The sequence below is a fragment of the Natrix helvetica genome (assembly GCF_964273705.1).
Source record: "Natrix helvetica genome assembly, chromosome: 2".
Taxonomy (NCBI): Eukaryota; Metazoa; Chordata; class Lepidosauria; order Squamata; family Natricidae; genus Natrix; species Natrix helvetica.
Window position 1 is genome coordinate 288,893,044 of NC_138552.1, and position 121,896 is coordinate 289,014,939.

Below are 121,896 nucleotides of genomic sequence, written 5' to 3' on the forward strand. Positions count from 1 at the left end.
CAACTTAGAACTGAGGAGAAATTTCCTGACAGTTAGAACAATTAATCAGTGGAACAGAAGTTGCCTCCAGAAGTTGTGAATGCCCCAACCCTGGAAGTCTTTAAGAAGGTGTTGGATAGCCATCTGTCTGAAACGGTATAGGGTTTCCTGCCTAGGCAGGGGGTTGGACTAGAAGACCTCCAAGGTCCCTTCCCACTATGCTATTGTATTGTATTGCTCTTAAAAATGGTGGGTCTATTTACTGGATCATTCCTCTATCATCTCTAGGTCCCAAATTTAAAGGTAAAGGTTCCCCTCGCACATATGTGCTAGTCGTTCCCGACTCTAGGGGGCAGTGCTCATCTCCGTTTCAAAGCCAAAAAGCCAGCGCTGTCCAAAGACGTCTTCATGGTCATGTGGCCGGCACAACTCAAGGCCAAAGGCATACAGAACCTGTTACCTTCCCACCAAAGGTGGTCTCTATTTTCTACTTGCATTTTTACATGCTTTCGAACTGCTAGGTTGGCAGAAGCTGGGACAAGTCATGGGAGCTCATTCCGTTATCCAGCACTAGGGATTTGAACCGTCGAACTGCTGACCTTTCTGATCGAAAAGCTCAAGCATCTTAGCCACTGAGCCTCCCGGACCCAAATTTACAGGAATCGAAATCCAACAGATCCAGATAATTCATAGGATTAAATAATAGCCATAACCCCTGCACAAGATTATAAAGTACATCGGGCAATCCAGACGTAAGCAAGCAACATCCAAACAAGGTCTTGCACCCTTAGGATCTTGTAATCCCAATGTTGACGGTAGAGATGAAATCCACAAGGAAGATGAAGCCACAAAGAAAGAAGGATTTGAAGATCTACCGATAAACAAAGGAAAGGGGAAACACTGGAAAGCTCTTGGAATGTGTCTTTTCCTCTGCAGAAGCTGATCAAGGTGCATTTCTCACCCCGATTATTCGCTATTCTGCAAGCTTTCACATTCCACCGAACTCTTTGTCGAGGAGATACAATGGGAAGTCCCCATGGCACTTGAATGGGTAACAGATTGATTATCCCTGCTGGTGTGCTTCAAAGTTGGTTGATTGGTGGATATGCAAACACATTCCGTACAGCAATAAAATAATAAAGATTGCTTTTTTTTTTCCTTTATAAAACCTTAGTAAGACCACACCTGGAATATTGGATCCAGTTTTAATCACCACCTAATAAAAAAGATTTTGGAAAGAGTGCAGAGAAAAGGGACAAAGATGATTAGGGGACTGGAGGCTAAAATGTATAAAGAAGATTGCAGGAACCGGGCATGTCTAGTTTAATGAAAAGAAGGACTAGGGGTGACATTATTTGTTGTTGTTGTTAGTTGCGAAGTCATGTCCGACCGATTGCAACTCCATGGACAACGTTCCTCCAGGCCTTCCTGTAACATCCTCTGGAGTCCATTCAAGCTCACGCCTTCTGCTTCAGTGACTCCATCCAGCCACCTCATTCTCTGTCGTCCCCTTCTTCTTTTGCCCTCACTCTTTCCCAGCATTTGGCTCTTCTCCAGGGAGTCCTTTCTTCTCATTAGGTGGCCAAAGTATTTGAGTTTCCTCTTCAGGATCTAACCTTCTAAAGAGCAGTCAGGATGGATCTCCTCTAGGACTGACCAGTATGATGGCCTTGCAGTCCAAGGGACTTGCAGGAGTCTTCTCCAGCACCAAAGACCTCAATTCTTTGGCGCACAGCCTTTTTCATGGTCCAACCTTCACAGCCATACATTGCAACTGGCAAAATAAAACTGCTTACATGATAGCAGTGTCCAATACTTGAGGGGCTGCCATAAAGAAGCAGAAGCTATTCTCCAAAGCACCTGAACGCAGAACAAAAAGCAATTGCTGGAAACTAATCAAGGAGAGAAGCAACCTAGAACCAAGGAGAAATTTCCTGACGGTGAAAACAATTAATCAGTAGAACACTTTGCCACCAGAACTTGTGGGTGTTCCATCACTGGAGGTTTCTAAGAAGAGATTGGACAACTATTTGTCCAGAATGGTTTGGGGTCTCCTGCTTAAGCAGGGGTTTGGACTAGAAGACCTCCAAGGTCCCTTACAACTCTAATTATTCTGTTTTCTGTTTTTTTTTTCTTCAGGAGCAGGAAATATTCCAGCTTGTTCAGCGGATTCCATGTTTTGTTGTTTCAGTTGGATATATCAATTTGAATCTAAAATATGTATCGAAATACGTGGATGTAAAAATGTAGTCTCTTCAATTGATTGATATCAAGTTATTTTCAATTCCTAGCAACCACACATATAGATTTTCTATTGATTTATTTAGATCCCGACTTCACTGTTTTTACATATAACCGGAGATGGTGAACATACGTACCTAATACTCCTTCCTTCTCCTATTTTCCTCATACCAGCAACTCTATGAGGTGAATTGGGTTGAGGCAGAGTGACTGGCCCAAGGTCACCCAGCCGGCTTTCATGCCTAAAGTGGAACTAGAACTCACAGACTCCTGGCGCTTAGCCCAAAGTCACCCAGCCAGCTTTCATGCTAAAGTGGAACTAGAACTCACAGACTCCTAGTATTTAGCCCAAAGTCATCCAGCTGGCTTTCATGCCTAAAGTGGAACTAGAACTCACAGACTCCTGGCGCTTAGCCCAAAGTCACCCAGCCAGCTTTCATGCTAAAGTGGAACTAGAACTCACAGACTCCTAGTATTTAGCCCAAAGTCATCCAGCTGGCTTTCATGCCTAAAGTGGAACTAGAACTCACAGACTCCTGGCGCTTAGCCCAAAGTCACCCAGCCAGCTTTCATGCTAAAGTGGAACTAGAACTCACAGACTCCTAGTATTTAGCCCAAAGTCATCCAGCTGGCTTTCATGCCTAAAGTGGAACTAGAACTCACAGACTCCTGGCGCTTAGCCCAAAGTCACCCAGCTGGCTTTCATGCCTAAAGTGGAACTAGCCGGCTTTCATGCCTAAAGTGGAACTAGAACTCACAGACTCCTGGTGTTTAGCCCAAGGTCACCCAGCTGGCTTTCATGCCTAAAGTGGAACTAGAACTCACAGACTCCTGGTGTTTAGCCCAAGGTCACCCAGCTGGCTTTCATGCCTAAAGTGAGACCAGAATTCCAGTTTCCTGGTTTCTAGCCTTCTTAACCTGTATTGCTCTTAAATTTGATAAACATATGCATGTGACAGGGTGAAGAAATTCAGAGCTGTGGCTGAGTCACCATGGCTTGTTGTGACTTCCCATTGGAATATCTCGCTAGACAAGAGTAAGCATTCAAAGGCTCAAGGAGATTAAAAGTTTTTGGCTAGACTGGGAAGCTGAAAGCCCATCATGGCAGAGTGGGATGGCCAAAGCAGATTTATTCCTTTTGCCCAGAAATCAATGCAAAAATCTCTGTGAAATCACCAGAAATTAAGACTTGGGTAAAAGTGTCTGTTGCCTGTCTGTCTGTCTGTCTCTGTCTGTCTGTCTGTCTGTCTGTCTGTCTATCTCTATCTATCTATCTATCTATCTATCTATCTATCTATCATCTATCTATCTATCTATCTATTATCTATCTATCTATCTATCTATCTATCTATCTATCTATCTATCTATCTATCTATCTATCTATCTATCTATCTATCTATCTATCTATCTATCCATCTATCCATCCATCCATCCATCCATCCATCTATCCATCTATCCATCTATCCATCCAGGGGTGGGCTGCTGGGCGTTCGCAGAGGTTCGGGAGAACCTCTAGCTAAGATTCTGTGCAATTCAGACAACCCCCAAATCCTGCTCCTGGCTGGCCCTGCCCACCCTGCCCTGCCCCTCCCAGGAGTCCCCATGCGGCCCATTTTGGATGCAGGTAAGTGCATAAAATAAAATATCTCGTTTTTCTAGGGAAGGGGTGGGTGCTAACTTCCTACAGTACTTTCCCTCCCCCCCCCCTTGACATTCTTTCAATGGAATGCTTCCCCACGTCACATTGACAGGAAAGTTTATTTAATGATAGAACCTAGAACTGCAGGGTTGAAAGGATGCATGGAGGTTTTCTAATGGAGAATAGGTTGACCCTCTCTTCTTTCTGGCAGCCCCTCAAATATTGGAAGACTGCTATCATGTCACCCCTAGTCCTTCTCTTCGTTAGACACTAGAGACGTACCTGGTTTCTGCAACTATTCTTCGTGTGGTTTATCCTCCAGTCCCTTCATCATCTTTGTTACTCTTCTCTGCACTTTTCCCAGAGCAGTGATGACTAACCTTTTTGGTGCCGAGTGCCCAAAATGCAATGCAAGCACTCCCCGTGCATGCTCCCCGCTCTCCCGTGCTCGTTTTTGGCTTCCAGGTTGGTGCAGGAGGCCTTTCGGGGGGAGGGGGAAATCAAAATGGGGCATGGGGAGCACCAGCACGCGAACCCCCAAAATGCAATGTGTGCATGTGTGGTAGAGACCCGAAGACCAGCTGGCTTGGCAGGAGGCATAGGTTGCATGCGTGGTGGAGCTGGGCTGGGGTGACGGCTGGCATGCGTGCCATAGGTTTGCCATCACGGTCCTGGAGTCTCTGCGCATTTCTAAAAGTGTGCTGACCACAAACCGCAACATCCTTTTCAAACAATCATTTTTGATTTTGCTTTTCGTGTCATTCTGCCTTGAAGCGATGACTGTTCATTCCGTGGAGTTAAAAACTTGCTTTCTGGGAGAAAACAGACTACAGTTTCAAGATTCACGAGCAGTCCCTGCTATGTGAGATGCCTTCATTTCTTCCCACCAGTTCGTACCCTGGTCCCTGCCTTCAGATAAAGCTGAAATTAAGACTGGAAAGCATTTAAACAATCCCATTCAGAATCTTTGCTCTATTGAGTTGGCCTTGAAATAGCTGTGCCTGCATAATGTTTTCCCCTTTTAGGCTAGGTAAGTAAGCATACCTGAAGCCAGCAGAAATTCATTGATGGCTTTGAAATGTTTCAGGGATCTCTTGCTAGAAAGAAAAAGAAAGAAAGAAAGAGGCACGGAAGGAGGGAGAGAGTGAGGGGAGGGAAGGTGGGATGGAAGGAGATGGGAATGAAGAAAGAAGAGAGGAAGGAAAGAAGGAAAAAAGGAAAGTAGGGAAAGGAACAAAGGAAAAAAGGGAAGGAAGGAAAGAAGGAAGGAAAAAAGGAAATTGGGAAAAAAGGAACGAAGAAAAAGAAAGAAAGAAAGGCAGGAAGAAGGAAAGAGAAAGAATGAGAAAGAAAGAAAGAAAGAAAGAAAGAAAGAAAGAAAGAAAGAAAAGAAGGAAGAGGAAGGAAGGAGATGGGAATGAAGAAGGAGGGCAGGATGAATAAGGAAAGAAAAGGAAAAATGGAGGGAGGGAGGGAGGAAAGTGGAAGGAAAGAAAGAAAGAGGAAGGAAGGAAGGAAGGAGGGAAGAAAGAAAGAAAGAGGAAGGGAGGGAGGGAGGAAGAAGGGAAGAAAAAAAGAAAACCAATCAATCCCTTTTCAATTCTAGAATTGGCAAATTGAATCTTCTTCCCCAAATTAAGTCCCTTTTAATCAAAGGCTAAGTATGTGGCTTGGATCTTTCTTTTTCTAAATGTCTCTGGGAACCTTAGAAGTTGGGGAGAGGAGAGAACACACTCTCCTGCATTTGTGGTCCAGTCATGGATGGGGAATCCTGGGAGCTGAAGTCCACACATCTTCCACCTGCCAAGGTTGAAAAACACAAGCCTAAACAATCCCTAACCTATTGGGGGCTTTAAAGGTTAACACTAACCGTTTCAGACTGTGCCCAGATAGAAATAGAATCCTGCATTCTTTGTACCTTATCCTTAATCCAGACTCTTTACCAATTGCAATTTTTGGAACTTTTTCCAGGTTAGCCCCAAACACAGCCTGCTTGGGATGTGACCAGGTAGTGAAAAATAATCTCTAAATAGGACCAGCTTTTCATTGCCATCTCCGTTTCAAAGCCGAAGAGCCAGCGCTGTCCGAAGACGTCTCCGTGGTCATGTGGCCGGCATGACTAAACACCAAAGGTGCATGGAACGCTGTTACCTTCCCACCAAAGGTGGTCCCTATTTTTCTACGTGCATTTTTACCTGTTTTTGAACTGCTAAGTTGGCAGAAGCTGGGACAAGTAACGGTAGTTCACTCCATTATGCGGCGCTAGGGATTCGAACCGTTGAACAGCTGACCTTCTGATCAACAAGCTCAGCGTCTTAGCCACTGAGCCACCGCATCCCTTAGTCTTTCTTACTCAGATTCTAATTCTTTCAAATAAATTGATCCAAGGTATTTCAGAAGCATAAGATCTGGCTGTGAGTTCAACGCAACACGCTTATCGTTAAACCAAAGTTTACAAAACACAGCAGTAAACTGTACGATAGGTCAGCATGAGGACGGGATGCCCATAACAGGTGAAGGCAATGGCTACACTACAAACAATTTGGGCTTACTTTAACCTAGCTTAACAGGTTGTGTGAACCCAACCACAACATTTATTCCCTAAATTAGTACACCTGATTGCAATAAAAATGCGCAAACATTCACCCAGGATTACAATAACCACACAGAAGCGGGTGGGCGGGGGGGATGGGGGGATGACCCTACATGCTTTTTATGTAGTCTGTATTTTAAAATTTTGGTCTTAGACTAAGTTTTTAATTTTTATAAATTTGTACAGGGGTTTAAAGTTTAATTCGATTTTAACTATATTTATGATTATTTGTAAGGTTTTTAATTTGGTACCTGTACACCGCCCTGAGTCCCTTCGGGGAGAGGGGGCGGTCTAGAAATCAAATCAAATAAATAAATAAATAAATTATGTGTAGAAAAAACACAGGGCCTTTAATGCTGAAAGTGATCATCTTTCAGTACATCTTTGCTCACTGTCCTTTTTGTTGAAAAAGTCTTGTATTTAAGCAATAAACATTTTCTTTGGATTTCTCAATTAATATCTGATGCCTTGTTAACGGTAAATGTTTGTAAGCTTCTGATCTGCATTCTCTTCCTCGTGAATTCATGGAGTCACCCATTAGATTTTTTGAGAACAATAAAAATAGATGGTTTGTTTATGTATTTATGTAGGTAGGTAGGTAGTTAATTTCCCACATTTATTATTTTTACAAATAACCTAAAGCGGCAAACGTATCTAACACAACTTCCTACTTTGACTCACAATGACAACAACCCTGTGAAGTGGGCTAGGCTGAGAGAGAGTGATTGGCCCAAAGTCACCCAATTGGCTTTTATAGCTAAGGCAGGACTTGAACACATGACCTCCTGCTTTTTAGCCTGGTACCTTAACTACTAGACCAAACTGTCCAGGATGTTTCTCTCTCTCTCTCTCTCTCTCTCTCTCTCTCTCTCTCTCTCTCTCTCTCTCCCTCCCTCCCTCCCTCCCTCTCTCTCTCCCTCCCTCCCTCCCTCCCTCCCTCCCTCCTTCCCTCTATCTATCTATCTATCTATCTATCTATCTATCTATCTATCTATCTATCTATCTATCTATCTATCCACACAAACACACATACCTATTTACATATCCCGTATATTACATTCATCAGCTAAAAAGATTGCTGCTCAATGTGTAACATTTGATTTTCTAGTTCTGCAGCCCAATTTGCTTTCAAGGAAGTATTTTTCCGAGTGGCTTCCGAGATGAAGTCTGTGAAGTCTGTAACACAACATTTAAAAAGTAGCTTGGCAGCCGTTCACATGTTGCGGTGAACCTGTTAGGCACGCCCAACGCCTCTTCACCCACCCTCCACCCCACCCTCGGCATGACCCTGCCATCTGTGGCCACATGGAAGGCTGGTTTTTGACTTATCCTTGTTTTCTAGATGAGCAGCTGAAAGTGAATAAAAATAATTGTCAATGACCATAACAACTTAATAATAATCAAGTTTTTCATGCCACACAATTCAGAGCGAAGAAAATCCCAAATTAAAACCCACGGTCCAATCAGAGCGGAACTATTTTAAGCGTAATGTGTTAATACACAACTACACATACACACTCCTTGAATTTCAATGGGACCTAGTGAAACCAAGTGGCTTTGGAACAAACACACAAGGCGTTTCATGTTTTGCTGATTTCAATAGGAGAAAAAAATAAGTGTACTGAGCTAATATTCAGTTCCGCCACATACAATGGGATGAATTATCAGGTAAAGCGATACAGGATTTTTTTAAAACCTTGTTTCATCTTGTTCGCATTTACTCCCTCCCAAAACGAGTTCAGAAACTATCCACCTTTGATTTCTAATCCCACCATTTCAATAAACCTTTAACAACGTAAACAGACGGTGAGCTGAAATATTTGTGGGGAAAAAGAAGAAACCGGGAAGATTAATATTAAAATCGGCTAAACTGAGATTTTGGGTTTTTTCCCCCTCAAATGGAGAAATATTTTTTCTACACCCACGAAAAATAAAAAGTGTTAAAGAAAAAAAGGAGAAGACCCAACATGTTACGCTCCCTGACTTCTGAGTAATTCTAATTTTAGAGTGGTACCCCCCCCCCCAATCCATTCTCTAGTTTCGAAAAGAAAAGAAAAGAAAAGAAAAGAAAAGAAAGATCAGCCTGGATAAGGAGAAAGGGCTGACCGACGCAATGATCCAGTAAATAAAATCTGGGATTTTTGCAGTCATGCTTTCTATGATTCACCCGAGTTCAAAGTTTCCGTCTGTAAGAAAAGTGAATCAGACCAGTAGATTCGATTCTTGACCTTATCGAATTAAATCTAACCCTCCCCCAGGAAACTGAAAAGAGAGCACATTAAAAAAATAAACCAACCGAAAAAAAGATCCATCTCCAACTTTATCCAAGCGCGTGGGGGTGGAGGGGTGGGTTTCAAACTGGGAAAAGTGGGAAAGAAATGGGAAAGGGAGGGAGCGAAACGGGCAGGCAGAGAGGAATAAAGACAGACAGGGAAATTCAACCAGTTCGCTCCCCGTTTCACACCGTTTCAAGCACTCTCCGCTCGCGAACCGACCTCGGATGGAATCAATCAAACAATTGATTAAAAGAATCGAAGTTGATTTTTTTTTTCCTGGCAGGGTACTTCGAATTCGTTGTTGTTTTTTAAGGGGGGGGGGCAGAAGGAAAGAACCCCGAAATCTTTGCCTTTGAAGAATGAGGGCAATTTTTTAAAAAACCGGTTTCATTTCTACTTATTAGGGGGTTCTGGGGTCGCCCCCCCTTCCATTCTTCTGGCCAGGGACACCCAAAGTTCGTCAGACAGCCCTGGCGAGAGCCCCCCCCCCCCCACAATTTCCAAACCTACTGCCTTCAACAGGTTCAAAGTGCAGAAGGAAGGAAGGGGGGGGACCCCGGCCGTCTCTAGAGACAACCCCCCTCCCCCACTCACCCACCCACCCTTCCCCTTCTGACCTAAAAGGCTGTGGACCGCCAGATCCTCATCCCGCCGGGGCGAAGGAAGCGAGTCTGGAGGCCCCCTCCCGCGGCCGTCTGCGCCATCCCCTCCCGTCCGCTTTCTCTCTCTCTTTCTCCCCCCCCCCACCCAACGCCCGTCATTTGCATCCTGCGAGGAGGGCTCCCCCCCCCGCCTGCCCACTTTATTTGCATATCTTATATGGCCTAACGTGGAGAGCATCAAGAGGGAGTAGTAGGGAGGCCCGCCGTGGCATTTGTACCGCAGAGCCCGCCGCAGAAACAGGTGTCAGCCGAGAGAGCTCTAGGGGTTCCCCGTTGCAAGGCGATCGCGGGGCTTTGGGGAAGGAGGTTGGGGTGGTTTTTTTGAGGGGGTGTTTCCTTCCCCCTTTCCCTATCCTTCCTCCCCCTTTTCTTCTCTTCTCTTTTCTCTCTCTGTCTCTTTCTTTCTCTCTCTCTCTCTTTCTTTCTTTCTCCCTCCCTCCCCCCTCTCTCTGTTTGTGTGTCTCTGTCTCTGTCTCTCTTTCTTTCTCGCTCTCTCTTTCTCTCTGTGTGTGTCTCTCTCTCTGTATCTTTTTTCTGTCTCTCTCTCTCTCTCTGTTTGTCTCTCCGTCGCTCTCTCTCTCTCTGTGTGTCTGTCTCTCTCTGTCTCTCTTTCTCTCCCTCCCTCCCTCCCTCCCCCCTCTCTCTGTTTGTGTGTCTCTGTCTCTGTCTCTCTTTCTTTCTCGCTCTCTCTTTCTGTGTGTGTGTCTCTCTCTCTGTATCTTCTCTGTTTGTCTCTCCGTCTCTCTCTGTGTGTGTCTGTCTCTCTCTATCTCTCCCTCTCTTTCTCTCCCTCCCTCCCTCCCTCCCTCCCTCTCTCTGTCTCACTCTCCCTCTCTCTCTTCCTTTCCCTCCTTCCATCCCTCCTGGGCTTAAAATGGTGTCCAAACTCAGCGCTTTGCAACACGAGCTCCTCAACGCTCTGCTCACCTCCGGAGTCACCAAAGAGGTCCTGATCCAAGCGCTGGAGGAATTGATGCCTTCGCCCAGCAGCACCGACGCTCCGGCGGTCGCGGGTGGCGGCTACGGGGTGAAACTGGAAAACTTGCAGCTGTCGCCCAACAGCGGCGGCGGAGGGACGGAGGCGGACAGCAAGCCCATCTTCCACACCCTGACCAACGGGCACAGCAAAGGCAGGCTGTCGGGGGACGAGGGGTCGGACGACGGGGACGACTTCGACACCCCGCAGATCCTCCGGGAGTTGCAGGCGCTCAACACCGAGGAGGCGGTGGAGCAGAGGGCCGAAGTGGAGAGGATGATCAGGTAAGTGAGGAGGAGGAGGAGGAGGAGGGGAGGCTGCGGGAGAGGGTACCGTAGAGCCAGTGCCCCCCACCAGCAAGCGCGCGGGGGTTCGGGAGAAAGTGATGGGAGTTTGTCCGAAAGAGGGATGGAACGTTCGGAGTGGAACGTTCGGAATAGAACGTTGGGATAAAAGGAATGGAACGTTCCGGTCACACTGGATAGAATGTCTATAATATCCGGCGACTGAATGAACCATCTCGTTTTGGAAAGGTGCGTTTTCGCCGCCTTCCTCGCCTCGGGCTGGCCACCCCTCGCAATATAATACCGCGGGTGGGTTTTTAAAAAATTATGATCTTTATCGTTATCATTATCATTATTATTATTATTATTCCGAACCGCCGTTCAGGTTTGTTTCTAAAAGTTCCTCCACTCCCCCCTTTGCTTTGCGCCTTTCCCTTAAAAGAATGAATGACTCTCTCTGTGTTTGCCTGCGTGTGTAATACAAATGTACACAACTCGTTTACACAACTTTGTCCGCTGCCCACCCCCCCTTGTCGTTGTGCTGGGGGGGAGGGAAGGATGAGCGAACCACGTGAGAGTTTTCAATCGATTTTTATCTCTCTCACTCGCACACCCAACAATCAAGGACAAGCGCCAGTTAAAAAAAAAGTACATAGCGCGGAGATAAATTTCTTTTTTAACTGATTAAAATAATCCCAGCAAAATGAAATCAGGGTTTTTTTGGTCTCTCTGGAGCAGCGGAATCCTTTAAAGTATTTATTGGGAAGGGACTTTAGGGATTGCAACTGTCCCCTAACAGAGAACGTGGCGCTTTTCGGGTTCCCTAACAATAAACACCAGGAGTTGGTTTAAATAACAAAATTCAGAATGCAGCAGCGCTAGAAATGGATTATACTATCAAGATTTTTTTTTTTTTTTTTGCTTTTATTTTCATTTTACTAAACGGGAGCAAAAGAAGTCGTTGTTAGGAAAAAGTGAGGAGCGTGGGGGCAAAATACAGTTTTGCAGAATTAACGCTGAAATTATTTTAAATTCTTTAAAATTTAGAGTGGTTCCTTTTCTTTAAAAAAAAATTCTGCGGAGTTTTTTCGGCTGTATATTTTTTTCTTTAATTTTTTTTTAACCTAAGCTTATAATTTTTTTCTACTGTTATATTAAGACAAAAATTCCATTAGAAACTGCCTAACAATTATCTAAAGTAAAGATCAAATAAGTGGAGGGGACAGCCTTAGAAACAAGGTTTGAAATATAGGCGGGAAATACCTCTTTCCTGGGCCTATCTATGCAGACATGCATAAAGGTTCCATTAAATTAAACAATCCATGCTACAAAACCACGCAAACATGAGCCGAACTCTTTGGGGGGGGGGAGGTACTAACTTATCCCCCCTGCGAGCCCCGATCAATCTTGAGACTGGCGAAAAGCAACCGCGCCTTATTCTACAGTTCAGATTTAACATGTGCGAACACGGTTGGTTGCGCCGAGGATTTGACACGCGTTAATGTATAATCACCGTACAATTCAGACGTCCCTAAAGCTCTACTCAGATGCTATTAGGCCACATATTGCAGAGTGTGCGAGGTGGTTTAATTTTGTAATATCCTCCGATGAGTGTGTGTGTGAGAGAGAGATGATTGCACGCTCTCTAAGGAACTAATAGCTGGGAATATCAGATGGAAGCTCAAGCAGCATGATCTTTTTCGTTCAAATAATTGTTAAAAGTATAAAACTAAGGGAGGGTTAGTTTGCGGGGACCTTGCCGCACTGTGAGCTGGGCTGTTTTCTGGCAGATGTTTCATTACTCGAACACCATTAGTGCGAAACATAATGAGAGCAAACCCCATTCCTTTCTAGCACTGATGATGTTACCTAGTTAGGTAATGAAACGTCTGCAAGGAAACAACCAAGCCCAGAGACCACCAACGACCCCTTCATTTCAAGCCTGAGCCACAAATATTCTCTTTTATTGAAATTAGTTTGCATTCCCACATGGTTCCGTTTAATGGAACCATGGGCTTCCCTGGTGTAAAATTAATGAATAAATTTATATTGATATAAAGGAGGGGTGGAAGAGGGGTGACTTCTAAGGAACATATTGAGGGCAGGGTCATTCAAACGTCATACCGTATGTGTAGTTCTCTCCCCCCCTCCAAATATCGCCTCCAGTCAAGATGCCAAGAATCGTTGTGTCCAGAGTAGTAGTAATAATAGTAGTAGTAGTACCGTAGTAAGTAATAGTAATACCCGTTACCTATCCATTTCTAGAGATAGGCTTTGTGGAGGGAAAGGTGTTAATTTGATGAAAAGAATCTAGCAATAATTAACTCCGGGTAAACTTTTTCAATTCCTAAGAGTATTTTTCTCCCTCCTTCTAATACCTTTTGTCCAGTTAAAAACTTTCATCAGCTGTTGGTTCACCAATACGAAAACACACACACTCTCTCTCATTCTCTCTCTCTCTCTCTCTCTCTCTCTCTCTCTCTCTCTCTCTCTCTCTCTCTCTCTCTCTCTCTCTCTGCCTGTGTGTATGTGTGTGTGTAAAAATGCCGGAGCACACGTACCGACATACGTGTCTTCCAACTTAGAGTCAAACGGCTTTTGACAAGTTGGTTACTAATTATCCCTCGTCGTTTTTTTTTACGGCGCTTTTCCACCCGTCCCTCCCTCCCTCCCTCCCTCCCTCCCTCCCTCCCTCTCTCAGCAAAATATCAACTAAATAAACGGCTATTTATTAACCTGCCCGCTCAGTTTAAAGGCTGAAGTTTCTGGTCCTGGAAGTCAATTTTATAAGGAAGCCACCGGTTCAAAAATTAAAATAAATATGGAGTTTTGGGGGGCCTTTTTGTGTGGGTGGGTGTTTTTTTGTTTTGTTTTTTTTGAAAACGAAAGGTAACTTGTCGCGCCTCTCTACCCAGGTGGATCCTATTTACTAAGGAAGCGCTGATTAAAATAACTTATTGTGGTACGAAGATAGAGGAAAAAGCCGAACGAATCTCTCTTCCAAAGTCTTCCCATGAAGGAAATGAAATGGAAAGCTAAGAGGGGTTTTTAGGATTCAGCCCACTTATAGGAAAAATTAAATGTTGTTGTTTTTTAAATAAAGAAAGGTTGAGCTTTTCAAGAAGCGTGCCGAATTCGTTCGAAAGTGGTTTTTAAAACTTTCGGAGCCTGTGAGAAATACCTGATTATTTTCCGAAACTAGTTTGCAAAGGGGAGGAGGTATTTTTATTTTCCCCAATAGAGGGGGGGGGGGTTTGTTTAGGATCGAAACTGGCTTTTTAGTTAGCTCTATTTCATATTTCTTTAACCGCCCGTCTCCTTCGTTCCTGGTGCCTTCTTCCTAATGAGTTTGCTTTCGGGATTTGGCGAGGCCGCACATTTTGATTTAGGGAAATGAGGGGGCGCTTGAAGCGCAAACCCAGTCTGGAGAAACGGGGGAAGCGAGCGTGTCTATTCGGGAGTTTTTCCTCGTCGGGACTCTGCTTGCCACCGCGATCCTATCCCAGGCCTTGAACGGGCTAGCTTCGAGGGCTTTCGATTGAGAGATTCCCTCCCTCTCCCAGGCCGGAGTCTGGAAGCGGTGCCAACCGGAGGAGGGCAGCGAATAAGCGTGCCAGTCTCTCCGTTGTTCCTACTCAGCGCGTTGCGACCGGGTCGGAATTGAACACACAGCCTTGGGCATAAGTGTGGCCTTCTGAATGGTTTAGGGTAGGCTTTGCCCAGCCTATCTCCCAGGTCCTTGGGAAGGATTTGAGAGGTTTTTTTTTAACTCCAAATCTAATCCCGATCAGATTAATTAATTAATCAGATGAATTAATATCGATCAGAAAATTCGGCAGCTCGGTGGTTCGAGTCCCAAGTGCAGGTCTCCTGCGTGAGCAGGGCGTTGGACTAGATGACCTCCAAGGTCCCTTCCAACTCTGTGACTGTTTACCGTTTCTACCTAGTCTCATTATTCTTATTCCTTCCCCTTGGTGCTCTCTGAGCTCGGATGTTTTCTTGCAGGCGTTTCGTTACCCCAAACTAGGTAACGTCATCCGTGCTACCCCTAGTTTGGGGAATGAAAGATCTGCCAAACTAGGAAACAAGCGCAGAAAATCCCAAGGATCCCCCAACACCCCATTTCAACTCGGCGGTACAAATATTCCCCTTTATCGGTATTCCTCCTCCGTCTGTTCTTTTTTCTAAAAAAAAAATTTTTTAATTTTTTTCTAATAAAAACATACATATTTTGTGGACAGTGCATTGACTGCCTCAAGTCCTTCTCCGTCTGTTCTGAAGGGCTGTAGAAACATTTTGAATTATGGTAGGGTTTTTTTTTAAACAAAGTTTTATTGGTTTAATTATGGTAGGTTTTTGTTCACAACTGCTTCTCCTTCAACAGGTCTCCCCCCTCCCCTCCCCTCTGATTGTCTCTGTCTCTCTGTTTATCCGTCTCTAGTCGGTTTATTCATTGGAGACGGCCTAATCGTTAAAAAGTTAGATGTAAAAAAATTTCCCGGAGGGGGGGGGAAATTGATCTGATTTTAACGCCCCAAAGTCCTTCGTTCGAGGGGGGAAGAGATTGATGAGTAGAGGAGAGAATTTAAAAAGTGTTGTTATTATTATTATTATAAGAGAAACAAGTAAGCGCCCTTCTCAATCCGGTTTCCTCCGGATTAGCCAAGTACCTTAAACGGAGGGAGGGCACGGACTATATTTTATATAAATATATCGTCCTGGGAGGGCCCCTTGGAATTTTCTAGGACTTCCTAAATGGAAAACTTCTGAAAAGAACGCCCCCCCCACCCCCGACACACACACACACACACACACACACCTCATTTCCTCCGTTTACACCCTTTAAAGTTTCAAAAGAAAAAGAAATCATCCCCAATACGACTTCAAGATGACTCGGATCTGCCACATCCTTTCGGGATTGGAATAATTGGTGAAACGTCTGGGTGGTTTTGGACTACAGCACCCATCCGCCCCTACCCCCGACGCGATCCGCGCCGAGGTAAGAAGCCCGTCCCCCACTCCCCCTAAGTAATGCAAAGAATCTGGAAATCTCGCTTCATTTTCCGCTGTGGTTTAACTTCACGAGGTTTGATTTCTGAATAGAGGTAGCTGCGCTGTCGGGGTGCAAAACATTTTTTTTTGGGGGGGGTCTTTTTTTTGTTGCAGCCACGTTGATGAACTCTTTAACCTTTGTTTACCTGGCTGGCTTTCCTTACCTTTCTTCCCAAGGGTTCTTTGGCAGCCTCTGTACCTTTCAGCACACCCTTAGGTAGGTCAACTCAAAAGCAAACCCCATTGAGATCAAAGCGACTGGAGTATTTTGTTTGTACAGGACAGTCTGCAACCCAGGATAGTAAGAATGGAGAACCTTCAGAGAGGTCAATCTAGTTAAATCTTCGAGTTGGTGGTGGTCAAAAAAAAGTTTCAGCCAGGTGCGGTTTGCCCCAGGTGTGCAGTTTGGCTACCTTTTGCTTTATTTTATTTTTTAAAGCTTGATTTGTCTTCTTGTTGGCTTTAATGAGTTGCATGAACTCAGCTGATTTTCCATAAGTGGAAAATCGTGGGTCACCGGTTTAGAATAGAATAACTAATTGCACTTGCTTTAATTAAATCTACCCGATTGTTTCACTGTAACTAATCTGGATTTCATGCATTGGTCTGAAGAATATTTGTGCTTTATCAAAGAAATTCCGGGACAAAAATCCAATTGGTGCTGCCTTTTAAAACCAAAAATATTTAAAGGGGTGGATCGTAAACCTGTTTTGAAATCTTAATACTGGCCTTTGATATGTGCAAAGGATTAATAATCTATTTCATTTTATCTGTCTTGAAATTCCTCTGTACCTTGAAATCCCCTGTTTGTCTTATTTTGTTTTGATTCTTCCTGTAATGAAGGTTTATGGCTTGCTTCCTCCCCTTTTGCTATTTATAATCCCTAAAAAATACAGACACGCAACAAATCTGCTGTTATAAAGGGAAGGGGATAAATAATATAATGGGTGGGAAGCTGAAGAACAGGGGTGGAAATAAATAAAAATCAAACTAACAATCTGTTCAAGACTTTGCTGTAGTTAAACAAGATGTACTTCTGCAGAAGTATTTACTTCTTCTGGCAGCTTCAGTTATATTTTTTATTAGAGCTTATTTTTGTCAGCAAACTCAATAACCAAAGAAGAGCAAAATAAAACGTAATAAAATATGCATTTATTTTAATCCCATTCCTCAATACCGTGAAAAGCTATCCAGTCTCTTTTTAAAAGCCTCCAGTGATGGGGTACCCACAACTTCTGGAGGTAAATTGTTCCATTGGTGAATTGTTCTCAATGTTAGGAAATTTCTCCTTAGTTCTAGGTTGTTTCTCTCCTTGATTAGTTTCCATCCATTGTTTCTTGTTGTGCCTTCTGGTGCTCTGGAGAATAGATTGAGTGCCTCTTTTTGTGGCAGCCCCTCAAATATTGGAAGACTGCTATCATATCACACCTAGTCCTTCTTTTCACTAGACTAGCCACAAGCCAATTCCTGCAACCGTTCTTCATATGTTTTAGCCTCCAGTCCCCTGTTCATCTTTGTTGCTCTTCTCTGCACTCTTTCTAGAGTCCCAACAACGTTTTATAGTATAGTGACCAAAACTGGATGCAGCATTCTAAAGCATGACCTTACTAAGGCTTTATAAAGCAGTGCAGGTAGTCCTCGACTTACAACCGTTCATTTAGTGACCGTTCAAAGTTACAACGGCACTGAAAAAAGTGACGAGTGACGTATTTTTCATACCTACGACAGTGGCAGCATCCCCCCGGTCACATGATTTATATTCCGATGGTTGACAAGTGACTTGCATTTATCACGCTTGCCATGACCCGGGGTCGTGCGATCCCCTTTTGCAACCTTCTGACAAGCAAAGTCAACGGGGGAAACCTGATTCATTTAACAACCGTGTGACTAATTTAAGAACTGCAGTGATTCACCTAACAAATGTGAGAAAAGTTGTAAAAGGGGGCAAATTGACTTAACACGTCTCACTTAACAGCGTAAATGTTGTGCACAATTTTGGTCATACATTGAAGACTGCCTGTACAATGCTTTCCCCTAGTTAATTCAACTGGGTTTTACTTAATTAACCCATCCTGTATCTTTCAACATCCGAAAATCCAAAGCCCTATAATATCTTTATGTTTGGCTTTGAGTAACTTGGCTAATTGCCTGCTTACAAGTAAGTGTTTAAGAAGTAAATCTCTCTCTTGTATGCTTGAACTGCATCTTATAAACCTTCAGCACGTGGGACTCTGGCTGTTATTAATTTATTTCTATAAATCATCAACAGAAAGATACACAAATACTTGTGCTTTTTTTTTTAAAGGGGAACAATTTATTTGCAAAGTTGTAAATCCAAACCAACTAGAAGTTGTACGGTATAGAGTAGACTACGCGTGTCAGAATCGTGGTCGAAAAGAAAATCTACAAAAATATATATATATTTTCCGTTTCTAGTCTTAGATGAAATAGCAGAAATGCAGTCATTGTTGGTTTTTATCCTGCTGGAAATTTCCTCAAATATTGCCTCTTAATCTAGGTAGTAGAAAAATATCAGCTCTGGACTGGAATTCAAAATCTAACCCACAGGAAGTACATTTTTTTTGTCTGGGTAAGCCTCCGTTTACGATTGAGCCAATTGAGCCCAAAGTTTATGTTGCTAAGCAAGACAATTGTTAAACGAGTTTTGCCCCAGTGTACGACCTTTCTCTCCACAGTTGTTAAGTGAATCACTGCAATTGTGCAGTTAATAGCCGTCGTTGGATATAAGATGGGCAGCAAATAAATGTCACATTAAACAAACGAACAAACAAACCATACGTACATACATACATACAAAGACAATTGTTAAGTGAGTCTGGCTTCCCCATTGACTTTGCTTGTTAAAAAATCATGAAGGGTCAACACCTGACATGATCCCAGGACGTGGCAATTGTCATAAATATGAACCAGTTGCCAAATGTCTGAATCACATGACCATGGGGATATTGCAACGGCTGTAAGCTTGAAAAACAGGTCATATGTCGTTTTTTTCAGTGCGGTCGTAACTTTGGATGGTCACTAAACAGACGGTTGCAAGCCAGGGGCTATCTGTACTGCAGAACCCGCCAACTAGTTAAAAGTGAGGGGGGTTTTTTCACACAAAAACACACCTGTTCTTCCCATTTCCTTTAATATTTAGGGTGGTGTAGAATTCTGCAAAACTTCAAAGATTGGAGATTTCTTGTGAACTAGAAGGTGAAGTTGGCCAAAAGGAAGGAAATCTGCAATTTGGCATCTCAACAGATTGAAGAAGTCTACTTCAAAAACATAATTAGAAACACAAAAGGAAATTTCATATTTGGATTGTTTCTGGTCCCGTAGTTGATTTCTCTGAAGCCAAAGTAAGATCTGTAAACCTGTTGCTCTTGAAATCTGCTCGGTGCGCAAATGTAGATCCATTTCTACATTTGCGGATCTTTTTGCATTCCAACTTTGGATATTTATGCAATAGACTCGGGCTCTAAAAAATCTATGATCCTGCGTAGTATTCTACGAAAATCTAATTTTTATAATAATTTTTATAATAATGAGGCTGCCTTTACATTGCGGAGGTGAGAAATCAAAGGTAAGAAAAGCCTCTAATTTCTTAGCTTTCTGCAAACTTGGCTGTGAAGCTTTGCGGGGGGGGGGGGGGGGACAGAGGCCTACACAACCATAGGGCTGGCTAGTTGGCTCCATAAGAACTCCCCTCACAACTGTAGCAGCAACAAATGAAGGTGAATCTACGTGTCCCAGGATAATTTTGCAGGATCCAATCTGGGTCGGTCATCAGGACTGGCGGTTTTGTCTTCTGAGCTTTCGGACTTGTACTGGAGCCCATCCTGAGAAGAAAATTTCCCTCAGGATGGGCTCCAGCACGAGTCTGAAAGCTCAGAAGACAAAACCGCTGGTCCCGGTGAACGACCCAGATTGGATCCTGTTTCAACAACAACACACACACACGGTAGAAATTCCCTTCACCTTAAGGGAACTTTCTGCCACTGTTACAAAAAGGGACACACTCATTGAACAGCTGAGTGTGAGTGTGCAATGGAGCATAAGGTGTTGTCTTAGGCTGAGACTAAGGCAACACCTAAGACAACACGACACTTGTTCATCCAATAAAGGAGAATATTAGTAGCTCAGGATTGAGGTGCTCTCTGAGTTTGGTTGTTTTCTTGCAGACGTTTCATTACCACACTAGGTAACATCATCAGTGCACTGATGTTATTACCTAGTTTGAGTAATGAAACATCTGCAAGAAAACAACCAAACTCAGCACCAAGGGCCCCTCCCTTGTTCATTGTATTCAAGAACTGTGACTTTTTAGCAATTGGGACTATGGGGAGTCCTTGACTTACGGCCAGTCACTTAGTCACCATTCAAAGTTATAACCTACCTGAAAAAAAGGGAACATGACCTGGATCCAAAGTTCTGACGGTCCCCCGCTCACCCCCAGTGGTCATTGACCTTTGGTTGCTCAACAAAACAGCCACAATATATAGACATTGCCAGTGTCCCAGTGATCCTGGTTTACAACGGTTTTGCGGGAAACGGCCACTTCCATGTTTTCAGCAAAACTGTGCCATGGGTAAACTTAACGACCACAAAAAACAATTACCACCCTCACAGAAAGTTATGAATCTGACTGATCGCATGACCCAACCACGTTATGACTTAATGATCGTAATGGGCAATCGGGCTCCATTGCAGTCGTAACTTAGGGACAGTTTGCTTAGGAGTACCCGAAGGATGAGGTTTTGGCCGCTGTGATGAAACTTGCACTCTGTGCCTAAGAAGCGGTCTTTTCCTGTAGAAGAACAGATCGGTGCAATATGTTCTTTAAAAATCTAGGTAGGAGAGAACGGTTATGTCTTTGGTAGCCATGTTGCAAAATAACAACAACAACAACAACATCAATAATTGAAAAGAAAAAAGTATGGTTCATTGACATTGCAATACCTGGTGATGCACGAATTGTAGATAAACAGCAAGAAAAAAATCACAAAATACCGGGACTTGCAAATTGAGGTTGAGCGACTGTGGAAAAAGAAATCATGTGTTGTCCCAATTGTAATTGGAGCCCTTGGAGCAATACCTAAAGGGCTACCTCGCTATTTGGAAATTCTAAATTTATCAGATTTCAACATTCTGACTCTACAAAAAACCACCCTATTTGGAACAACTTATATCCTCCGACGTTACCTTAACAGTTCCTAGGTCCTTGGTTAGGACTCGAGCTCTTGAGCTACCAACCAGCCCCAAAGGCTGTGAATCTCACCAAAGATTAACCCAATAATAATAATAATAATAATAATAATAATAATAATAATAATAATAATAATAATAATAATAATAATAATAATAATAATAATCATCCTATGGGATTTTTGTATACAAACAGACAAAATACTGGCGCATAACACACTAGACATCACACTGGTTGAGAAAAATAAGGTTACAATCATAGATATCGCAATACCAGGTGATAGCAGGGTAGACGAGAAGGAACATGAAAAAGTCGCGAAATACCAGGACCTAAAAATTGAAATTCAACGATTATGGCACAAACCAGCAGTGGTAATTCCAGTGGTAATCAGCACACTGGGTGCTATTCCAAAAGCACTGGAATTACATTTAAAACAGTTAAAACTTGACAAAATCACCATCAGTCAAATGCAAAAAGCTGCACTGCTTGGATCTGCACGTATATTACGAAAATACTTTACGATGTCCTAGGTCCCTGGGTGTGGCCCGACTAGTAATCAATGCCAAATCCGGCAAAACAACTGGCTGCTGTTATACAATTGTATAATAATAATAATAATAATAATAATAATAATAATAATAATAATAATAATAATAATAATAATAATAATAATAATAATAATAATAATAATGCAAAGGAGCAGAAAAAAGAGATTCAAATCAAAGATGGATTTGCCTTCATCTCAATCCTATTAAAAGCTATTCTTAGACTGTGTGAGTAGGCCTTGGTATGAACCAACTCTATCAAAAGCCGATGTTCTACTCAAGAGTTACAAATATTGATTATCGTATTCTGATAGTTCAGGGGTGTCAAACTCAATTTCATTGAGGGCCACATCAGGGTTGTGTTTGACCTCATGGGGAGGGGGAGGCGGGGGGGCAGGGTAGGAGCGGCCAGCTCGACGTCAATTGTGACAGGAGCCTGTGGTGGCCCGACCGCTCTGCTAGCGAAAAGGGGCTCCCGGCAGGGGTGGGTTCCTGCAGGCATTACTACTGGTTGAGCACACGGAAAAAAGTCTGCGCATGCGCACAACATTAGAAAAGGGGGGAAAATGACATTTTTTCAATGAAGATTGTTCTGCACATGTGCAGAAAGGAAAATCAAGATGGCGGCGCAGAGGATAGAACCGGTTTGGGCGTGAGTCCAGCTGAGTTACTACCTACTTGGCCGAACCGGTAGTAACCCACTTCTGGCTTCCGAGCTCCGTTTTTGGCTGTGATGGCTTCCTGCAACCCTCTGCAGGCAAAAACGGAGCTCAGGAGGGTTGCATGCAGCCCTCGTGACGTCTGTTTTCTGCTGCGATGGCTTCCTTATTTATTTATTTTATTTATTTCTTAGATTTTTAAACCGCCCCCTCTCCCAAAAAGGGACTCGGGGCGGTGTACAGTCAGTGCATAAAATACAGACATAACAATAAAATACATTTAAAATACATTAGAGGGGGAGATAGACTGTACAAGAAATAAATACCTAAAAACATCCCAATTAAAACCCCAAACCCAATTAAAATAAATCCCCGGGAGGTAAAACTAAGAAAGTGCCAAGCCAGCTGATTGAAATAGGTGAGTCTTTAACTTTTGACGGAAGGAACGGAGGTCAGTGGTAGTTCGAATATCAGGGGGGAGGTCGTTCCAGAGGGTTGGGCCCATCACAGAGAAGGACCTACTCCTAGGTGTCGCCCGCTGGCATTGCCTAGCGGACGGCACCAGGAGGAGCCCCTTCAACTCTCTGCCAGAGAAAACAGTTTTTGCTGGCAGAGAGACCGCAGGCCAGTCCTTCACTGTTTCCAGGTTGGCCCTACAGGCCAGATCTAAGCACCCCACGGGCCGGATCAGCCCCTGACTCTTAGGTTTGACACCCCTGTGTTAGTTGCTTTGATGATTAGGGGACAGGAGACTAGGGGACAGGAGATTAGGGGACAGGGGACAGGAGACTAAAACATATGAGGAGCAGTTGCTGGGTATGTCTAGTTTAATGAAAAGAAGGACTAAGGGAGACATGATAGCAGTGTTCCAATATCTCAGGGGTTGCCACAAAGAAGAGGGAGTCAAGCTATTCTCCAAGGCACCTGAGGGTAGAACAAGAAGCAATGGGTGGAAACTAATCAAGGAGAGAAGCAACTTAGAACTGAGGAGAAATTTCCTGACAGTAAGAACAATTAATCAATGGAACAGAAGTTGCCTCCAGAAGTTGTGAATGCTCCAACACTGGAAGTCTTTAAGAAGATGTTGGTTAGCCACTTGTCTGAAACAGTATAGGGTTTCCTGCCTAGGCAGGGGGTTGGACTAGAAGACCTCCAAGGTCCCTTCCAACTCTACTATTGTATCGTATTGAATACGTGTTTGAAGATACTCAGGTCTGTTCTTGCAAATGGATCAGGCGGAGTAAGGGTCTCAGCGAATGTTACAATAGATTTACAGGTAGTCCTCCACCTATGACCACAATTGAGCTCAAAATTCCCATTGCCAAGTGAGACAGTTGTTAAGTGAGTTTTGCCCCATTGTACGACCTTTCTGGCCACAGTTGCTAAGGGAATCACTGTGGTTGTTAAACAAATCTGGTTGCTCCATCGATTTTACTTGTTGGACGGTCACAAAAGTTGGTCACATCACACACACAGACACACACACACACACACCGGGGATATTGCAACCGTCATAAATATGAGCCAGTTGACAAGGGGCCGAATTTTGATCACGTGACTCTTGGGGTGCTGCAAATGTGAGAATTTTCACTGTTCAACTGTTTCCCCCCCCCCCCAATGTCATTGTAACTTGGAATGGTCACTAAATGAATAGCTGTAAGTCGAGGACTACCTATACAGGCAGTCCTTAAGTTACGACCACAATTGAGCCCACAATTGAGTGAGACGTTTATGAAGTGAGTTTTGCCTCACTTTAGAACTTTTCTCAGCACGTTTGTTAAGGGAATCACTGCCGTTCTTTCATTAGCAACACGGTTGTTAAGTGAATCTGGCTTCCCCATGGACTTTGCTTGTCAAAAGATCGCAAAAGGGGATCACATGACTCTGGGACCCTGCGATCGTCATAAACGTGAGCCAGCCGTCAAGCATTTGAATGTCAATCATATGACCAGGGGGATGCTGCAACGGTCGTAAGTGTGAAAAATGGTCATAAGTCACTTTTTCCAGTGTCGTTGCAACTCTGAACGGTCACTAAACAAACTGTTGTAAGTTGAGGACCTATCCACGGTGGTTTGTAAATGATGGTTATATTGAGCAGCATGTGTGAACCAGGTTTTAATTTCAAGCTTTGGGAAACTTTAAAAATCTTATACATGTTTGAAGCTGAATAGAGAGGCAATGCAATTACATGGGATAGACCCATAGGAAACTTTGGGGGTGTGTGGGGGGGTGCTCAATTGTTGTCCTCCATTTGTGGACCGTGATTGCTTATCTAAAACCTGGATAAACATTGCCCTTTTTCAAACTTCCTTCCAGCATCTCTGTTAGTTCATCAGAAATCAGGCTAAAAACCAGGACACACTGTGTTGTAGTCCGGCCTTAGGCATGAATGAGTGACTTTGACCCGATCACCAGGAGACTATGAATTCTAGTCCAATCCTTAGGCATGAAAGCCAGCTAAGTAACTTTGGGCCAATCACTAGGAGACTGTGAGTTCTAGTTCCACCCTTAGATATGAAAGTCAGCTAAGTAACTTTGGCCCAATTATTAGGGGACTGTGAGTTCTAGTCCCATCCTTAGGCATGAAAACCAGCTAAGTAACTTTGGGCCAACCACCAGGAGACTGTGAGTTCTAGTCCCATCCTTAGGCATGAAAACCAGCTAAGTAACTTTGGGCCAACCACCAGGAGACTGTGAGTTCTAGTCCCATCCTTAGGCATGAAAACCAGCTAAGTAACTTTGGGCCAATCACTAGGAGACTGTGATTTCTAGTTCTACCTTTAGACATGAAAACCAGCTAAGTAACTTTGGGCCAATCACTAGGAGACTGTGATTTCTAGTTCTACCTTTGGACATGAAAACCAGCTAAGTAACTTTGGGCCAATCACTAGGAGACTGTGAGTTCTAGTCCCATCTTTAGACATGAAAACCAGCTAAGTAACTTTGGGCCAATCACTAGGAGACTGTGAGTTCTAGTCCCATCTTTAGACATGAAAACCAGCTAAGTAACTTTGAGCCAATAACTAGGGGACTGTGAGTTCTAGTCCCATCCTTAGGCATGAAAACCAGCTAAGTAACTTTGGGCCAATCACTAGGAGACTGTGAGTTCTAGTCCCATCCTTAGGCATGAAAACCAGCTAAGTAACTTTGGGCCAACCACCAGGAGACTGTGAGTTCTAGTCCCATCCTTAGGCATGAAAACCAGCTAAGTAACTTTGGGCCAATCACCAGGAGACTGTGAGTCCTAGTCACATTCTTAGGCATGAAAATCAGCTAAGTAACTTTGGGCCAATCACCAGGAGACTGTGAGTCCTAGTCACATTCTTAGGCATGAAAACCAGCTAAGTAACTTTGGGCCAATCACCAGGAGACTGTGAGTTCTAGTCCCATCCTTAGGCACGAAAAACTAGCTGAGTTTACTTTGAGTCAGTCACTCTCTCGCACCCAACCCACTCATAATGTTGTTGCTTTGGGGAAAATAGGAGGAGGGAAGTGTGTTTGTCATTTTATTTGTGAAAATAATAAAGGTGGGATACAAATAAATTAGCGTCCTCTTCCTTTTAATTTCCAACAAAATTAAAAGCCTGCAGTTCAAGTCCTGCAGAATTCAGAGAACTGCCAAAGGCTATCCCTGCTGATTGGAAAGCAGCTCCTTCTTTACATGTTACCATCAAAGCTCCAAATGGAAATTTACAATCAGATTATAGCCTGAAGCCTATTGATTTAACTCCATGGCTATTAAAATAATGCATTTCAGAGGAACTAGCCTTCACTGTAAGAGCATTCAAGTGAAACCAAAGGTGTCTGGCAACTACTACCTTGTACATTCTACATTGTAGAATGGTCCATTTGAGATTTGAGGGGGACCCCAGAGTTCATCTAGCCCAACCCCTATATGGTAGTGTTCAATGCAGGATGCAATCTGGGTTTAGCACCACTGCTCTGAATGAGGCTGTTTACTACAGGTAGTCCTCAACTTGGGACAACAATTGAGCCGCCCAAAGTGTCTGTGGCTAAGCAAGAGGGTTGTCACGTGAGTTTTGCCTCCATTTTACGACCTTTCTTGTCACCGTTGTTAAGTGAGTCCCCGCAACTGTTGTGTTAGCAACAAGGTTGTTAAACGAATCTGGCTCCCCTATTGACTTGGTTTGTCAAAGGTCGCAAAAGAGGATCGCTTGACCCCCAAGATACTGCAACCGTCATAAATATGAACCAGTTGTCAAGCATCTGAGGTTTGATCATGTGACCATAGGGATGCTGCAACAGTCATTAAGTGTGAAAAACAGTCCTAAAACACTTTTTCCCCACACCATTACAACTTTGAATGGTCACTAATTCAATGGCTGTAAGTTGAGGACAACCTGTAAATTACCTTGTAACATTTGTGCACTTCATCATTCAAAACCATGAATCAACGGAACAAAAATTCACTTAACAACTGTCTCGCTTAACAGCAGAAATCTTAGCCTCAATTGTGGTCTTAAATTGAGGACTACCTGTAAAATAGGCAACTGATTTCCTAGATTTATTTTTTATTTATTTCTTAAATTTATATGCCGCCCACTTTGCTGTCTGAAGCTTAGATCCATCCTCTGCGTTTTAAAAATTTAAAAACACCCCTGTTACTTGTCAGGGGGAACAGGGCTACTAAATATAAAAGAAAGATTTTTTGAAATATTTTTTTAAAAAATATAAATACCCTTGCGTAGGAGGTGTTCTTTTTTCAACTCTGAGCAGGACATAGTAATTCCATCAAAGGATCTAGTCGTTGTTTGGCTATTTCCTCCGTGCTAACCTCTCGTCAAAAATAGCCAAACTTGAAAGACATGTTAGTGCCCCAGTGACGTGCAGTGAGGTTTATGGCTGGTGAGGCTGGTGACGTCATCAGGAAGGCGGGGAATGGGACCACGTGTGCTGGAGGCTGAGGCTGCCTCAGCCTCCAGCACACGTGAACCCATTCCCCGCCTTCCTGAGCGTGCTCCACCAGCTCACGCTCCGCAGTCCTCGAAAGCGACTGGGGAACGACAAGAACCTTCCTGCCTCTGCTGGACTTTGCGCGCTCCTCGCGACTGCAATAGACATCCAGTAGTGGCAGGGGGTGTTGGGCTGGAAGCCCAAACCCCATTAGCCACAAAAGCTGCTTCTGGACGTCTATTGCAGTCGCGAGGAGCGCGCAAAGTCCAGCAGAGGCAGGAAGGTTCTCGTCGTTCCCCAGTCACTTTCGTGGCTTCGTCATCCGAAAGCGCCGACAACATTTCTGCCTCCGCAGCTCGCGGGCACGGACGGACGGAGGTAGCCAGAGTGGCGCCGAGGCAGTCCGGCGGGCGAGCGACCGAGGATCAGGCTGCCTGATCCTCCATCGCTCGCTCTTTCGTCCGCCCGGACCGCCTCGGCGTCGCTCTGGCTATATCCGTCCGGCCGCACCCGGGAGCTGCGGAGGCAGAAATGTTGTCGGCGCTGCTGGATGACGAAGCCACGAAAGCGACTGGGGAACGACGAGAACCTTCCTGCCTCTGCTGGACTTCGCGCGCTCCTCGCGACTGCAATATACGTCCAATATACGTTTTGTGGCTAATGGGGTTTGGGTTTCCAGCCCAACAGCCCCTGCCACTTCTGGACGTCTATTGCAGTCAGGAGCGCGCAAAGTACAGCGGAGGCAGGAAGGTTATTGGCGCTTCCGAGAACCCTCCTGCCTCCGCCGGTTGCCCAGCTGGCACCGCCGCGCGTGCGCACCTCCTCCTCCTCCTCCTCCTCCTCCTCCTCCTCCTCCTCCTCCTCCTCTTCCTCTTCACTCCCCAAAAGCTCTTCTCCTTACCGGAACTTAGCGGGAGCCGTGTAAAAGGGATGGGAGGAAATATATATTATTATTATATATTATTATTTCATGAAGAGATGTGAGGCTCTGCCTCCCCTGCCTCCCCTGACCGCACGTCCCTGTAGTGCCCCATTCAAGGAAAATGCAACCATGATGTTACCAGATGTTAATGTAAAGTGTACATGGGGCCTCTGGTAAGAGTGGAGTACTTAAAATAAAGGGGAGCAGCATATGGTCTTCAAAAGATAGTAACAGAAAAAACAGAATTGGAAGGGACCTTGGAAGTCTTCTAGTCTGACTCCTGCTCAATCAGGAAACCCTATATTAGTGATGGTGAAACTTTTTCCCCCTCGGGTGCCAAAAGTGTGCCATTGCGCACTATCGCGCACGTGCCAACGCCCGTGATTAAACGCCCCCCATTGTGCCCAGATGCGCATGTGCGCATGACCCCTCCTGCTGCCCCCCCGCAGGGGAGGGTTCCTGCCTGTTCTAACCTCTTCTATAGAAGAGGTTCCACAAATCTACTGTGCCGTTTAGAAACGGTTCCAGCTCCCTCCCCCCGCCTGTCCGCACCACGCTGGCCCCGCCCACCGCTCGCTGATTGGCTGGCTCACCAATTGCCCCACCCGCCTCTAAGAGTCCTATCTAAACATTAAAGTCTTAAAGCTGTCAAGTTTGAACACCCCTGGGGTTTTTTCCCTAGAGGGTTAGGGGTGCAAGGGTCTTGTAACTTGACAGTCTTAAGACTTGCGTGCTTCAAATGCCAGAGTTTCTGAGCCAACATTTTGGTTGCTAAGCAAGAGCGTTGTTAAGTGAGTTTCACCACATTTTACAAGTTGGCCACGCCCACCCAGTCACATGACCGACAAGCTACTCCCACTCAGTCACATGGCTGGCAAGCCACTCCCACCCAGTCACACGGTTGGCAAGCCACTCCCACAAAGCAGGCCACACTTTTTCGCTTTTTTAGAGGTTCTAAAAAAATTTGAAACCCACCACTCCCCACTCCCCCCTACATGGCTTTCTTGGAGCCTGGGAAGGGTGAAAACAGCCTCCTCTGCTCCCCCCAGAGGCCGAAAACAGTATGTTTCCCGACTTCAGGTGGGCCTGTTTTTCGCCCTCCCCAGGCTCCAGAGCCTTTCCTGGAGCCTGGGGAAGACGAAAACAGCCTCCTCCTGCTTCCCCCCCCCCTCAAACCTGAAAATCAGCTGGTCAGTGCATGCACGCACGCTGGAGCTGACAGGGCAATGCCTCGCTTGCCCTCAGATATGGCTCCGTGTGCCACCTGTGGCATGGGTGCCATAGGTTTGCCATCACGGCCCTATATCACTCTAGACAAATGGCTATCCATTCTCTTCTTAAAAACCTCCAACAACATCTGGAGGCAAGCAGTTCCACAGGTTAATTGTTCTGTCAGGAAATTCCTCCTTGGTTCTCAGTTGCTTCTCTCCTTGATTAGTTTCCACCCATTGCTTCTTGTCCTGCCCTCAGGTGCCTTGGAGACTAGCTTGACCTCTTCCTCTTCTTTGTGGCAACCCTTGAGATATTGGAAGACTGCTATCATGTCTCCTTTTCTTCACTAGCTTGTCACCCGGAAATTGTGGGTGCTCCCATCACTGAAGGTTTTCAAAAATAGTCCAGACAACCATTCGACCAGGATGGTATAAGTCCTTCTGCCTTGAGCAGGGGGTTGGACTAGAAGACCTCGGAGGATGCTTCCAACCCTCATCCATTCTATGGTCTAAAACTAATGCGATTTTAAAACCATAACTAAGCTCCGGCCTTAAAAGGCCTAAGCAAAGGAACACCAAACTTTCCCTTAGTGATTTATGAGGGAGATTCCCTATGCTGGTTATTCATTAGTCCTACTGATAAAATGTCTTCCCTTGAAGTTTAATATCTGCCTTTATTTATATAGCTGGGTGTTGATCAAATGAATGAAGGATATTTGTGCCAACTTGAAGCATGTATTTGCATACAAATTGTTTAAATTGTTGCTGGCTGGTTCGCATCCGCTTGTTCCATCCATTATTTTTTTTGAGCATCTATTTGTCTGCTATAACTTTGTTGCTTGTATCCTTATGATTTATATTGATTGTTTCCTAATATGATTTGATTGCTTATTTGTACCTTATGACTATCATTAAGTGTTGTACCTTATGATTCGTGAGGAAGGTATCTTTTCTTTTATCTACACTGAGAGCATCTACACCAGACAAATTCCTTATGTGTCCAATCACATTTGGCCAATAAAGAATTCTATTCTATTCTATTCTTTTAAAAAAAGTTACCGTTCATACAGGACCTTCCAGTTAATTTCATTTTCCTCTCGAAGGAAAAATACTTACGCCAAGGGGGAAAAAAGTGTATCTTGCCTTTTTACATACAGTGAGAGCATATGCACCAAAGATAAATTCCTTGTGTGTCCAATCACACTTGGCCAATAAAGAATTCTATTCTATTCTATTCTATTCTATTCTATTCTATTCTATTCTATTCTATTCTATTCTATTCTATTCTCTCGTCCCTTCCCTTCTCTCCTCTCCTCTCTCTCCTCTCTCTTCTCTTCTCCATTCTATTCTATTCTCTTGAAGAGATTGGACTGCCATTTGTCTGAAATGGTATAGGGTTTCCTGCTTGAGCAGGGGGTTGGACTAGAAGACCTCCAAGGTCCCTTCCAACTCTGTTATTCTGTTTGCATGTCCTACGTGACAAGGCCTAGCTACATTCTGCAAAGAATACTCACCACACACGATCAACTTTTCAAATAGGTCCCACCCAGTGGTGGGTTCCTACCAATTTGGACCCGCTTGGCCGAACGGTATGGCAGCCTGGGTCGCTGGTACCAGCAGCGACCCAGGCCTGCCATGCCCCCGAACCAGTTCCCTGGTCTCTTCTGCCTTCGCCAGCATATTTCTGTGTGTGCGCAGAACAGTTTTCAGTCAACTGCGCATGCGCAGCAAGGCGCCTCAGACGCACACATGAAGGAAGCAAGCAAGTGGAGCGCCCACAAAACGCCCTCTCAACAAACTGGTAGAAAAGCGGTTAGGAACCCACTACTGGTCCCTCCAGATCAAAAGCGGCTGCAAGGTCTCTTTTTTTTTATTAGGTTGCGCAAAATGAGCCTAAAATGTGATGTTGTAGACTGTTTTGTGATTTTAATCACAAATGGAGGCCTTACACATTGTCCTTAATCAAAGCTACGTTGATCAAAAGGACGGCATGTGAATCCAGGGTAAATAAACAGACATTAGGAACAACAAGAGAGAATGCTTGCCCACAAAACTTAATCTATTTATCTAGTCGGTTTACAGCAGTTTAGCCAAGATTTCTGCTCCATTTTTTAAAACTATAAAAAAGATGTGGAGACTCTAGAAAAAGTGCAGAGAACAGCAACCAAGATGATTATGGGACTGGAGGCTAAAACATAAGACAAACGTTTGCAGGAACTGGGCATAGCTAGTCTAGTGAAGAGAAAGACCAGGGGAGACAGGAGAGCGGTCTTCCAATATTTGAGCGGCTGCCACAAAGAGGAGGGGGTCAAGCCATTTTCCAAGGCAACCTGGCACCTGGAGGCCAGACAAGGAATAATGGATGGAAACAGATCAAGAAGAGATTCAACCTAGAAATAAGGAGAAAATTTCTGAACAACCCATGGAACAGAAGTTGCCTTCAGAAGTTGTGGGAGCTTCATCACAGGAGGCCTTCAAGAAGAGACTGGACTGCCATCTGTCAGAAGTTGGGCAGGGGGGTTGGTTAAATGACCCACAAGGCCCCTTCCAACTCTGTTAATCTGTATTCTGTAAAAAAAAAATCATAGCAGGGGAAAAAAAGGACTACTGATATTAAATTAAGCCAGGGAAACTGTTGAGTACTGAGGAGCCTGGCCAGCAGAGGGCGTTCGAAGGAAGCCCTCTGATTGGCCAAGGCGCGCGCTCCAGCCGGCGGGAAAATTCAAGGGTTCCTATTGGTTCTACCGGCTGACAGCTGTAAGTATAAATAGCTGTCAGCCGGCTCGCGTTTTGTCCGTTGTCAGTTAGCCTGTTCCTTAATAAAACTACGTTGAACTGACCGCTGCCTCAGTCTCCTCACTACGGATCCAACACTGGCGACGAAGGTGGGATACACGGACCCCTTCATCGTGCCACCAATGGCTACCTCCGCCGCTTTTTCGCCTTTCAGGCCAGAGGCTGAGGCTTGGGAAGCGTTTCTAGAGAGGTTTGACTGCTTCCTCATAGCCCATGACCTCATTAATCTCTCTCAGGAGAGAAAACGCGGCATCTTCCTAAACTACTGCGGCGCGGAGATGTTCGCCACTGCTAGGGCTCTCGCTGCCCCAGAACCAGCAAATTCGCTGCCGTGGGAAGACCTGATGGCTCGCCTCAAACACCACTACGAGCCCGCGCCATCTCGTTTCGCCCGGCGACAGTACTTCCGACGGTGTATACAAAAAGAAGGCCAAACCATTGCACAGTACGTCGCTGCCCTGCGGGCTGAGGCGAGTCTGTGCGAGTTCAGCGATCTAGAAGAGGCACTGCTGGAGCAGTTCATCTATGGCCTCCGCGACGTAAAATTACATCGCCGCATCCTCGCACGGCCAGAACTAACACTAAAAATCGCGGTCGATGATGCCAGAGCCTATGAGATGGCTGACCAATCCACCCCGGATTTCAGCCACCTCAGCCAGCACTCTCATGCTGCCTTTGGACCGCCTTCCTCGTACTCGGGTTCCACCGCCTCATACGCGCAATCCTCAGCATCTACCTTCCAGAATGAGGTCGATCAAGCCGTCGACCGCCTACAGTCACTCGCCACAAAGGACGGACGTCAATGCCTGAGTTGTGGCGGCCGCCACCAACGATCTCAATGTCGCTTCCGTCAGTCGCTTTGCCACAACTGCGGCCGAAAAGGCCACCTGGCCGCCGTCTGCCGCTCCGCGCCTCCTGACAGAAGGTCCCCGCACCAACCTCCTCACAATTCCCGTACTCCAGCCAATTTACCTGGCCGTCGCCAAAATTCCCTCACCGTTGGCGACCCGGCCACTGCTTTTCCTGAATGGCTGGTGGACTCGGCCTCCTCCTCTGCGGAGGGCCGAGGTAAGCTGTACCTCCCGATAACCTTAGAGGGGGTGACAACTTCAATGGAGGTGGACACGGGCTCAGCTAGGTCTATCATGTCCTGGGACACACTTCACTATTTGCTACCTAGAATCCGGCGCTCAAGCCTATTTCCCCCAGACTGTCGACTACGAGACTATCAGGGAAACTCCATTGAATTGCTGGGTTGTGGCAAATTTAATGTTAACTATGGTTCCCGCCACGCCAGGCTTCCACTCCTCATAGTAAAAAACCCTCTATCCTCTTTGCTGGGCCTAGATTGGTTTAGGGCACTAGGGCTCTCTATAGCGGGGGTACATTCCTTACTTCCCTCTCCTCTTCCCTCTTCTAATTCTCTCTCTTCTCTCCTAACTGAATTCGCTGACGTTTTCAGCCCCTCCCTGGGTTGCTATACAGGTTCCCCCATTTTCCTGAACCTCGACCCTTCTATAGCCCCCATACGTTTGAAGGCTCGCCGTCTGCCGCTGGCTCTTAAAGCCAAGGTAGACGCGGAGCTAGATAAGCTTCTCCGCCAAGGCATATTGGAACCCGTGGATTTTTCTCCATGGGAAACACCAATAGTGGTTCCCCTTAAGTCCGACGGATCCGTGAGGATCTGCGCGGACTTTAAATCCACATTAAATAAAGCCCTGCAAGCGCACCCCTATCCTGTGCCCGTGGTGCAGCATGTTCTGCACACACTAGGCAATGGGCGCATTTTCGCTAAATTAGACCTCGCGCAGGCGTATCAGCAGCTGCCCGTTGACGAGGCCACCGCGCTTGCGCAAACCATAGTTACCCACCGCGGGGCTTTCAAATGTCGAAGGCTGCAATTCGGAGTCAGCGTGGCCCCGGGAATTTTCCAAGGATTAATGGAGCGCCTGCTCCATGCCATTCCCGGGGTCACCCCGTACTTCGATGATGTCTTGATTGCAGCCCCCGACACTGCGAGCCTCGTTCAGACGCTGCGCGTTGTCCTACAGCGTTTCCGCGCTGCGGGACTCCACTTAAAGCCCGAAAAATGCCAACTGGGGGTTTCTGCTGTAACCTTCCTAGGTTACCGCATCGATGCCGCGGGCATCCACCCAGATCCACATAAACTTAACGCCATCTTAGCTGCCCCCCCACCCCAATCTAAAGCAGAGCTACAAGCTTTCCTGGGGCTTCTGAATTTTTATGCTTCTTTCATTCCCCACAAAGCCTCCCTAGCCGAACCCCTTCACCGCCTCTTGGACTCCAAAGTCCCTTGGAGCTGGAGCAGCCGCGAAGCGCAGGCGCTCGCGGCTGTCAAACAATCCCTCACTACTCCTCCAGTCCTCGCCCAGTATGACGAGTCCCTTCCGCTAACTTTAGTTTGTGACGCCTCTCCTTTTGGGGTGGGCGCTGTTCTTAGCCATTCCTTTCCTGATGGCTTGGAGCGTCCCATAGCGTTTTACTCCCGCACCTTATCAAGGCCTGAGCGCAATTACAGCCAGCTTGATAAGGAGGCGCTGGCTGCCGTTGCGGGAGTAAAGCGCTTCCACCACTACCTATACGGACGTCACTTCTCCCTCATTACGGATCACAAGCCCCTTCTAGGTATCATTGCCGGGGATCGCCCCACTCCTCCCATCCTCTCCCCGCGCATGTTAAGGTGGCTTGAATTCCTCTCTGCCTACTCCTATACTCTTGCCTATCGCCCTGGCGGCCACATAGCCCACGCAGACGCTTTAAGCCGCTGCCCCTTGCCAGTGCCCATTCTTGACCCGGCTCCTACGGTTCAAGTATCCCTAATTGATGACTTGTCCCTTCCTATGTCCGTCTCGGACATAGCTGCGGCATCTGCAACCGACCCTGTCATTATCCGAGTTATGGCCGCCGTAACTCGAGGATGGGCGGCTTCCTCTACGGACCCCCTCCTCCTGCCGTTTTTCCGCCGCCGTTGCGAGCTTTCAGTGATGCAGGATTGCCTCCTCTGGGGCTCCCGCGTCGTTATTCCCTCGTCCTTGCGCGCCTCTGTGCTGTCTCGCCTCCATGACGGCCACCCAGGCATTGTCCGAATGAAGGCCCTTGGCCGCGGATATGTCTGGTGGCCGTCTATGGATGCGGACATCGCTTCCTACGTTCAAGGTTGTTCTGCCTGCCAGCGAGTGCAGGCTGCCCCCCCCACTGCACCTCCCCGCGAGTGGGAACAACCTTTGGGCCCATGGAGTCGATTGCACGTAGACTTCATGGGTCTCCTTGATGGCCATTCCTTCCTAGTTGTGGTAGATGCATGGTCCAAATGGGTTGAGCTATTCCCCATGACCTCTACCACCTCCGCGGCCACTATCCGCGTTCTCAATTCCCTTTTTACAACCCATGGGCTGCCCGATGTTATCGTTTCCGATAACGGGCCCCAATTCGCCTCCTCCGAATTCTTTTCTTTTCTCACCTCCCTGGGCATCCGCCATGCCCCAATATCACCATATCACCCGGCCAGCAATGGCCTGGCGGAACGTGCGGTCCGTTCTGCAAAAGATGCTTTTGCCCGTATGGCAGCACTACCCTGGCCAGACCGCATTCACACGTATCTCCGTACCCAACACACCACCCCTTGTTCCTCCACGGGCAAAGCCCCCTCTGAGCTACTCATGGGTCGCCGCCTCAGGTCTACTTTAGACCGCCTGCATCCCCTCTGTTCTTCCCCCCCCTTTCACCCTTCCACCTCCCCGAGATCCTTTCTAGTGGGGGAGGAAGTTTTCGCCCGGAATTATGCGGGGGAACCCAAATGGGTGCCTGGAAAGATCTCAGATGTAACAGGGCCCTGCTCTTACAGGGTCCTCCTCAACGATGGGAGATCTTGGAGGCGCCATGTAGACCTGTTGCGGCGACGACCGGCAGAAGTCCCCGGAATTGCAGCCAGCGGACAGAAACAGCCAGGCCCTAACAACGTCGCCTGCCGGCCCAACAGCACAAAAAACTCTAGCTCCGAGTCGGCGCAGGTTGCTCCCGGTGCGTTTGGTTCATTACCTGTTCTGACGCATCCATCTCCTAGGGTTGGGCCTGTCGCGGCCGCTCCTCCGGGGCCTCGTCACACGGGCGGGGCCGACACTCCGTCCACCTCGAATGCCACACCAGCTATGCCAAGGCGTTCCCAGCGCGTGCGCAGACGACCAAGATATTTGGAAGATTACGCATGCGCAATCCGGGGGAAAGGGGTGTTGAGTACTGAGGAGCCTGGCCAGCAGAGGGCGTTCGAAGGAAGCCCTCTGATTGGCCAAGGCGCGCGCTCCAGCCGGCGGGAAAATTCAAGGGTTCCTATTGGTTCTACCGGCTGACAGCTGTAAGTATAAATAGCTGTCAGCCGGCTCGCGTTTTGTCCGTTGTCAGTTAGCCTGTTCCTTAATAAAACTACGTTGAACTGACCGCTGCCTCAGTCTCCTCACTACGGATCCAACAGAAACAAAGAAAGGAACGATGCTTGCTGCACTCTGAGCTCGATGGTTTTCTTGCAGGCGTTCCATTACCCAACTAGGTAACATCATCAGTGCTAGTATTAGAAACAAAGCTTGGAATAAGCAGGAAGAGGGTTTTTTGTATACCAAGAGAGGAAGTTTGATTCGGTTTAGCCATTTGTTACAAATTCCTGAGTTTAGGATTCTTTTATTCTAAGTGATCTTGTTTTCTGGAGGTATTTCTGCTAGTCTTCAGCAAAGTAGGATAAGTTATAGCAAAACTTACTCCAGAGCAAAAGTATTGTAAAAAAATTCCTCTTTTACATGTCCGCATTATGACGCTCAAGTATTTTCAGCCCTTATAAAAACCACATCTTGTTTTGTTCTTGTCAGCAAAAAAGAAAGAAAAGCCAGCCCATCAGGTGCGTTTTTCTCCTGTCATTGTTATTAATATTTGTTGCAACTGGTTATCTTTTTGTATGCCACCCAGATTTATGTCTGTGAGATAAAATAAAATGCAATTTATTAAATAAAAATTTGGGGATATGTATCCCCAAAAGGAGGGGAAAATAGTATTTGAATTTGGGAGAATGGTACCCTAACTGCTGCAGATTAGAGGTTGCCACAAAGAAGAGGGAGACAAGCTATTCTCCAAAGCACCTGAGGGTAGAACAAGAAGCAATGGGTGGAAACTAATCAAGGAGAGAAGCAACTTAGAACTGAGGAGAAATTTCCTGACAGCGGGAACAATTAACCAGTGGAACAGCTTGCCTCCAGAAGTTGTGAATGCCCCAACACTGGAAGTCTTTAAGAAGATGTTGGATAGCCATTTGTCTGAAATGGTATAGGGTTTCCTGCCTAAACAAGAGGTTGGACTAGAAGACCTCCAATGTTCCTTCTGTTATTCTATTCAACTTTGGAGTAAAGGGAAAAATAAGTCTCATTGCCATCTACAAGGATGTACTTTGGATACTAGTGAGATGAGTGGAACATACATTCAATCAATCAATCAATCAATGCTAAGAACCTATTTTTAAATTTTCCCTGCTTATTTTTTAAATCAGCAGTCACCTAGGTGACTGTTGTTCTAGGGTGGTCCCTAGAACAAGAAAAATATGGTGGTCCGCAGAAAAATTATTTGCATTTTTAATATTGCACTAAATCAGGGGTCCTCAAACTACGGCCCCTGGGATGGATACGTGCAATGAACGTTTGTGTTGCTGCAGAGAGTCTCCCATTTTGGGTTTTTTTTGTGTGGGTTGGAGGGGGGGCAGAAATTCTGATTTGGGGTCTGCTTTGGCCTCCTGGTGAGGAGCTTTGGGCGAAGGCTGGAGGGAAGTACCGCTGGTGGCGAAGAGCCGGAGGGCCTCGTTCCAGTGGGACTGCATCATGGCCTGGAACTGACTGACCATCTCAGCCCAGTGAGCCTCCAGGCGCCAGTACCTGGCCTTGCACCTGGCCTTGCACTCCTGCAGGTCTTCCCTCTGCTTGGAAAGCCTATGCTCGTAGTCCTCAGTGAGGTGCTTTTGCTGAGCCTCCTTCTCGATCAGGTCCGATTTGAACTGAGCTGTTTTGCCAACTCTTTCTCATGGTGGCTGCTTAGCTCCAACAACGGCTTCCTTTTGGGGCCCTAAGGAGCCTGAGCGGGCAGGCAAGGAGTGACTGGGAGGGGAGGGGCAAGTAGAGCCTGGCAAGACGCCCCTCGACGTGAGTGACATCGAGTTGGTCCTGCCCACCTAGTCACATGACCACCTAACCACACCCACCCAGCCAGTCATTAGGCAGATGATATTAGTGGTCCATGGGATTTAAAATTATTAATTTAGTTGCCCCTGAGGTCCGAAAGATTGGTGATCCCTGCTTTAAATGCTTTTTCCATGCTGCTGGGTGATTGTGTCTTTTTGTACTGCAAGAGTCCGGCATCTCGTTCCAGGGTACATTTAGCAGTTTGCTTTAATTTGTTTAGAGTGACTTTCCCCTTTCTTTTGTTGAATTCATTGCAGGACAAGTTAGATTGTAAATAAAGAGATGCAACCTTTAACTCGATGGTGAGGAGAGAGGAAGAGAAGACAAAAAGGGGTGAAATTTAACCAGAAAGGGGTAAAATTTCACTTATCCAGGTGGGATCTGGTGGCAATTTTTCAGGCTACAGGTAGTCCTTGACGTACAACCACAATTGAGCCCAAAATTTCTGTGGCTAAATGAGATATGTGTTAAGCAAAGTTTTGCCCCATTCTACGACCTTTCTTGCCGCAATTGCTAAGTCAATCACTGCAGTTGTTAAGTTAGTAACACAGTTGTTGAGTGAATCTGGCTTTCCCATCGACTTTGCTGGTCAGAAGGTCACGCATGACCTTCCGAAGGGCATTGCAACCGTCGTAAATATGAGTCAGTTGCCAAGCATCTAAATTTGGATCACGGGACCATGCAATGGTCATAAGTCTGAAAAATGGTCCTAAGTTCCTTGTTTCAGTGTTGTTACAATTTGAATGGTCAAATTATAATAGTGGTATATAATTTGACCATTAAGATGAAGACTTACCTGTAACACACTTCGTTATAAGGTCGAAACTTTTGTGAATCTTTAGTCCTCTCTTACTTGACAAGTTCAGCCAGTGCTCATTTTTCGGAGAGGCAGGTTGCAGTCCAAAGTTTCTCTCCTGTGCAAATATAAATTATGGCCCCGTAAGAGACTTTGCTCTCAGCTTGCTTTAAGAGAGACTGTTACACTAACAGAAGAAGTTTGTGTGTGTCATTATATACCTCAGGCAGAGGATAAAAGAAATGAATTTCTAGTCTGGTTGTGCCTCTAGATGAGATGGACGGCACATAAATCTAATAAACAAATAATAAATAAATAAATTTCCATATCCGAAAAGATATGTCTGTCATAAAAAGATATAAAAAGATAGAGTCTGTCATCTGCACCTCTATAACTGTCTGGTTTGGCTCTGCAACCAAACAAGAGAGACACAGACTTCAGAGGATAATTAGATCTGCAGAAAAAACAATGGCTACCAACCTGCCTTCCATTGAGGACCTATATGCTGCACGAGTCAAAAAGAGGGCTGTGAAAATATCTACAAACCCCTTACATCCTGGACATAAATTGTTTCAACTCCTACCCTCAAAATGACGCTATAGAGCACTGCACTCCAAGACAACTAGACACAAGGGCAGCTTTTTCCTCGAATGCCATCACTCTGCTAAACAACTAATTCCCACAACACTGTCAAATTATTTATGATAGTTGCAGTGACCGGGGGTCATGTGATCACTTGAAGCCAGATTCACTTAACAACCATGTTCATGTAACAATAAAATGGGACAAAGCTCACTTAATGTTTCACTAACGACGGAGATTTTGGGCTCAATTGTGGTCGTAAGTCGAGGACTACCTGTACTAAACATGGTTGGTTTGTTAACTACATGTGGGATGCGTGAAAGAGTTGGCGGTTTTTAGCACGTTGTATCAGCACAGCCTCTTGGGTTGGTTTGAATTTAACATTTTATCTGACTCTTGAGAATGGGCGAATTGTAAGAGTTCAGCCACGCCCCTTATTTCTCCACCCCTTGCCTATTATTTATTTGTCTGCTATTATTAATAACATACCCAGACTGCTCAGGTGTGGCTCAGAAGAATATCCAAGCCAAAAAAGTTTCTTAAAATAGACTGGCAGGAGGATAAAAGGGTTGGTTGGTTTCCAGTTTTATTCCAGGTATGTAAAACAACACTGCCTAGAACGGGGTGTCAAACTTGATTTCATTGAGGGCCACATCAGAGTTGTGTTTTGACCTTGGGGGGGGCAGGGGGGGCATGGCCAGCTTGACGTCACTCCTGTCGGGGGCGCCTGTGCTTCTGCCAGCGAAAACAGGCTTCCGAGCTCCATTTTCGGCTGCCATGGCTTCCTGCAACCCTCTGCCAGTGAAAACGTTTTCACTGGCAGAGGGTTGCAGGAGGCCGTGGCAGCTGAAAACTGAACTCGGGAACCAGTTTTCGCTGGCAGAAACACCGCAGGCGGGTCCTTTGCCCAGCAGGCCAGATCGAAATACCCCACAGGCCAGATCCAGCCCCTGGGCCTTGAGTTTGACACCCGTGCCTAGAATCTGTTTTCTATTTCTAAACTAACATTCCTGCCACTGCCACTCTAAATCCGGAAACTGTTTCTTGTCCTGTTTCAGGGATTTTGCAAAAGCTGCAATAAACAGCCTTTTGGGTGGAACAGTTTCAACCAGTAGTACAAGGACCTGCTTGTATTTATTTTGAAAAAAACAAACAAACAAACCCCGATTGAATGTGATATCCCAATGTTGTTCCTGTTTCCTAGTACTGTCGCTCGGTGAACATGTTTTCACAGAATTCTATTTACGCGTCGCGGAATCATTGGTGTAAAATGCACACGCTGCGTGCATCAGACTATTATTATAAGTGATGGTTATTCAGGGATACAGGGAGTCCTTGATTTAGGACTACAATTCAGCCCAAAATTTATGTCGTTAAGCGAGACATTTGTTCAGTGAATATTTTACAACCTTTCCCGCCGCAGTTGTTAAGTGAATTGCTGCTTTTATTAAGTTAGCAACATGAAGTGAATCTGTCTTCCCCATTGACTTTGCTCGTCAGAAGGTTGATCACATGACCCCGGGACACTACGACCGTCGTAAATATGAACCAGCTGCCAAGCATCCTAATTTTGATCATGTGACCATGGAATGGCTGTAAATGTGAGAAAAGGTCATTAGTCACTTTTTTTCAGTGCCTTTGTAACTTCAGTCACTAAATGAAGTGTTGTAGGTTGAAGACTACCTATATTGGATCAAACTTTTTGGGACAGTCTTTTGCCTTCAAAGCAATTAGTCAGATATCTTTCAGAGGTTTTAGGTTATCAATTAGTTTAATTTCATTTGCAAAGTGCCCAACTCCCAATGGCTCTGGGAGGTTTACAAATAGTTCTTTAACTCTTACTCAGAGGAAAACTCAGAGGAAACCAGAAGATGTCTATCTTCATGAATTAAATGGATTATACGGCATATTGCTGGCATCAAGATTAACTTTATTTTAGGTACGTTTGCTTAGAAGTCAATCCCACTGACTTCAGAAAGGGACTATATATAGGAATTGCATGTTCTGCCTGCAAAGATCATTTGAAGTTCCACTGAAAGACTATTGCATGGGAGGATCTTTCTTTCTTTCTTTCTTTCTTTCTTTCTTTCTTTCTTTCTTTCTTTCTTTCTTTCTTCCTTCCTTCCTTCCTTCCTTCCTTCCTTCCATCTTTCTTTTTCTTCCTTCCCTCCCTTTCTCCCTCTTTCTTTCTCTCTTTTCTTTCTTTCTCTTCCTTCCTTCCATCCCTCCCTAGCTCCCTCCTTTTTTCCTTCCTTCTTTCCTTTTTTTCTTTTTTCTTCCTTCCTTCCATTCTTAATTCCTTCCTTCCTCTTTCTTTCTTTCTTTCTTTTTTTCTTCGTTCCCTCCATCCTTCCTTTTCTCCTTCCTCTTTCTTTCTTTCTTTTCCTTCCTTCCTTCCCCTTCCATTCTTCCTTCCTTTTTTCTTCCTTCCATCTCTCTCTCTCCCTCTCCCTCTCCCTCCCTCCCTCCCTCCCTCTCTCTCTCTCTCTCTCTCTCTCCCTCTCTCTCTCCCTCCCTTCCCCTCCCCTCCCCTCCCGGGAATTCTGGGAGTTGAAGTCCACAAGTCTTAAAGTTGCCAAGGTTAGAGACCCCTGCTGTACCACCGGTCAGAACCTGATGGCAGAACACAGAAGCGAATTTCTTTTTTCCTAGATGCATGTGAGTTATGGGAAAACGGGATGGTGAGAGCAGGCAGGTGAAGGGGGCGTCCGTGTGGGGCCTTTGTGTGTGTACAGAGAGATACAGATTAGATTGTTTGTTTTCACTGGAGAACGGGGTTTTATAATCCAAGGGAATAAATTCTTGGCATACTTCTTGCAGGATGTTAACTGAGTTTTATTTACCCACTCCGGTGCTGAGGATGGTTAAATGGACAGGGGAAGAGGGGATCAGGTAAACGTCCAAACCAAAGGGACATTTTTGAACAAACGGTTGTCTGTTTTGTGCAAGCAAGTAAGCAAGCAAGCACGTGTTTCAGTGACTCAGCAAACATCAAACTTTGATCCAGGATCCTGAGTACAAGTAGTCCTCGACTTGCGACCACAATTGAGCAAAGGTTTTCTGTTGATAAGTGAGACAGGTGTTAAGTGAGTTTTGCCCTGTTTTACGACCTTTCTTCCTGTAAACAATTTTTATCGAGTTACATAAAGTATTGTAAAATACAAAAGACAAAAGTGAATAGAAGAGCAGTGAGGTGTGAGGGGAAAGGGGAAAGATAGGGGAAAAAAGAAAGAAAAGAAGCGTTGACTTCCGACTCTCTGTGTTACTGTAAAATAAGGCATTAACATCAAATCACAACTTCTTGCTTTTCCATAATTGTATGAACAGGTCATTTCTATAAAGATCTATCAGTCTAATCTGTAAAAGCCAAAACCAGAGTTTCATTCTTTGCCACATCAAGCATGAAGTTCAGAAGCGGTTTCCACGTGGAAACAAAAGTACTTATTTTCTTTTCCTTGATCTGTTTTACGACCTTTCTTGACCCAGGTGTTAAATGAACAGGTCATTTCTATAAAGATCTATCAGTCTAATCCGTAAAAGCCAAAGCCAGAGTTTCATTCTTTGCCACATCAAGCATGAAGTTCAGAAGCGGTTTCCACGTGGAAACAAAAGTACTTATTTTCTTTTCCTTGATCTGTTTTACGACCTTTCTTGATCCAGGTGTTAAATGAACAGGTCATTTCTATAAAGATCTATCAGTCTAATCCGTAAAAGCCAAAGCCAGAGTTTCATTCTTTGCCACATCAAGCATGAAGTTCAGAAGCGGTTTCCACGTGGAAACAAAAGTACTTATTTTCTTTTCCTTGATTTGTTTTACGACCTTTCTTGACCCAGGTGTTAAGTGAACAGGTCATTTCTATAAAGATCTAACAGTCTAATCCGTAAAAGCCAAAGCCAGAGTTTCATTCTTTGCCACATCAAGCATGAAGTTCAGAAGCGGTTTCCATGTGGAAACAAAAGTACTTACAGTATGTACTTTTCCTTGATCTGTTTTACGACCTTTCTTGACCCAGGTGTTAAGTGAATCATTGCAGTTGTTCATTTAGTGACACCACCCCCCCCCCCAGGATGTTACAACCATCATAAATGTGAGACGGCTGCCAAGTGGCTGAATTCTGATCACGTAACCATGGGAATGCTGCAATGGTCTTAAGTGTGAAAAACAGTCCTCAGTCACTTGTTGTCGTAACTTTGAACCGTTGTAAGTTGAGGACTACCTGTATGCAAGAAAGGCAACCGCTGAATTTTTTAAAAAGGCACCACACTGGCCACAACACAAGGTTGTGTCACAAGGTTGACCTTGGTTTTATGCCCAGAGGTGACCTGGCCTGTCATTGCTTCCCATCTCTCCTCCCTGCCCACACATTGCTTAGTGAGGGGCAGACCTACAAATAGGGAACTACAGGAGCAACACAAGAATGTCGTACCTCTATCAGTGACTAATACATTCATTGTGACAGGAGATTTTGTTTGCTTGTTTTCAGGAGACGGAGTGGGAGGTGACAAATGATGCCAAGGGGTTAATTGAGTTAATTCTTATATGACAAGACAGATATTGGGAGCAAATAAGTATGAGTTGCTGCCTCTTATTTAACTAAGAACAATGCTTAGAAAATTTGGGAGATAGATGAAAGAAGATAGATAGACAGACAAATGATAGATAGATAAATAAATAAAACTAATTATCTACCTTAATACAAAATTAACTAAAATTAAATTTAATTAAACATAGATCTAAAATCATATATCCATGTAGCACTATAATTGATACAAAATGTAATATCCAAATGACTTTGAAATAGGACATTGCACGAAGCTCTAATTTGATGAGCCAAGGGAAACCAGTACCATCAAATGAATTCTGGGTTTGCTTTCTCTTTTAGTGCCCCAAATTTGTAGCTTATACATTTAATCTTCCTGGATTCCATCACTGATGGATTATGCACCATCAAAGGGGCTGGACTAGAAGACCTCCAAGGTCCCTTCCAGTTCTATTATGATTCTGATTCAACAAGTTGGTATCAACTCTTAGCAGCTATTAATAGAGCTAGCTCCTAAATCAAGTAGTACTGTACTCGTAGTAAAAGTAAGATCTAGATCTTTGTAGATTTGAGTAGATCTAACAGATGTAAGAAAGGCTAAGCGCCAAAGAATTTGAACTAAGGTGCTGGAGAAGACTCCTGTGAGTCCCTTGGACTGCAAGGCCATCCAACCGGTCAGTCCTAGAGGAGATCAACCCTGACTGCTCTTTGGAAGGCCAGATCCTGAAGAGGAAACTCAAAGACTTTGGCCACCTAATGAGAAGGAAGGACTCCCTGGAGAAGAGCCTCATGCTGGGAAAGATGGAGGGCAAAAGAAGAAGGGGACGACAGAGAATGAGGTGGCTGGATGGAGTCACTGAAGCAGTAGGTGGGAGCTTCAATGGACTCCAGAGGATGGTAGAGGACAGGAAGGCCTGGAGGAACGTTGTCTATGGGGTTGCGATGGGTCAGACACGACTTCGCAATGAACAACATAGTAATAGTAAGATCTAGATCTTTGTAGATTTGAGTAGATCTAATAGATGTAAATTTAGTAGACTAGCAGATTTAGTAGATCTAAGCATACCTAGATTTTGCCCATGAACTTCCACCATGCAGATCATCTTCTACAACTGGGACCATAATTTCTGCTGTAAGTGATTGCAATCGGACCTGATTTTACAGCAATTTATATTGTGATAGTTAGGCAAATAACATGGTTGCCAGCAAATCCAGCTTCTCACATAGATGGGGGGGGGGGGCTTGCTCGAAACCAGGGGGAAAAAAACCAGGTTGCAAAGTGCAATCATGTGACCACAGGATACTACAAGCAGTCATAAAATGGGAAAGGGCTGCCAATTCTCCGAATTGCAATCACATGATTGTGTGTGGTGTGTGTAGGTGGATTTTAAGTGCAAGTACAGGTTGGAAGCCAGTTTTTCCAAGGCCCTCATAACTTTTAAGAGTCGGTTTATTCTCCAAAGCACCTGCAGGCAGGACAAGCTACAATGGACGGAAACTTATTAAAGAGAGATCCAATCTGGAACGAAGGTGGAATTTCCCGACAGTAAGAACAATGAATCAAAGAAACGGCTTGCCTCCTGAAGTTGTGAGTCACTTTGCAGGAAAAAATGGGACCACAGTTGGTCCCCTGCCATGAGCAGAGGTTAGATTAGAGCAGGGGTCTCCAACCTTGGCAATTTTAAGACTTGTGGACTTCAACTCCCAGAATTCCTCAGCCAGCTCAGAGGAACATACAATAATATAACATATAACCAGAGGTAGGTTCCTACCAGTTCAGCCCGGTTCTGATGAACTGATAGTGGTTTGGCGGCCTGGGTCACTAGAACCAGCAGCGATCCAGGACTGCCACACCCCCGAACCAGTTTTCCGGGCAACCATCTTCTGCGCATAGCAATTTTTATTGCACTGTGCATGCACGCACAGGGCGCGCCCATGAGCGAACCGGCAGTAGTGACTGCCAGAACCCACCCCTGCATATAACATACACTATATTGCCAAAAGTATTCGCTCACCTGCCTTTACTTGCATATGAACTTATTGCAAGTGACATCCCATTCCTAATCCATATTCAATATGACGTCGGTCCACTCTTTGCAGCTATAACAGCTTCAACTCTTCGGGGAAGGCTGTCCACAAGGTTTAGGAGCGTGTTGATGGGAATTTTTGACCATTCTTCCAGAAGCACATTTGAGAGGTCACGCACTGATGTTGGACGGGTTTACGTGGCTACCACTTCGTGGCTGAGTTGCTGTCGTTCCCAAACACTTCCACGTTCTTATAATACAGCTGACAGTTGACTGTGGAATATTTGGGAGCGAGGACATTTCACGACTGGATTTGTTGCCCAGGTGGCATCCTACCACAGTTCCACGCTGGAATTCGGCCCCCTTTCACAAATGTTTGTCAAAACAGTCTGCATGCCTAGGTACTTGATTTTATACCCCTGTGGCCACGGAAGTGATTGGAACACCTGGTTCTGATTATTTGGGTGGGTGAGCGAATACTTTTGGCAATATAGTGTATAACAGCAACCAGGATGATTAGGGGACTGGAGGCTAAAACGTATAATGAATGGTTGCAGGAACTGGGCATAGCTAGTCTAGTGAAGAGAAGGACCAGGGGAGACATGATAGCAATCTTCCAATATCTGAGGGCTGGCACAGAAAGGAGAGGGTCAAGCTATTTTCCAAAAGCACCTGAAGGCCAGACAAGGAATAATGGATGGAAACTGACCAAGGAGAGATTCAACCTAGAAATAAGGAGGAACTTTCTGACAGTGAGAACAATCAACCTATGGAACAACTTGTACATAAATGGCGAAGAGGTGGAGAGGGTTGGTAGTTTTAAATTTCTGGGCATTTATATCTCAGAGGACCTCTCATGGACCATGAATGCTAACATGCTTGTGAAGAAGGCACGGAAGAGGCTGTACTTCCTGAGAAGGCTAAGGAAGATAAATCTATCTCAACATCTACTTCTGTCCTACTATCGCAGCACTATTGAGAGTGTCCTGACATACGGCATTCTTGCATGATATGGGATCAGCTCTGCAGCGGATAAAAAAGCTCTACAGAGAATCATTAAAACTGCCCAGAATATCACCGGGCTCCAGCTACCAGCCCTGGATGACATTTTCGCATCTCGCTGTTTGAGGAAGTTGCATAACGTCCTCAGAGACTCTTCCCATCCTGCTTATAATCTTTTTAGACTGTTGCCTTCTGGCAGAAGACACAGAACAATTAAAACTCAGACCACACGTCTTCTGAATACCGTATTTTTCGGGGTATAAGACGCAAAAGAGTATAAGACGCACCAAGGTTTTGAAGAGGCAATTTTTTTTAAAAAAAGGTTTTGCACTCTGCAAACCTCCCCGTTTTTTTAAAAAAGGGCATGAATAGCTCTTAGGAGACTTGTAGAGTGTTGGGGGGGAGCAAAAAACAGCCTATTTTCACGGAAAAAAGGACATTAGGAAGCTTATAGAGTGCTCCTGGGGGCTGGGGGGGGGGACAAAATTGAGCAACAAACGGCATGTTTTCTGCTCATTTCTGCCCTCCCCAGCCCCCAGGAGCTCTCTGAAAGCCTCCTAAAGGCTCTGCATGGCCATTTTGGTGAAGGGTGTGGGGTTTCAGGAGGCAAAAAACACTGTATTCAGTGTATAAGACGCACCCAGATTTTCAGCCTCTTTTTTGAGGGGAAAAGGTGCGTCTTGTACTCCGAAAAATACGGTCGCTTTTATCCCAGAGCTATAATTGCACTCAACAATCAACTAAAGGGCCACCATCAGTGAGCTATTGTACAGCACTGCTTGGTCTGTTGTGTGGATGTTTGGGTGGTTTAGAAGCGGGGAATTTTTTGGGTGGGGTGTTTGGGGATTGTTATGTGTGTTGGGCCAGGTCTCTGGGTGTTATGTGAATTTCGTTGTATGTGTATACTGTGTATATACGTACAATGACAATAAAGTAAAGTAAAATAAACTTGCCCTCGGAAGTTGTGGGAGCTTCATCACTGGAGGCTTTCAAGAAGAGACTGGACTGTCATCTGTCAGAAATGGCGGAGAGGCTCGTGCTTGAGCAGGGGGTTGGACTAGATGACCTGCAAGGTCCCTTCCAACTCTCTTCCTCCCACATCTCCCACGGACTCAACACTAACTGGAGTCTTTCCTTTCCTTTTAGTGAAGACCCTTGGCGAGCCGCAAAGATGATCAAGGGTTACATGCAGCAGCACAACATCCCCCAAAGGGAGGTGGTGGATGTCACAGGACTGAATCAGTCGCACCTTTCTCAACATCTCAACAAGGGGACCCCGATGAAAACGCAGAAGCGGGCAGCGCTCTATACGTGGTATGTCCGGAAACAGAGAGAGATCCTCCGGCGTAAGTAATACTATGGCTTGAGAGGTTGGGATGGATGTTTGAACAGGTAGCCGAAGTACGTGACGGTCACCATCGAGGCCAACATTTCTGCTGTGAAGGGAGACATTTGTTCAGTGAGCTTTGCCCCGTTTTGCAGCTTTCCCGGCCACCGTCGTTAAATGAATCCCTGCAGTTGATAAGTTAGCCACCGGGTTGTTAAGCAAACCTGGCTTCCCCGTTGGCTTTCTTTGTCCCAAAAAGGGGATCCCATGATCCTGGGACACATCATAAGTATTATATACCACTTTATAATGCCTTGGTAAGGCCACCCTTGGAATACGGCACTCAGTTTTGGTCGCCACGATGTACAAAAGATGTGGAGACTCTAGAAAGAGTGCAGAGAAGCGCAACAAAGATGATTAGGGGACTGGAGGCTAAAACATGAAGAACCGTTGCAGGAACTGGGTATGTCTAGTTTAATGAAAAGAAGGACTAGGGGAGACAGGATAGCACTCTTCCAATATCTCAGGGGTTGCCACAAAGAAGAGGGAGTCAAACTATTCTCCAAAGCACCTGAGGGCAGAACAAGAAGCAATGGGCGGAAACTAATCAAGGAGAGAAGCAACCTAGAACTAAGAACAGTGAGAACAATTACGTAATCAGTGGAATGATTTGCCTCCAGAAGTTGTGAATGCTCCAACACTGGAAGTCTTTAAGATAATGTTGGATAGCCGTTTGTCTGAAGTGGCGTAGGGTTTCCTGCCCAGGTAGGGGGTTGGACTAGAAGACCTCCAAGGTCCCTTCCAACTCTGCTATTGTATTGTATTGTATTGCCAAGTCCCTGAATTTTGATCACGTGAGCATGGGGAAGAAGGCTGAAAAATGGATGTTGCCAAGCCAGACAGTTGCTAAAGGAGCTTTGCCCCGCTTTATGACTTTTCTGGCCATGATTGTTCAGTGGATCGCTGCGGTTGTTAAGTTAATAACATGGTTTTTAGGTGAATCTGGCTTCCCCATGGAGTTTGCTTGTCGGAAGGTCGCAAAAGGGGATCACATGTGTCCCCCCCAGGACACTGCGACTGTCATAAATATGAACCAGTTGTCAAGCAGCTGTATCTGGATCACGTGACCATGGGGTTACTGCAAGGGTCGTAAGTGTGAAAAATGGTCATAAGTGAGGTTTTCCAGTGCCATTGTAACTTGCAATGGTCGCTAAACAAACTGTTGGAAGTCTAGGCTTACCTGTACATCAAACTGAGTCAATTCTTGCAACTTAGAATAGAATAGAGTAGCAGAGTTGGAAGGGACCTTGGAGGTCTTCTAGTCCAACCCCCTGCCTAGGCAGGAAACCTTATACTGTTTCCAACAAATGGCTATCCAACATCTTTAAAACTTCCAGTGTTGGGGCATTCACAACTTCTGGAGGCAACTTCTGTTCCACTGATTAATTGTTCTAACTGTCAGGAAATTTCTCCTCAGTTCTAAGTTGCTTCTCTCCTTGCTTAGTTTCCACCCATTGCTTCTTGTCCTGCCCTCAGGTGCCTTGGAGAATAGTTTGACTCCCTCTTCTTTGTGGCAACCCCTGAGATATTGGAAGACTGCTATCATGTCTCCCCTAGTCCTTCTTTTCATTCCACTAGACATATCCAGTTCCTGCAACCGTTCTTCATATGTTTTAGCCTCCAGTCTCCTCATCATCTTTCTAATTCTTCTCTGCTCTCTTTCTAGAGTCTCCACATCTTTTTTACTTCGTGGAGACCAAAACCTAGAAATTGCTTATCTTTGGAAGGTGTCGCTTTCTCTCTATTCTTTTTCCTATTTTCCTAACTTTGAAGAACAGTAGTAGAAAGAAGGAGATTTCCTTCTCCTTAGAAATGTGTCTCCCCATTAAGGAGAAACTTGAATAGGCTATTGTGTCAAATGCAGCCAGCTCTCCCTGGGGAAAACAATGCAGTTAGGACAAAGTGATCCAATGAGCTGGCCACAGTCTTGCACATCCAAAGATAAACTTGTTGACTTTTTTTTTTATGGTGTGGGATTTAAGCGAAGTGTGAGATACCACAAGGTGTTGCCTCCTCTAATTATCACTACTTTGATGGATGAGTTTGAAGGAGGGCTGCACATATCGGCCCTCCGCCTCCCACCCAGTTCTTTTGTGAAGGAGATTCTTGGTTGTTATCAGCAGCAGAAAAGGTGAATTTAGAAATCTCAGCTTTCCCCACAGGGGCAATTTTCTTGTCCCAAAGAAGCTTTTCTGTTCAATTTGTGGGGTGTTCTTAGGTCAGTCGGGGAGGGGAAGGGAAGGCAGGAGTGGCCAGGCAGAGAGAAGGAAGGAAGGAAGGAAGGAAGGAAGGAAGGGAGGGAGGGAGGGAGGGAGGGAGGGAGGGAGGCAGGAAGGAAGGAAGGAAGGAAGGAAGGAAGGAAGGGAGGCAGGAAGGAAGGAAGGAAGGAAGGAAGGAAGGGAGGCAGGAAGGAAGGAAGGAAGGAAGGAAGGAAGGAAGGAAGGCAGGAAGGAAGGAAGGAAGGAAGGAAGGAAGGAAGGGAGGCAGGAAGGAAGGAAGGAAGGAAGGAAGGAAGGAAGGAAGGAAGGAAGGGAGGCAGGAAGGAAGGAAGGAAGGAAGGAAGGGAGGGAGGGAGGGAGGGTGGCAGGAAGAAAGGGAGGCAGGAAGGAAGGAAGGAAGGGAGGGAGGGAGACAGGAAGGAAGGAAGGAAGGAAGGAAGGAAGGAAGGAAGGGAGGCAGGAAGGAAGGAAGGAAGGAAGGAAGGGAGGCAGGAAGGAAGGAAGGGAGGAAGGGAGGAAGGAAGGGAGGCAGGAAGGAAGGAAGGAAGGAAGGAAGGGAGGAAGGAAGGAAGGAAGGAAGGGAGGCAGGAAGGAAGGAAGGAAGGAAGGAAGGGAGGCAGGAAGGAAGGAAGGAAGGGAGGGAGGGAGGGAGGGAGGGTGGCAGGAAGAAAGGGAGGCAGGAAGGAAGGAAGGAAGGGAGGGAGACAGGAAGGAAGGAAGGAAGGAAGGAAGGAAGGAAGGAAGGGAGGGAGGGAGGCAGGAAGGAAGGAAGGAAGGAAGGAAGGAAGGAAGGGAGGAAGGGAGGGAGGCAGGAAGGAAGGAAGGAAGGAAGGGAGGGAGGGAGGGAGGCAGGAAGAAAGGGAGGCAGGAAGGAAGGAAGGAAGGAAGGAAGGGAGGGAGACAGGAAGGAAGGAAGGAAGGAGGAAAGGAAGGAAAGGGAGGGGAGAGAAGGGAGGGTCTAGGAAGGAGAATAAGAGATGGGAATGGAAGGGAAGGCGGGCAGGCAGGCAGGCAGGCAGGCAGGAAGGAAGGAAGGAAGGAAGGAAGGAAGGAGGAAAGGAAGGAAAGGGAGGGGAGAGAAGGGAGGGTCTAGGAAGGAGAATAAGAGATGGGAATGGGAGGGAAGGCAGGCAGGCAGGCAGGCAGGAAGGAAGGAAGGAAGGAAGGAAGGAAGGAAGGAGGAAAGGAAGGAAAGGGAGGGGAGAGAAGGGAGGGTCTAGGAAGGAGAATAAGAGATGGGAATGGGAGGGAAGGCAGGCAGGCAGGCAGGAAGGAAGGAAGGAAGGAAGGAAGGAAGGAGGAAAGGAAGGAAAGGGAGGGGAGAGAAGGGAGGGTCTAGGAAGGAGAATAAGAGATGGGAATGGGAGGGAAGGCAGGCAGGCAGGAAGGAAGGAAGGAAGGAAGGAAAAAGTACAAGGCGGAAAGGAAGGGAAGTGATGGGAGGGAAGGAAACGAAGTGGCTAGGAAGGAAACTAAGGAAGGAGGTGGGGAAGGGAGGGAATGAGAATGGGAAGGAAGGAAGGAAGGAAGGAAGGAAGGAAGGAAGGAAGGAAGGAATACAAGGGAGGGAAGGAAGGGAGAGAAGGAGGGAGGGAGGAAGGAAGGAAGTAAAAAGAATACAAGGAAAGGGAGGGAAGGGAGGGGAGTGAGGGAATGGGAAGGGAAGGAGGAAAGGAAGGAAGGAAGAAAGGAAAGAAGGAAGGAAGGAAGGAAGGAAAAAGAATACGAGGAAAGGGAGGGGAGGGAGGGGAGGGAGGGAATGGGGAGGGAAGGAAGAAAGAAAGGAAGGAAGGAAAAAGAATACAAGGAAAGGGAGGGAGGGAAGGAGGAAAGGAAGGAAGGAAGGAAGGAAGGAAGGAAGGAAGGAAGGAAGGAAGGAAGGAAGGAAGGAGAGAAAAGTAAAAAAAAGTCAAGATGAGGGCTACAGCATACAGTCAAAGCTGCCACACTTTCTTTATGGGCAGTGGGCTTTGAGAGCACCATAACTCAGCAGTGGTGAAAGGCTGCCAATTGAGATGAATGTCCAGTTTGATGCTTCTTTGCAGACTCATCCATCCTTATAGTCTTTCCTAGGTATTCCTACTCTGCCACTCATTTGTGTGCAATGCCTGGGAGTCCATCATAATAAATTCATTAATTCCATGTATTTACTGCCAGCTCTCTGTGACTTTGCAATGGCATTTCCCACTAAACCAAGGGATTTCCTCTGTTCCCTTCAGGAAACATTCACTGCAGCCCCGAGACAGACAATTCACTCTCCCCAAACTGTGATTTTGAAGGATTACTGATGACCAGCAATCCTTTTAAAATAAGGGGGTTGTTTTAAAAGACAGCTAATCCTTGACTTACAACAATTCATTTAGCAACCGTTCGAAGTTGTAATGGCACTGAAAAAGATGAGATGAACGTTTTTCACACTTATGACCGTTGTGGCATCCCCGTGGTCACATGATCAAAATTCAGGTTATGCCCGTTGTTAAGCATGTCGCCACATGACTTTGCTTGATTCTATGATGGGGTTTTTTTGGTGGTTGTTAAGTGAAACACTGTGGTTGTTAAGCAAACAGAAGTTAATCCATTGCCTGTAACGAGTGGGTTTTTTTTTTAACCAGAAACCTAAAATACAGGTAGTCCTCCACTTACAACCACAATGGAGCCTGAAGGTTCTGTTGTTAAGTGAGACTTTTGTTAAGTGAGTTTTGCCCTGTTTTATGACCTTTCTTGGCACAGTGGTTAAGTGAATCACTGCAGTTGACTAGTTAGTAACCCGGTTGTTAAGTGAATTTGCCTTTCCCATTGACGTTGCTTGCTTGCGAGGAGGTCGCAAAAGGGGATCGCATAACCCCAGGACACTGCAACCGTCATAAATGTGAACCAGTTGCCAAGCGTCTGAACTTTGATCCCAACGACTATGTGGGATCATGCAAAAGTCAACTGTGAAAAACGGCCATGGGTCATTTTTTTTCAGTGCCGTTGTAACTTTGAACGGTCACTCAGTGAATTGTTGTAAGTCGAGGACTACCTATAAATGCTGGTTTCTGGAGAAAAGCATCCTAAATCACGGTCAGATGACTGAGACTGCAAACAATGATAAATACAGTTCGGTTGATGAGCTCTCCAAATGTGATCACATGACAGTGTGTCCGTGTGTGTGTGTGTGTGTGTGTGTGTGTGTGTGTGTGTGTGTGTCCATCAGACTGTCAAATCCAGATCATAAGTAGCTCTGGGCAAATGCTACTGTAACTTTAAATAACCATTAAGCAAGGGGTGGGACACCTTGGCTCTTTTATGAGGTGTGGACTTCAACTCCCAGAATTCCTCAGCATGGAATTCTGGGAGTTGAAGTCCACACATAAAGAGCCAATCAAGGACGACCTGCAGTCATTTTCTTAGATCCAGCTGATATTTTTCTCCCCCATTTGTAGTTATGATTTGTGTGTGTGTGAAATCCCTGCAGTTTACTTGCCAAGAATTCAGAACTGGTTTACCTTTGCCTCCTTCCTAGGAGGCTGAGAGAGACCGACTGGCCCAAGGTTGCTGGCCTGACTAGAACTCACCATCTCCCGGTTTCTAGCCTGCTGCTTTAACCACTAGGCCAAAATGGCTCTAAGTTATGATTAGAGACAGTCATAAGTGGTTTTCTCACTCCTTATAAAGCAGGGGCTTCCAATCTTGGCAACTTTCAGACTTGTGGACTTCAACTCCCAGAATTCTGGGAGTAGCTGGCTGAGGAATTCTGGGAGTTGAAGTCCACAGGTCTGAAAGTTGCCAAGGTTGGGGACCCCTGCTATAAAGGACCTTGCTCAAATCTGACATACTCCAATGCCTGATAAAGCCCCTTTATTATTCAGTCAGCGGAAGTTTATTAACCTGTGTTATGTGGTTTTTAATTGGTTTGCTTTAGTATGGATTTTCCTTTCTCTCAAACGTTAAAAAAACATTGCAGATTCTTTAATCGCTGCTTTGTTTTCTAAGATGCCATTCTAAGAGTTTTTAACTGTAAAGCAGGGCAGGGAGTCCTCGACTTAACAACGATTCATGTAGTGACCAAAGTTTTAACAGCACTGAAAAAAAGCAACTTCCAACTGGTCCTTGCATACTTGCCTCTCACTCTGTCCTTGAAGTATCCCCATGGTCATGGGATCAAAATTGGGGCCAGGGGTGAAACGCAGCAGGTTCTGACCGGTTCTGCAGAACCGGTAGCGGAAATTTTGAGGCGTTTGGAGAACCGGGAAATACCATCTCTGGCTGACCCCAGAGTGGGGAGGGAATGGAGATTCCATTGGAATGGAGATAATCCCAGCTGGGTAGGACTAGGCCGCACGAGTGGTAAGCCGCCATGCACATGTAGCTTGACGTGCGCAAGTTGAGCCGCACATAACGTGCACACACGTGCCAGCGCACTGCTCATGCAAGTCGAGCCTCACATGTGCGCACTGGCCTGCTCCTTGTGCAGCCCGGTGTTGTGCCCACCCGCGGCCAGTGGAGCTGGCAGCAGATTCAGACAGTGAGGAGGTTGGGGAGGAAGATGGGCCAGTCCTGGAGTCTGGGGAAGGCTCTGATGAGGGCTCTGTGTCGGAGGCAGAGATGGGGCCAGGGCCGTCTGACAGTTATCAGCTGCCTTTGGAGTCAGACATCAGTGGGGCAGAAGAACAGCTGGAGCCTGTTCCCAGTGTGCGCATGCGCAGAGCTGCCAGACGAAGGGAACAGCTAAGGAACAAGGGTTGACTTGGGAGTAAGGCCAAAGGTGGATGGTGAATGGCCCCTCCCAGAGGAAATAAAAGAGGAGCGAAATGGGAGTGGAGTTTGCAGGAGACAATTAGTTCATTCCTGCATTCGTGCCAAGTATTGCAGCATCTAAAAGCTATCGGCCTGGCCACTCTCCAAGCCTGATAAAGGTCGGGAATTGTGAACTATCTTGAAAGACGGTGGGAGAGGCAAGACTTTGCTGGAGAGGAATTCACTGTCAATTAAATAAAAGGGTTTATTGGGACGAGGACTCGGCTTCGTGCTGCTGGGGAAGTCTACGTCAGAACACCTGGTTCCTAATAGGCCACGGCCCAGCAGTGAGCCACAACCAGGCATTGGGGAATCTCTGGCTTAGCGGAGGGTTGAACCAGCCATGCAGGCAAAAGAAACCCTGTTCTCGTGCCCTGAGACATTCCTTAAAGTCAACTGAATCTCTTCCTACAGGTGTGTGTGCTACACAACCCTACTGGCCCGGCCCAATCAAAAATCTACTCCTTTCTCTTTCAGAATTCAACCAGACAGTCCAGGGTTCTGGAAATATGACAGAAAAAGGCAGTCAAGATCAGCTGCTGTTTCTCTTTCCAGAATTTAACCAGCAAAGCCAGGGTGTGGGCCAGATAGACGACTCTTGTGCCGAAACACCCAGCAAGAAGATGAGGCGCAACCGCTTTAAGTGGGGCCCTGCTTCCCAGCAGATCTTGTACCAGGCCTACGACCGGCAAAAGAACCCCAGCAAGGAAGAGAGGGAAGCCTTGGTAGAGGAATGCAACAGGTAAACGCCCTGGACAAAAACGATGTTTTCTCTTCTGCTGCTGCATCAAATGAACCCACAGCTTGTTGGCAGAGAGTGTGGCTTTTGTTGTTCCAAACCGACATCCCTATTGTGTGAAGGGGCTGCATGTTCTGGGTCAAGGGAAAAAGAACCTGCTATCCTCACCATCTAACTAAGCAAACAAATCTCTCTCTCTCTCTTTCTCTCTCTCTTTCTCTCTCTCTCTCCTTTTTCTCTAATCTCTCTCTTTCGTCTCTCCTCTTTCTCTCTTCTCTCTCTCTCTTTCTTCTGTCTCTCTCCTTTCTCTCTTCTCTCCTCTCTCTCTTTCTCTCTTCTGTCTTCTCTTCTCTCTCTTTCTCTCTTCTGTCTCTCTCCTCTTTTTCTCTTCTCTCTCCTTTCTCCTCTCTCTCCTCTTTCTCTTCTCTCTCCTTTCTTTCTTCTTTCCTCTTTCTCTCTTCTCTCCTTTCTCTCTCCTCTCTCTCCTCTCTCCCCTCTCTCTCCTCTCTCTCTCTTCTCTCCTCTTTCTTCTCTTTTTTCTTCTCTCTTTCTTCTCACCTGTTTCTCTCTTCTGTCTTCTCTTTCTTTCTTCTCTCTCTTTCTCTCTTCTGTCTCTCTCCTCTTTCTCTCTCCTCTCTTTCTTCTCTCATTGTCTTCTCTCTCCTTTCTCTCTTCTCTCTCTCCTCTCTCCCCTCTCTCTCCTCTCTCTCTCTTCTCTCCTCTTTTTTCTTCTCTCTTTCTTCTCACCTGTTTCTCTCTTCTGTCTTCTCTTTCTTTCTTCTCTCTCTCTCTTCTGTCTCTCTCCTCTTTCTCTCTCCTCTCTTTCTTCTCTCATTGTCTTCTCTCTCCTTTCTCTCTTCTCTCTTCTTTCCTCTTTCTCTCTTCTCTCTCCTTTCTCTCTCCTCTCTCTCTTCTCTCCTCTTTCTGTCTCATCTCTGTCTCCTCTCTCTCGTTCTCTTCTCTCTCTCTCTTCTCTCTTCTCTCTCTGCTCTCTCTCTCTCCTTTCTCTCTCTCTCTCTCCTCTCTTCTGTCTTCTCTCCCCCCCCCTTCTCTCTCCTCTCCTCTTTCAATTGGGCCCCTTCCATGGTCAGGGGACTGAATTTTGGGCACTTGGGAAAACATCCACATTTATGATTGTTTGCACGATCTCGCGTTCACAAGAGTGCTTTTTTTTTGTCAGTTTTGCCAAAAACCTAGCACTTACTCATAGTTGTAAGTGCCAGGGCTGATCATAAATTACTTTTTACAAATAACCCTTGTAAATCACCAGGAGATGGCGAGTTCTAGTCCCGCCGTAGGCATGAAAGCAAGCTAGGTGACTTAGGGCCAGTCCCTCTCTCAGCCCAACCAACCTCGCAGGATTGTTGTTGTGTTGAAAATAGACAAAGCAAAGCGTTTTAGACATGTTCGCCATCCTTCGGTTAGTAAAAAATAATAAAGCTTGGATAAAAATAAATAAATAAATAGAATAAATCTTGAGCGCTGTGCTTTAATGAGGTACCACGGCTCCCATATTTAAATAAAATAAATGTTAGCCCATCTGCTTCAGCTATGAACTGAGGATGAGACGAAAACCAGTACCATGAAGACCCAGTATGTAAAAAGGGTTACAGAATTCCGTTATTGCAGCCCTGGTGATGTGAGGACAGGACCTTAGGGGTAAAGCGTATCTTTGCATCCACATAATTCCTAATTCAATGCCTATATTTCTTTTTCAGGCTTTTCTTTTTTGGCCAAAAATCATAAGAGAGTTGCTTCAAATCAGAATAACAATATTGAGCTAGACCAGGAATCAGCCACCTGCAGCTCTGGAGCCGTCTGTGGCTCTTTCATCCCTCGGCTGCGGCTCCCTGTTGCCAGTTGGCACCACAGTTTTGAGAGGAGCTTCCGTTTTTTTGGGGGGGTGGGGGTAAGCAGGGCGTGCCAGCAGGAGACTCTATGGCAAGGGGCGGGTTTTCTGATCAGCTCCACAATTGATAGGGCTTTCGGTTAGGACAGGTAGAGGAAAAAGGATGCTGCACTAGGAGGAGACTCTATGGTGGGGAAACAGGACTTCTGGTTGGCTCCAGAATTGAATGGGGCTTGCGGTTTGGACCTTTGTGGCTCTTTGAGTATTTTAGCTTGCCGATCCCTGAGTTAGCCTGACTAATTTTTTTAGCCTGGTAATCTTCTTAGCTGATTCTCTCTCCTGTGTTAGTCCAACATCGGGGTCCAAACAAACCTTTTTCTATCTAGGAATTTTCTTAATTTTCTCCTCTAGGGCAGAATGCCTCCAGCGGGGTGTGTCGCCCTCTAAAGCACACGGCTTGGGTTCAAATCTGGTCACGGAAGTCCGCGTCTACAACTGGTTTGCAAACCGGAGGAAAGAAGAAGCTTTTCGGCAAAAGCTCGCCATGGATGCCTACAGCACAGGTCAGCCTCACACCATGAACCTCTTGCTGTCCCATGGGTCACCTCACCACACTCAACCCAGCTCATCTCCGCCCAGCAAAATGCCAGGTAAGTCAAAACTAAACACCTCCTGTTTGCAAAGGAGCTCAGACATAGTTAACTGTTTTACAAGTGGCAGGTGCTGGAGCACATTGCAGGTAGTCCTTGAGTTACAACAGTTCATTTAGTGACCGTTCAAAGCTGCAACGGCACTGAAAAAAGCAACTGATGACTGTTTTTCACACTTATGACCAGAGGTGGTATTCAGTCAGTTCGGACTGGTTCGCCCAAACCGGTAGTGAAAATTCCATTCCATTCCATTCCACTCCCTACTCTACTCTACTCTACTCTACTCTACTCTACTCTACTCTACTCTACTCTACTCTACTCTACCCTACCCTACCCTACCCTACCCCACTCCACTCCACCACTCCACTCCACCCCTCCACTCCACTCACTACCCTACCCTACCTACCTACCTTACCCTACCCTACCCCACCCTACCCTATCCTACCCCACTACACTCCACCACTCCACTCTCTACTCTCTTCTCTACTCTACTTCACTCCCTACTCTACTCTACCCTACCCCACTACACTCCACCACTCCACGCCATCCCTTCACTCCACTCCACTCCTTACTCTACTCTACTCTACCCCACCCTACCCTACTCCACCCCACTCTCTACTCTACTCCACTTCAATCTCTACTCTACTCTACCCTACCCCACTCCACCACTCCACTCCACTCTCTACTTTACTCTACTCCACTCCTTACTCTACTTTACTCTACCCTACCCTACCCCACTCCCCCAATCCACTCTCTACTTTACTCTACCCTATCCTACCCTCCTCTACCCTACCCCACTCCACTCCACCACTCCACTCTCTACTCTACACCACTTCACTCCCTACTCTACTCTACCCTACCCCACTCCATTCCACCACTCCACTCCCTACTCTACTTTACTCTACCCTACCCTACCCTATCCCACTCCACTCCACCACACTCTCGACTCGACTCGACTCCACCACTCACTCCACCACTCCAGTCCACTCCACTCTCTACTTTACTCCACTTCACTCCCTACTCTACTCTACATTCTATTCTATTCTATTCTATTCTATTCTATTCTATTCTATTCTATTCTATTCTATTCTATTCTATTCTATTCTACTCTACTCCTATTCTATTTCTTTTCTTTTTCCCCTTTCCATTCCACTCCACTCCACTCCATCCTACCCAACCCTACCCTATTCTACTCTGTTATGATGAACCTGAGGTTCTGGCAGTTGCTGTACTCACCCTCTCCCCCATCCCCCAGTCTCGTGACTGAACTCAGTAGCATGACCACACTTACCGCTGTTTGCAGTGTCCCATGTTCACGTGAGCACGTAAAACCAGCATTCACTTTGAGTTTTCAGCAAAAACTATCCCCTGCTGAACTGTTGGTTTGCTTAAGGACCATAACATTCAGTTAATGGAGACCCTGGTGGTGCACAGGTTAGAATGTAGTATTGCAGGCGAACTCTGCCCACTGCCAGGAGTTCAATCCTGACAGGCTCAAGGTTGATTCAGCCTTCCATCCTTCCAAGGTCGGTAAAATGAGGACCCAGATGGTTAGGGGCAATACATTGTTGGGGGGGGCAATACGTTGACTTTGTGAATCATTTAGCGAGAGCTGTAAAGCACTATGAATTAGTGTCAGTGCTATTGCTATTGATGATTTTTATATCGTGACTTGCAAATGTGATGGGTAGACTCCATTTATGGTCATAAATCAAGTCTGTATTATGTGTGCTAGTATGTCTGTACCTCCAAAAGGAGAGTGTGGAGCTGGAGAAGGTTCAGAGGAGGTCAGTTAAGGTGAAAGTGGCTTTTCTATGGAAAGATTGGACATTTGGGGTTTTCAGTGTAGGATGCAAGAGAATGAGAGGGGCTATTTCCTGCTCTACACTTACCGTATTTTTTGGAGTATAAGATGCTCTGGAGTATAAGATGCACCTTAGTTTTGGGGGAGGAAAATAAGAAGAACAAAAATTCTGCCTCTGCGTACCAGCATCCATGGTATTCAGCTGACACATGGTAACAAGGTCAGCCAATGAGGACTATTTGGACCATGAAACAGTATTTGCTGTGTGAGCAACAAGGAAGGAACCTGGCTTAGCCGAGAACTAAAAGTGAAATTGCTTGTGTTTTGCTTGCATTTACTGCCACCTTGGAAAACCTGCTTTTGGTATTGTATTGTATATTATGATTATTTTGAATCCTGCTGAATCAGTTACTTGTGTGTGCTTTCTGAATGCGACTGCTGGTGCAAACTCTGACCAGCCAGGTCGCCTTCAGCACTTATTGCAGCCGGATTCAGCACAGCTGATTGGTGGGCAGATCTGTCTGCCGGAATACCACCAATCAGCTGTTCCACGCAGCAGGGATTGCCACAGACCATCCCTGCCTCCATGCCTCGCGTTTTTGGCCTCTGGTGGATGTGGGTGGGGCTACATTCGGTGTATAAGACACACCCAAATTTTCACCCTCCTTTTGGAGGGAAAAAGGTGTGTCTCATACTCCGAGAATTACAGAATTTTACAACCCAAACAATGCAGAAATCAGAAGGAACAACTTGGTTTGCAATTGTTATTTCTTTGTAACTGTTATCTCCCACTTTCAAGGAGCTTAGTGACATACATTGTCTTCGAGTCACACTATTTTATACAATAATACAATAGCAGAGTTGGAAGGGACCTTAGAGGTCTATTAGTCCAATCCCCTGCCTAGGCAGGAAACCCTATACCGTTTCAGATAAATGGCTATCCAACATCTTCTTAAAGACTTCCAGTGTTGGGGCATTCACAACTTCTGGAGGCAACTTCTGTTCCACTGATTAATTGTTCTCAGTGTCAGGAAATTTCTCCTCAGTTCTAAGTTGCTTCTCTCCTGGATTAGTTTCCATCTGTTGTTTCTTGTTCTGCCCTCAGGTGCCCTGGAGAATAGTTTGACTCCCTCTTCTTTGTGGCAACCCCTGAGATATTGGAAGACTGCTATCATGTCTCCCCTAGTCCTTCTTTTCATTAAACTAGACATACCCAATTCCTGCAACCTTTCTTCATATGTTTTAGTCTTCATCTTCATTGCTCTTCTCTGCACTCTTTCTCGAGTCTCCACATCTTTTCTACATCATGGCGACCAAAACTGGATGCAGTATTCCAAGTGTGGCCTTACCAAGGCATTATAAAGTGGTATTAACATTTCACGTGATCTTGATTCTATCCCTCTGTTGATGCAGCCTAGAACTGTGTTGGCTTTTTTGGCATCTGCAGCACACGGCTGGCTCATATTTAAATGATTGTCCACTAGGACTCCAAGATCCGTTTCACAGTTACTACTATTGAGCAAGGTACCACCTATAGTGTACCTATGCATTTTATCCCATGACAGCTCAGTGAGGTGTCAGACACTGGCATTCTTCCGACAATACACCATCCCCCCTGACCACACACATTTCCATGAATAGAGGGATAGAATCAAGATCAATACTGCATCCAATTCTGCTCACCACAATATAAAAAAAAAGATTAGATTTAGATTAGATTTATTAGATTTGCTAGCCGCTCCCTCTCCACGAAGGGACTCGGGGCGGCGTACAATAAATAAAAAAGCACATATTATACAATTAAACATTACACGGAGGAGGTATAAAAATCACACAACAATCATTACAGTACATAGAAATATAAATAATAAGATTAAGAATTAAAATACCCCAATATAAAATTACAAGTTTAAAAGATTGCCAGGAGGATTAAAATGGAACTATGGTTGAGCCAGACCAGCGAGTTGAAAAAGGTGGGTCTTGAGTTTTGAACGGAAGGAGCGGAGGTCGGTGGTAATCCTAATGTCGAGGGGGAGGTCATTCCAGAGGGCTGGGCCCATCACAGAGAAGGCCCTGCTCCTGGGCGCCACCCTTTGGCACTGCTTAGTGGACGGCACCCGGAGAAGTCCCTCTCTGTGAGAGCGAATTGGTCGTAGGGATGTATGGGGCAGGATGCGATCCCGCAGGTAGCTAGGTCAAAAAAAGATTGAGACTCTGGAAAGAGGGCAGTGAAGAGCAACAAAGGTGGCTAAAACATATGAAGAACAGATTAACAGAGTTGGAAGGGACCTTTTAGGTCTCTAGTGCAATCTCCCCCTCTTGCTCAAGCAGGAGACCCTACTCCATTTCTGACAAATGGCAGTCCAATCTCTTCTTGAAAGTCTCAAGTGATGAAGCCCCCACAACTTCCAAAGGCAACTTCTGTTCCATGGGTTGATTGTTCTCACTGTCAGAAAGTTCCTCCTTATTTCTAGGTTGAATCTCTCTTTGGTCAATTTCCATCCATTGTTCCTTGTCTTTGCAAAGTTGTGTCCAACCCATTGTGAGCCCATGGACAATGTTCCTCCAAGCCTTCCTGTCCTCTACCATCCTCTGGAGTCCATTTAAGCTCATGCCTATTGCTTCAGTGACTCCATCCAGCCACCTCATTCTCTGTCGTCCCCTTCTTCTTTCACCCTCCATCTTTCCCAGCATGAGGCTCTTCTCCAGGGAGTCTTTCTTCCTTCTCATTAGGTGGCCAAAGTACTTGAGTTTCCTCTTCAGGATCTGGCCTTCTAAAGAGGACTCAGGGGTGACTGACTGGAATTGGGTATGTCTAATCTAATGAAAAGAAAGACTAGGGGAGACCTGATAGCAGTGTTCCAATATTTGAGGAGCTCCTACAAAAATGAGGGGATCAAACTATTTTCCAAAGCACCAGAAGGCAAGACAAGAGACAATGGATGGATATTAGCCAAGGAGAGAAGCAACTTAGGACAAAGTTCCTAATGTTGAGAGCAATTAAACCTCTCCATGATCCCTTCCAGTTCTATTATTTCTATGTTCCTTCTCGCTGGTTGTGATGGCCCACAATCCCACATACTGAGCAAAGAACTACAATTCTGGAAATAAAAGTCCTCCGCTTCTAGGAGGAACCTACCCTTAATTCTGTAGTCTTCCAAAATCTATGTAATCAAAACTGATGGCAAGAATTATGAGTTTTCCAGACCTCTTGTTTAAAGTTTTTTTTATTAGATAAACATTAAAAACATTGGACATTGTGTGCCATTTCTGGTATAAACATTTCCATATAGTTTTTAGATCTTACGACAATTACATTTTATATCCATTACATTGGTATATGTACTCAGTCAGATTACCTGTCCATTAAACCCTTCTTTTATCTGATTATTAACCATACAAATACATATCCGATTCCTACCTATCACACAATCTTAATACCATATTTTCCGAGTCTTAACTTGTCTGCCTTTTTCTGTCGTGACCTTCCCCCCTTCCCCCCCCACCTCATTTCTAACCATCGGTACCATTTGTCCCAGATTTCGTGATATTCTGTCTCGCTCTTGTCTTTGACCTCTAGAGTCAGTCTGTCCATTTCTGTGCACGTCAGTATCTTATTTATTATGCCTTGTTCCGAGGAAGTCTCCTTATTTTTTCCACTTTTGTGCAAAAAACACTCTTCCAGATCCATATTTAAATGGACAACCATTTAAATATGAGCCAGCAGTGTGCAGCAGCTGCCAAAAAAGCCAACACAGTTCTAGGCTGCATCAACAGAGGGAGAGAATCAAGATCACGTGAAGGGTTAATACCCTTTATAATGTCTTTATAATGCCTTGGTAAGGCCACACTTGGAATACTGCACTCAGTTCTGGTCGCCACGATGTAAAAAAGATGTGGAGACTCTAGAAAGAGTGCAGAGAAGAGCAACAAAGATGATTAGGGGACTGGAGACTAAAACATATGAAGAACGGTTGCAGGAACTAGGTATGTCTAGCTTAAGAGAAAGAAGGACTAGGGGAGACATGATAGCAGTCTTCCAATATCTCAGGGGTTGCCACAAAGAAGAGGGAGTCAAACTATTCTCCAAGGCACCTGAGGGTAGAACAAGAAGCAATGGGTGGAAACTAATCAAGGAGAGAAGCAACTTAGAACTGAGGAGAAACTTCCTGACAGTTAGAACAATTAATCAGTGGAACAGTTTGCCTCCAGAAGTTGTGAATGCCCCAACACTTCTTGCCTCCAGAAGTTGTGAATGCCCCATGTCTTTAAGAAGATGTTGGATAGCCATTTGTCTGGAACGGTATAGGGTTTCCTGCCTAGGCAGGGGGTTGGACTAGAAGACCTCCAAGGTCCCTTCCAACTCTACTATTGTATTGTATTGTATTGTATTGTATTGTATTGTATCTCTTTACTGCCATCTAGCAATTGTCTGGGTTTTTGAAGCTCTTATCTGGTTTCTAATAAGCACTTGTACCAAGAGATTCCAGGTAAGACTTCATGATGTCAAGCAGCCAATAGGGAGTGGCCTTTGGCCACTGCAGCCAATCAGTGTTAGGAATAGCCCTGTTACAGACGTCATCTATAACGGCTCTTCGTTCTCTTGCTCAATCAACAGTGTGGACACAATGGATTTAATTCACAGGTGGTTTTGAGCAGGTTCTTAACAGTTCTGGAGAACCAGTAGCGGAAATTTTGAGTAGCTCGGAGAACTGGTAAATACCACCTCTGACTGGCCCCGCCCACATCTATTGTCTGCCTCCCGAGTCCCAGCTAATCGGGAGGAAATGGGGATTTTGCAGTATCCTCCCCTTGCCACACCCACCAAGCAATGCCACGCCCACCAAGGCACGCCCACAGAACTGGTAGTAACATTTTTTGAAATTTTGATGTTTTTTTTTCTTTTGTAAAAGTTGTGAGATTTGGGGGGATTTCTCCCTCCCGCATGATGTAGCTGTCAAAATTTTCTATACCTATTTACCCTTTTCCTTAAAACATTTGTAAAAACCAATAAAAATTTTGCAATATAAAATTTTTGAATCCCACCACTGATTTAATTGACTGGCTTTAGATGTTCTTTTTTTTTGAATTTTTTTTTATTGTTTTATTTAAACAAAAACACAAAAAAGAGTCATCCTTCATTACATCTTGTAGAAAGTGTGTCGATTGGTTACAAATAAATTTCATGCGTTTCTTCCACAATCATTACTTATACTTCATTCATATTGAATTGTACATTTTAAATCAAAAATCTTTATGTATTTTACTATCAATGTACCACAATTCTCATTTAACTATAATTATTTAAACGTGGTTTTATCTGAAATCATTTGTGTTTAAAGACAGAACCACCTACTGGCATTCATTAGCAATTTCAATAAACCTCCAATAACATTACACCTTTATAACATATTCTGAAAAAAAATCAATTAATAAAATATCTAAGCATTCCCCCCCCCTTTTCCCTCCCACCCATCTCACTATTTAGAGCTTGTATCCAATTTGCTTTTACCAATACCAACACATGTATATATCATTAAACATTATCCATTAACATTTCCTTGTTGTTGTTGTAGTTAGTTAAAAATTATTTACTATTTATATCACATCTCCTTTCGTCAGACCCAAAATAAATTACACATTTATAACAAGATCTAAACACAAATTTGTTAATAAAATTTATAGATCTTTTTCCCCAAGTCTCAATTTACAATTTATATCCAAGTTGTTTTTACTAGTTAAGGTTATCATTTCATTCTAGTTTAGATGGGTTTAGATGTTCTTGTGAACAATTGTCTGGACAGAGTTAATTACAGGTAACCTTTGATTTAAAACAGTTCATTTGCTGACCATTCAAAGTGATAACGGCATTCAAAAAAGTGACTTATGACCATTTTTCACACTTATGACCATTACAAGCATCCCCATGGTCATGTGATAGACATTTAGATGCTTGATAACTGACTCCCATTTATGACCGTTCCAGTGTCCCGGGATCATGCGATCCCCCTTTCGCGACCTTCTGACAAGCCAAGTCAATGGGGAAGCCAGATTCCCTTAAGCCCTGTTAATAATTTTAGGACTGCAATAACTCACTTAACAAATGTTGTGAGAAAAGTCATAAAATGGGGCAAAATTGACTTCACAAATGTCTCGCTTACGAACGTAAATTTCGGGCTCAATTGTGGTGGTAAGTAGAGGACTACCTGTACCGCTGTGCATGATACAATACAATACAATACAATAGCAGAGTTGGAAGGGACCTTGGAGGTCTTCTAGTCCAACCCCCTGCCTAGGCAGGAAACCCTATACCGTTTCAGACAAATGACTATCCAACATCTTCTTAAAGACTTCCAGTGTTGGGGCATTCACAACTTCTGGAGGCAAGCTGTTCCACTGATTAATTGTTCTAACTGTTAGGAATTTTCTCCTTAATCCCAGGTTCACAAGTTGCATTCACAACTTCTGGAGGCAAGAAGTGTTGGGGCATTCACAACTTCTGGAGGCAAACTGTTCCACTGATTAATTGTTCTAACTGTCAGGAAGTTTCTCCTCAGTTCTAAGTTGCTTCTCTCCTTGATTAGTTTCCACCCATTGCTTCTTGTTCTACCCTCAGGTGCCTTGGAGAATAGCTTGACTCCCTCTTCTTTGTGGCAGCCCCTAGATATCGGAAGACTGCTATCATTTCTCCCCTAGTCCTTCTTTCTATTAAACTAGACATACCCAGTTCCTGCAACCGTTCTTCATATGTTGTAGCCTCCAGTCCTCTAATCATTTTTGTTGCTCTTCTCTGCACTCTTTCTAGAGTCTCCACATCTTTTTTACTGAGGGAATCTACTTGAGATGAACTAGTTGTCTAGTTTTGGCATTCCTGAAAACCACTGGCATCTATGCAGAAGTAAAATATAACTATCTGTATAAGAAAACAGGTGGGCTTTGATTGCAGGTAGGCCTCAAGTAAGTTACAGCCATTTGTTTAGTGACCAAAGTTACAGTGGCACTGAAGGAAATGACCTACAACTGGCCCTGACATTTATGACTTCTGCAGCATCACCATAGTCACACGATCGGAACTTGGACGCTGTCCCTGGTCATAACTGCCATTTTAACTTTTTTTAAGGTCTACTGTGGATACCATTGTCTCCATTAAATGTGCTGTTGGAACAAAGTGGCTGCATTCACCCAATAATACAATACAATACAATACAATAGCAGAGTTGGAAGGGACCTTGGAGGAAAAGCCAAGAAAGTCTCAGGGGTTGCCACAAAGAAGAGGGTGTCAAACTATTCTCCAAAGCACCTGAAGACAGGACAAGAAGCAATGGGTGGAAACTAATCAAGGAGAGAAGCAACTTAGAACTGAGGAGAAACTTCCTGACAGTTAGAACAATTAAGCAGTGGAACAGAAGTTGCCTCCAGAAGTTGTGAATGCCCCAACATTGGAAGTCTTTAAGAAGATGTTGGATAGCCATCTGTCTGGAACGGTATAGGGTTTCCTGCCTAGGCAGGGGGTTGGACTAGAAGGCCTCCAAGGTCCCTTCCAACTCTACTATTGTATTGTATTGTATAAGTCCAGTTGCCTTCTGAAAAAGCACCTTTGAGACAATCATGTTGATGGTATGGTGTCAATGCATTGCTGCCAAAGAATAAATAGCCCAAGGCATCCAATCAGCTTTATCGTTTAGCAGAGACGTAAAATACATCCCCCCCCCCTTCATATTAAAGTTGCTCAAGTTCATAAACATAGAGCTACAGGGGAAAATATAACCAAACAATAATCTAGAGCTAAACTGGACCAGAACTGCCTTAACACTTTGATCTTGTCAGAATACAGAATAACAGAGTTGGAAGGGACCTTGGAGATCTTCTAGTCCAACCCCCTGCTCAAGTAGGAAACCCTATTCCATTTCAGACGCAGGATCCTCCAATCTCTTCTTTAAAACTTCCAGGGTTGGAGCATTCCCAACCTCTGGAGGCGAGTCGTTCCACTGATTAATTGTTCTCACTGTCATTTTAACAACACAAATTGCTAGATCCAAAGGCCCTATTTCACAAAGAACAGGGATGGATCTGATGTTTGCTTGATCTAGAGCAGCATTTTACAAATTTGTCAAACTTTAGGATGTGTGGGCTTCAAGTCCCAGAATTCCCCAGCCAGTAGCTGATTGAGGAATTCTGGGTGTTGGAGTCCAAACATCTTAAAAGTTGCCCAGATTGAGAAACAGCGCTCTAGCTAATGTAAGATCAAAACTCAAGGTAAGCTATTTGCCCTTTTCCAATTTTCCCCTGGTGATTCAAATGTCAGTAAATTAAATGCTGTTCCATCCAGACTGAGTGGTGGGCTCTTCGGTCTTTCTTTCTTGGTAATTTGCATTGAGATTTTGTTTCTGTAATCCTGTTTGTTGAAACCCCCCCACTCCCACCCCCATCTCCTGACTTCACTAATTCAGAGAAAGATGCTGGCTTAGTCAAATAAAACCTTTCACGATAGCTTCATTTAACTAGGATTAATAAAGCCCCCCCCTCCGACACCTCCATATTCATATTGTGCCAGAGAACAAGGGCAATTATCTCACACCCGAGATGGTGTTATTTTCCACTGATATGCCATCTATTGCTGAAATGTTCATCTTTGATTGAAACATTTAAATAAATCTAATCTATAAATGCTTCAGCGCAAAATGCATTTCAATCTAAAACCAGCTAAACAGATAACAAAATGAGAGCCTATTTCAATACAACCCAGTGGAATAAAGTTGGAAGGGGCCTTGGAGGTCTTCTCCTCCAACCTCCTGCTCAAGCAGGAGATCCTACCTATACCATTTCAGACAAGTGATTTTCCAGTCTTTTCTTAAAAACCTCCCGTGATGGATCAACCACAGCTTCTGGAGGCAAGGCATTCAACTAGTTAAGTCTTCTCACAGTCAGAAAATGTCTCCTTAAATCTAGGTTGGTTGTCTCCCAGATTAGGTTCCATCCATTGCTTCTTGTCCTGCCTTCGGGTGATTTGGAAAACAGGTTGACTCCCTCTTCTTCATGGCAGCCCCTTAAACATTGGAAGACTGCTCCCCTGTTTCTTCCTTTCCTAAGATTAGACATACCCAGTTCCTGCAATCGTTCTTCATTATGTTTTAGCCTCCAGTTCCCTAATCATCTTTCTTGCTCTTCTCTGCACTTTTTCTAGCGTCTCAATATAACTTTTTTATATTGTGTCAACCAAAACTGGATGCAATATTCCAAGTGTGGTTTTAACAGAGGCAGAGTACCTGTTAGAATCAGAATAGAACTGGAAGGGACCTTGGAAGTCTTCTAGTCCAACCCCCTGCTCAAGCAGGAGATCCTACCTATACCATTTCAGACAAATGATTGTCCAGTCTCTTCTTAAAAACCTCCAGTGATGAAGCACCCACAATTTCTGGAGTCCATCCGTTACACTGGTTAATTGTCCTCACTGTTAGGAAGTTTCTCTTTAATTCCAGGTTGCGTCTCTTCTTGATTAGTTTCTATCTTGGTTGTTTCTTGTCTTGCCTCCTGGTGCTTTGGAAAATAAATTGACCCCTTCTTCTTTGTGGCAGCCTCTCAATACTGGAAAATTGCTACCGTAACATGTCCCGCTCAGTCCTTCTTTTCCTCTAGGCTAGCCAAACCCAGATGCTGTAATCGTTCTTCATATATTTTAGTCTCCAGGTCTTTAATCACCTCTGTTGCTCTTCTTGGCACTTTTTCCAAAGTCTCAACAATTTTTTCACATCTTTGGTCATGTGGTGACCAAAACCGGATGCAATTTTCCAGGTGTGGTCTTACTGAGGTTTTACAAAGTGGTACCGATACCTCACGTGGTTTTGATTCTATGCCTCTGTGTATGTACCTGTTAGAAGAAAATCTTTTTTCCCCCCTTGGCGTAAGTATTTTTCCTTCGAGAGGAAAATGAAATTAACTGGAAGGTCCTGCATGAACGGTAACTTTTTAAAAAGAATAGAATAGAATAGAATTCTTTATTGACCAAGTGTGATTGGACACATACGGAATTTGTCTTTGCTGCAGATGCTCTCGGTGTACATAAAAGAAAAGATACATTCGTCACGAATCATAAGGTACAACACTTAATGAAAGTGATAGGGCACAAATAAGCAATCAAATCATACTAGGAAGCAATCAATATAAATCGTAAGGATACAAGCAACAAAGTTACAGTCATACAGTCATAAGTGGGAGGAGATGGGTAGTAGGAACAATGAGAAGATTAATAGTAATAGTAATGCAGACTTAGTGATGGTTTGACAGTGTTGAGGGAATTATTTGTTTAGCAGAGTGATGGCGTTTGGGGAAAAAACTGTTCTTGTGTCTAGTTGTTCTGGTGTGCAGTGCTCTATAGCGTCGTTTTGAGGGTAAAATAGAATAGAATAATAGAGTTAGAAGGCACCTTGGAGGTCTTCTAGTCCAACCCCCTGCCTAGGCAGGAAACCCTGTACCGTTTCAGACAAATGGTTATCCAACATCTTCTTAAAAACTTCCAGTGTTGGGGCATTCACAACTTCTGGAAGCAAGTTGTTCTATTGATTAATTGTTCGAACTTTCAGGAAATTTCTCCTTAGTTCTAAGTTGCTTCTCTCCTTGATTAGTTTCCACCCATTGCTTCTTCTCCTGCCTTCAGGTGCTTTGGAGAATAGTTTGACTCCCTCTTCTTTGTGGCAACCCCTGAGATATTGGAAGACTGCTATTCTCAAGATCACGTGAAGTGTTAATACCACTTTACAATGCCTTGGTAAGGCCACACTTGGAATACGGCATTCAGTTTTGGTCACCACGATGTAAAAAAGATGTGGAGACTCTAAAAAGATTGAAGAGAAGAGCAACAAAGAGGATTAGGGGACTGGAGGCTAAAACATGAAGAAGGGTTGCAGGAACTGGGTATGTCTAGCTTAAGAGAAAGAAGGACTAGGGGAGACATGATAGCATTGTTCCAATATCTCAGGGGTTGCCACAAAGAACAGGGAGTCAAACTATTTTCCAAGGCACCTGAGGGTAGAACAAGAAGCAATGGGTGGAAACTAATCAAGGAGAGAAGCAACTTAGAACTGAGGAGAAATTTCCTGACAGTGAGAACAATTAAGCAGTGGAACAGAAGTTGCCTCCAGAAGTTGTGAATGCCCCAACACTGGAAGTCTTTAAGAAGATGTTGGATAGCTATTTGTCTGAAACGGTATAGGGTTTCCTGCCTAGGCAGTGGGTTGGACTAGAAGACCCCCAAGGTCCCTTCCAACTCTGCTATTGTATTGTATTGTATCCTGTCTCCCCTAGTCCTTCTTTTCATTAAACTAGATTTTGAAACAATTTAGGTCCAGGAAGCGAGGGGTCTGCAAATATTTTCACAGCCCTCTTTTTGACTCATGCAGGGCCTCAATGGAAGGCAGGTTGGTGGCAATTGTTTTTTCTGCAGTTCTGATTATCCTCTGAAGTCTGTCTCTGTCTTGTTGGGTTGCAGAGCCAAACCAGACAGTTGTGGAGGTGCAGATGACAGACTTTTTTCTCCTTTAGACCCAAGAGGCTGGTCTGAAAGGCCTGCTAGCACAGTTCAATTAGATAGAGTAAAAAGGACAAAGGCAGAACTCAAGGCTTAATCTGGAGAGAAGCTATCTCCAGGGAGTGGTGTAGAGCACCAAGCATTGTTGCCGAGAACAATCCTCATTGTTCTTCTACCTGTAATCTACACACCAAAGGCCCTGAGCAAAAGGAAAACCAGCTCTCCGACAAGCATTAGGGTCGCAAGAGGGTCAGTGTGGGGTCACCAGCCTTTTCATGTTGGCTTCCACCCCTGACTCCTTAAACAATGGAGCATCCCCAGTGGCCTTACCCTCTTTAAAAGGGGGGGGGGTGGAGGGAAAGACCAGGCGTGCAAGCCAACCCCACCTTGGAAGGGGAGGCCACCAGACAGGCTAGAAGTGATGCAGAGTTCTTGGAAGCGATGCTGTCTGCAAATTTTAGGTCCTTGACGTATGACCACAATTGAGCCCAACATTGATCTTGCTAAGTGAGACATTTGTTAAGTGAAATTCCCTCCCCCCATTCTACAACCTTTCCATGGTTGTTAAGTGAACCGCTGCTGTTGTTAAATGAGTAAATTGGTTGTTAAGTGAGTCTGGTTTCCCCGTTGACTTTGCTTGTCAGAAGGTCGCAAAAGGGGGCTCACGTGCTACCTGTACAGCAGTGATTCTTAAACTTGGCGAGTTTAAAAAACACGTGGACTTCAACTCCCAGAATTCCCCAGCCAGGACCACACCTGCGCCCAAAATTTCATTTGTTAGGTGAGTTTTGCCCCATTTTACAAATTTTCTTGCCCCAGTTGTTAAGTGAATTGTTACAGTTAAGTCAAGTCTTAGAAATGTCTTAGCAGGCTTAGAATTGACTTAGAATAACTGTTATTGTCACTTTAAATGTACACAACTTGGCCCACATGAAAATGAAATTTCGTTGCATACAGCTCTCAAAGGGTCACCATCTCCAATATACACTACATAAAAATGACAACTAAATAAATGAATAAATCAATAAATAAATCCAAATATATTATATGACACAGAGAAACAACACAGGCTAGTTCGGATGTACAAATGTACATGATAAGAAAAGTGTGTTGATGGAGAATCTCAACTATCCAGGTCGTGGTTCTCCCAAAAGTTCTTTTCCAAAAACCAAGACTTTCTTAGTTTTCTTTCCTTGAAAATGTTGCACTTCTGATTCCCGAAAGCTTCTTCAGTTCTGGAGAAGCTTCTTGAATGAGAAGTGAAACATTTTCAAGAAAAAAAATCCTAATAAGGTATAAGCGGTACCTTGCTCAATAGTAGTAACTGTGAGAGGGATCTTGGAATCCTAGTGGACATTTAAATATGAGCCAGAAGTGTGCAGCAGCTGCCAAAAAAGCCAACACAGTTCTAGGCTGCATCAACAGAGGGATAGAATCAAGATCACGTGAAGTGTTAATGCCACTTTATAATGCCTTGGTAAGGCCACACTTGGAATACTGCATCCAGTTTTGGTCACCACGATGTAGAAAAGATGTGGAGGCTCTAGAAAGAGTGTAGAGAAGAGCAACTAAAAGGATTAGGGGACTGGAGGCCAAAACATATGAAGAACGGTTGCAGGAACTGGGTATGTCTAGTTTAATGAAAAGAAGGACTAGGGGAGACAGGATAGCAGTCTTCCAATATCTCAGGGGTTGCCACAAAGAAGAGGGAGTCAAGCTATTCTCAAAAGCACCTGAGTGCAGGACAAGAAGCAATGGGTGGAAACTAATCAAGGAGAGAAGCAACCTAGAACAACTAAGAACAGTGAGAACAATTAATCAGTGGAATGATTTGCCTCCAGAAGTTGTGAATGCTCCAACACTGGAAGTTTTTAAGAAGATGTTGGATAATCATTTGTCTGAAGTGGTGTAGGGTTTCCTGCCTGAGCAAGGGGTTGGACTAGAAGACCTCCAAGGTCCCTTCCAACTCTTTTATTCTATAACGTCCAGTTGCCTTTTGGAAAAGCACCTTTGGCATAAGCTAGGAAATCCAAACCTTGCTCACTCTTAGCAAGACCTTTTCCAAGTGACAGATAGCTCTTGTGATTTATCAGGATCTGGCAAATGCAGACAAAAGTCAGCCTGGCTCATTGAGAGGAGCCACATAAACATCTGAATGTGCTTTCCAGCCCTTGTCTTCATCGGCTTCCCTCTTCTTCCCACTGACCACGAGGTGACCCTTGAGGTGGAATGTCCTGACAATGCTAGTGGCCTAAGCGGGGAGCCTGCTCCCTTCTGTCGAGGTCTGATTGCTTACAAGATGCCCTACGAACTCATTGTCAGCAAATATCAGCTGTTTTCAGTGTTTCTCCCGCTTGGCATTACAATAACACACCAGCGTGGTGTCTGGGGGTTGTCATGGATTTGTTTTGCTCCTCTCCCCAGTTGTGCATCCTTAATTGACAATTAAAATGGAGCTTTGAACCATCCTGGGTACCTTTGATGTGTCCTCTGTCTTCCTTCAGCCTCTATGGAGTTATCCTAGGATGTTCTTTTGTCGTCTCTATTAGAGGCTGCCGGGATTGTGCTAACCGACATCCATTGGATTCTGAGGGGGGTAGAAAGGGCATTAAGAGCAGGCCTTTGTTTGTGCCCACTATACTCCTTTCTCTCCTTTATGTGTGCAAAGGCTCATTAACCAGATTTTGCGCATAGCCTATTGCACAAGTATAATCTAAACTGGTGCAATCTGAGCATGCCACATTCTTGAAGTCCTCATACTTTTCCACTTTTTTTTTTCCTGTGCAAGTTGCATTGTCAAGGTTGGCTCAGCCAGATATTCTGAATTTTTCTGCAGACCTGCAATATCCCCAACGTTGCATCACCTGGTGGTAGAGATATGGTCCACATAGAAAGATTTCAGATATGCACTTGCAGGCACCTGAGCCCTGGGTGTGTTGTTGTTGTTGTTGTTGTTGTTGTTGTTGTTGTTGTTGTTGTTGTTGTTTTTCATTCCTGGTATAAAATAGGCCATTTTACCCCCAAGTGATTCCCCACAGCTTGCAAATATGACGCGGTCCCAGTCTGTACCCAAGTAAAATAACCTTCAGGGATTAGATTGAGCTAGGCGGTTCTAAAGCTCCTGTATCATAACAGAATAACAAATAATAAACGGAGCAGTTGGAAGGGACCTCAGAGGTCTTCTAGTCAAACCCCCAGTTCAGGCAGGAAACCCTACACCGAGGATGGCTAACCTTTTTGTTGCCGTGTGCCGAAAGTCCCCCTCCCCCGTGCATGCATTCGCAACCCCGTCCCCGCACTCCATTCTGTGCCTAGTAGGCCTTTTTGCAGCCTCCTGGGAGGCGGGGGGGGGGTGTACCGCTCCCCCCTGCACTCCCCACGACCCTCGCACATGCACAGACGTGCACATTTCCCACATGCACCCTCCCACATGCATGGCAGAGACCTGAAAATCATCTGGCCAGCGAAAGGCGCACGCACATATGCGATGCTGAGCTGGGTCTACATGCCACCTGTGGCACACTTGCCATAGGTTCGCCACGACTGCCCTGCACCATTTCAGACAAACGTTTGTTCAATTTATTTCTTAAAAATCTCCAGCATTGGAGGACCCAAAACCTCTGGAGACAAGTCATTCCACTGAGCAATTGTTCTGTCAAGAAATTCCTCCTTGCTTCTGGGTTGCTTCTCCCCTTGATTAGTTTCCATCCGTTGCTTCTTGTCCTGCCTTCAGGGGCTTTGGAGAAGAGGTTGACCCCACTCTTCTTCGTGGCAGCCCCTCCTAACCAAGGCATTATAGGATGGTATTCACACGTCACATGATCTAGGCCAGGGGTGTCCAAACCTGGGAACTTTAAGACTTGTGGACTTCAACTCCCAGAATTCCCCAGCCAGCCATGCTGGCTGGGGAATTCTGGGAGTTGAAGTCCACAAGTCTTAAAGTTCCCAAGTTTGGACACCCCTGATCTAGGCCTAAACTTTGAATCAGCAAGCACCTATCCTTTGCTGCTGACTGTACAGCCTCACAAGTTGGTTTGCAAAAGAATTGATTGCTCTCTTGAATGAGTCATCAACTGAAGGTAAGAAATACTGTAAACATTACAAGGAAAATATTAGCCGTTACTATGGTCTATTTCTGGGGAATGAGGACATTGTCTTATATTGTGCCAAGAGCCATTGATCTATCTAGTTTAATATTGCATTTAGTAGCTGTTCAACCTCTCACACCAATGCACAGAGTTCCACAAATACACAAATGTGTATTGCATGGGAAAACCTGAACCTTGTCACGTGGGGCACCCAAAGGTGCATTTTAGAATCAAATGTGTACAACGATGGGTATTTTCTTTAATTCCTAGTTTTGGCACACTTTTTTTTTCTTTATACGAACATACGAGAAAACAGTGGCAAATAAAGAGATCCATTAAATGTATAGGACAGACCCTTGACTTAACGCTCTAAGCTGCAAGGCTAATTCTCTGTAATAGGCACACACAATTTCCTTTGCAGAAAATGTGTGGTTCAAGCTATCTCAGTGTAGATACTCTGAAAACTTTTTCAGCGTCATCATCGGAAATTCCCCGGCTTTAAGAAGAGTAACAAAGATGATCAGGGAACTGAAGGCATATGAAGAACAGGTGCAAGAACTGGGCATGTGTAGTCTGATGAAAAGAAGGACTAGGGGAGACATGATAGCAGTCTTCCAATATCTCAGGGATTGCCACAAAGAAGAGGGAGTCAAACTATTCTCCAAGGCACCTGAGGGTAGAACAAGAAGCAATGGGTGGAAACTAATCAAGGAGAGAAGCAACTTAGAACTGAGGAGAAATTTCCTGACAGTGAGAACAATGAATCAGTGGAACAGAAGTTGCCTCCAGAAGTTGTGAATGCCCCAACACTGGAAGTCTTTAAGAAGATGTTGGATAGCCATTTGTCTGGAATGGCATAGTGTTTCCTACTTGAGCAAGGGGTTGGATTAGAAAAATCATAGTATAACAAGAGTTGCAAGGGACCTTGGAGGTCTTTGTAGTCCAACCCCCTGCTTAGGCAGGAATCCCTACACCACTTTAAACTAGAGATACCCAGTTCCTGCAACCGTTCTTTATATGTTTTAGTCTCCAGTCCCCTCATCATCTTTGTTGCTCTTCTCTGCACTCTTTCTAGAGTCTCCACATCTTGTTTACATTGTGGTGACCAAAACTGACCTCCAAGTCCCTTCCAACTTTGCTCTGTTAAGATTATCCTCACATGCACCATGTGAGGCAGGGTTATTGAGTTGGGGGGTGGGGGCTATGCTGAAGTTCCATCTCCCCATACCAGCTGTTTTCTGACCCTACTGATATTCCCCATGCTGGGATTTGAACTGTCCTTGCACTAGTTTTGTAGTTGTTTTTTTTTTTTTTGGTCTGGAGCACTAAATTCCTTAACCGTTTAATAGCGTGCCTCAAGCAGTTGGTTGGCTGAAGCCTCTCCACCCACTTGTGTTCTAAACAATTGCAACACATTAAAAGTTATCTGCATTGGCAGGACACAGAAAGATTTTAATCAAAGGAGAAACCTCAGGATTTCTTTAAAAATTGTTACAGTATAAACTTAATACATTTTTGTAGCATCCTCCAGAACAGGAAAAAAGAAAAAGAAAGAAGGGTGCCATTTATTTATTACAAAGGCAATCTGGTCAATCTTTATTATATTTATTATCCCAACCACCACAGTACATTACAGACTTGGTTTTACAGACAGGGAGCCGAAAATCCAGAGGTTCAAAGCTAGTGGTGCAGATCTAACCTAAGATAACTTGTGGCATCCGGCGCCTTTATGTATGCTACTTATCGCGATATGCAATCCTACTACATATTTTATATGTTTTAAACGCATCGGCTGCTACCTTCCAAAACAAATTTAGGAGGAAGAGCTTTCTAACCAATCAGCTTGTGGATCATATTGGCTAGCTTGCCTTGGCATTGTTAAAGATGCAGGTAGTCCTCGACATACAGAATAAGAAAATGAGTAGGAAGGAGCCTTGGAGATCTTCTAGTCTAGTCCAACCCTCTGCTCAAGCAGGAAATAATATACCATTCCAGACAAATAGCTATCCAACATCTTCTTAAAGACTTCCAGTGTTGGGGCATTCACAACTTCTGGAGGCAACTTCTGTTCCACTGATTCATTGTTCTGTCAGGAAATTTCTCCTTAGTTCTAGGTTGCTTCTCTCCTTGATTAGTTTCCACCCATTGCTTCTTGTCCTGCCCTCAGGGGCTTTGGAGAATAGGCTGACCCCCAGAGGTGGGTTGCCAATTTTTCTACTACTGGTTTGGGCGTTCCCACTTCTGCGCATGTCAGTGGTGGGTTCCGGATCCCGTTGCAACCAGTATGGTGCAACGGGGCCCGCGTCCACCACATGAACGCGGCAGTGTGCATGCATGCGTCCTTACTCTTGTGACGCCTTCGCGAGCCTCTGTGACGCTCCAGCTGTTCCAACGGAGCGTTGCGTAGGCGCCGTATGCACTGTGCCCATGCGGGGAAGCACCAAAGAGCTCAAATATGGGTAAGGAGGAGGGGCAGGCGGGTGGGCCCTCCAGAGCACCGTACCGGAACGGTACATAGTGCTCCCAGAAGGCACTAGTATGCCCATACCGGGGTGTACTGCCTGCAACCCACCACTGGTGCATGTGTAGATGCATCCGGGCAGGTGGGCGGAGACTCCCGCTGCCGCTACTACCGGTTCGCCCGATCCAGGCCAAGCCAGGAGCAACACACCTCTAGGGAGCTGACCCTCCTCTTCTTTGTGGCAGCCCCTGAGATGTTGGAAGACTGCTATGTATCATGTCAGCTTAGTCCCGTGGACATATGGCAGGTGTACCATCAGTGGCATGCAGAGCCATCTCTCTGGGCATGTTGCCCATTGCTCGTCCGGGTTCTGGCACACCGGCCGTTTGGGCATGCATACGTCCCAGAACCTCGAAGACTAGGTGGCCGGGGTGCATGCGCCTGTGGCGGAAACCAGAACATCATGTTCCCAGTATGCGCATGTGTACCAGATGGCTGCTCTTTCAGTTTCTGGCGTGCGCACACACGCGCATGTCTGCGCAGCCCCATCTTGGCACTGAAATGGTTTGCCGACACTGCCCTAGTCCTTTTCATTAAAAAACTCAGTTGCCATGACTCATCCTGCACACTGGTAGAATATGGCTGCTCCCCATTGCTTTCTATTGCAGTTTCCTTCTTCGTTTTTCATTTTGTTGCCATTGTATTCTGGGTACTCTCAGGCTGTGTGATTGTTTTACAATCCTTGAAGTTCTTCGAAATGCATTAATACTTCTTTCCCCGGGGGGGGGGGGGCGACTATGGTGTTTGAGCTGTACCATCCACAGCCTAAAGCAGGGGTGTCAACTCAAGGCCCGGGGGACTGGATCCGGCCAACATGAGTGATGTTGAGCTGGCCATGGTGCTCCCGCCACTCCCCCACTCCTCTGAGATCAAATTGAGTTTCATTGGCCTAAAGCATTTTTTCGCAACCTCAGCAACTCTAACCTGTGGACTTCAACTCCCAGGATTCCTGGGAGTTGGCTGAGGTTTAGTAATGAGTAATGTAAAGGTAAAGGTTTTCCCTGTCCAGATGTTGTCCAAAGGCAATTTCTGCGGTCATGTGGCCAGTATGGCTTATAAGCCAAAGGCACGCGGAAGACTGTTACCTTCCCACCGAAGTGGTCCCTATTTATCTACTCGCATTTGCATGCTTTCGAACCGCTAGGTGGGCAGGGCCTGGGACAAGTAATGGGAACTTACCCCGTTGCGTGCAGCTCGGGGCTCGAACCTGGACTGTCAGCTTTCCAGCTGAGCCATCACTAGCATGTCCTCTCCGGTGTTAAGAGGTTTCTCCTAAGACTGGACATAAGGGGATTCATTGCAACGATGTGAAAGCAACTGAGAAAATAATGCCTTGCTGGAAGCGAAATGAGCTCAGCGAAGAGCGCGTGAATTGTTTGTTAGAAAGAACAAAGAGATTTGTGGCACCTTTAAAAAAAAACCCACTTACTGGCCCACCAACTTTTGACCATCACAGCCCACGTCATCCGAAGAATCTGCTTTTGTGAATCTTAGTCAACGCTCTTTGTTAATTATGAATTCAAGCAAGCCTTAAGATTATCATCGGGCCCGTCTGTAAGTTGTCGTTCTCTCAATCTCTCTCGATGATCTGAGATGTCCTTGATTTGAACTGAATTGCCCAGCTCTGATTTTTAATGCATTGCACGCCCTTGTCCTTGCAAATGCTCTCATTTCGGAGATCTGCTTTCTATGTGCAGCGATATAGGTAGTCCTCAATTTACAACGGTTCGTTTAGCTACCGTTCAAAGTTGCAACAGCACTGAAAAAAAGTGACCTATAACTGTAAGAACTTATACTGTCGCCCAGCCTATTTAACATATGCAGAGCACATCGCGAGAAAGGCGCGGCTAGATGAATCAAAAGTTGGAATGAAGATTTCCGGGAGAAATATCAACAACCTCAGATATGCAGACGATACCACTCTAATGGCAGAAGGGGAAGAGGAACTAAAGAGCCTCTTGATGCGGGTGAAGGAGGAGAGTGTAAAAGTTGGCTTGAAACTCAACATTAAGAAAACTAAAATCATGGCATCCAGCTCTCTCAACTCCTGGCAAATAGATGGGGAAGAGATGGAGGTAGTGACAGATTTTACTTTCCTGGGCTCCAAGATCACCGCAGATGGGGACTGCAGCCAAGACATTAAAAGAGGCTTGCTCCTGGGGAGGAGAGCGATGGCAAATCTAGAGAGCATACTAAAAAGCAGAGACATCGCCCTGCCAACAAAAGTGCATCTAGTCAAAGCTATGGTTTTCCCAGTTGCAATGAATGGCTGTGAAAGTTGGACCATAAGAAAGGCTGAGTGCCAAAGAATTGAAGCCTTTCAATTGGATGCTCAAGCAAGAGACCCTGTAATATTGATCTCAGATTTTCATATCCTGGGAGGCAGGCAGTGAGGTTGGACTTGGGGGCAGCCATTGTGACTTCTTCCTTCTAATGCCAGGGGAGTAAAAGATTGCCCGATTCAAATGCCCAGTGGTTCTAACCCCATTGCCGTTTCTATTTTACGCTTCCTTTTACTCGTCATTGTGTTCTACCAGGCCAACAGGTTGTTTAGGGAGTTTTATTGGGGATCATTAGAGCTTTATGGCATCATCTGAATGGCTGCAGGGGGGCAAGGGGCAGTCACAATAAACTGGTTTATAATAGACATAAACGATTCACCAATTCACCGTACAGCTAAAGGACATTAACACTTTCTAGCACTTTTGATAGGCAGCTGTTGTGTCTCTGAATAATCCATTTGTCTGAGGCAGGGAGAAGTTCTGAAGTGCCATATTGCCATGTTTCGCCGAAAATAAGTCAGGGTCTTATTTTCTTTTGACCTCCCCGAAATAAGCGCTTGGCCTTATTTTTGGGGACGTCTTATTATTTTTGAGGTGCAGGAGCCGGCGAGCGTGGTCACCTCATGGCTGCTGCTGCGTTGCCATATTTTTGGGGAGGGCTTATTTTTAGGGTAGGGCTTATTTTAGTGCATGCGCTCCATAGCCTGATTGGGCTTATTATCTGGGGAGGTCTTATTTTCAGGAAAACAGGGTAGGAAGGTAGAAAGTTTGTTTCATCCACTGACTGTGGAGGTGAAAGCCTTGCCTTCCACCAGACAGACAGACTTGCATACATCCCAGTGGTGGCTTGCAGGCGGTACGCCTCGGTACGGGGTACCGGAGCCTGTCTGGAGCATCGGGTTACCATTCCGGTACGGTGCTCCAGAAGGCTCACCGTCCCGCCCGAGCTCCTTACCTGTCCTTTAAGCCTTTGGCGCTTCCGCGCATGGCTGCATATGGTGGCTGTCCAGCCGAGCAGCTGGAGCGTCGCAGAGGCTTGCGGAAGCGTCGCAGGCAAGTACGACGTGCTGCACGGGTCCATGTGAGTGACGCTGGGGGCCGTTCCAACTGTACCGGTTGAAACGGAATCTGGAACCCACCCCTGATGCAACCTATGACATATTTCCAAACGGATTAAAAAAAACAGGTTGCATTTTTTTTTACAAATTAAAAAATAACCTCAAATGCTTTAATGCCTTTAGTGAAATCACTATTCCCAAATGGAGGTGCAATAGTTAACGAGAAGATAGATCTGGATTTAAACTCCGTTCAGCTATGAAATACCAAGGTTAGCTAGGACAAATGTTCAGTCAGGATTTATAACTATACGGCAAACCATGGCTTTATTTACTTATTTATTTTTAAAGCCCCATCTGTATTGTTTTTATAAATAATTCAGAATGGAAAAACATATCTAGTATTCCTTCTTCCTCCTATTTTTCCCGCAACAACAACCCTGGGAGGTGGGTTGGGCTGAGAAAAAGGGACTGGCCCAAAGTCACCCAGCCTAAGGCTTTGATGCCTAAGGTTGAACTAGAACTCTCAGTCTCCTGGTGATTAGCCCAAAGTCACCCAGTTGGTTTTCATATCTAAGTTGGGACTAGAACTCTCAGTCTCCTGGTGATTGGCCCAAGGTCATCCAGCTGGCTTTCATATCTGAGGTGGAACTAGAACTCTCAGTCTCCTGGTGATTGGCCCAAAGTCACCCAGTTGGTTTTCATATCTGAGGTGGAACTAGAACTCTCAGTCTCCTGGTGATTGGCCCAAGGTCATCCAGCTGGCTTTCATATCTGAGGTGGAACTAGAACTCTCAGTCTCCTGGTGATTGGCCCAAGGTCATCCAGCTGGCTTTCATATCTGAGGTGGAACTAGAACTCTCAGTCTCCTGGTGATTGGCCCAAGGTCATCCAGCTGGCTTTCATATCTGAGGTGGAACTAGAACTCTCAGTCTCCTGGTGATTGGCCCAAGGTCATCCAGCTGGCTTTCATATCTGAGGTGGAACTAGAACTCTCAGTCTCCTGGTGATTGGCCCAAAGTCACCCAGTTGGTTTTCATATCGAAGGCGGGACTAGAAAAGGGTTAGGGTTAGAAAAGGAGAAAATGGACCCTGAAGGAAAGTTGACCTTTTGAAGAGGAAATGAAGGAACAGGACAGACTGACTCTCAACCACAGTAATTTTTCAAGTACCTGAACATGAAATAATTATCTCTTCTTCACTGGGTGTATTCAAAGGAGGCTGGGCAGAAATTTACACCGGGAGGGAGGGAGGGAGGGAAGGAAGGAAGACGAAAGAGGGAGGAAGGGAAGGAAGGGAAGGAAGACGGGAAGGAAGGAAGGAGGACAGAGAGGAAGGTGGACAGAGAGGAAGGAAGGAGGGAAGGAAGGAAAAGAAAAACAAGGAAAGAAAGAATTAAGGAAGACAAAAGGAGGGAGGAAGGAAGGAGAAAGGGAATAAGGAAGGACAGAGAGGAAGGAAGGAGGACATAGAGGAAGGAAGGAAGGAGGGAATGAAGGAAGGAAAAGAAAAACAAGGAAAGGAAAGAAAGAAGGAAAGGAGAGAGAGAGAAAGAAAGAAAAAGAAAGAAAGAAAGAAAGAAAGAAAGAAAGAAAGAAAGAAAGAAAGAAAGAAAGAAAGAAAGAAAGAAAGAAAGAAGAAAGACTCACTCATAAAGGCATTTGTGAGCTCTGCTATCCAGTGTCAAAAACAGTTGGGCAGGTCCCATAAATGAACTTTTTATATTCTGTCAGTAATTCTAGTAAAACGCTCTGTGTGAACCCTGGCACAGACATGTTGTAAGCCTCCCAGAGGCTCCCTTGCTGTTGGCTGCAGCCTTCCCAGCTTAATGGGAGGTGAACCCCAGATTATTCCTTTACACCCGTCCTTCCTCAAGCAGGAGTGAGGGAAAGCCAGCTGCACAGTAAGGCTGGTTTTCTTTCCATTTGCTGAGGTTCTCCATAAACCACAGACAATATACATCCTTTGCACCACCTATTATCCCAAAGCATTCAGCAATAAAACTCTGGCCGCCTTGTCTGGCTGGCCTAGCTTTTCAACTTTCCTGTGTCAAATAGAGCATCCAATGTTTAAGGCGTTCTGAAATGGTATAGGGTGGACTAGAAGACCTCCAAGGTCCCTTCCAACTTTGTTATTAACCCACTGCTTTTTATGTGGTTCTTGTTGCTAACCTTTTAATTGCATTGGTAATTGCGTAGTTCTATGCATTTGTTAAAAAAGGGGGGGGATGCGGTGGCTCAGTGGCTAAGATGTGGAGCTTGTCGATCAGAAAGGTCAGCAGTCCGGCGGTTCGAATCCCTAGTGCTGCGTAACGGAGTGAGCTCCTGTTACTTGTCCCGGCTTCTGCCAACCTAGCAGTTCAAAAGCACGTAAAAAATGCAAGTAGTATAATAGGAACCACCTTTGGTGGGAAGGTAACAGCGTTCCATGCACCTTCGGCGTTTAGTCATGCCGGCCACATGACCACGGAGACGGCTTCAGACAGTGCTGGCTCTTTGGCTTTGAAACGGAGATGAGCACCGCCCTCTAGAGTCGGGAACAACTAGCACGTATGTGCGAGGGGAACTTTTCCCTTTCCCTTTATGCATTTTTAATTGCATAGTTCTAAATATCATTTTTCTTTTTAAAAAAAAGCATTTTCTGCAGGAAATGGGAAGAAATAATTAGATAAAAACAAATTTGCACCTCCCCAACTCCATCTAAGGGTTAAAAAAAATAAAATCTATGTATAAACTGAGAACTATAAATGATCCGATAAGGGCACTTCAAAATATACTACTGTGTGCATGTTGGAAAGAGAGTTTCACAGATGCAGCCCCCTTAAGCCTGAATACCGGCAGTTTTAATAATATTTATCTGTTTGAAATGACGTTAGGTTTTCAGATTGTACCCTGGCTATTTTAACAGTATTATTCATTCGGTGTAAGCTGTGTAAGTCTTTTTTGATCAGGGGCGTAGACATATGATAACGAAATAATGATAAATCATGAAATAAATAGAGCAAAATATAGTCATTACAGGCAGCTGGTCACTTACAGACTATTCAAAGTTACAATGGATCCCCCAAAGATATTTATGATCTGGATTCGAAGTTATGACAGTCCACCACCCCACCACCCCGCAGTCACATGATCACCTTTTGGGCACCTGGCAACCGGCCTGCGTTTATGGCTATTTTCTGGAGTCCTGCCAGTCATGTGATTGCCATTTATGATTTTATTTTTTTTGCTGGAAACCAATATTCACTTCTGGTTTCCAGCCAAAAACACTCCTCGTGGAGAATGAATTTACTTAACAACCTCAGCATTCACTTAACAACTGCGGTGTTTGCTTTTTCACTGACAAAAAAAATGTCGTAAAATCAGATTGGTTAAAGCAGGTGCTTCAGTTTACAACTGTCATGACCTAAATTGGCAATTCTGGGCTCTGTTAGATCATAAGGGCTCTGTTAGATCATAAGATTGAGGACTACCTGCACGCCATTAATAGAATAGAATAGAATAGAATAGAATAGAATAGAATAGAATAGAATAGAATAGAATAGAATAGAATAGAATAGAATAGAATAGAATAACAGAGTTGGAAGGGACCTTGGAGGTTTTCTAGTCCAAACCGCTGCTTCGGCAGGAAACCCTACATCACTTCAGACAAATGGTTACCCAATATCTTCTTAAAAACTTCCAGTGTTCACAACTTCTAGAGGCAGGTTGTTCCACTTATTAATTGTTCTCACTGTCAGGAAGTTTCTCCTCAGTTCTAAGTTTCTTTTCTCCTTGATTAGTTTCCCCCTATTGCTTCTTATTCTACCCTCAGGTGCTTTGGATAATAGTTTGACTCCCTCTTCTTTGTGGCAACCCCTGAGATATTGGAACAATGCTATCATGTCTCCCCTAGTCCTTCTTTCTATTAAACTAGACATACCCAGTTCCTGCAACCGTTCTTCATATGTTTTAGTCTCCAGTCCCCTGATCATCTTTGTTGCTCTTCTCTGCACTCTTTCTAGAGTCTCCACATCTTTTCTACATCGTGGTGACCAAAACTGAATGCAGTACTCCAAGTGTGGCCTTACCAAGGCCTTATGAAGTGGTATTAACACTTCACGTGATCTTGATTCTATCCCTCTGTTGATGCAGCCTAGAACTGTGTTGGCTTTTTTGGCAGCTGCTGCACACGGCTGGCTCATATTTAAATGGTTGTCCACTAGGACTCCAAGATTCCTCTCAGAGTTACTACTATTGAGCCAGGTAGCACCTATACTGTACCTGTGCATTCCGTTTTTCTTGCCTAAATGTAGAACCTTACTTTACTTAACATTCTGCTTTTGAGGATTTTACATTTAACAACCGACCTTCCTTAAACATTCAGTTTCGAAGACAAATCTCTAAGCCTGGGCTGGAAAGGTGCAAAATGAAGTACTCATCTATTTATGTTTCTGTTTAAAAGAAAAAAAGAAAAACCCGGCATTCAAAACCCAGCTCCTTTGTTCTTATGATCTTCCCTCCCATTGTTCAAACAATACTTCAGCTCTTCTGACCTGCCCCTGCCTGGCCATCCTTTGCGTGAGTTTAGAAATACAGTTCAAAAATGTGGTGACAAGGTTTCCCCTTGAGCAATGTTTACCCTGTTCCTGTCTGTGATGTCCACTTCTCCTGGACAGAGTCCATTTTTCAAAGGGTATCCTCCCATGAGAAGGGATGGGAAAACAGGGAGTGAAAAGACCTCTTCAGAAGAAAGCCTCTTGAGACCTTTGACCATGTAAGGTTGGGTCTATGCAAACAGCCATAGATCCTAGATCAAGGTTGGTCAAGTATGGTCCCCTTTAGGCTTTAGCCCATGGCTGAGGAATTCTGGGAGTTGAAGTCCACAGGTGCTAAAGGGGGCCATACTTGCCCACTCATGTCTTAAATGGAATGCCATGCGGTGACGTCTAGGACAAGGGTCTCCAAACTTGGGAAATTTAAATCTTGGGGACTTCAACTCCCAGAATTCCCCAGGAGCATGGTCAGCTGAGCAGTTCTGGGAGTTGAAGTCCACAAGTTGCCAAGTTTGGAGATCCTCATTAACAGATCTCCTCAAGAAGGCAATGAATTATTATTTCTGATGGCCACTTGATGCCATTGCTTGGCACTTGGCACTGGTAGTCCTTGAATTACAACCACAATTGGGACCAACATTTCTGTTGCTAAACCTTGTTAAGTGAATCGTGCCAAATTTTGACTCCCGCTGTTAACAGCTCCCAGCTGTTAAGCAAATCACGACAGTTGCTAAATGAATCACAGAGTTTCTAATTGCCAATTAGAAAAGTCACAAATGGTGATTACATGACCCTGGGACAATTCCTGTTGCAAGTGGCCAAATTTTGATCACACGACCATGGGGATGCTGCATGTTGTAAGTGCAAGGACCAGTCGTAAGACTCTTTTTTTTCATTGCCATTGTAATCTCAAACAGTTGCTACATGAATGTTTAGAGCAGGGTGAAATTCAGCAGGTTCTGACAGGTTCTGGAGAACTGGTAGCGGAAATTTTGAGTAGTTCGGAGAACCGGCAAATACCACCTCTGGTGGGGTAGGAATGGAGATTTTGCAATATCCTGCCCCCAGGAGTGAGGAGGGAATGGAGATTTTGCAATATGCTTCCCCTGCCATGTCCACCATGCCACGCTCACAAAACCAGTAGTAAAAAAAAAATTGAATTTCACCACTGGCTTAGAGAATAGAATAATATTTCGGGAGTGGGGTGTTGGAGACAAAGGGAGGCAAAAAGAGAAAGATGAAAGAGGCTAGTCCTGACCTTTATGCTACCCTGGCTTGCTGCCAGCGTACAAACCCCAGAAAATTAAACTCAGGAGAAAGTGGCATTCAATAAAAATGAAATATGATCCCTCTGTTTTAATGGGTGGCTACCGCAAGCAATATACATAACTGAACCAGAGATAGGGAATGCTGAAATGTTTGAGATTTTGTGAAGGGCAGGTTCATGGTAAACCTTTGATGATTCCTAAAAGTGTTGGGATAGAATAATAGAATGGAAGTTTTGGAAGGAAGTTGGGAGGCCAAAGGTCATGAGAAAGTATTGATTTAAAAAACGAGCGCGGTCGCATTTACCAGGTAGCAACTGATGAGGTTGTTCCTCACCTTTTTCTCAATCTAGCATTGGCATACAGGTAGTCCTTGACTTATAACCATGTGTCGAGCAATTGTTTGAAGGTACAAAGGCATTGAATAAAGTGATTTATGACAACAGGTAATGCTCGACTTAACAACAGTTCATTTAGCCACCGTTCTTCAAAGTTACAATGGCACTGAAAAAAATGTGTCTCATGACCATTTTTCACACTTATGGCCATTGCAGTATCCCCATGCTCACGTGATTAAAATTAGGATGCTTGGCAATTGACTCGTATTTATGACCGTTGTGGTGTCCCGAGATCAGGTGATCCGCTTTTGCAAACTTCTGGCAAACCAAGTCCATGGGGAAGCTAAATTCACTTAACAACCGGGCAACTAACCCAACAACTGCAATGATTCGCTTAGCCACTGAGTCAAAAAAGGACGCAAAACTCACTTAACAAATGGCTCACTTAGCAGCATACATTTTGGACTCAATTGTGGTCGTAAGTCGAGGTCTGCTCTGCTGTCTATAACCACTGGACCCAGAATCAAAATTCTGGAACTTGGCATGTATTTGTGAAGGGTTGCAGCATCCTGGGGGGGTCAACTCATGCACGTTTGAAGGGGTGACGTTTGTGGCTCAAACGTCATCATCTGGACAAAACCAGAAAACCTCTGCAGAGACCTACAGGCTGCCCAGATCTCTTCAGCTGCTTAAACACATCCGACGATCCTTTTCCATGGTTATGTTATTTCGCTTTCTTTTGAGGCTTTCCCGAAGGGTTAGCGGAGATAACAATAGCACTTAGACTTATATATCGCTTCATAGTGCTTTTATAGCCTTCTCTAAGCGGCTTACAGAGTCAGCACCTTACCCCCAACAATCTGGGTCCTCATTTTACCCACCTCGGAAGGATGGGAGGCTGAGTCAACCTTGAGCCTGGTGAGATTTGAGCTGCCAAATTGCAGGCAGCCGGCAGTCAGCAGAAGTAGCCTGCAGTACTGCACTCTAACCACTGCGTTACCTCGGCTCTATAGAAGGTGGACTTAGACAGACAGACAGACAGACAGACAGACAGACACCAACATTTTTGGTAGATGGGATATGGCAGTTTATAACAAATCACCCTGGAATCCCAGAACTGATAATAGAGGTTTTGTTTCTCAGCTGGGCTCCTTGGTTAATTATTTCTGATCTGCTTAATGTGTTTGCCAATGTAACATCCAAGGGTGATCTCTGAAGGGACATTTATTTTTAACCAAGTTAAAATCCTCGGCAATGAATCATTCCATACCTACTTCAATGCCTCTGTTGAACAAGAGGCAATCTCTGTTTTTCCTTGCTATTGCTAGTGCCTGCCGTGAGCAATCAGTTTAGGAACGCTGGGCTGCAGTACCTTAATATACGTTTCATGAGAAGCATCAAATAGGTAGAATAAACACCTGCAAAGGTCAGATGGGAAGAGAAGAACATGGAACATAGAACATCATCAGAGTTGGAAGGGACCTTGGAGATCTTCTAGTCCAACCCCCTGCTTAGGCAGGAAACCCTATACCAGTGATGGCTAACCTTTCGGTTGCCGCATGCCGAAAGCATGTGCGATCCTCCCCTGTGTGCCATGCCCCCTGCGCATGCGCACATGACCCATCAACTCCCCCCCCTTCCCCGTGCATGTGCACATGACCCCCCTGCTCTGTTTTGGGCCTAGTAGGCCTCCTTGCAGCCTCCTGGGAGCAAAAATGAGCCACGGGGGGGGGGGGGGGAGGCACCACACACACCCGTGCTCCGTTTTGGGCCTAGTAGGCCTCCCTGCAGCAAAAATGAGCCACGGGTGGAGGGGGAGGTACCACACACACCCGTGCTCCGTTTTGGGCCTAGTAGGCCTCCCTGCAGCCTCCTGGGAGCAAAAATGAGCCACGGGGGGGGGGGGAGGCACCACACACATCCATGCTCCATTTTGGGCCTAGTAGGCCTCCCTGCAGCCTCCCGGGAGCAAAAACGGGCCGCAAAGGGGGCCGTGCCCCCGCTTCTGCGTAAGCACATGCTGCCACCTGCGCATGCTCAGCAGAGACCCGAAAATCAGCTGGCCGGTGGGAGGCGCGCATGCATGGTGCTTGCAGAGAGGGCTCTGCATGCCACCTGTGCCATAGGTTTGCCATCACGGCCCTATACCATTTCAGACAAATGGCTTGTCCTGTCTCTTCTTAAAAGCCTCCAGTGATGGAGGACCCAAACTTCTGAAGGGATACCGATGCCTTATATGAGAAGCAAATAAATACAAAACAATAAATACAACATTCTGCAGAATGCATTCTTCTTCTTCCCCTCTGCATCTGGTGAGAAAGATCTGGAAGAACCAGTTTAATCTAGTGGTTAAGGCAACCAGGCTGGAAACCAGGAGATGGTGAGTTCTAGTTCCAACTTAGATATGAAAGTTGGTTTGGTGACTTGGGCCCAATCCCCAGGAGACTTCTAGTCCCACCTTGCGCATGAAAACTGGTGGGTGACTTTGGGCCAATCACTTTGTCTCTGCCCAACCGACCTCACAGGGTTGTTGTGAGGAAAAGAGGAGGAGGAAGAAGTTTTAGGTGTGTTCCCCATCTTAGTTTATTTATAAAAAAATAATAAAGGTGAGTTGAAAAATATAAAACAAAAAACACCAACCACCCCAGATTAGGCGACTGGACATTTTCTTGAGACTTCACCTTAAGATTCACATGCAATGTGTGGTCAAAAAGTTTGGCAATTTTTACTAGTATGGTATCACTGCTGTAGGACTTGTGTACTATAAAATCTTTTTCGGTTTTTATAGAATGAAAACAGCTCCCTTGGCGCACAGACCAGTCGTGTTTGTGTATACAGATAGTCCTCAATTTACAACCATTTGTTTAGTAACTAATTGAAGTTACAACAGCAGTGGGGAAAAGTGACAACTGATTCTTGCACATATGGCCATCACAGCATCCCTCCGCTCATGGGATTAAAAATCAGATGCTTGTCAGCTGGCATGGATTTGCGATGGTTGCTGTGTCCCTGGGCCACGTGTTTGCAACATGTGACCATCCTAGCTGGTTTCTGACAAGCAAAGTTAATGCAGGAAGCTGGGTTTGTTTAACGACTGCATGATTCATTTAGCAAGTGATTTGTTTAATAGCCATGGCCAAGAAAGGTTGTAAATTCAGGTATGATTCACTTAACAATGCTGAGCGATGGAATTTTTTTTGTGTGTAAAGTTTTTTATTTTTTGTTACAAAATTTAAAACCTCTTTACAAAGAAAATGTCCAGGATTTCCCCCCTTTTTACATTCTCTCTTATACAGAATTAATTTAACATCACATTATCATTTCTAATTTCGGCCCCGCATTTTCTTACCATATTTCCACCTTAAGTTAAAATTTTTCTTAACAAATAAACCAAATCATTTTTCGCCCTTACAGAAAAAAGGATACCAACTTTACCATTTCATTTTCCATTTGTTATTTCTAGTTTCTATATGCAGCGTATATCATCAAATCCATTTTAATATAACAAGCATTTTACTTAATTGATTATCCACACCTAACAATATTATCTTATTCAGCTATATATCATCAACAGCATCAACATATTTTATTTTCTACCAAAAGCGAGCAATGGAAATTTTGATCCCAACAGTAGTCACAATTTAAGGTCTACCTATATGTGGGTATTCATTTATTTTCAACCTTATTTAGAGCTAATGCTTCCCCTTCTTGCTAGTCCTTTAATACTATATTTCACCTACACGTTTGGTTTAGTTATATGGCTGATTTTCTCCAACAAAATATATTCATAAAATAATAATAGCAGTTGTTGTTTTATCTTTCATGCATCTAAAACTCAGTAGCATTCAAAATACCACTACTGGTAGTAATATCTTCAGGTAATCCTCAACGTACGACCACAATTGAGACCAAAATTTCCGTTGCTAAGTGAGACATTTGTGAAGTGAGTTTCACCCCATGTTACGACCTTTCTTGCCACAGTTGTTAGGTAAATCACTGCAGTTTTAAGTCAGTAACACAGTTAAGTGAATCTGGCTTCCCCATTGACTTTGCTTTTCAAATGGTGATTACATGACCCCGGGAAATTGCAACCATCATAAATGCATGACAGTTCCCGAGTGTCCAAATTTTGATCCCATAACCCAAAGGAATGTGGCAACAATCGTAAGCACACTCCCGCTACCGAATCAGTAGTGAAGAAAATAGAATACCATTACTGCCTGCAATGATTACAAATAAGCAATGGTGAAATATAAAATTTTAAGTAGTTCAAAAAAACCCATTTGCAGGATAGTCTTGCTGAAAAGGCAGAAATACCCCAAAAACATGTTGAAAAATATAAGATGGAATCAACTGGGAGCCACAGGACTATATTCATGTAGCAAATAAGGAATAGTAAATAATCTTGGTGAGTATTTTTCTCAAGAAGGAATAAACATTTGATGTTTATTTCACACTGCCCAAAACATGAGAGTTGTGATCTCTGTGGCAAATTTAAAAGTTGGGATTTTAAAACAAGGAAGTTGGCTGGTTGGCTGGCTAGCTGGGGAAATTCTGGGAGTTGAAGTCCATAAATGTTAACGTTGCCAAGATTGGACACCTCTGAACTAACAAATTCCTGAAAGCTTGGTTTTCAGTCAATTATCCATCAATACACACACAGATATATCAGTGTGAGGAGTATGCAGTGTGCAGTATTTATATTCAGAAGAATAGAATAGAATAGAATAGAATAGAATAGAATGCAACGCAACGCAACGCAATACCTTGGAGATCTTCTAATCCAACCCCTGCTCAAGCAGGATACCCTATACCAATTCAGACAAGTGGCTGCCCAGTCTCTTCTTAAAAACCTCAATTGATTTAAGCATCCACCACTTCTGAAGGCAAGTTGTTCCACTGATTAATTGTTCTCACTGTTAGGATGTTTCTCCTTAATTCCAGGTTGCTTCTCTCCTTGATTAGTTTCCATCAGAGGTGGGTTGCTCCCAGTTTGGCCCAGATCGGAAAAACCGGTAGTAGTGGCAGTGGGAAGTCCTGCCCACCTGCCCGGATGCTTCTGCGCATGGGCAGAAGCATCACGCAAGCAAGCAAGCACTCCCGAACTGGTACTAAACAAATTGGCAACCCACTATGGGTTGCCATCCATTGTTTCTTGTCCTGCCTTCTGGTGCTTTGGAAAATACGTTGACCCCCCTCGTCTTTGTGGCACCCCCTCAAATACTAAAATACTGCTATCATGTCATGCCTTGTCTATTTTCTCTAGACTAGCCAAACTTAAACCCTGCAACCGTTCTTCGTATGTTTTAGTCTCATCTTATTTGCTCCTCTTTGCACTTTTTCCAAAGTTTCAGCATCTTTTTGTAATGTGGTGACCATAACTGGAGGCAGTATTGAAGGTGTGGTCTTATTAAGGTTTTATAAAGTGGTACTAATACTTCATGTGATTTTGATTCTATGCCTCTGTTTATACAGCCAAGGATTGTATTAGGTTTTTTGACTGCTCCCCACTACTGCTGGCTCATATTTAAGTGATCGTCCATTAAGACTCCAATGTCTCTCTTACAGTTACAGTTTTTGACCCTGGTTTCGCCGAAGCAGTAAATTCGCCACCAAACCAAACCAAACTAGCTGGGCAAGTTATTAGGCAGTAGCTTGCCCTGCCAGTTGTGCTCATAGGTTGAAACAACCTATCACCAGCAACCTGTGAGTTCTCATCCTGCTTTGGACATAAAACCCAGCTGGGTGACTTTAGTCTAATCATCAGGAGACGGTGAGTTCTAGTCCCGTCTTAGGCATGAAAGCCTGCTGGTTGATTTTGAGCCAATCACCAGGAGACAGTGAATTCTAGTCCCTTCTTAGGCATGAAAGTCGGCTTGTTGACTTTGAACCAATCACCAGGAGACGGTGAGTTCTAGTTTCCTCCTTAGGCATGAAAGCCAGCTGGGTGACTTGGATCTGGTGCCCCTCTCTCAGCCCAATCCAACTCACTGGGTTGTTGTGGGGCCCATCCGAGGAGAAAGTATTATTATTATTATTATTATTATTATTATTATTATTATTATTTATTAGACTTATAAGCCGCTCCCTCTCCTCGAAGGGACTCGGGGCGGCGTCCCTTCGTATTGTGTGTGTGTCATTGAATTACTTATAAAATTAGGCAAATAAATAACAAATAAAACAAGCACACTTCTATGTTTTTTTTCCTAATTTACTTTTAAAATTGCTATGATTTCTTCTCTGTGATTGCCTTCTCGCAGGGGTCCGCTACAGTCACCCCGGTGGCAATGAAGTCACCTCTTCAACTTCCATCAGCCATCACGGTAACAACTCGATGGTGACCACCAGCCAGTCCATTCTCCAGCCAGTATCTCCGGCCAGTTTGGACCCAAGTCACAGCCACAGCTTGCTGTCCCCGGATGGTAAAATGGTGAGCACACCTGGGCTATTGTACCTCAGGTGCTGATAAGATAAGTTAGCTTAGGAGGTGAAAAACAAACAGAACTTTTTTCCCCCTACATGTTAAAACTCTCCCCCCCCCCCCAGACCTGCATTAAACAATGAAAGGCTTGTAGGCATGAGGAGGGTAAAGGCCTGAGTGCTTTCAGGGAAAATACCCTTCTGACCTTCTCGTTCCCTGCTTAGGCATTGAAACATGCCAATAAAAACTGTTCTCAGGGTATTGATCGAATGCCTCTCAGATTGGCACAATGGGGTGGATCATTGTTTGCTCTTCACTGCTGATGACATTCCGCATATTTTTTTTAAAAAAAAGAAAAACAGCCGACCATGATTAAGTCATCCCAGATGCCACTTAACCCTTCAAATTTTATAATTTTATTTAGCAAGCTTCAACAATTCCTCCCCCCACCCCTCTTTACTTCTACAAATAGGGACATCAAATGGAGTGAAGGATACAGTGATTTTTTAAAAAGTCGCCACGATGTAAAAAAGATGTGGAGACTCTAGAAAGAGTGCAGAGAAGAGCAACAAAGAGGATTAGGGGACTGGAGACTAAAACATAAGAAGAACGGTTGCAGGAACTGGGAATGTCTAGTTTAATGAAAAGAAGGACTAGGGGAGACATGATAACAGTCTTCCAGTATCTCAGGGGCTGCCACAAAGAAGAGGGAGTCAAACTATTCTCCAAAGCACCTGAGGGCAGAACAAGAAGCAATGGGTGGAAACTAATCAAGGAGAGAAGCAACTTAGAACTGAGGAGAAATTTCCTAACAGTTAGAACAATTAATCAGTGGAACAGAAGTTGAGAATGCCCCAACACTGGAAGTCTTTAAGAAGATGTTGGATAGCCTTTATCATGATAGTGCCATGGATAACTTAGCCTTTGCTGCAATATTGGGGTGGATTCTTCAGTTCAAGCCGTAGAATATTCTACCATGATAGAAAAATTGGTTTCACGGGCTTTGTTGGCTATGAGACATCCCAGCTGGATTTACAATGACAAATGTATTAGGGTTGTCCTGAAGAACTGCATAAACAGGAAATAAAAGAAGGAAAAAAATGATCTTTGTCTTTTTAATTATTATGTAGTTACTAAATAATTATTATAGACAGAACGTCTAATTTGTTTTCTTCTGTGGAGTCCTTGGTCTGTCTGAGCTTGGTGGTTTTCTTGTAGATGTTTCATTACTAAACTAGGTAACATCATCAGCATTGATGGTGTTACCTAGTTTGGTAATGAAATGTCTGCAAGAAAACCACCGAACTCAGAGAGCACAAAGGATCCCACACTTCTGTGATATATAGGAAAACCAATGAAACCAACCTCAAGGGGTAGCTTTTATCCTTCACTACAACACCTTGTAGTGACTCTAGAAAGAATGCAGAGAAGAGCAACAAAGAGGATTAGGGGACTGGAGACTAAAACATATGAAGAACGGTTGCAGGAACTGGGTATGTTTAGCTTAAGAGAAAGAAGGACTAGGGGAGACATGATAGCAGTCTTCCAATATCTCAGAGGTTGCCACAAAGAAGAGGGAGTCAAACTATTCTCCAAGGCACCTGAGGGCAGAACAAGAAGCAATGGGTGGAAACTAATCAAGGAGAGAAGCAACTTAGAACTGAGGAGAAACTTCCTGACAGTTAGAACAATTAATCAGTGGAACAGCTTGCCTCCAGAGGTTGTGAATGCCCCAACACTGGAAGTCTTTAAGAAGATGTTGGATAGCCATTTGTCTGGAACGGTATAGGGTTTCCTGCCTAGGCAGGGGGTTGGACTAGAAGACCTCCAAGGTCCCTTCCAACTCTACTATTGTATTATTACCTTCAATTCCAGAGGATGGAGTTCTTTGTGTTCTCTGAGCTTGGTAGTTTTCTTGCAGACATTTCATTACCAAACAAGGTAACATCATCAGTGCTAGCAAGGGAGTACTGACACTGATGATGTTACCTAGCTTGATAATCAAATGTTTGCAAGAAAACCACCAAGCTCAAAGAACACCAAAGATTCCACAGTTCAACCCTGAGCTTACAAATATTCTCTTTTATTAGTCTTTTTCTTCTCTACCCACTTTTTCAGGCAGACTTCCTCCCTTTCTTTCCACCTCTTATTTTCAGGAGAAGAGGATATAGATTTTGATTTGTTTATATCCTTGCTGCTGCCTTAATAAGAAAGTTAAAGGGTTAAAAGGAAACAAAAATCAAGCACAAAAGGATCCCAGAGCTGACTCCTCAATTTCTCCCTCTTCATAATCCCAACGTGACAACCCATGCTTTTTCCTGTTTGTATTCGCAATGCAAGGGTCTTTCCTACAATATCTCCTCCCACATACATCCCTGCGGCCAATTCGCTCACACAGAGAGGGACTTCTCCTGGTGCCGTCCACTAGGCAATGCCAACGGGCGACACCAAGGAGTAGGGCCTTCTCTGTGATGGGCCCAACCCTCTGGAATGACCTCCCCCCCCGACATTAGAACCACTACTGACCTCCGCTCCTTCCGGCAAAAATTGAAGACTCACCTGTTCCGATTAGCAGGCCTGGCATAATTACAACTGTCCCCCCTGGCAAATGTATTAACTGGTTATTTTAGGGGTATTGTTTTTAACTTATTGTGTGTGTTTTAGGGGTTCAAAATCCTATATTTATATATATTGCTTTGTACAGTTCTTTTAATTCCATTTTTAACCTCCTCCATTCCAACTGTACATATTCAATTTTTATTGTATTTTGATATATTTTGCATGGACTGTACACCGCCCCGAGTCCCTTTTGGGAGAGGGGGCGGTCTAGAAGCATGAATAATAAATAAATAAATAAATAAATCTGTCCCCTGATTTAATTGGAGGAAAATTGCACGTGCGCTTTTTATTTACGATCCCAAACCAGCTAAGAATGGGCATCTTGGTTTAAGTTTACACCGCTGTCCCATTGCACACTCATCTCAGAAGTAAAATTAATTGGACTGTCTTCTAAGCAAAATAGGGTTTGGGTGGTATTATCGGGATAGCAAAACTCAAGTTATCATTTAAAATGTATTCCTAATACAATAGCAGGTTAAAAAAAATGTAAACAGATCAGAATTCGCTTTGGAATTTGGCCTATGAATTATTCCCGGGTTTAATTCCTAGCATATTTTAGGGGTCATTATTCCAGATCCATAATGGGTTTAAATTCTTTCCCAGTCAGGTGATTTCCCTCCCTTGCAGCATTAATTCATTTTTTTTTCTTGTCCTAATTGTTTTTCCAAGAGGAGCTGGAGCCTAATGGTGGCTTTTCGCAAATATATTTTAAATTTTTTTTTTTATTATGTATGCATGCCTGGTTTAGCTAAGCTGAGGAATGTCTCCTTCCTTGAGGGAAGATTAGACGGAACGATGTGCTGTGCTGAGGAACATTTTTATTCTCTTTATATTTTATGGGCAGTTTACAGTGTGAAATATGAATCACAGATCAGGAGTTTGGTTCCTAGGAAGTGAAGGCAGCTGTATCACAGGGGGGCTAATGAAATAACTTTGTAATTTGTGGAGATAGAAATAGAAATTGAATAACAGAGTTGGAAGGGACCTTGGAGGTCTTCTAGCCCAACCTCCTGCTTAGGCAGACCTCAACAGAAGGGAGCAGGCTCCCCGCTTAGGCCACTAGCATTGCCAGGACATTCCACCTCAAGGGTCACCTCGTGGTCAGTGGGCAGAAGAGGGAAGCCGATGAAGACAAGGGCTGGAAAGCACATTCAGATGTTTATGTGGCTCCTCTCAATGAGCCGGGCTGACTTTTGTCTGCATTTGCCAGATCCTGATAAATCACAAGAGCTGTCTGTCACTTGGAAAAGGTCTTGCTAAGAGTGAGCAAGGTTTGGATTTCCTAGCTTATGCCAAAGGTGCTTTTCCAAAAGGCAACTGGATGTTATAGAATAGCAGAGTTGGAAGGGACCTTGGAGGTCTTCTAGTCCAACCCCCTGCTCAGGCAGGAAACCCTACACCACTTCAGACAAATGGCTATCCAACATCTTCTTTAAAACTTCCAGTGTTGGAGCATTCATAACTTCTGGAGGGAAGTTGTTCCACTGATTAATTGTTCTCACTGTCAGGGAATTTCTCCTTAGTTCTAAGTTGCTTCTCTCCTTGGTTAGTTTTCCACTTCTTGTTCTACCCTCAGGTGCCTTGGAGAATAGCTTGACTCCCTCTTCTTTGTGGCAACCCCTGAGATATTGGAAGACTGCTATCATGTCTCCCCTTCATTAAACTAGACATACCCAGTTCCTGCAACCATTCCTCATATGTTTTAGCCTCTAGTCCCCTAATCCTCTTTGTTGCTCTTCTCTGCACTTTTTCTAGAGTCTCCACATATTTTTTACATCGTGGCGACCAAAACTGGACGCAGTATTCCAAGTGTGGCCTTACCAAGGCATTATAAAGTGGTAGTAACACTTCACGTGATCTTGATTCTCTTTTTCTGTTTATGCAGCCTACAACTGTGTTGGCTTTTTGGCAGCTGCTGCACACGGTTTATTTATTTATTTATTTATTCTTCGCATTTCTAAACCGCCCCCTCTCCCAAAAAGGGACTCGGGGCGGTGTACAGTTCACACAACAAATAACAGATAAAATACAAATATAAATATAACTATAAATATACGTATATATGTGGAGGAGGTTAAAATTAAGAGTACTGTACAGAAGAATAAATATGGGTCTAAAAGCCCTAAAAACAATTAGAAATTAAAACATTACCCTTAAAATAACCTGATGAGAGTATACTACCAGGAGTTCATAGTTGTAACATTTATAATTATGCCAGGCCAGCTAATCGGAACAGGTGATTCTTCAATTTTTGTCGGAAGGAGCGGAAGTCCAAGGTGGTTCTAATGTCGGGGGGGGAGGTCATTCCAGAGGGTTGGGCCCATCACAGAGAAGGCTCTACTCCTTGGCGCCGCCCGCTGGCATTGCCTAGTGGACGGCACCTGGAGCAGGCCCTCCCTGTGAGAGCGGATTGGCCGCAGGGATGTATGTGGGAGGATGCGATCCCGCAAGTAACTAGGTCCTGAGCCATGGAGCACTTTAAAGATAGTAATCAGGACCTTGAAGTTGGCTCATATTTAAGCGATTCTCCACTAGGACTGCAAGATCCCTCTCACAGTCATAAATATGACATAAAGATCTCATTGTTAGTCCTCTGGTTATTCAACAATTCTCCTCAGTCTTGCTTAGAGGTTTCTTTGAGGTTGATATGAATGTAGGGTTATCAGGTATAAGTAGCCCTCAACTTACAACCACTTGTTTAATTAAGTTGCAACCTCACTGAAAAAAGTGACTTATGAACATTTTCACACTTACGATTGTTGCAGCATTCCCATAGTCCCGTGATCAAAATTCAGACATTTGGCAACTGGTTCATATTTATGACAGTTGTAGCTTCCTGGGGTGATGTGATCCCCTTTTTTGACCTTCTGACAAGCCAAAGCAATGGGGAAAGCCAGATTCACTTAACAACCTTGTTACTGATTTAACAACTGCTGAGATTCACTTAACAAATGTGGCAAGAAAAGCCGTAAAATGGGGCAAAGCTCACTCGACAAATTTCTTGCTTTAGCAACATAAATTCTGGGCTCAACTGCGGTCATAAGTTGAGGACTATCCTGTACAGCAGTGTTTCTCAAAGACCTATGAACTGCAACATAGCTGGCAGTGGAATTTAGGGAGTTGAAGTCCGCGGGTCTTTTAAGTTGTGGAAGTTGAGAAACACACAGCGTTAGAGGACCGAAAGAGACTTCTGTTGACATAAAGACCACTCATATAGAGTAATCAAATCGTAGGCACCAAGCCTCATGAATCTCTCTAGAAAACAGTTTTCCCACCACTGTTGATCTTCCCATCTGCCAGCTGGCAGGGTGAACGGAGACCCATCCTTGACCGGTGCCCTCTGTGTGAGCAAAATATGTACTTTCAAAATAGGAAGATGCCACAGTGCCAGATTGCTAGAATCAACAATGAAAACAGTCATTGCTCTGGTGTCTAAAGACCTTCCTAGGAGCACACTTGGCAAAATACATTCAATTTCAAACATCTATCACTTCATCTGAAGTCTATTTCTCTCCATTTTCTTTTCTTTAACTACCTTTGTACCTTTGCCCACCACAGCCGAGCCTAATATTTCCGTTGCTAAGCAAGGCAGTTGTGAAGTGAGTTGTGCCGCCCCCTTTTACAACTTTTCTTTGCCACAGTTGTTAGGCGAATCACTTACATATGTTAAGTGAATCACATGGTCGTTAAACGAATCTGGATTTTTTTCCCCTTTGACTTTGCTTGTCGTGAAGCCAGCTTGGGAAGGTCGAAAAATGGAGATCACATGACCCAGGGACTGCTTTAAATACACGCTAGATACCAAACACCTAAATTCTGATCACATGACGACGAGGATGTTGCAACGGCCCCAAGTGTGAAAACTGGTCGTAACTTTTTTCAGTGCTGTTGTAACTTTGAACGGTCCCTAAACGAATGGTTGTATTCGTGCCGTCTGACAGTTAGAACAATTAATCAGTGGAACAGAAGTTGCCTCCAGAGGTTGTGAATGCCCCAACAATGGAAGTCTTTAAGAAGATCTTGGATAGCCATCTGTCTGAAACGGTATAGGGTTTCCTGCCTAGGCAGGGGGTTGGACTAGAAGACCTCCAAGGTCCCTTCCAACTCTGCTATTGTATTATATTGTATTGTATTGTATTGTAACTACCTTGTTTCCCCGAAAATAAGACCTCCCATCAGGCTTTTGAGCGCATGCACTAAAATAAGCCCTCCCCAAAAATATTGCAATACTGCAGCAGCCAACGAGGTGACCAAGCCTCCTGCACCTCAAAAATAATAAGACCTCCCCCAAAATAAGGCCAAGCGCTTATTTTTTGGGGGGGGGGTGTCGAAAGAAAATAAGACCCCGTCTTATTTTCGGGAAAGCATGATATGAATGGTCATTAAATGAGTGGTTGTAAGTCCAAGACTCCCAGTAATGTATCTGTTTTCTCCTCGTTGTTTGGGTTCTGCCAGGCTTCGGTGGCAGCAAACTTAGAATATTTGAGCAATTCATCTGGTGGGGTTATTTTTCTTGGCCTAGCTTGACTGATTCAAGTCACACTGGATGGTTTTTATGGCCTTCCTTTTTCTCTCTCTCTCTCTCTCTCCCTGGTTGGGGATGCATAGTTCTTGACTGAGACAGCCTGGTCTTCCATCCAGAAAGCCATTTGTTGACTCTTGAATCCAGGGTCAATTGGGCCTCCAGACAGATTCCTACCACCCCCTTTAAATGAAATGTGAGGCTTCCCCCCCCCGCCCCCCCACCTCAAGTGAAACCTTTGTAGGAGGTTGTGAAGTTAAAGGAATTTCAAATCAGGCTTAGCAAAGTATCTCAGGGGTTGGAGGAGGTGAGGGTGAGTTTCACTTAAAGCAAAATGGGAGCCGACGGCCTCTTTCATCTACAGTAGAAATCTCCAAATATAAGATTTGTGGACTTCAACCCCCAGAATTCCTCATCCAACCATGCTGCCTGGGGAATTCTGGGAGTTGAAGTCCAGAAGTCTCAAGGTTGCCAATTTTGGAGTCCCCTGATCTACAGGTAGCCTTTGACTTAACAATCATGCTGGCTGGGGAATTCTGGGAGTTGAAGTCCACAAGGTTGCCAAGTCTGGAGCTCCTGATCCCAGATAGCCTTTGACTTACAACCACAGTTGAGACTAGAACTTCAGCCACTAAGCAAAACAGTTCTTAATGAAGGCATATCCAATTTTAGTGTCAACTCACAAAGCATCCCTAGCCTGCTCTCAAATCTTTTTTCCCCCTGTGGTCATTAAGCGAATCACCATGGTCATTAAGGGACTCTCATGGTTGCTAAATGAATTTTGATCATGTGACCATGAGGATGCTGCGATGGTCATAAGTATGAAATACGGCCATAAGTCAGTTTTTTCAGTGCCGTTGTAACTTCGAACAGTCACTAAATGAACTGTTGTAAGTGGAGGACGTGTAAAAAGGGCAAAGATGGGCCCGCTCCGAATATTTTGGATGAATAAATCAAATCACGTATTGATTGAAATAAGTTTGCATTGTGCTACTCTGCATTAACAAGAGTGGCACAAGATGGATAATATGGTTATTTATTTATCGTATGGCATATTCACATCATATTTCAGTAAAAAGGAACAGGGGTAAAAGAGAAAACGCGGAATATAAAAACTGAAATCTTAACAGGAAGATTACAAAGAGAGATCTCAGTTACAAATATAACTTTTTTACTTCATATGTCGCAGTCAGGAAATCAGCAAAATCTCCCTGATAGGCTCGGTTTTGGCTTTGTTTCTGTGGGTTGATAATATTGCACTATTGATGGCCTATTCCTGAATTCTGACTTGTTTGTTCTTTCTTTCCTTGACAGATTACAGTTTCTGGCGGTGGGCTCCCCCCAGTCAGTACCCTCACCAATATCCACAGCTTTTCCCATCACACCCCACAACAATCCCAGAACCTCATTATGACACCTTTATCAGGAGTCATGGCTATCACACAAAGTAAGTGCTTTATGAGTTAGACAAACGTCTTCTTGTTCTTAGAATTATTCATTATTACCTCTTTCCTTGTATAGCACCATCAGGAAGCAAGGAGCTTTTTTGCAGAGTCCAAAAGGGCAGGATCCTGTCTGAGAGACTTTGCAGAATATTTACTATCTCTTCCTTTCTTCTTCCCGCAATTGTGACTGCCTATTGTAGCATGGCACTGGTTTCCATGGGTACTGGTCTCCAATTGCTCAGTAAATATTAAGAGAGAAATATTGATTTTGGTGCACTGTGAGAAAAGAAGGAAATTGAGATTTTAAAAAATGAATCAGGGATGAAATCAAGAGGTGAAAGAGAGAGAGACAGAGAGAGAGACAGAAAAAGAAAGAAAGAAAGAGAAAGGAAGGAAGGAAGGAAGAAAGAAAAAGAAAAGGAAGAAAGAGGGGGAGGGAGAGGGGAAGGAAGGAAAAGAGAGAGAGAGAAAGAAAAAAAGCGGAAGAAAGGAAAAGAAAGAAAAAGAAAGAAAGAAAGGAAAGTAGGAAGGAAGGAGGGAGGGAGGGACGAAGAGAGGAAGAGAGGGAGAAGGGGAGAGAGAAAGGAAGGAAGGAAAAGAAAGAAGGAGAGTGAAAGAAAGACAAAAAGAAAGACAGATAGAAAGGAAGGAAGGAAGGAGGAAGGGAGAGAGAAAGGAAGGAAGGAGTAGAAAAAGATGAAAGAAGGAAGGAAGGAAAAGAAAGAAAGAAAGAAAGAAAGAAAGAAAGAAAGAGAATGAGACAATACTTTTTGTGCCTCATCCCAAAACGACTTGAAGGTTGAGGAACTCTGCAAGAGGAGAGGTGGTCAAAAAAATGAAAACGGTGGCCTACATCTCGGGGATTAAAGCCCTATCCCCTTTTTTTACATTGCCAAAAGGGAGGGAGCTTCAATCATGTCATTCCAATAATGGTAATTTAAAAAGTAGTACTAAAGGTGTTTTTCAAAACGCTATAGGGCTTTCTTTCTTTCTTTTCCTTGAAGATCTTTCGCTTCTCATCCAAGAAGCTTCTTCGGTTCGGGCTGAATGGTGGGGAATAGAAGGATTTATTCCCCATCGTTCAATCAGAACTGAAGAAGCTTCTTGGATGAGAAGCGAAAGGACTTTAAGGAAAACCAAAGAAAGCCCAGCTGCCTTTTGAAAAAAACACCTTTGGGACAACCATGACATGGATGGATGACAGACAATCGCCATAGACCAGGGGTGTCCAAACTTGGGAACTTTAAGACTTGTGGACTTCAACTCCCAGAATTCCCCAGCCAGCATGGCTGGCTGGGGAATTCTGGGAGTTGAAGTCCACAATAGATTGGTTGTAAATGTGAGGAGCGGGTGTACAGTTATTTTTTTCAGTGCCATCGTAACTTTGAACATGGCTGTTATTAAGAGAATCACACCATTGTCCAAAAACAACCCGTGAGAGATTGTCTTTTAATTACTTTTAACCAGAAGCAGCCAAACATCTTTAACTGATGCAAACAAAAAGACAATCACACTCCGATTAAAAAAATAATACCCTGGAAAATCAGGTTCCAGGCTATTCAAATTGAGAAATTTCATCTTGGAAAATTGTAGAGAGGCTGTGGGTCTTACAGGGAAAATCCAAAGACTTTGGCGTGCTTCGTAATCAAACGCCTCTGATTGTCTCTCTGTCTTTCAGGTCTAAACAGTTCGCAGGCCCAGAGCGTCCCCGTTATCAACAGCGTAGCCCTACAACCGGTCCAGTTCTCCCAACAGCTGCACAGCCCACACCAGCAGTCAATCATGCAGCAGTCGGCCAATCCGATGGCTCAACAGCCGTTCATGGCGGCAGTGACACAGCTGCAGAATTCACACAGTAAGATTCTTTTGGGGGCATTGGCTGAAATATAGAAGGGTGAAAGCTGGGAGAAGCAACAGTAACAGAGGCTGTAAGCCAGGGGTGTCCAAACTTGGGAACTTTAAGACTTGTGGACTTCAACTCCCAGAATTCCCCAGCCAGCATGGAGTTGAAGTCCACAAGTCTTAAAGTTCCCAAGTTTGGACACCCCTGCTGTAAGCACAGCAAGCTGTTTGCCTCTGTCTCAATCAGGAAGGTAGCCACATCTGTGCAACCCAAACCCCATCTATTTTTCTGATGTACAGGTGATCCTCGTGTACCAGATGTGCTTGCCTCCTGAAATCATGGGTGCTCCAACACTGGAGATTTTTAGAATAGATTTGATAACTATTTATCTGAAATGGTATAAGGTTTCCTGCCTGAGCAAGGGGTGGGAGGGTGTTGGACTAGAAGATCTCCAAGGTCCCTTCCAACTCTGTTATTCTGTTGGTAGTCCTTTTTCTCATATTCAGGTAGTGTTGAGTTTAATTGTTTTTTCAAACAGATATACTCGTAAGAAAAGGACTGTTTGTAAGCTAAGAGCATTCGCTCATCATTGGAGCCAGCTTTCTGCAATGTTTAGTTCCTCATAATTTTTTCTTTGTCAAAAAAAAAAAAAAAGAATTTTGCAGCTGGCAAAGTATTATTGAGAACTTTCGTTATACATGATGTTATACATGATGTCTTAGGGACTCATGTAGGTAACGTTAAACAGCATAAGTTAAATCCTAGTAGTGGAACAAACGTGACGTCTTCAAAAACATCAAGGGAAGGGACCTTGGAGGTCTTCTAGTCCAACCCCTGCTGAGGCAGGAAACCCTACACCACTTCAGACAAATGGTTATCCAACATCTTCTTTAAAACTTCCAGTGTTGGAGCATTCACAACTTCTGGAGGCAAGTTGTTCCACTGGTTAATTGTTCTAACTGCCAGGAAATTACTCCTTAGTTCTAAATTGCTTCTCTCCTTGATTAGTTTCCACCCATTGCTTCTACCCTCAGGGGCATTGGAGACTAGCTTGACTCCCTCTTCTTTGTGGCAATCCCTGAGATATTGGAAGACTGCTATAATGCCTCCCCTAGTCCTTCTTTTCATTAAACTAGACATACCCAGTTCCTGTAACTGTTCTTCATATATTTTAGCCTTAATAAAAGTTGTTTTATTCCTGATCTGAGCCTGACTCCCGCCTAGCACTTTTATTAGCATGAAGGCCTCTGAGGTTGGACTTAAAATTACTGAGTTATAGAACTGCAAGGGACATTGGAGGTCTTCTAGTCCGCTCCCTGCCCAGATAGAAATCCCTAGGTGAAAAGGAAGGAAACATTCTTTTTGTGGGATATCCAGCATTTAATGGATTAGAGCAGGGGCCTCCAAATTTGGCAACTTTACGACTAGTGGACTTCAACTCCCAGAATTCTGGCTGAGGAAATCGGAAATTGAAGTCCATAAGTTTTAAATATGCCAAGTTTGGAGAATCTTGGATTAGGAAATCAGTGTTCACAGTCCTATTTATGTTTTATTAGAATATATAGAATAGCAGAGTTGGAAGGGACCTTGGAGGTCTTCTAGTTCGACCCCCTGCTTAGGCAGGAAACCCTACACTACTTCAGAAAAACGGTTATCCAACATCTTCTTAAAGACTTCCAGTGTTGGGGCATTCACAACTTCTGGAGCCAACTTCTGTTCCACTGATTGATTGTTTTAACTGTCAGGAAGTTTCTCCTCAGTTCTAAGCTGCTTCTCTCCTTGATTAGTTTCCACCCATTGCTTCTTGTTCTGCCCTCAGGTGCTTTGGAGAATAGCTTGACTCCCTCTTCTTTGTGTTGAGGCTTTCAAAAGTTGTTGAAGGTATAGCAATTTGGTTCTGTTTGAAATAAAATATTCAGTGGGAGAGCAATTTATGGCTGTAGCCTGAAATCATTGTCATTCTTTTGTCTTTGTCTCTAACACGCACACACACACACAGAGTAAAGAATGACTGTTGGCCTTTTTCCACAGTGTACGCGCACAAGCAAGAACCTCCTCAGTATTCCCACGCATCACGGTTTCCTTCAGCGATGGTGGTCACGGATACCAGCAGCCTCAGTTCACTAACCAACATGTCTTCCAATAAACAGGTAAACTGATGTAATGTTCTTGGGGAAAATTAATACAGGCGGTACTTGACTTACGACCACAATTGGAATCGGAATTTCAGTCGCTAAGCGAGGCGTTTATTATATAATACATAACGAATTGCCAAACACCCTAATTTTGATCGCCTGAACATGGGAGGCTGCAGCAGTCGTAAGTGCAAGGACCAGTTGTAGGAGGAATTTGAGTTGATATAATGGCTGTCTCATTTTGTGACCATGACGACAGAGGACCATAATGGGAGGGCCCCATTATGGCCGTATGTTGAGGAATACTTGTATGGTGGAGTTCAAGAGCTAAGGCATTCAGTGGATGTCAGTGGATGAATAACAAAATAACAGAGTTGCAAGGGACTTTGGAGGTCTTCTAGTCCAACCCTGCTCAAGCAGGAGAACCTATTCGATTTCAGACAAATGGCTGCCCAATCTCTTCTTAAAAACCTCCAGTGTTGAAGCACCCACAACTTCTGGAGGCAACTCATTCCACTGATTAATTATTCTCACTTTCGGGATATTTCTCCTTAGTTCCACGTTGGTTTTCTCCTTGATTAGTTTCCATCCTTTGCTTCTTGTCCTGCCTTCAGGCGCTTTGGAGAATAGATTATTCTTTGTGGCAGCCCCTTAAATCTTGAAACACTGTCATCGTGTCACTCTTAATTCTTCTTTTCACCAAATTAGATGCACCCAGTTCCTTTGCGTGAGTTTAGCCTCTAACCTCCTAACCATCTTTGTTACTCTTCTCTGCACTCTTTCCAGAGCTTCAAATTCTGCAAATTACACAGAATGTCAGACTAGACACAAGTTGTTTTTAGCTAACTGTGAGAAGAACCAGAAAAAACCAGCTCAGTGCTGTGTTCAGGGTGGTGGATTAAAAACCAGGAGACCATGAGTTCCACCTTAGGCGCAAAAGCTGACTTTGGACAAGTTGTTCTCCCAAGCCAACACACCTCACAGGGTTACTGTGGTAGAGAAAGCAGGAGCCAACATTATTAAGTTTGCCGTCTTCACAGTACAAAATAAAAGTGGGATATGAATCTAATTATATGAAAGAATCCCCAAAAAGTGAGTCTTTCGGAGGGATTAATCCTAAACGGTTATATTTTTTTCCTCAGCAATTGATTAGAAGAAGAAATTAGTTAACTTTACACGAAGTGGGAGGGGTGGGGGAAATACCCATGAAGGCATCCTGGTTTTTACTCTTCTTGATATTATAGCACTTTAGCGTCTCTTTGGTGTAAACCTGTCCGCTCTTTTTTTTTTGCAATGAAAAATCGTTCCAGAGCTGACAAAAAAAAAAAAAAAAACCCACCCTTTTTTCTTCCTTTCTTTCATTTTTCAAAGGCCGCTTTGCAGACTGTGGGAAATATGTGGCCTCTATCGATCGTTAGATAGTTTGAAGAGAAAACCTTGAACTTCTCAACAGATAAGCTGGCGTGTGGGGGTTCCCCCCCGCCCCGCGCTCCCTTAGAGAGACTTGTGCCAAAAATCATAATAACGGGGTGTGTTCACCAATGTTTGAATTCTGATGCAGGTAGTCCTCAACATACGACCACGATTGAGACCAACATTTCTGTTCTTAAGTGTGTTTTATTATCTTTCTTGCAGTGGTGGGTTGCAGGCGGTACGCCCTGGTACGGGTGTACCAGTGTCTGCCCGAAACACCGGGTACCGTTCCGTTCCGGTGCTCCGGAGGGCCCACCTGCCCGCTGTCCTTACCTGTCTTTAAACTCTTTGGTGCTTCCACGCACGGCATATACAGTGCCTGCGTGATGCTCCGCTGAGCAGCTGGAGCATCACTGGAGGGTAGGATGCATACGCGCGATGCATGCGTTCATGTGGAGGACGCAGGGCCCCGTTGCAACCGTACCAGTTTGCAACGGGATCCGGAACCCACCCCTGCTTTCTTGCCACCATTGTTCAGAGAATCGCTTGTAAAGTGAATCCAGCTCTTCAATTGACTTTGCTTGTCGGAAGGTCACAAAAGGTGATTGCATGACTCGGGGAACTGCAGCTGTCATAAATAAATTGCCAGGCTTCTCCATTTTGATCATGGGGACACTGCAACAGTCGTAGGTATGAAAACTGGTCATAAGTCACTTTTTTCAGTGCTGTTGTAACTTTGAAAGCTCACTAAATGAATGGTTGTAAGTTGAAGACCTTCTGTACAAGCCCAGTGCTTCCTGACATGGGTTAAAAGTTCAGGAGGCCTTTGTAAACCCATCAAACTAGGTTCTGCGCAAGTGACGGAGGTTTCAAATCAATATTTTCTTAAACCATTATAGCCATGCACAGTATACAGGTAGTCCTCCGTTTACAACCATTACATTTAGTGACCAATCAAAGTTACAATGGCATTGAAAAGAGTGACTTACAACCAGTCCTCCTACATACTGTGAGAGGGATCTTGGAGTCCTAGTGGACAACCATTTAAATAGGAGCCAGCCGTGTGCAGCAGCTGCCAAAAAAGCCAACACAGTTCTAGGCTACATAAACAGAGGGAGAGAATCAAGATCACGTGAAGGGTTAATACCACTTTATAAGGCCTTGGGAAGGCCACCCTTGGAATACTGCATTCAGTTTTGGTCGCCACAATGTAGAAAAGATGTGGAGACCCTAGAAAGAGTGCAGAGAAGAGCAATGATGATTAGGGGACTGGAGACTAAAACATAGGAAGAACGGTTGCAATGGGTGGAAACTAATCAAGGAGAGAAGCAACTTAGAACTAAGGAGAAATTTCCTGTCAGTGAGAACAATTAATAAGTGGAACAACCTGCCTCCATAAGTTATGAACACTGGACGTTTTTAAGAAGATATTGGATAACCTTTTGTCTGAAATGGTATAGGGCAGTGGTTCTCAACCTGTGGGTCAGGACCCCTTTGGGGGTCGAACGACCCTTTCACAGGGGTCGCCTAAGACCATCGGAAAACACATATTTTCGAAAAAATATGGAAAACATAAAATAATGTTATGGTTGGGGGTCACAACAACACGAGGAACTGTATTAAAGGGTCGCAGCATTAGGAAGGTTGAGACCCACTGGTATAGGGTTTCCTGCCTAGGCAGGGGGTTGGACTAGAAGGCCTCCAAGGTCCCTTCCAACTCTGTTATTGCATTGTATTATTGTACATAGCACCCTTGCAGCATCCTCAGCCATGATTGAAATTCGGGTGCTTGGCAACCAATGTGAATTTACAACATTTGCAGTGTGATGGGGTCATATGAACTCCACTTGCAGCCTTCCCAGCGGGATTCCAACAAGCAAAACCACAACTTCAGAACCTAACTGCCAGGCTCAATTAGAGCCATGAATTGAGGACTACACATATATTACCTAGGATAGAGAAAAACTACATTTCTGAAAAAATCTCAAGAGCTTTGGCCACAGTGGTGAACCTCTGGTTGTTTTTATTTTTTAATTACATTCAATTTTATTATATACTCTCTCTGTGTGTGTGTGTGTGTGTGTGTGTGTGTGTGTGTGTGTGTGTGTGTATGTATGTATATGTATATATGTATGTGTTGTATTTGTACTGATAAATATATAAAGGGAGACTAGTATAGATCTATTTCGAGCTAATTAGCTCTCATCAGCTAGCCATACCCTTACTGGGACAAATATAAAAAGGCAACATTAAAAATAAAAATATGGTTTTCTGCCTGCATGGTCTTCTGTGATAAGCCGAAGGACAGAAAGAGGGAGTATATACACATACATACACACACACACACACACACACATACATACATACATACATACATACATGTATTTGTGTTACAGCCCCTGGTATGCCCAAATTATTTATTTATTAGCACAAATACAACACACACACACACACACACACACACACACACACACACACACACACATATATATATATATATATATATATATATATATATATATATATAAAATAAATCAGTCTTGATTGCGATATAGAATAGCAGAGTTGGAGGGACCTTGGAGGTCTTCTAGTCCAACCCTCTCCTCAGGCAGGACACCCTATACCAGTGATGGCGAACCTTTTTTGGCTCGCGTGCCACAAGTGGCGGGAGAGCAGGGGGGTCGAGTGTGGGCATGCCGCACCCATAATGCAACGCAGCGACCACCCCAGTGCGCATGCGCGCAAAACGCACGACAACCCCCCATTTTAACATTTTTCTTGCCCTCCCCATGCTCCAGGGGCTTTATAGGAGCCTGGGGATGGTGAAAAGAGCCTCCCCCGACCCCCCCGGAGGCCCTCCGGAGGCTTCAGGGACTGTCCGGAGGCTTCCCTGAAGCCTTCGGAGCGCTTAAAACGACCCTCCGAGCAATCCGGAAGTGACTTCCGGGTTGCTCGGAGGGTGGTTTTAAGCGCTCCAAAGGCATCAGGGATGGTCCCTGAAGCCTCCGGGGGGGCGGGGGGGGCTCCTTTCGCCCTCCCCAGGCTCCTATAAAGCCTCTGGAGCCTGGGGAAGGCAAAAAATAGCTTTTAAAAAGGTGAACTTAGCTGGCCAACGCGCGCATGCGCGCTGGCCAGCTGACAGGGCAGCGCCTTGCGTGCCCTGACAAATGGCTCCGCATGCCACTTGTGGCACGCGTGCCATAGGTTCGCCATCACGGCCCTATACCATTTCAGGCAAATGGTTGTCCAATCTCTTCTTTAAAACTTCCAGTGTTTCTTCCTTGCTGAAGGAAGCAACACATTAAAAAAAAAACAAACGAGTAGAGGGTCAGTTTCAGTACTGTGGCTGATGCTCCTGAGAGTTTATTCAGAAACATGGATTTTCTCTATGCTGGCTAATTTTGGTTATTTGGGCATCTTGTCTCCTTCAGTGGTTGGGAGAATAGAAACGTGACTTGAGAAGAAAAATTGAACACATTCTGTATGTTCAAAAGCCAAAACCTCTTCCCGAGGCTCGTTATTCCCACTAGTTTTTTTTTAATATATATCGATATGGATAGAAGAGAATATTTGTAGTTCAGTGTTGAATGATGGGGGCCATTTAGCACTGATGGTGTTATCTAGTTTGACAATGAAACGTCTGCAAGAAAACCACCAAGCTGAGTGCTTTTCTTGCTGAGAGAGCATCAAAGACCCAACAGAATATGGATGTGAATATGAAGAGAGAGATTTAAAAATAAACCCATTTGGAGTAGTGGTTTTAGGCATCAGTCCAGACCAGAGGTGTCAAACTCTATTTCACTGAGGGCCGCATCAGGATTGTGTTTGACCTCAGGAGGTCAGGGTGGGTATGGCCAGACTGGGCATTGCCAGCTCGACATCACTTGTGTCGGGGGCGTCTCTGGTGGCCCGAGCACTCCGACAGCAAAAACAGGCTCCCGAGCTCCGTTTTCGGCTGTGACAGCCTCCTGCAACCCTCTGCCAGCAAAAAATGGAGTCCATTTTCGCTGACAGAGGCACTGCGGGCCAGTCCTTTGCTGTTTCCAGGGCGAGCCAGCAGAAGTCTAAGCACCCCAGGCAGAGATGGTATTCAGCATGTTCTGACCAGTTCTGGAGAACCAGTACCAGAAATTTTGAGTAGTTCAAAGAACAGGCAAATCCTCTGGCTGGCCCTGCCCCCATCTATTCTGTGCCTCATGAGTCACAGCTGATCAGGAGGAAATTGGGATTTTACAGTATCCTGCCCCTGCCACGCCCATCAAACCACACCCACCAAGCCATGCCACTCCCACCAAGCCACGCCCACAGAACCGGTAATAAAAAAAAATTGAATCCCACCACTGACTCCATGGATCCGGCCCCTAGGCCTTGAATTTGACACCCCTGGCCTAGAATCTGAAAGACTCTGAGTTCTGGTCCTGCTTTAGGCCCTAAGCCAGATAGATGACTTTGAGCCAGTCCAACTGTCTCAGCCCTAGGAAGCAAGCAATGGCAAATCGCTTCTGGAAAACCTTGCTAAGCAAATACAATACAATAACAGAGTTCTAGTCCAACCCCCTCCCTAGGCAGAAAAATCCTATACCATTTCAGACAAATGGTTCTCCAACATCTTCTTAAAGACTTCCAGTGTTGGGGCATTCACAACTTCTGGAGGCAAGCTGTTCCACTGATTAATTGTTCTAACTGTCAGGAAATTTCTCCTCAGTTCTAAGTTGCTTCTCTCCTTGATGAGTTTCCACCCATTGCTTCTTGTTCTACCCTCAGGTGCCTTGGAGAATAGTTTGACTCCCTCTTCTTTGTGGCAACCCCTGAGATATTGGAAGACTGCTATCATGTCTCCCCTAGTCCTTCTTTCTATTAAACTAGACATACCCAGTTCCTTTAACCGTTCTTCATATGTTTTAGTCTCCAGTCCCCTAATCATCTTTGTTGCTCTTCTCTGCACTCTTTCTAGAGTCTCCACATCTTTTCTACATCGTGGTGACCAAAACTGAATGCAGTATTCCAAGTGTGGCCTTACCAAGGCCTTATAAAGTGGTATTAACCCTTCACGTGATCTTGATTCTCTCCCTCTGTTTATGTAGCCTAGAACTGTGTTGGCTTTTTTGGCAGCTGCTGCACACGGCTGGCTCCTATTTAAACAGTTGTCCACCATTTAATCACAGGGACTTGTCCAGGCCAGGAGTCAAGACTGACTCATAGGCGCAAAAAAAATGTAGATTCTGCGTGGCTTATTCTAGTAAATGCAATATCCAATATTTTCACACGAAAGATGGAGCAGTAGAAGCCTCTAACCCGCCTATCTCCATCAGTCAGGCAGTCAGGCGCATCCTGGCTCCAGGAGGAGACCATTTCCTTAGCAGGCCTTGCTGATTCATCTAGCATGCACTCAACCCTAACTTTGCCCTTGATAGATGATTCTCTCCGGCCCGCCCATTAACTTTGATGCTGGCTTGTTCAAACAAGCCTGCCTGCATTCAGGAAGCATTTCCTTCATCAAAATCTTAGCAAGACGCGACTTGTTGGGCCTTTGCTGGTGATCCTGAGAAGCAGGGAAGAAAATTCAGTTTCCTAGCTTTAAAAAAAAAAAAAAAGGTTGTCGGCCTTCATCTTGACGGCGGTCAACATTTGGGCATTTCTGCTTTGATCTTCCTCAGATAGGCTTCCTGTCAGCTCAGAGCTAAATCTCGGCCCGCAGTGTTTGCTAGCTGAAAAAGAACAACGCAACAGCACTATGTGAAACCGAAAGAGGAAGAGGGAAAAAGAAGCAAATTACCATATTTTTCGGAGTATAAGATGCACCTTTCCCCCCCCTAAAAGAGCATGGAAATGTTGGTGCGTCTTATACACCGAATACAGCAATTTTTCGCCTCCCAAAGCCTCGCCCCTGCATCCCATTTTTGTGAAAAACGGTCCATTTTTCGCAAAAACTGAGGCGTTTTTGTCTTCCCTCGGTCCTCACCAGCACTCTTCAGGCGGAAGGCAAAAACGTTTCCATTTTTTGCAAAAAACACTTTTTTTTTGCCCGTTTTCCTCACAAACTGAGGCGTTTTTGCCTTCCCTCAGTCCTCACTAGCACTCTTCAGGCGGAAGGCAAAAACGTTTCCATTTTTTGCAAAAAACACTTTGTTTTTTGCCCGTTTTCCACACAAACTGAGGCGTTTTTGCCTTCCCTCAGTCCTCACTAGCACTCTTCAGGCGGAAGGCAAAAACATTTCCATTTTTTGCACAAAAAACCTTTGTTTTTTGCCCGTTTTCCACACAAACGGAGGGGTTTTTGCCTTCCCTCAGTCCTCACCAGCACTCTTCAGGCGGAAGGCAAAAACGTTTCCATTTTTTGCAAAAAACACTTTGTTTTTTGCCCGTTTTCCACAAAAACGGGGGCGTTTTTGCCTTCCCCCAGCCCTGCTGAAGCCTGCAAAGTTCTCCTGGGAGCCAGGGAGGACAGCAACTTTTTTTCTTACTTAGCTCTTCAAAATCTTGGTGTGTCTTATATCATGGAGCGTCTTATAGTCCAAAAAATATGGTATTGTATTACAGATAGTCCTCAATTTACATCCGTTCATTTAGCGACCGTTGGAAATTACAAAAGCGCCAGAAAAAAAGTGACATGATGATTTCACAAATTGCAGCCTCCCCGTGGTCCTGTGATCAAAACTCAGATGCTTGCAACTGGCTCGTATTTATGATGGTCGCAGCGTGGGGGGCTCCCGTGATCCCCCTTTGCGAATTTCTGACAAGCAACGTCAGTGGGGAAGCCGGATTCACTTAACAGCCCCTGTTACCAACTTAATAAGCGCAGGATTCACTTAACAACTGTGGCAAGAAAGACCGTAAAACGGGACAGAAACCGTTTAACAACCGTCTTGCTTAACGATGGAGATGTTGGTCTCAGTTATGGTCGTAACCTTCCCAGCCGGCTTCCGATAAGCAAAGTCACCCGGGGGGTGGTGGTGTCGGATTTGCTTAACAACCGCATGATTCACTTAACAAACACAGTGGTTTGCTTAACAGCCGTGGCAGAAAAAAAATCATAAAACGGGGCGAAATTCACTTATCTTGCTTAACAACAGAATTTAATTGTGGTCGTAAGTCGAGGAAGACCTATATTATGTTCGATCTTATATTTCAGGGTTGTGTTTCCCGCCTCAAAAGGATAGGAACTGGGTCAATTCAGAGAATAATTGATGAGTTACAGGCACCCCCAAAGGCCTTACTCCAGTCATGGCTAACCTTTTTGTTGTCGTGTGCCAAAAGCCCCCCCCCCGCACCCTATTTTGGACCTAATAGGACTCCCTGCAGCCTCCTGGGAGCAAAAATGGGCCATGGGGGGGCGTACTGCCTACCCAAGCTCCCCCAGCCCCTGCGCATGCATGCAGGACCCCCACGCCCCTATGCATGCATGTGTGACCCTCCCATGCATGCGTGTACGACCCAAAAATCAGCTGGCTGGCGGGAGGAACGAACTGAGCTGGGGTGACGGCTCACGTGCCCGCAGAGAGGGCTGTGCATGCCACCCGTGGCACACATGCCATAGGCTTGGCATCACAGCCTTAGTCTGTCCATCTACAAATCAATCAATCAGAATAGAGCTGGAAGGGATCTTGGAGGTCTTCTAGTCCACTCCCCTGCTCAAGCAGGAGACCTTACCTATACCATTTCAGACAAGTGATTGTCCAGTCTCTTTCTTAAAAACCTCCAGTGTTGGAGCTCCTACAACTTCTGGTGGCAAGCTGTTCCACTGGTTAATTGTCCTCACCGTTACAAAGTTTCTCCTTCATTCCAGGTTGCTTCTCTCCTGGATTCGTTTGATTAGATTCTCTCCTGATCTAAGTCACTTCCTCACCTTCTAATCACTGTTAACCTTCTTTTCCTTTTTCTCCCTCCCCTCCAGTGTCCGTTACAAGCCTGGTGATACTCCGTCCCCACTCCCTGTGCCTTTAGCAACTGGAAATTATTTTTCCACAACATCCTGCCTGGCCACCATGAGATCTGGCGGAATCCTGCATCAAAGTCCGAGTAGCTTGCTTAGCTCGATCCCAAAGAGATCCCAGGCTTCAGCCTGGAAAGAAGATTAGAAGTTTCTGTGCTGCTGTTGTAGCTCTCGTCAAGGGATCCGGAACGGTGCCTGCCAGACGAAGCGTTTCCCGTGGTGTTGTCCAAGACTTATCGCTTCAAAATACGCCAAAATATTTTCCTTCTGGGGGGGCATTATTTGTTTCTTACCAACACCAGAACAAAATGGATGCCGAACGAGAAGCTTTGGAAAAGAACCTTAAAGCTGGAGATCAATCGTATTTATAAAGTGACCTACTTCCACTGGAGAGGACCAGAGAGAGGACATGGGGCTGTGACTGTCACGTTGTCAAGGGGGGAAACCATCCGTGCTGTTGAACTGAACTGTATATATGAGGAGCTCGGTATTCCGGCTCTCCCCTCCCTTCCCCCACCCCTATCGGCAGAGATTTATATTAAAGTTAAAGTTTAATGTTGTCTTATCAAATGGATGTATTAAGAAATTAAGTGCAATGCCACCTGTACATAGGATCACAAAGTCCCCTATTACGTCTCTCCTCGTTTTTTTTTTGGTTTGTTTTTTGTTTGTTTGTTTTTGTAAGGACAGGATTTATGTTGCAACGTTTTGGATTGGCAGATCAGAAAAATCAAAGGGAAACAAAAACATTTTGGCAAAGCAACATTGATTTATTGGCGCGCCATAAATCCAGCCCATCGGCCTTTTTTTGAAGCTTTGGGCTGGCTCATTTCAAAAAAGGAGGACAGGAAGCAGAATTTGGATGTTGGGAAAGGAGGCATTGAGTATTTAATGCAGGGGTGTCCAAACTTGGCAACTTTAAGACTTGTGGACTTCAAATCCCAGAATTCCCCAGCCTGGCTGGGGAATTCTGGGAGTTGAAGTCTACAAGTCTTAAAGTTGCCAAGTTTGGACACCCCTGATTTAATGTCTGCACACTTAACCTAGTGATAGAATTTTAATCCATTTAGGGGGCCTGCGTAAACCTAAGCGAGGCGAGTTGATGTAGCTAGTCCTCAACTTATGGCTGCATTTTGAACCAGAGTTTCTGTGGCCAAGCAAGCCTGTTGTTAAGTGAATCACGGCTGATTTTACAACTTATTTTGCCACGGTCGTTACGTGAATCACTCTGGTTGTAAGTGAATTGTGAGTTAAGCAAACCGGGCTTCTCCCGCTGACTCAGCTTGTCCCACGCTGACTGTGAAGATCACAAACTAACCCCAGCTTAGCATACAGGTAGTCCTCGACTTACGACCACAATCGAGCCCAAAATTTATGTTGCTATGCGAGACATTGGTTAAGTGAGTTTTGCCCCATTTTACGACCTTTCTTGCCACAGTTGTTAAGTGAATCACTGCCAGGTGTTAAATGAATCTGGCTTCCCCATTAACTTTGCTTGTCAAAAGTTTGCAATCCAGATTCATTTTGCCATTCTGGATGCTGCAACCAACATAAATATGAACCAGTTGTCAAATGTCCGAATTTTGATCATGTGACCATTGATGTGAAAAACCGGTCATAAGTCACTTTTTTCAGTGCTGTTGTAATTCCGAACAGTCACTAAACAAAAGGTTGTAAGACTACCTGTATTTTGCCTTAATGTATCTACCATGTCTTTATTGAACTGTATTGTCTAAACACAAGTAATGAATTGGTTCACACTTTGCACTAAACCATGGTTTGCTCATCCATCGTTTATTGCATCATCTGTTGATTGTGGCTTTATACAATCTACCGACAATGCCACAAGCCAAGTTTCCAAACTTTACACAATAAGCTAAGACACAAGCTAACATATTATGACTCAGTGTGTTGTATTAACCAGCTCCCTGTTTCGGCCATCACTGCTGTTGTCTTCTTATAACACACGTGAAAAAAGACTCACATACAATCTTTCCTGTGATGGGAAGGGAGAGAATCAAGATCCCGTGAAGTGTTAATACCACTTTATAAGGCCTTGGTAAGGCCACAAAGAAGAAGAGCAACAAAGAAGATTAGGGGACAGGAGGCTAAAACATAAGAAGAACGGTTGCAGGAACTGACTACGTCTAATTTAATGAAAAGAAGGACTGGGATGACATGATAACAGTCTTCCAATATCTCAGGGATTGCCACAAAGAAGAGGGAGTCAAGCTAGTCTCCAAAGCACCTGAGGGTGGGACAAGAAGCAATGGGTGGAAACTAATAAAAGAGAGAAGCAACTTAGAATTAAAGAGAAATTTCCTGACGGTTAGAACAATTAATCACAACTTGTCTCCAGAAGTTGTAAATACTCCATCACTGGAAATTTTAAAGAAGATGTTGGATAACCATTTGTTTGAAGTGGTGTAGGGTTTCTTGCCTAAGCACGGGTTGGACTAGAAGACCTCCAAGGTCCCTTCCAACTCTGTTATTCTATTATACTCTAAACAGATTTCGCTATTGGTCAGAAATGGCTCTCTGTTCATCCACCACCTCTCCTAACCTAGAAGTCAGCTGTCTGGGCTTGGAGAGGAGACCCTCCATCCACCAGGTCTACAAGCCAATTCACGGAGACCCCGATCATCCCAACCAACTGATGCTGGTCTCCAAGCTAGGAATTCAGACATGCACAAGGCAAGAGCTCGGTTTGAAAGATAAAACTTTTCCATTGCCTGAAATAAGCTGGCCCTAGAGCAGGGGTGTCAAACTCAATTTCATTGAGGGCCGTATCAGGGTTGTGTTTGACCTCCGGGTCCGGGGTGGGTGTGGCCAGGGTGGGCATGGCCAGCTCAATGTCACCCCTGTTGGGGCGCCTGCGGCAGCCCAAACACTCTCCCAACAAAACGGGCTCCTGAGCTCCGTTTTTGGCTGCCACAGCTTCCTGCAACCCTCTGCCAGCGAAAATACAGCTCGAGAACCCTTTTTCGCTGGCAGAAGCACTGCGGGCTGGTCCCTCGCTGTTTCCCGGGCAGCCCCAAGGGCCAGATCTAAATACCCTGTGGGCCAGATCCAGCCCTGGGCCCGGGCCTTGAGTTTGACACCCCTGCCCTAGAGTATGGATGTCTAACCTTGGCAACTTTAAGACTTATGGACTTCAACTCCCAGAATTCCCCAGGAACACCCCTGCCCTAAAGCCAGAAGGGACAGTGTTTTCACATCAACTTAGTATAGCTGATACATGCCAGGCCCTTTGACAAAATGGTTAGTAAATTGCATCAGATTGTACCCATATTAACACTGCCACATCTTCTTGGTGGTCAACCATTCAAGGTAGATCGGATTAGGAAACCAAAGTCATGCTAATATTCCTTTTATTGTAGCAATAACACGTAGACTTCTATAACGCAGCGCCCCATTATCAAGTTATCAATCAATGAAAGTTTTCAAAAAGAGACTGGACAACCAGTCTTGTCTGAAGTGGTACAGGGGTCAAGCCGGCCTCCCTCAGCAACCACGAAAGAAACCACTTAACTCCATTTTGCAGAATTAAGAGTACTTTTACTGGTTATGAAAAGATAGCAGCTAAGCAAAGCAAGATCTGAGGCAAAAGCGTGCGAAATCATACATATCAATACGTGCCCAAACCCCCTCCCCCTGGAAACCCTCATCCCAGGGTCCAATCTGCAAATCCCTTAGGTGTCATGTGAGTTCCATCTTCAAGGCGCATCATCAGGTTGGTATGCAGGACGGTTGGCCTTGGCCGACACCAAGCACTAATCTCCAGTAGACGGCGAGACCAAAACTCCCTTTTTACAATCTCTCCTGTACTTAAACTTCCCTTCCCAAATACCACCCCCTCCTCCCCGTTTCAATGGCAGCCGAAAGCAAATAGTGAAACAGAGGCTGACAATAGGGCTGTGATGGTGAACTTATGGCACGCGTGCCACGGGTGTGCCCACAGCCAGCCGTCACCCCAACCCAGCTTCACCACGCATGCACCTGCGCCTCCCGCCAGACAGCTGTTCTGCCGTGGCTGCGCAGGGTCCAGGGTGAATGCGCAGGGCAGGGCACATGTGCAGGGGGAGCTTACATTGCATTTTGGAGGTCCATGTGAGTTTGTGCGCCTGCGCCCCCCGTTTTGGGCCTGGAAAGTCTCCTGCATCAACCTGCAAGCCAAAAATGGGCAGGAAGGGGGGCGCAAAGCGCATGCACGGGGGACATGCGCGGGGGACATGCGCGGGGTGCTCGCATTGCTTTTGGGGGTTTCGTGTGCACCCTTTGGGCACTCAGCACCAAAAAGGTTAGCATCACTGGTATAGGGTCTCCTGCAAGCAGGGGGTGGACTAGAAGACCTCCAAGATCCCTTTCAAACTCTTATTATTCTAATTTCTTTCTTCTATGTTTTAGAACAATTGGGACACTGATTTGGGCTAATCTAGATTGCCTCTGGATTCCTCCAAAGTCACTGGGACTCATTTTTTTTCCTCCCGGGGTCTCCTAAGAGTCCAAATACATCTGTTCCTCATCTTTGGCCAGCTCTTGACTTCCTTCGTCTCCTTGGACCACTTAAGCTTCGTTTTACTATATCCCCAAATCACAAGGCAGACATTCTGGGTAAACCTTGTAAAACCTTTCTCACCCATCTCTTCTGTTTACCCGCTAAGGCTGACCTGGATACCCCGCCAGGATGACTACCTATTTTCTTTCACTTATTTCTGGGGCTGCTTAAAAGGGCCAGATTTCTAACCCAGATTAGCAGGAGAAGACGATCTCTCTCCCCCTCTCTTTAAGGAAGTGCTTTCCGTTTATCTGATTCAATTGTTTGACAAGTTTATGCTAATGAACGTGGCATCTCTAACAGGGCTGATCCTCCGGGGACGGCTTGATAAGAGATGGAGTCACTTCAAAGTTTTCCTGAAAAAAGGAAATATGCTGGGTGTGGAGGAGGAGAATGGATTCTGAACAATCTGGAAGAGTTACAAAGCCCATCAGGCAGGAGGCTCAGAGCAATTCTGAAGCAGGAGACATGCATTTGTTAAGTGAGTTTTGCCTCGTTTTACGACCTTTCTTGCCACGGTTGTTAAGTGAATCACTGGAGTTGATAAGTTATTACCACGGTTGTTAAGTGAATTTGGATTCCCCATTGATTTTGCTTCTCAACATTAAGAAAACTAAGATTATGGCGTCCGGCCCTCTCAATTCCTGGCAAATAGATGGGGAAGAAATGGAGGTAGTGACAGGTTTTATTTTCCTGGGCGCCAAGATCACTGCAGGTGAGGACGGCAGCCAAGAAATTGAAAGAGGCTTGCTCCTGGGAAAGAAAGCTATGGCAAATCTAGGCAGCATACTAACAAGCAGAGACATCCCCCTGCCAACAAAAGTGTATATAGTCAAG

The 121,896-nt window shown here is 44.8% G+C and overlaps 1 protein-coding gene across 3 annotated transcripts; it reads left to right on the forward strand.

Moving 5' to 3' along the window:
- Positions 1-10,029: 10,029 nt before the first annotated feature.
- Positions 10,030-118,305, forward strand: HNF1B (HNF1 homeobox B). 3 transcript variants are annotated; one of them, XR_014174736.1, is made up of 10 exons: positions 10,030-10,650; positions 48,283-48,482; positions 55,999-56,263; positions 58,521-58,759; positions 94,431-94,600; positions 103,047-103,179; positions 104,856-105,032; positions 107,052-107,170; positions 116,463-117,160; positions 117,192-118,305. XR_014174736.1 is itself a non-coding variant. In XM_081945439.1 (9 exons), exons 1-9 carry the CDS (start codon positions 10,265-10,267, stop codon positions 116,481-116,483), a joined length of 1,710 nt encoding a protein of 569 aa, XP_081801565.1. In that variant the 5' UTR covers positions 10,030-10,264; the 3' UTR covers positions 116,484-118,305. The 3 variants fall into 3 exon arrangements, 2 of the variants coding, with proteins under 2 accessions (XP_081801565.1, XP_081801566.1); XM_081945439.1 differs by having other exon boundaries at positions 116,463-118,305; XM_081945440.1 differs by having other exon boundaries at positions 56,077-56,263; positions 116,463-118,305.
- The last annotated feature ends 3,591 nt before the right edge of the window (positions 118,306-121,896 follow it).

Bases quoted from the DNA above. Each gene is read 5' to 3' on its own strand.
- HNF1B (XM_081945439.1), top strand. From the start codon at position 10,265: ATGGTGTCCAAACTCAGCGCTTTGCAACACGAGCTCCTCAACGCTCTG. The intron at 48,483-55,998 runs GTAAGTAATACT...TTTCTCTTTCAG, and splicing joins ACAGAGAGAGATCCTCCGGC to AATTCAACCAGACAGTCCAG. The intron at 105,033-107,051 runs GTAAGATTCTTT...CTTTTTCCACAG, and splicing joins ACAGCTGCAGAATTCACACA to TGTACGCGCACAAGCAAGAA.